This window comes from Daphnia pulex, chromosome 2 (assembly GCF_021134715.1).
Source record: "Daphnia pulex isolate KAP4 chromosome 2, ASM2113471v1".
Lineage (NCBI taxonomy): Eukaryota > Metazoa > Arthropoda > Branchiopoda > Diplostraca > Daphniidae > Daphnia > Daphnia pulex.
The window spans coordinates 8556976-8693256 of record NC_060018.1 but is presented as its reverse complement, the minus strand read 5'-3'; the positions used below and the strand labels follow the sequence as shown (position 1 = coordinate 8693256).

General features: G+C 39.4%; 13 protein-coding genes and 2 long non-coding RNA genes across 30 annotated transcripts; 5 read left to right on the top strand and 10 right to left on the bottom strand.

The window, feature by feature from the left end:
• The first annotated feature begins 17591 nt into the window (after positions 1-17591).
• On the top strand, positions 17592-22091 carry LOC124207162. The gene is made up of 3 exons (XM_046604490.1): positions 17592-18016; positions 20543-20823; positions 20890-22091. The coding sequence occupies exons 1-3, from the start codon at positions 17857-17859 to the stop codon at positions 21409-21411; spliced, it is 963 nt and encodes a 320-aa protein (XP_046460446.1). The 5' UTR covers positions 17592-17856; the 3' UTR covers positions 21412-22091.
• Positions 22092-22995: 904 nt separating this feature from the next.
• Positions 22996-37510, bottom strand: LOC124207101 (TBC1 domain family member 30-like). 2 transcript variants are annotated; one of them, XM_046604393.1, is made up of 11 exons: positions 36746-37510; positions 34739-34903; positions 28874-29109; positions 28069-28194; positions 27892-27948; positions 27687-27815; positions 27174-27520; positions 26994-27099; positions 26711-26772; positions 25886-26492; positions 22997-23826 (listed from the first exon to the last, which is right to left on the bottom strand). In XM_046604393.1, the coding sequence occupies exons 1-11, from the start codon at positions 37401-37403 to the stop codon at positions 23281-23283; spliced, it is 3039 nt and encodes a 1012-aa protein (XP_046460349.1). In that variant the 5' UTR covers positions 37404-37510; the 3' UTR covers positions 22997-23280. The 2 variants fall into 2 exon arrangements, with proteins under 2 accessions (XP_046460356.1, XP_046460349.1); XM_046604400.1 differs by lacking the exons at positions 34739-34903; positions 36746-37510 and adding an exon at positions 31250-32942 and having other exon boundaries at positions 22996-23826.
• A 1365-nt stretch (positions 37511-38875) lies between these two features.
• On the bottom strand, positions 38876-44025 carry LOC124207110 (mucolipin-3-like). 3 transcript variants are annotated; one of them, XM_046604414.1, is made up of 13 exons: positions 43923-44025; positions 43300-43423; positions 43074-43215; positions 42795-42907; positions 42672-42731; positions 41363-41580; positions 41107-41298; positions 40889-41039; positions 40426-40829; positions 40215-40364; positions 39917-40147; positions 39626-39832; positions 38876-39439 (listed from the first exon to the last, which is right to left on the bottom strand). In XM_046604414.1, exons 2-13 carry the CDS (start codon positions 43349-43351, stop codon positions 39233-39235), a joined length of 2127 nt encoding a protein of 708 aa, XP_046460370.1. In that variant the 5' UTR covers positions 43352-43423; positions 43923-44025; the 3' UTR covers positions 38876-39232. The 3 variants fall into 3 exon arrangements, with proteins under 3 accessions (XP_046460370.1, XP_046460378.1, XP_046460381.1); XM_046604422.1 differs by lacking the exons at positions 42672-42731; positions 42795-42907; positions 43074-43215; positions 43300-43423; positions 43923-44025 and adding an exon at positions 41651-42343; XM_046604425.1 differs by lacking the exons at positions 42672-42731; positions 42795-42907; positions 43074-43215; positions 43300-43423; positions 43923-44025 and adding an exon at positions 41708-42342.
• Positions 44026-44946: 921 nt separating this feature from the next.
• LOC124207134 (splicing factor 45-like) lies at positions 44947-46967 on the bottom strand. 3 transcript variants are annotated; one of them, XR_006879789.1, is made up of 7 exons: positions 46653-46967; positions 46348-46588; positions 46179-46272; positions 45678-46101; positions 45429-45603; positions 45208-45360; positions 44947-45139 (listed from the first exon to the last, which is right to left on the bottom strand). XR_006879789.1 is itself a non-coding variant. In XM_046604458.1 (7 exons), exons 1-6 carry the CDS (start codon positions 46764-46766, stop codon positions 45263-45265), a joined length of 1146 nt encoding a protein of 381 aa, XP_046460414.1. In that variant the 5' UTR covers positions 46767-46967; the 3' UTR covers positions 44947-45139; positions 45229-45262. The 3 variants fall into 3 exon arrangements, 2 of the variants coding, with proteins under 2 accessions (XP_046460414.1, XP_046460405.1); XM_046604458.1 differs by having other exon boundaries at positions 45229-45360; XM_046604449.1 differs by having other exon boundaries at positions 44947-45360.
• A 580-nt stretch (positions 46968-47547) lies between these two features.
• On the bottom strand, positions 47548-56773 carry LOC124207073 (cyclin-G-associated kinase-like). Of its 4 annotated transcripts, none has more exons than XM_046604372.1 (19): positions 56639-56773; positions 56390-56550; positions 56267-56328; positions 56130-56189; positions 55953-56058; positions 55673-55883; positions 55352-55532; positions 55180-55293; positions 54779-55117; positions 54437-54720; positions 53942-54371; positions 53797-53872; positions 49967-50185; positions 49680-49906; positions 49010-49619; positions 48587-48871; positions 48344-48516; positions 48095-48271; positions 47548-48021 (listed from the first exon to the last, which is right to left on the bottom strand). In XM_046604372.1, exons 2-19 carry the CDS (start codon positions 56520-56522, stop codon positions 47917-47919), a joined length of 3792 nt encoding a protein of 1263 aa, XP_046460328.1. In that variant the 5' UTR covers positions 56523-56550; positions 56639-56773; the 3' UTR covers positions 47548-47916. The 4 variants fall into 4 exon arrangements, with proteins under 4 accessions (XP_046460328.1, XP_046460333.1, XP_046460311.1 ...); XM_046604377.1 differs by having other exon boundaries at positions 56635-56758; XM_046604355.1 differs by lacking the exons at positions 53797-53872; positions 53942-54371; positions 54437-54720; ... (7 more) ...; positions 56390-56550; positions 56639-56773 and adding exons at positions 50331-50760; positions 50826-51109; positions 51168-51506; ... (6 more) ...; positions 52779-52939; positions 53028-53162 and having other exon boundaries at positions 49967-50261.
• A 611-nt stretch (positions 56774-57384) lies between these two features.
• Positions 57385-58309, bottom strand: LOC124207148 (kxDL motif-containing protein CG10681-like). 2 transcript variants are annotated; one of them, XM_046604471.1, is made up of 4 exons: positions 58160-58309; positions 57880-58028; positions 57597-57796; positions 57385-57519 (listed from the first exon to the last, which is right to left on the bottom strand). In XM_046604471.1, the coding sequence occupies exons 2-4, from the start codon at positions 58023-58025 to the stop codon at positions 57458-57460; spliced, it is 408 nt and encodes a 135-aa protein (XP_046460427.1). In that variant the 5' UTR covers positions 58026-58028; positions 58160-58309; the 3' UTR covers positions 57385-57457. The 2 variants fall into 2 exon arrangements, with proteins under 2 accessions (XP_046460427.1, XP_046460433.1); XM_046604477.1 differs by having other exon boundaries at positions 58096-58224.
• Positions 58310-58591: 282 nt separating this feature from the next.
• LOC124207093 (retinoblastoma-like protein 1) lies at positions 58592-63282 on the top strand. Its single transcript, XM_046604385.1, has 8 exons — positions 58592-58970; positions 59159-60518; positions 60584-60720; positions 60782-61106; positions 61164-61438; positions 61511-61690; positions 61774-62247; positions 62318-63282. The coding sequence occupies exons 1-8, from the start codon at positions 58830-58832 to the stop codon at positions 62651-62653; spliced, it is 3228 nt and encodes a 1075-aa protein (XP_046460341.1). The 5' UTR covers positions 58592-58829; the 3' UTR covers positions 62654-63282.
• Positions 63283-63711: 429 nt separating this feature from the next.
• LOC124207128 (sodium/bile acid cotransporter-like) lies at positions 63712-66398 on the bottom strand. The gene is made up of 6 exons (XM_046604432.1): positions 65745-66398; positions 65507-65642; positions 65074-65245; positions 64746-64933; positions 64637-64669; positions 63712-64483 (listed from the first exon to the last, which is right to left on the bottom strand). Exons 1-6 carry the CDS (start codon positions 66269-66271, stop codon positions 63938-63940), a joined length of 1602 nt encoding a protein of 533 aa, XP_046460388.1. The 5' UTR covers positions 66272-66398; the 3' UTR covers positions 63712-63937.
• A 2674-nt stretch (positions 66399-69072) lies between these two features.
• On the bottom strand, positions 69073-71717 carry LOC124205982 (ubiquitin carboxyl-terminal hydrolase calypso-like). Its single transcript, XM_046603591.1, has 9 exons — positions 71497-71717; positions 71198-71412; positions 71013-71138; positions 70727-70934; positions 70476-70653; positions 70084-70418; positions 69758-70017; positions 69555-69682; positions 69073-69369 (listed from the first exon to the last, which is right to left on the bottom strand). Exons 1-9 carry the CDS (start codon positions 71552-71554, stop codon positions 69291-69293), a joined length of 1587 nt encoding a protein of 528 aa, XP_046459547.1. The 5' UTR covers positions 71555-71717; the 3' UTR covers positions 69073-69290.
• A 3273-nt stretch (positions 71718-74990) lies between these two features.
• LOC124208801 (platelet-activating factor acetylhydrolase-like) lies at positions 74991-76073 on the top strand. Of its 2 annotated transcripts, none has more exons than XM_046606680.1 (5): positions 74991-75117; positions 75216-75319; positions 75388-75502; positions 75575-75737; positions 75802-76073. In XM_046606680.1, exons 1-5 carry the CDS (start codon positions 75006-75008, stop codon positions 75893-75895), a joined length of 588 nt encoding a protein of 195 aa, XP_046462636.1. In that variant the 5' UTR covers positions 74991-75005; the 3' UTR covers positions 75896-76073. The 2 variants fall into 2 exon arrangements, with proteins under 2 accessions (XP_046462636.1, XP_046462628.1); XM_046606672.1 differs by having other exon boundaries at positions 74991-75138.
• A 398-nt stretch (positions 76074-76471) lies between these two features.
• LOC124208817 lies at positions 76472-77061 on the bottom strand. Its single transcript, XR_006880613.1, has 3 exons — positions 76926-77061; positions 76717-76863; positions 76472-76642 (listed from the first exon to the last, which is right to left on the bottom strand). It is a non-coding gene; the product is annotated as an uncharacterized LOC124208817 (long non-coding RNA).
• Positions 77062-79384: 2323 nt separating this feature from the next.
• LOC124200859 lies at positions 79385-80332 on the bottom strand. Its single transcript, XR_006877401.1, has 4 exons — positions 80165-80332; positions 79942-80077; positions 79787-79881; positions 79385-79725 (listed from the first exon to the last, which is right to left on the bottom strand). It is a non-coding gene; the product is annotated as an uncharacterized LOC124200859 (long non-coding RNA).
• Positions 80333-83360: 3028 nt separating this feature from the next.
• On the top strand, positions 83361-125823 carry LOC124210174 (alpha-catulin-like). Of its 4 annotated transcripts, XM_046608423.1 has the most exons (16): positions 83361-85243; positions 85307-85854; positions 108251-108440; positions 109509-109753; positions 109913-110122; positions 114545-114742; positions 116389-116643; positions 116822-117230; positions 117783-117904; positions 118230-118280; positions 118413-118835; positions 118911-119117; positions 119529-119660; positions 121607-124006; positions 124119-124359; positions 124460-125823. In XM_046608423.1, exons 2-14 carry the CDS (start codon positions 85627-85629, stop codon positions 121742-121744), a joined length of 2808 nt encoding a protein of 935 aa, XP_046464379.1. In that variant the 5' UTR covers positions 83361-85243; positions 85307-85626; the 3' UTR covers positions 121745-124006; positions 124119-124359; positions 124460-125823. The 4 variants fall into 4 exon arrangements, with proteins under 4 accessions (XP_046464379.1, XP_046464380.1, XP_046464381.1 ...); XM_046608425.1 differs by lacking the exons at positions 83361-85243; positions 85307-85854 and adding an exon at positions 96860-100494; XM_046608424.1 differs by lacking the exon at positions 119529-119660 and having other exon boundaries at positions 83362-85854.
• An 84-nt stretch (positions 125824-125907) lies between these two features.
• On the bottom strand, positions 125908-130843 carry LOC124210148 (C-1-tetrahydrofolate synthase, cytoplasmic-like). 2 transcript variants are annotated; one of them, XM_046608420.1, is made up of 21 exons: positions 130704-130843; positions 130302-130386; positions 130031-130229; positions 129740-129972; positions 129542-129683; positions 129357-129468; positions 129063-129288; positions 128741-128914; positions 128622-128668; positions 128460-128549; positions 128165-128379; positions 127969-128086; positions 127770-127904; positions 127630-127712; positions 127351-127561; positions 127035-127287; positions 126885-126969; positions 126731-126804; positions 126510-126636; positions 126293-126445; positions 125908-126227 (listed from the first exon to the last, which is right to left on the bottom strand). In XM_046608420.1, the coding sequence occupies exons 1-21, from the start codon at positions 130759-130761 to the stop codon at positions 126138-126140; spliced, it is 2910 nt and encodes a 969-aa protein (XP_046464376.1). In that variant the 5' UTR covers positions 130762-130843; the 3' UTR covers positions 125908-126137. The 2 variants fall into 2 exon arrangements, with proteins under 2 accessions (XP_046464376.1, XP_046464377.1); XM_046608421.1 differs by lacking the exon at positions 130704-130843 and adding an exon at positions 130459-130478.
• Positions 130844-131569: 726 nt separating this feature from the next.
• LOC124210220 (delta(24)-sterol reductase-like) lies at positions 131570-135681 on the top strand. Of its 2 annotated transcripts, none has more exons than XM_046608427.1 (16): positions 131570-131902; positions 132612-132698; positions 132781-132902; positions 133003-133098; positions 133176-133299; positions 133675-133763; positions 133841-133980; positions 134056-134086; positions 134147-134242; positions 134310-134584; positions 134653-134743; positions 134808-134896; positions 134967-135055; positions 135135-135228; positions 135302-135452; positions 135530-135681. In XM_046608427.1, exons 2-16 carry the CDS (start codon positions 132629-132631, stop codon positions 135584-135586), a joined length of 1614 nt encoding a protein of 537 aa, XP_046464383.1. In that variant the 5' UTR covers positions 131570-131902; positions 132612-132628; the 3' UTR covers positions 135587-135681. The 2 variants fall into 2 exon arrangements, with proteins under 2 accessions (XP_046464383.1, XP_046464384.1); XM_046608428.1 differs by having other exon boundaries at positions 131657-131875.
• Positions 135682-136281: the final 600 nt, after the last annotated feature.

The window sequence follows — 136281 nt, the reverse complement described above, 5'->3', positions numbered from 1 at the left end:
TACCATTCCTCTGCACTTTCTCAAAATTAAGTATTGAAACTGCTTCATCAAATTTTCCGTCAACTATAAGTATGTAAAGTTAAATATTTTGAATAATTAAAATTAAACATTGGCCGAATTTCCCTGTAGGATGTAACTCGTAAATAAAAAAAAACGACTGTCTTTAAATAATGTGGTTGATTGAGAATCTGCTAATAATTCTTCCTTTTTAGTATTTTATTTTAGATGGTGGTTGCCAGTAGACCACAGATAACACAAGGCCGCTGGGCACTCGCGATTACGAGGAACTAGGTAACTTTCTACATCAATTATTAGATCCTTAAAATTCCTAGTTATTCCTTAAGCATGTCGAAGTAAAGCAAGTCGCCGACTAATATCAGATTATCAAGTATCTCAATCCTATCCCATGAACTTAAAATGGTTGAAATTTACAGAGAGACGCGTAGAGACGCTAACAACCGCTAGCAACCGCTAACAACGACTTGTTGACTTAATTGGAGACATCATCAAGACTGGTAAGTGTAAATATAATACTATATGCACTCGAGAACGAGCGCTGACGAGTATTGCTACGCTAATCACTGACACTTAGGCTTAACGAATATATCCATCGTCTGTTTAATTCTCGCTTGTTTAATTGTTTTGAAGGTTGTACTTTGTACCTTGCAAGTCTCTTCAGAATTAAATGTTGTATAATTTTCTTATTAAATCAGAAATTTCAATATGTTCTAACTGATGCGGGGTTCCTAAATTATTTTAAAATTTCCATTTTTTCAGTCTTTTTCAATATCGGAGATCGTGGTTGTTTGCAGGCTGTGTAGATGATGGCTGATGGGATGATTGAAATGATGAGCGGCGAACTCCCGAATACCACATCCTTCAGCACCCACTTAACCGGGCGCGAAGCTATAGGTTATTTACTTATTATTTCGCCCTCTTTTTGATTGTTTCGAAGATATGCTAGGTTTGCTTGGCATAGGCAGAGTTTGAGTCGGAAGAGCGCTTAAAAAAAGAGCCGTGCCAGTAGCAACGCCGACTACATGGTTTCTCCGATACTCACTTTCACCTGGCGAATCAATTTACAAATATCGGATTAATTTGATCTTTGCTCCTCAAGGACTGTAGCTGAATTTTTAATAGCTTATCAGATTTAATTTATTATTAAAAAGACATTATTATTTTTCGTTACCTTAAGATGGAATATGGAATTTATACCTTTCGTTCTCAATTTATTTATTAACTGCCGATGCAATTCGTATTCGAGGAATGGCAACCCTTTAGGCAATATCGAGACAAAAGAGTAGTTAGGACATGATTAAACCAACGAAAGTCAATAGAATAATTTACCGTCCAAAACTTGCTTCGCTTGCTGATCGCTATCGATTATGACTCTTGCCTTTACTGTAAAGAATTCATTACATTAAGAGATTATACGAATATATCATCAGCATCGCCAAAGAGAACTCCCTATGGTGCAAAGCCTAACAGCGCAATCGGGAAGTCTGGGGCTAAAGCTAGTGATCAACCCCATGGCACGTAGTTCAAAGACCATGACATCGAAAGTTCAAAACAGAGCGAGCCCATTCATATGGGCTAACACACGAGAAACAAAGAATGGCAGCCAACAAGTTAACTATCAACAATACCAATAATAAATGATGATCGCGTTGAAAGTGTCGGCATTGTCTTTTTTCTTGGAAAGGACAACCAGATGTCCTCATTTCGATTGCAAGACAAAATCGAAGTAAGAAATCGAACAATCGTTAAAACTGCTATTGAGATTATGAGTTCTCTAAAATCTATGTAAAACAGATATATGTAAAAGCATGATATAAAACTGTCTATTGCCACGACATCTGTCGTGGCAATAAAGAGAAAATTGTCTATTGCCACGATACGCTTATACTTCCTCTCTGATCTCTCATATCGTAGCAATAACACGAATTTTGTCTATTGCCACGAAATGCGTTTTCGTACTAAGTTCCACAGAAGATGTTTAGGAAAACTACTAAATAGGGTAAAACTACATGTGCCTAATTCCCGCATCATTTTTCTTGTCAATTATACCGTGAAACTCAACCTTTGTTGTAATCTCCAAATAAAAAAGGTTAGATCTATTGCCACGACATATTTCGTGGCGCTACGGTCGAAACTGTCTATTGCCACGACATCTTTCGTGGCAATAAAGAGAAAATTATCTATTGCCACGAAATCCTATAGTTTCTCTCCTGTCGTGGCAATAAGTTCAAATATGACTATATATGTTATACCAATGAAAAAGTAGTAGTCGAGCAAAAAATCGTGCGCAGTTTACGCCGATGCGCACCACAGCGGCCGATAGCAGAACTAAGATTGTTATTACGCTTGACCACCTATATAGGCCAGATCCTTTGTTCGACAAGCAGACGGTTCTCGTCTCGTCTCATCCTCTACATAGGGGGTCAAGCGTAATAACAATCTTAGTAATGGCAATCCGGCAATTGGCCGGTTGTAAAAGTCTTTGGAAAGCCGAGAGGACCTTATGCAAATTAGGCCACTTTGGCCTTTTTTTGCAGTTGAACGGCTAGGGCTAGGGAAACGCGATTTTTTTCAAAAAATCGACCCGCGTTAGCTTTATTTCAGGTCTGATTTTAAATTTTTTTATTGATATTATCTCAGTTTCATTTGAAGTTAAAAAACGAAAAAGTAAAATTCCCCTTTTTCCGTTCCCATCCCTTTGTTTTCTCTCGCGCCAACAAAAAAACAAACCGGAAACTAGGTAAATAGGTCTTATTTTCATTTTTCAAGTCTGAAAAGTTCAGTCAAAGTTCAGTCTGATTGACAGGCGGACACATTGTTTCTTTGTTTTTTTTTAAGTTCACTTGTTTGTTATACGATGTTTCTCGTCGACAGACATTACTATAAATATTTGGATTTCCCGTAGCAAAACTGTGTATTTTTAATTCAAAACGTCGCATGTTGTAGGCCTACAAATTTGAATTGACGCACATAATTTCCGTTGGTTAAGGTTAAGGCCTTTAAGACCATTAAAAAGGCCCTAAAATCTGTGTTGAAAGTGGATGATTTCTAGTAGAATAGTGGGAAGAATAGTTTAATCTAGGGGGAAAAATTTGTATTTAAACTGAATTTTCTTTCTTATTTGTCGGACCAACTAGGAGAATCTAGCAATGATTCTGTTATCCCGTACACTTCTGTAATATTCTCTCACATGTGTGTATTCTCGTGACTACAGTGAATAGAACTGAACTGATGTTTACTACAAGGGGCAGCGCGTTATATAGCAGCGTGTGGTATATCTTATTACTACGGGATACATGATATCTATTGGGGGCATGTGCTATAGCTACGCTACAACTTCGGCAAAGAACTTTTCAAGGAAAAAATTACTTATATTCTTATATTATAAATATTTACTTATAATTTAATTTATAATTACGTGTATTTTTATATTCAAGCGGTTTTCCCATTATCATTCTCTCATTCAGCATGATTAATTGATTACGACTTTATAACCCCCATTCAAAATTCCTTAAATGTGTACCGAACGCCGAACGGATTAGGTCATTCTATTATACATTGGAACCAAAGCAGCTGGGTCGTATTCCAAACATTAAGGTCCAAGACAAAATAATAGTGGTCATGAGTCATGACTCTGTTGACACCAAAGTAGATTGAACTATATGTTCTAAAATGAAACAAAGTAAATTAATGCTAATTAATTCACCTTGAAGATTGACGAAGAGGGAAAAAAGGACGCTTGTGATTTTGAAACTTTTTTTTAGCCCAATAATAAAAAGTGTATTTTTGATTAAACCATGGTCTATGAGGAGATGGTACCGTCACCTTGTAGGATTTGGCCGTAAGGCCTCGTCACAGCTTTTTGAGGGGGTGTTTCAAAGTGAGAACCCCCGGGTGGGTGGAAGAGGGGGAGAGGGACAGTGCGGACGTCCAGAGTACAGCATACATATTGCAACTACTGCCACCACGCGTAGCGTTACTAGACTAGACTAGAGTGTTCTGCACCCCAGAAACGGTTTATAGTTAGCGATTTTAAAAACTATTATATCGGTTGATGGCCCAACTGGTAGGGCGATCGGCTTCTATGACAGAAGTCTAAAGTTCGAACCCAACATTAGATAATAACTTTTCCCCATTTGTTTACTTTTTTAATGAAAATTTAATAGAAGACCTAATTCCGTTAAAAAATGTGGGTTTTGTCACATTTTTTAAAACAAAATTCGATTTCTTCTCCTTTTGCCAGGACTTAGAAAAAAAACTGTTCTCTGGCCTAATTCAGTAACGCTACGCTATTTATCGCATCACTATTTCTTGAAACAAAACAAAACATAGAAAAACTTGAAATTCGTACGTGAGCTGGTTACTGTGAAAATTTTGTGTACACCGGGGCTCGGCCACATTACTTTTGGACGGGAAAAAACCAAACTAGGATAATGAGTCGATGGAATCCTCGGGTTACGTGTCACGTAGATTTTGTACAAGTTCAGTTATTCGATAAACTGAGCTATTTTCTCACCTTTTTTTTGAAATGTCCATCAATTCAAATGAGGGTGACGTCAAAAAGTTTCTGTCGTTGTGTTTTCAACATAGAATATAAATTGTTTCAATGCGACGATTGGCCCGCAATTTGTATCTTACAAGCCTTTTATCTTTTCTTTTTTTTCGATAAAACAACTCTTACATGTACTTATTATGTAATTCTGTTTGATGTACGCATATACCCTACTAGCACAGAGATATCCATAGGATATCCTATGGATGTCAGAGCCGATCCAGTTGGATGTCCCAGTTGGACGTCCTATGGATGTTTAAAGGATATACTAATGTCCTCTCCTGTGGACGTCCAACTTGGGATATCCATGGACGTCCAAAAAACGGACGTCTTTGGTATCAGTTATAAATTTGGGAAAAATTAAAAGATCTAACTTCATCGGGGATCGAACCCGGGACTCTTGGATGACATGCCAGTGTTATGCATCCATGCTATACTTGTTCTTATCAATATGAAACAAAGGGGATATTTAAGGTTCTCCACTAATGTCCACAGGACGTTCTATGGATATCCTGTGAACGAAAACCGTCCGTCTGTTTAGCGTCAGCTACGGATATCCTATGGATGGAATGTTTGGATCAAGAAAACACGGTCCATACTGGGATGTCCTATGGATGTCCATCGGTACCAATCTGGGATGTGAAATTAATCGTTCGTTTCAGATCCTTATTCTGATATCCATACGATGTCCAATACTCATCACGAATGTACGGCTGACTTCACATCCGAGATTGGTACCAGATGGACATTCATAGGACATCCCAGTATGACCATCCGCGACCAACCGTTATCTGGATCAAAATATACCATCCATAGGATATCCGTAGCTAACGCTAAACGGACAAACGGAAAATGGACCGTCGGATATCCAATGGACGTCCTATGGACAATGTGTGCTAGTAGGGTACAATGTTATTGTGTGTCTCCCTTATTTATCCAATTTTTGTTTTGTTTTTTCAATGTGTAACTTTAGGTGTGAAATGTAATCGGCGGCGGACAAGAAAGCAAAGGAATGCCGCGAAGAAGACGAAAAGGATGCCATTACAACAACCATGGACGTGTTTTTTTTGTAAAGAAGGACAGCACTCCTATAAGGCCTGTCCAGTTCGAAAGACTTGGTTGGCTTCTAGAAAGGTTCTTGTTTTCCTCAATTTCCAAATTAATTTTTTAGTTCATTTAGAAAATTACTCTTTTGTTTTACATATTTTATTTTAATAGCTGTCTGTGATCACGACGCCGTGACCTACAGGCCTTAAGTTGACGAGATGGGAAATTTCCCAAAATTGTTAAGCAAGGCTTTTAAAGAACATTCAACTGAAAGGGGGGGGGGGGGTATTTTGATCATCCCCCCTAAATCCACCAAACACTTTTGGTACCCATATTTTGAAGCCTGCTGTCCGTCCACTGAAGCAGGAGTACAGAAAGCAGGCCGAGGGAGTCTACAGAAGCGAAATGGTTCCAAGCGGTAATAGAGGTGTGGCGCTGGACAAGTTTATGGCCAAAGGTTATTTGGCATCGCTCAACAAATCAGGTCTTGGCAGTTTGGGGCCAACCGATGAAAATTGGAAAGGCATTTTTAATCTTTTCGACGAAGTAGAAACAGGAAAATGCTTGGCTCCCAACAAGCCTATTCCGGAATATTTAGTCGACAAGAATGCATCGCTATTTGTAAAAGGAGATAGTTCTTGGTGAGTTTTTATGTCTTATTTTTTACATTTATATAACATGACTAATTTTCTTTTGATAATACTTTTTCCAGGTATCTTCCAAATTTGAAGGAAACTTTTACTCCCTACTTGAAAGATCCTACAATCGTGATGTCTGGTGTAAATGCCCCCCAACTACTGATTGGGCCGGCACAAAGCTACACGGGCTTGCACGTGGAAAACATTAATTTGGCTAGTGTCAATTTTTTGCATGATGGAAAACCAAAATACTGGATCATGTAAGTATTTTTTAAATTTCAAATCAATTTCTTTTCTTAAAAAATGTAATCAAATTTTTTTAATCGATTGTTTTTTCAGTATTCCTGCCCGGTATAGAAATCGTGTATTGCAGCTACTTAAGAAGCTATATCCGGAAGACTACAGGGAAAATGAGGATGGTGAAAAATGTGACCACTTCGAATGGTAAGTAACCTTATTTGTAAATTAATGCTCTTGTCTATAGCAATTTCAGTGATCTTAATACATTTTTTTCTTTTGTAGTCATAAGAGTTTCTTTGTGATGTCACAAGTCCTTAGAGCGGCTGAACCACCAATCCCGTTCGATTGCATCAAACAGGAGGAGGGCCAATATGTCGTGACATTCCCAGTGCCTTCTACATGGTAGTCAACATTGGCTCAAATTGCGCGGAAGCAATTAATGTATGTCTACCTGAGTGGGAAGATTACGCCAACTTGCCCGAATGGTATATTATTTAAATATTTCATAGTTATATTACAATTGTTGTAGTATTAGTAAATTGTAGTATTAGTATTACGCAAAATTCGACTTTGCATTTCAAGAAGCTGGTTCGCTTACGTAAAAACACACTTATTACTATTCAATTCTTTTGTGGAACAAGGTATTAATCAAAGAAATTTTTTTTTAATTAGAGAAAAATTCAATCGTAAAAATGCCGCTGTCGCTGATGATGAAAAAGGAAAAGCTTCCGAAAATGATTCCGACCTTGTAAGCAGCGATTCGGACGAATACTCCGACTTTGCAAAGCTTAAAACGGTTGCCAAGAAAAAAAGGAGCGCGACTCGTCAGTTCAGATGATGACATGTCTGCGGCTAAAAAATCAAAGAAAGACTCTACTTTGTCAAATGATAGCTCTGTTGCGTTGTTGGATGCATTGGTCCGCTCATCACCGTTGGAATCGACAAGTGAAGTAGAGTCCCAGTCTTCTCAGGATGTCGTCATGTTAGGTATGGCGCATTTATACCTCTATTATATTATTAATTAGCTATATTATTAATTCTAAATATTCTTATTAACTCTAAATATAATAAATAAAAATTTTTACTCTCATTTTGTGTTATCCTAATGCTGATCAAGACGGAGTTATCTCATCTCGTGGTACTCGTGGAGGTCTTCGTGGTGGACGTGGACGTGGAGAACGTGGTCGTCCACGGGCTCGCGCTCGCGCTTGTGGACGTGGGGAAAGTTACCATCGTGCAGGAGAACAAGAGCCACCTGTAGGCATTCCAGAAGTCGTGGAAAATTCAAGTGGAAGTCCTCGTGCTAGACTACGCCCTCGAAAAGTCGTAATCTATAATTACATGCTTGCATATGATTTCGATTCCGAATGAAATGTTGTCGAACGTATGAATAGTTGAGTATGTGTTCCACATAAAACTCTTAATTGAATGTTTCTTTCTCGTATCTAACATCGACGCTTATCAGTTTTTTTACCGAGTCGATTTTAAATACAGATACATTTTCAGTTCGTTGTCGTCGTTTACATGAAATTATTAACGACGAATTTATCAATATAGGTGTAGATATCAATTCAACTAACAAGACGCAATTGTATGAATTGTATTGTTATTACTCTCCTTATTACAACACAACCCGAATGCACTTGCATGACATTAATCAAAACATAAGAAAAGGAGATGTCTGCAATTAAGCTATGTTGCCACTTGTAATAATAATATGACTTTTGATTTCAACAATCAAACCTTGTAAAACCGGTAAAAAAATGCTGAGTCATCCATTGAGCGTATGTAGAAGAATGCGCTATGAATTCACTTAACTTTAATGATTTATTTACAAGGAGGAAATAGTCGACCAGGACTACCTCATCAGCCGTTCAACCGTGGCCCCGGTGCTTCCTAGGACGTGTGCATGGATCATCGAGGTCCATTTGAAGAGCCTCTAGGTCGCGTGATTCGTCCCAGCGACAGAGGATGACTACTCCTCCTCCGGCCAATGCTGGAGCTGCACCCATTTGAATGGGATGACAACGCCCATTCAATTTTGAATTATCCTTTTTCAGCTCATAAAGAGTTCCAACATTTCTTCTTCCTTTCTTTTTTGACTAAATATTTTCTTGTTTTGGTTAACACAGATGCAGGTCAAATTGACAAATAAAGGTATCTTTTCCTGTCGTGCTTTTCTTACCATTTCTTAATTGAGAATCCAGCATTTACAAGCTTAAATTGAAGGACTAGGTTGTCACTGATAGTAATTAGTTACTGAATAAGCACACGGTTCAAAGTGATAAGACTTTTGTGATGGAACTAAATGGAATTATTTTGAACTAAAATAATAAATCATAATGATACCCCATGTTATCGCTATTACAAAATATGACAGCAGCTTACCTTTCTTATGAACCGTCATAGGTAATTTTTCCACGAAACAGAGGTTGATGACGTAGCGCCATTTTTTGTGCTCTCTAACGCACACATTTTCAGTCACAACATGTGACGCCACGTTGTACTTTTCCCCATAACGATGCGTACTCGAAAACATTGTGAACGCGCCCACATTCCCACGCCCACTAACCCATCCCTTTTCTAATTTTTTCTTTTCCTCTCCTACCACATTACTTTCGCTTCAAGTCAGCCATTGTTAGCCTCATTGCTTCTCTCGTTTTGTCGCGACAAGAGACACACTTGAAGTAAATTCTGCTTTCCAATTCTAATTGATCACTTTGTAAGTAAAACGGCTCTCATCTGAGCAGCAATAGTTTACACAATTTTTAATGATTTGTAAGTTTGAATTTTCATATACAGCTATGCTCGCGCTATAGCAGCAGTTCGTAAAAATTCTCAAGTTGCTCTCACCACAGCAGCTATTTTCCACTTGATTTGTATTTAAAAGTGTCATATCCAGAGATGTTGCTCTAGCAGCAATTTTTTTCAAATTAAGAGATGTTGCTCTAGCAGAAATTTTGTAATTTGTTGTGCTCTCGTAGAATCAGGTTCCGAAATGTTTTATTGATTTGCAGGAACAATGGAATATGTCGAAATGGCTTCAATTGGTGGGGAAAAACTTAGCATTAGTCAAAGGAAAATGGCAACATGATCTCCAGAAGATTACGAGCTATATAAGAGACAAAGATGCTATCGCAATAAAAGGCAAAAAATCAGAAAAGAAAATATCAAAATAGTATCATCAAGCAATGCGTAGTAGCTGAGTTGTCAGGGATGATTGCTACAAATCCAAAGAAATTACATGTTGGGTTCAAATCCAGTTGAAAAATCAGTTTTGGAAGAATTTCAGACCTTGTGTTTATTACAACACAAATATTAACACAGAATTTGACCTTGTGTTTTTGGGGTTAGTGGTTGGCTTACTTGTGGACATATTCCTGTGGGAGTGAGTGTCCATAAACAACATTCCATTTTTGGGGGAATTCTCGCCCCTCCGTCTTAAACCGTCAACGCAGTTACCTTCGAACTTCCCCATAAATCGACTTTATTTTTTGATGCCCTTAAAATGTATACAAAATTATTGAACAACCGAAATCCTAACCTTTTTAACCCTTAGGTGTAATCAAACAAGATTTTTTACTGCTTCTTTCCCTTTTTTAACTTTTTTTAAAGTCCCAATTCCCTAGCTTTCCCCCTCTTTCCATCGTTTTCGACCATGACATATTGTGCCAAGCAACCCCCCCCCCCAACCCGTACATTCCTCCCCCCTAAACGTTTGACGACGTTTATGGAAAGCCCCTTTTGATTGTCGGCTGCACTGTGTGCTCACTCAGTCAATCTCGTCCATACGGTGCAGTCTTTTACTTTCCAATTCTATTTTTTTTTTTCGTTGAAACTGTCGTTTAGTAATACTAATAAATGTAAATTAAATTATAGTTTTAAATTAATACAATTTTATTATTTGACAGAGTTGAAATGAGCGCCCAGCAATTTAAAAAAATGCTCTGCCATCAATAGATGTGGAAAGAATTGTCTGGTGCCAATGTTCATGGACGTTCAGGCCCCGGTGTTCAGGCCCCGGCTTTCAGGCCCACTTTCTACGTGGGCCTGAACGTCCAGTTGTTGGGCCTGAACGTCCAAAATTTTAAATATTTATTTTCAGGACAGTGGCGCTAGTAAGCCCAGTCAATAGATTTTTAGTTCTTGCGTGGAGGCTTTTCTTCGCTTTTCTTTTTTATTTAACCCGTCGATAGTTATTCATTTTTCTCCCGCGGTATTACATGAGCTCTTATTTTTGCGTCTTTGAATCAGCAATTTTCACTTTCCATCTTACAGTAAAAAAGATAGATTCTCACGGGGATTAAAAATAGGTCGTCGTCCGTCATTTTTCAAAAATGTAAAAGATTTTCATTCAATCTAATTAGCAAAAACGAAATGGCAAGGGGTAGTTGACCATTAGTTACACTCAAGATGGGGTGTACGATTGTTTGAGGAGGGTTCCAATATAAAGATCAACTTGCAAATGCCAAACAGTCAATCAGATCATCGCGTTCGAGTGGCGATTGCGATTTTGAATAAAAATGGCGAAAAAATTTTCCTACACCAAACCAATTTACCTCGACATACAAGAGTGCCTTATTGTGTTTTTCAGATCACGAAAACAAGTGTTGCTAAGAATTTCGTCAATGGCAAACTCACCTTCGATTGCGAGATTGAAAATTTAATTCCAACAGACCCTACACTTTCTGGCAAGTTGTCCACAGCTGCAAATATCCCAAAGAAACCGTTCAGCAACAGCAATCAACTTGCATTTGCTGGAATGGAAAAAATCTTTGAAACTGAAATTTGCCGACACCATCATTAACGTCTGTGGATGCCAATTCAAAGCCCAAAGATCATTTTGACCACGAGAAGTCCATTTTTCACTGCCATGTTCGAACACCAAACAAAAGAAATTTTGACGAAGCATCGGAATTGAAGACATCGAGCCGGACGTGTTTAAGGTAATACTACACTTCCTCTACACTGGTCGTCTGTCGGGAAAAAAATGGAGTCTAAGATGCCCTTTGAAATACTTAAAGTGACCGGAAAATATATGTTGGACCAATTGAAAATGGAATGCGAGACTCAATTTATTGACCGAATCTCGGCAGAAAATTGCGTGGAATTGCTTTTTTTCACCGAAGAAAACCATCCGGCGTTTTATTTGAAGAAGTATGCGTTCGCATTTCTACGTAAATTATCCAGCAAAGTAATGGCGACGGAAGCTTGGGAAAAGGCTGAACGAGATCATCCAAAACTATGTATGACTATGCTAAAGAATGTTGTCAAGACTCTTTAGAAACATCAGAATAACATTGATTAATATCTGTACAAGATGAAAAAGGAACTTGATTCATTTGCTACCAAGAATTTCATTACTACGTTAAAATTAACCTGTAATGAAACCACGTTTAATTGTATCATTGTTCCTTTCATTCAGAAATACAATCAAGATGTTGAAAATTTGAAAAAGGTGCGAATTGAAAGATGAATATGATTATAAAAATTAATTTGTTCAAGTGTGGTCAATTTTGATAAGTGCTATTAATCAGGTCAAGAAACTTTAATATTAATGTTGCTGGACGTCGCAGTGTGAGAATGACCTAGTCAAATCAAGTGTCTTTATTACTTTATTAACAGGGAGAAAATCAAGGAAACTGTAACACATTGCTGGGTAAAAATGACATAACAAAGCGAAGACCACAAAAAAAATAAACAAAAGGGGAAATGAATTTTAAAAAAAAGAAATAATCGACAATCTCAATCAAAGCAATGTCAAGCATAGGTGAAAAAATTTGTTGTTGCGGTCGTTCTTTCAAGAGAGATCAATTGAATCTATTAAATGAATAAGAAGATAATTAAAATCTACACAAATTAAATTGCACTTACTAATTACCTTGAGCAGCGCAATGACGAAACATAAATTCTTGGAGATGAAGAGGAAGGCGATCTTCGTCATGCCGAATTCTACGCTTACCGATAACTCGTGCACAGTAGCAAGATAGTGGGAACACGGTACCAGATACCGAATGTAAATATGGGTTGATTGACTCGGCTTCGGTGGTGACTCTTGCCACATTTCGCTTCAAGACATCGAGAACAGTTTTACCATCATCTGCGGCCATGTCAAGATGTGTACCTGCGTCCACCAGAGTCTTGAACATGGATTCGTTAAGTTCACAATAAATGTCGTCTATTCCAGCCAAAAGGTGAAGCGGAGTTCGTCCGTTCTGGTCGATGGCGTTAGGGACAGCTCCGCGTTCGAGGATAAGCTTGACCGTCTCAACATTAAAGGGATCCTGAACTGCCGCATGAAGAACGCTTGTTGTTCGGGTTGGAAACCATAAGCGGATGAATTCTGAGTAGAAACTCTTCAAAGTGTTGCTATTTTGGATGGGCAGCATAGGGGAAATGGTTTTGAAAACAATAATGAAATGCATAACAAGCTCTGCAAAATTGGAAGAATATTCCACATCCCATTGTTCTTCATTGCCATGGTCTGAAGCGTTCTGAATTGATTTAAATTTAAAAGCAGACATCTCCTTTTCATTTTTGAAAAAATTTTGAAAAAAAACCATAACGACATGTTGAAGAAGTTGAGATAGGAAACTGGGAAATTTACGCCTTCTGCTAATTCGAAAGATGTATTGTAAAAAAATACGCATGTTGACGAATGTTTGCTGTCAGAATTAGCAACAGTTCTTCTGAAAACGTGTGGTGGATTATTACCTCCTCAATAATCACCTAGCACAAATCAATAAACTGTTGATTGTCTTGAATTGGTGTTGGTTTCCATAAATCCACTGCTACGTCAAACAAACTTCATATGTAGACCACTCTGTTGGCAGCACTACATATCCTACGGGTGACGAGAAGTAATTGCATCTTCATGGTGTTTTCGAACCGCAATCTCGAATCATCAATATCTCCATCTATGCAGCGCCGTTTGTATTCTTCAAAAAAAGCTGTCAACTCTGCAACAGACGTTAGCTCTTGCATAGAGCCAAAAACTTTACCAGAGGCGGAAGATTGAACGTAGACGTGAGGCGTCTTGGGCAGCAGAGGTTCACCTGGCAGAAAAAAAAATATGTATTCAAAAACAGGTATTCACATAAAAAAAAGAAACGAAGATCCATGGCTTCTTGCTAGCACTGCAAGCCAAGTGATGACGTTGGGATATAATGGTCATAGTTGGAATGTTCCAACAGAAGCGATTCGATGATTTCTTGAGCACCGGTCAATTCCAGTTCCAATATCTTGTCCAGTCGATCGAATGTTGAGGACTCTGATGCCATGTTTGGGACCTGAAAATACAAAACCATCATTATTTTCACGTTCTTCCAACTTACCAGCTGGACAGTATTGTCAAACATGCCACGAAGGAGCAGGTAAATGAATATAATAAATGGTAGAGTGCAGTGTTTAAAAGTTATTTAATTATAGTTAGACTATTCGAGGAAGTCGTAAACGGGAAACCAATACGTCAATGTAAACCCTGCAAATTAAACGCGGTGAATTTGCAGGAAAATGAGGCATTCACGTTGAAGTTCATTTTACCACCGCTAACCTCTTTGCCCGTCCATTTGATTTTCCCGTTGATTCGGAAGTCAACTGGTGGAAAAATTGAAATGAATAATCTTCGTATACAGTATTCTTTCGTTAGAAATTGATGGTAATCACAAAATTTTCTACATTTCATAACATTACAATTGATAACGATTCTTTCATTTCAAACTAGTGATATTCCAAATCGTTCTACACATGTGAAATAGATAGTTGACTTTTTTGCGTCACATGCTTATGGGTTGTCGTTGTACTCAGATATGGATTGAAGTCTATCAAAATTTCCCGACAGCAAAACTAATAAAGAAATGTTTGAACCCATAAGCCATTTGCTTCCTCAAATACGTGCAACAATGAGGATGAACTTTGACAGTGTAACGATTGCTGTACCTACCATGGCGAGCTTCAGTGTGAAGACCAGCAATTTGGTAATTCTAAAACCGTGTTAGATGTGGAAACGAAATTAATTTGATTGATTCCTCCCCAGGAAAAATTTCTTTTTGAAGCAAGCCAGTTTGGCAAACCACAGAAAGACATTTTTTTCGTCATGTATGGGAGCGAAATTTAAAACCAAAAAGTAACATTTGACCCCATTTGTAAATCAGGGACCGACATATTGACAGACGTTAAAGAGCTGAAATGTATTCCTGTTGGAGATGTTAAAAATTGCAAAGAAAAATGGTTGAGAAAACTAGCTATCATTGTCGTTCAAGAGTATTCGCTAGTGGACTAGATACCGGACGCACATGTGGCGGAGCATGGAAGACTTTCACAAACAAAGATGTTGCTGAAGCTCGTCAACAAGTCGAAGATCAAACACAATAACTTTTCTTTTCTGTATTTTCGATTTCTCAGATAACATGGGATTAAATAAAAACAAATAATTCAGTCTGTTGTTTTAATGTTTGTTGTATGAATAATTTTGTTTAAAGAAATGAAATTAAATTTTTAAAAGGGTTTACTTGAAGAATTGAAATTCTTTCTGGGATAACATGCCGATGGGAGAGTCTCGATGGAAAATGATGATGAACATTTCAGTATATGTATATATATGTTTCCCTGAGGCTTTAGTTTAATCGTTATTTCTCTTTCTTATTTCTTATTGTTTTAAAGCAACCCTCTCTGTATCGAAGTTTATTACAATAAGAATGTTGTTTTCAAGCTTACTAAACATTAATAACTGCTTAATAAAAAGGTATTGTTAGGGAATCAAAAAATCTACGTGTTTTAGCAAGATAGGTTACGTCTTTTTGTCGTTGACTGCCAGGAGAAGAAAAAGTGATGGTTTTGGTTGGTGTATTTAGCTATTTTCTATTTGCTTGGAATCACAAAAGATAATAACGTGTGGTGAACAAAAAAAATTTGACTGCTGGAGCGGATCTTTTCAAGGCGCGCTGTTGAAAGTTGTAACAAGAAAGTTTGCGACAGAAAAGCTGAGTGCGACAATTGTCGCCAATGTGTAAGTTAGTTATGTTTGTAGTTAGGAGTTTTAGGCTTTGCTTTAATTTGTTAAACGCTGAAAATGGTTTTTTTTTGTATGTTGCTGTAGAAACACGTTGTTGATGAAAATGTTACAAAACAGTGTTCAGCTATAATTGATTTAATTGGCAAACCCATTTTGCAAGGGAAAAGTGTCATCATCGTTTTTATGCTGCCTTAGCAGCTAATTATTAATTAAACATGTAATCCAATAACTCAACTAATTTGTAAGCGTTAAACAACCAGTTTTAATGAATTTCTAGTCATTATTATCCTCCAAAAACGCAAGCTATTTAAAAATAAGCGCCTTTGATACAGCATTGCCGGTATCCGAAACAGCGTTGCCGGTATCAAATAACGACTGAAACTTCGTGAAAAACCGTTACACACCGACGTCTGGTGCCCCCAAGGGCTCAGATATCGACGTCTGTCTACCGGGATTATTATAAATCAAATGTTGCTCTATTTTTTAATGTAAAAATTGGATTTTCTAAACTAAAATGAAAAAATTTACGGTTTTATTAATTTTTAAGATGGTCTGTTGGTATTATAGTCCTGTAATTTGACGTCTGTCTTGCGGGATTATTGATCAACATAATGTTAACTTGCTTTCTAGGGAAAATTTGGGCTTGCTAATAACAAAGTTGATTTTTTTACGGTTCCCGCCGACTTCGGGATCGCGTCACGCTTGAACGCCCCGGCCGCCAGTCGACAGACTTGGCTTTTCGTGTGTGTCATACCCCCCCCCCCCCCTAACCATATTTTAGCTTCGAACCTTTTGCTAAAGAAAAAACATTTTTTGGTCGCCCAGCTCCCAGACTATATGACGTTAGTGGTGATTGTTCTGACGACGATTTTGAAAGTAGGATACCAGTTTCATTGTCAGCCGCGGGAAAAAACGCAAATTTGAAAATTATTCATGACAATTAATTTATGGGTTCTATTACTTTTATTTGGATTTGTTTTGAAACTTTTTTTCTTTAGTTTGAATTTTTTTTTCGCTTGAATTCGAAACATATTATATCTGTACAGAAAATTATATCGCAAATTCAAAGATGAATATATTGCCCTTTTGGTTCCTAATAAATAGAGTGCATAATTGACGGAGCTGTGATCGGTTGAAGTTTTGTCACCAAAAGAGTGAAGGCGGTGAAGGTGAAGGAAAAAAGTGTTAAAGAGAAGGAAAAAAGTGATAGGAAAAGGCACAAAGGTATAGGAGAAGGAACAAAATAATAGGAGAAGGAAATGAATAGTTACAGCGCGACCAAAGTTACATCGACACCCCCTTCCTAGAGAGAAGGCAAAAAAGTATAGGAGAAGGCAAAAAATATAGGAGAAGGCAAAAAGTATAGAAGAGGAAAAACGGTATAGGAGAAGGAAAAAAATTAAAGAGAAGGGAAAAAGAGCTAAAAGAAGGCAAAAAAGTATAGGAGAAGGCAAAAGAGCTAAAGAGAAGGGAAAAAAGTAGACGGAAATAAATAGAAGGGAAAAGAAAAAAAAAGGTATAGGAGAAGGAAAAAGTATTGGAGAAGGCAAAAAAGTCTAGGAGAGGGAAAAAAAGGTAGAAGGAAATAAAAAGAAATGGAAAGAAAGAAAAAATGCATAGGAGAAGGAAAAAGTATTGTAGAAGGGAAAAAAGTATTGGTGAAGGCAAAAAATTATTGGTGAAAGTAAAAAGTGTTAAAAATTAAGGCAAAAAGTATAGGAGAAGAAAAAAGTATATAGGAGGGTAGAAGGTAGCCTATAGGAGTAGAGAGTAGACAAAAGAGCTCTGCAGGATAACCCAATCAAACGAAATTGATCCGGATTTATCATTTGTTAATGATTTATCAAGGCAGTCACTTTGTTGGAAAACCTAAGTAGAAAAAAAATACTACTCTCAAGTCTGAAGTCCTGTAAGAATTTGGACTTCACACTGCACAAAACTCGGCCAATTTCCGATGAACGACATCCTATATCAGCAGTGCGCAAGTGCGGCAGTGCCGGTAGGATCCCGTCAGGAAGAGCAGATAATGTTACCATGTAAACGGGCCGTCTGCTAGAATCAAGTCGATAGTCGTCACGTGACTTGGAGATCCAAGTTTGGTGAGGTCGCATGGAGATCGTCTTGCTCTGTCTGTACTCTGTAGTAGTAGGACATGTCTAGTAGGAGCATTCTCGCTGCCGTTACAGAAGCCGCGTCTCTGTGAATATTTCTCCATTAGTGGGTAGTGATTCTGTTTTGATTTTCCTCTCGTGCAATCTGCGACGACACTCTACCCCCTTGACAATAGTATCCGTGTCGTGTCAAAGATTTCAAACTCTACGCTCTCGTGAATAACATCGTCACCAGCCATGAAGAAAGGTGATAAAGAGTGGCTGATTTTCGCCGAAACTGGTAAATGGATCAGCAGTCTATTTGCTTCACACTGTTGCCCGTGGTTCCTTCCGTCACGCTCATCGGCAACGGCAACGGCAACGGCACCAGCAGCCATACCATCATCATCACTAGATGGTACGTCCGACGGGCTTTTCGTGCAATTGCTTGATGTACAAAACGCGCTCCCCGAGCGCCAGAGAAAAAAGCTTTGGCAATCGTTTTCTTTTTTTCTCTCACTCTCAAAAGAACAACTAGGAAATGGGGATTGAAAAGGAGGGAAATAAGGAAACGGGAATAAAAGGGTGCAAGGGAAACAAGGAATAGGAAGAGGAACAAGGAAACTACGAAAGCGCGCGGTAGAGCCCAAACAGGGGAAAAAAAAACTAGAGTCAGTGGATGGCTGAATCAAAATCCCATAGGCGGCAAGAAGAAACCGATAATCAATAGACAGGGAAGAGAACTCAGTAGTGTAAGCAAAAGCGCGAAATAAAGGACTAAAGTCTTGTTCATCCACCTTCTTCTTCCCATTTCTGCAAACGGCACACTTTGACGGAAGCAAGAAATTCACTCTAGTCCGACAGCTAGCCACCAAACAGTCGTTCTTTCAATCATCATCACTCAAAATATAGACAGAATAAAAGGAAACCCAATGACCGACATCCTTGGCTCGTTCACCGTCTTTGGCGTCATCATTGTATTCTTCCGTCTGTTGTCAATTCATTTGATCAATGTCTCTCCATCGCGATAATGAGGATGCTGTCTTATGAATATGAAGTCGCCAGGGAAATCTTGATCATTTCTATCTATCGTCGACGAGGAGAGCCATTAAGAGCACTAAGTACGGTACTGTATATCTCGGAACACCGCGCATCCCTTCCGAATGTTTGGCTTTGCTCACCGTGGAGCATAAAGCCTTGCATAAAGCACAAAGAATTTCTTAGCGTGATGTCAGCTTATAGAATTGCTGGCTGGATGACGGCCATCTCAGGGGAGGACGCAGCAGCGGACAGAATACGGGAATTGTCATCTTGGCTTTTTATTGTTATCGAGGAAAGCAGTAGGTAATAGATCTGGTCTGCGCATGCTGCAGACGACTTATAACGTCTGATATGGTGGATTGAGTGCGCCAATCTCGTAGCTGGATGCTCGATGCATTGTGTAGTCTCGCAACACGCAAGGCAGCAGCAGCAGCAATAGCGCAGTCGACTCACCAATAAGTGCTTCCTCTGCAGATGACATTTTCCCCAATGTCTCTTCTTCTTCTAGTCAAATGGTTCGACAGTTCTCTCCGTGCATCCTTCAATTATGCGACAGGGAAAAAAGAAAGAAAAAAGAAAGAAAGAAACAGGGAAAAGGGGAGTATGGACGAAAAGAGAAGAACAAACTGCTGGGACGCACAATAAAGGAATACGGAATACAGTGTATCGGAGGAGAAACGTTTCGCCGAAGCCAACTTGAGTTTTTCTCGCTGCGCAACACGGGAAACGCACACCAAGCACATCTCGCTCTCTCTCTCACTCCCAACAAAGAGCCTCGAATTTTTGTTATCCTCCCAGCATTTGATGATATAGACTTGCGTTCGCCAAGAATTGAATAATAGTTCTCAGCTCTCCGACCAGTCAACATCTAGCACTATATAGGTCCTATATATCTATAGCCCAAAAAGCTGCAGCAGCCAGGGAGTTTATAGTAGCTCTTTACTATTATAGGCTTATATAGGCCTATATTACTACACAGACTATTTAGTTCTGCCAACGGTTAGGCGAAAAATAGCTAGAAAGGAATATACCGTATAGGATTTAAAGAGCGCCCAGCACGGATCGTCACAAGAAGTGCAGATGTTCAACTAATTTGGTGATATTCGACAACCAGTAGTCCCAAGGAAATAGGAAAAGAAAACGAGGCTAGTCGACGTGTGTTGGCCTTTTAAGAGGAGAGCCAGTGGACACAAGAGGCGAAAGAAACGCGCTTTAGATCAATACATCACTTTATGGCTGCAAGCATCAAGGTGAGTAGCAGCTTTTAATGTCACTGGAGAAAAGAGGGACTGTAGAAAAAGTGGAACAATGGCAGTTTGCAATCGCTGATTGAGGCGACGCCCGTGACAAAATCTGTCGCCGTGCATTGCAGCAGTGGCGCTTTGTCACTTATTGGTACGCGGTAAGTGGATTCCAACCGAAAAAAAAAGGGAGAAGGAAAAGAATTTTTCAATTCCAGTCAGGAGTAAAGGAAAACAAAAGAATTCCTCCCAACATAATATTTGTGCTATATTGAACAATGGGTGTGTTTCGACTAGATGCTCCATTTTGACCCACATTGTTTGCGTCAAGTGAGAAACGTCTTATTACATATCTAGTTACTGAAAATAAACCGCCACTAAATAAAACTGTTTAAATGATAATGGGCTAAATTTTTGCAATGTAAAATATTGGTACTGTAGTAAATAATTTGTGTGTAACTTGCAGGTGAGATTTAAAGCCAAATTCATACTTTGTCGTTTACACCCGTTTACATCAACCTGATGTAAAAACTTTGGCTAAAGATTTCGAGCGACTTTCAGGTTTAGGTTACAAGATGTAAATAAAGTTGCCGACAATGTAGAATCTTCTAGGTTAGACTCAAGGTTAGACTCATACTACATAATCACTGTTATCTCTAAAGGAATATTGAAAAAGCAACCGAATCCGAATTGCGATCACAAGATGAAGGGAACGGCAGCGAGAGCAGATTCGACGCTGAATTGGATCCACCACGACTCTGATTTGCCCGATTTCTACTTCCGCACAATCCAAAAGGAAAACGTCGAACAAGTCGCCGAGTTCCTGCTCAAATATTTCTTCGCCGAAGAACCACTCGGCCAGTCGCTTAAACTCGACCCCAACAAGGAAGTCCGCCCTTGGCTTTCCAAAATGCTGGAGCACGAGATACGCGAAGGATTGTCGGTTTGAGCTTTTATCCGTTATTATACGTTTTACTGGAAATTATTCTGATGCAAATTTCTGTGTTAGATTGTTGTCCGACTACGATCCCTCGATAGCGAAGACTCGACGGTTGACAATCAAGGTGAAATTGTAGCCGTTTGCCTAAATGACGTTGAGCGGAAAGTAAACGATCCAGAAGATGTCAACATCTTCACGTTCGTCGAACGCGACTCGCAACCCAACATGTGGATGATCACTCGCGTACTAGATGAATTGGTCTCCGGCGAAGATGTTTTCAACGGCTATCAAGTCGAATCGCTGGTTTCCTGCCAAATGCTCTGTGTTAATCCACGTTTTGGCGGACGGGGACTGGCTCAAAAATTGATTCAGTTGACGGAGGAATTGACTAAAACGTTGGGCTATTCTTTGATAATCTCGGAGGCGACGAGTGAATTTTCGGCTCGCGCTTTCCTTAAGGCTGGTTTTCTTTGTCTAAAAACAATCCAATACGACGCTTTTACAATTGATGGTGACCAACAGCCGTTCCAGCAACTCTCATCGGACGGGGTCCATACGGCCGCCAGACTAATGATCAAACATTTGAAATGATTTTTAGGCGAATTAAAATCTAGGTCATTTTGATAAAACAAGCAGGCTACACTGGGTAATGTACCAATGCCATGGCCGTAATGCGTCACCTAACGTTTTGAGCGGTTTTGAGGCTCGAGCTATCCGTTCCTTTTGTACTAATTATGAAGCGATAAACCTACGTATATTTTGTATTTAGCCTAAGTAGAGGCTATCTTCTATCGGTGCTTTTGTTGACTGCATGTCCCATTTAAAGTTGCTGGAGTTGTGTCCTTCAAAGAATACGGATTCATGGAGTGGACGGAAAAGTTAACAGTCAAGAAAGTCCATGATCGAAGACAGGACTCGAAGCGATTTCTTAAATAGTTAAAGAAAATAAAAAACATTTTTATATTTCTCTTCAATTCAAAGAGAATGGTTGTAACCAGTTGTTGTTGTTGTTGTAACCAGACACACACGTCACGTGATGTTGGATTTCAATGATGGATTTCCTCCGACAAGAATTCAGTCAAATTTCTTATTCGAAATATTTAAAAAAATATTTGCACATTTTGTATTGCTACGCATAATGCGTTTTTTAATAACGACGATGAAAAACCTGTGTGAAAAACCTATAGTCACTGATAGTCAAGTAAATTCCAAACTAGTCGTTTCCATTTTATGTACTACAATGACAATATATTCTTTACATTTGACAGCAATTTTATACTCTTCTATCTATATTATATTTATTACGTTTTTGGAAATGATAATACATTTAATCTTACTCAAAGACCACTCGTTTGTGTGTTACGTTTGGTGTTTCAGAAACGACGAAGCAGGAATAGGAAAAATTGTCCACTTTTGTGAAAATAAGCTGTTTTTTAATATTTTAATGAGGGATGACCAGGTCATCCCTCTTAAACAATATGACCTATACTCTAACAAAATTACACCAAAATTGCGACACGCGCGGACTTTGCGTGTGACTAGCTCCAACACAGGAATATAACCAAATAAGGCCACTAAGTATCTGCATTCAAAAACTTATTGCTGGTGCTTTAGGTGGTTGCCGGCTTGGTGCCATCTGTGTGCTGGATACATATGGTTGTTATCCTGAAAATGTTGGGAACCGAAAATATATTTTTTTTTTCATCCAAGAACTACTCAAAATAATAAATAACCATGTGTATTACATTACGTTCCCATTTTTAATCGAGTCGATTTGTTTTTTTTTGTCACTAACACAATAAGTCTAGATGAAATTCCGCTCTAGACAGTTAGTATGAGGAAGTTTCACAAACAAGACACAGAATAATTTAGAAATTTAGAATGCTTTTGCCTAACTTTTCTAGAGATGAAAGAAAATAAAATAAAAATGCGACGCTGATTAAAAATCGCTTTTCATTAGCATATGAAATTTGTTAAAAATTACAAAACGGCAGAGTTAAGTGAATTCCCGATCGAAAATATTCGCTTTCTAACAAGCAATTTATTTTACAACATGAGACCAAGAATTCCTGCTCACATTTGTCGAACTAAAGAGTCAGTTCTTCAAAAACCCCCCTGAGATGAGAGTCCGAGCTATACCCGCCTGGGCCGCTGCCCATCCTTAATTTAACGATTTCTAGTCGGTTGTCAAATGAAAAATTAAATCTTTCATTTACTACGTAGTCGATCTGCAACAAATAAAGTGAAACAATAGAATCATAGAAATGCTACGCATCAAATTTATTTTGGCCTATTCTTTTTTCATATGTCGACAGAGGTCGATAACAATTTGAAAACAAAAATATCGTGATGTAAGCATTTGTGAAAATTCAGTCGACGCAGTCATACTTAAATTGAATCCATTTTGATATTCATTTCATATCGAAAACACTGTTAAACTGCCACGGATAATTTTAGACATTAAAATTTCTGCGAAGAGCTGTATAGACCTAATTTAACGACGACGTCTTTCGGCGGTCTGACCAGATTTCTCGGAAACGGATTGCGATGGATGGGACTAGCTCCTTTACTGTTTACCACGGAGCCTGGCTGCTGTTGCTGCTGATTCCCTTCATTGACGACCGTTTCACTGGCGTCACCCATTGGAACTGCTGACGACGGCTCGCTCGTCGTCATCACTTCCGGACGATCTTTCAGTTTCAATAGCATGGCAGAATTTTGTTCGAGCAGCTCCTGAACCAGTCTTGAACGGTTGACAGTTATTGCCAGTCCTCGCGTTGACGCTGTCGTTCCGGATTGGGACAATGAGGGTGCCGCCATGTATTGTTGCCGGACGTCATTCGATGGCGTTGACGTCGCGCATCCGCTGTTACGACGTTGTTGCTGATGTTGCTGCCGCTGTTTGCTGGGATCTTTGGACGGATTGACTTGGCCAGTTCTGACACTCTCGAACGTGGGTTCATTGTCGGACTTGTCGGAAGGCGTCGTTGGGGCCGAAAAATAAGCCTATACATTATATTTCAGATGCAATGAGAAAAAATAGAAAAACAAAATCTAATAAATAAGCATGTCAGCAACCAATAATGAGATGCAAGCCTATTCTAAAACTGGTAGCTAATTGAGTAATTGGTCAGAAGTACCGAAGAATTTAAAATAAAACAACTCTGCGCAAGCTGTGTAATAAAGTCATAATAAAATATTCTAATTAAAAAATGATGAACAATTCCGGGATATTCGTGCAAAAGAAAAATTCCAAGCTTTGCCTTAAATTGTGACAAAAATGAAAATTCAAGCACAAACGTTTAAGGATTTGTGTCAATTAACAGTCAATGTCGGCGCTAGCTATATTTTAGGTTACAGCTATGTGTATATAGGCCTACTATAAGGATCTTTGTCGATGGTCTCCATAATACTACTGCTGTTAGCTATTTAACTACCAATTTGCCTAGTTTAAAAATAATACAACAGTATTTTAGCCTACATCAAATGAATTTAAGGACATTCTAAATGCCAGTACAAAATAAAATACGATAAAATAAATTGCAAATTGACACAAGCTACGCTACGGATATCGTCACGCAAAAGTCGTAAGTCGTGCATTCAGGAAATTCATTCATCACAAATAATACCGGCATACTTTTGATTGTTAACATTTTGTTATTTCGAGATGAATGGATGAGATCCTTTGAATCCTTTGACGAGATCCGTTAGACAACATTTTTGTAATAGATGTAACAGTATATAACGTACTGATTTATACAAGATGAATGTTATTTCAAATCAACTGAAATGAGGAATAAAGGCATTGCAATTCAATTGCGTAAATAACGTTATTTCACCATAATTTGTTCGACGTCATAAGATCTGATCAATCTATTTTACTCTAAAATAACCATGTCGTAACATTAAAAAGTTCATTATTCTTGCACGTAAACTAATTTTCACTAGGCAGTGTAACAACTATCAAAACATGGGGCACGCCATAGTCTACTCCATCTGTTCCCCTTATCCCTTGTCTATCTCCCTAATTCATTTCTACTTATACAGTAAGCCGTTAAGGGTTGACGGTAACTTCTATTGTTAATTTTTTTTTTTTTAACATTGTCGACAATTCAAAGACCAGTCAAAGACAGGCACGCATATAATCACATATATAATGCATATTTAAAAAAGAAACACGTATTCACATACAGACAAAAAGGTGATTATAACTCACGAACGATTAAAAACTCAAGGGGTATGACGATGGCAATGTTAAAGTTGTCAAACTTCAAATGGTTTTTGTTCCGAAAGAACAAGAGAAAGAGAATCCCATGTATGTACAAAAAGTATGAAAAGATGTGAAGCAAGGAGATTTAAAAAAAGAAAGGCCATTAATGCGCGCATTAATGAACGAAATATGCATAAGACATCGCCACTTATTCACGTCACACAGTTTCAACACCAGCGAAGTGGAAAAGAGCGGAAAAAACAGCAACAAAAAACACAAAAAATAAATCAGTAAATAAAGAGATTGAATTGATCGAACCGAAGATAAGCAAAAAAACCAAAGCAATGATTTAAGACGGCAGAGAAGAGCTAGTCGAGCTAGTTTGTCATTGGGGTAGATAAATCTATTTGCAAAATTAAATTTGTACAATTCGTACGAACCTATATACTATAAATTAACTAAAGCTATCTAATATTCGGATATGAAAAATAAGGGAATTTATGTCAGGGCATTTCTTTGTTTTCATGGATAAATTAGTAAGATGCAATGTATCAGGCCAATTTTATTCGGTTCATGTGGAAATTTTGAAAATCTTGAACGGAAATCTAACGGTTGGTGGTTTCCTAAATACACATTTTTATCGTAAGGTAAAGGAATGCTTTATGCTCATCATTGCAACGCAGCGTGTGCCATATAGTCACAATGAATGGTGACGTATGATGGTGCCAATAAAAATCAAATCAAATCAAAGGGTGTGGGGGCGTATCCAAGTGCGAAGAAGGAGATCAAGTGGCTGGCCTTAAAATTCTTTATTAAGCCCATTCAATCTTGCTCAAGTGGAAAAATGACCCGTACCTTGCCGTCGGTGGATCCTACAAGTGGAGGAATCCGAGGAGGTGGGAGTCGCAATTTTGGTCCCTGCTGCGAAGAAGTAGACGAGGATGAAGAAGGCGAAGACGACGTCGAAGGCCTGCGAGTTAACAAAGGCTTTCGGCCGGCCAACAAGTGGGTGACCGGATTGATACCGGACGATGTCGACGAAAAAGCAGCACTTGCTGGGTTATCCGAAGAGGATCCTTTTCGTTCGTTGCTGGACGCACTGGACGCCACCGTCCAGAACATGACGTGCGCCTGTTTCTGACGCTCACGTAATTTGGCGTATTGTTTCCTCAGGGCCGCAATGTCCAGCTGGAGTTTCTCCTTCTCGTTGCTGGACGAGGACGCGGGGGAGGACGTGTGCTTCGGATTACTGGATTTTCGGAATGTGATGTCAGTGATCCGTCGGCTTGTGGTCCGGAATAGCGTTGACGATGTCATTAGACCACCGAAAACAGTGGCCACAGCGTTCATGGCTTTCGTCTTTTCTTCGTCCTCGTCCTCCTCTGCTTCTCCGTCCGGATCGTCGTCGCTGTAAAATAAACGGACTCGACCACTTCCACCGCTCCATGGCGTGATGTTGTATCTGAGAAACACAGGGACATTAATATTGCATGTGAGTGTCGCACATTTGTAATACAAGCAAAAACAAAAAAACAAAAAAAAACACGATCGTTTCGTGCCAACTTATTTAAATATTTACGTAGAGAAAACAAATTTTACGATGGTTCCCAGCACGCTCTCAAAGAAAAACTGTTTTGCATAGTAGTGTTGCAGATGTCCGTTGTAAAATATACTACATACCGGTATTTATCACGAAGTTCATTCAGTCCTGGGAACGGGAAAGGTGCCATGCTGACGATTGTCTAAAAAAAAACATTCAAATATTCGCACATTGATTATTTACTATTATCTTTCACACAGAAATATTGCCGCAATTCTTATTTGGTGATAAGCAACAACCAACATAACATTCTTATGACTGTTATATCGTCATATTTCTCTGCACGGAAGAGTTGCATAATTTAGTTTCTGCTTGTTTAATTCAAAACTGTAAACTTTCTTGTTAGAGCCTTATGAAACAGACCTGGACCAGGTGGTTTGGTTCCATCAACCCAAACTCGAGCATCTCACGGGCCAGAACAGCCATGATTGAATAGAAATCATCACACGTCCTCACTGTTAGTATACGTCTGCAAATCAAAGGAAATACAAATGAATTTTTGCTTTGCGTGAATGTACGATTAGATAAATACGAAGAACTGACTCGGCAAGCGTTTGCCAGATGGCCAGAGCGGTGCGCAGCAGGATGTCGTTGCCTTCGAGGAGAATAAGATCCCAAACGCGGAGGACGGCCGCCTTGGGCAGGCAAGTGGCGAAGAGAGTCAAGAACCACTGCATGGTGAATACGTTGGTCAACGGAGGCTCTATGCAGTAGGACGACGAAGATCCGGTGCAGGACTCTGATTGCTGGAGCATCTCCAGATGCCGTGATAGAGCTGGCAGCCGCTGGCGGAGAAGATCGCGGAAGACGGCCATGTCAATAGATAGCCCACGCAAGTTGTTGGCGAAATATCCAGTTGGAAGGACACCTTCGATCAAATAGATCATCACCTAGAACAGGAAATTTTGAAGAAGAAAAAATGTGAGTAAAATTTCGTTAACTTATTACTAAAAGTTGCCGAATGATGTGTGACAATGATAAATGATGAAGCAATAAATCACGTACAGACAAAATCTGGCATTAAAATTGATCTGCTGTCATCTCGACCATACATACTTTAAGGCTCTCGGTTTCGGAGCGGTTCATGACTTCAAGCAAAAGGGCGGCCAGAACGTTGAGGCCTTGGCAATAGCCAACTGCTTTATTCCAACGGGCGTAAGCCAACAGCACCCGCTTTAATAATGCCTGCCATTCAAACATTTGTTACAAATATGAATGAAACAACTGTATTTTTTAAATATTTCAAAATAAAAGCTACTACCTGATTAGGTAAGGCGTCTTCTCCACAGAATAAACTGCATCCCGTCCGATGCAGATCCTACATTAAATAAACGAAATGCACACAATACACATTTTTGCGATTCATTAAATATTACATTCTAAGAGAATTATTTAGACTAACAAATTAAGTGCAGTAAACGAAAAATGTTTTCAATACCCGAACAATTTGAGCGCCGAGATCCTCGTCATCCGGATTGATCCGATCGTTAAAGCAGTTGCGTTCCACATCCGACCAGTCGACTCCAATGCGCAACAGATGCTGCTCTGCCAGTGTCAGCCACAGCTAAGGGTAGCGAAAAGTCGATTCAAAAAGACCGATGGCAACATGTATTATGTAAAAGATACAGGATAGGTATGGATTAGAATAGCGAAAAATTTAAAATAAATTTAAAAACAAAACAAACAAACAAAAAATATACACTCGCATCAGTGTTGTACGGCAAGTGTGTTACTACAGTGGTATAGTAGCGTAGTAGTCTTGCGTAGAATGACGGGAATGTGTCATGCTGGGGTTAGAATGCGAAGGGAAATGTCTATACGGGGAAGTAAATAAGTAACACATTTCTCTCCAATCTATAAACGCACAGCAGTGTCTAAAGCGCCACTGTGTGGGTGTCTGGAGGAGGCGAGGAGCACACCCATCGATCGAAGCCACCTGCTGCTGGATACAGCGGTCTTGGATTCTATATCTAGACACGCCAACGCCATAGCCGAGCTGGATGCAAGTGACCACAGGCCATCTCCCGGCAACTATTCGTTTTTCATTCAATTAGCCAAACTAGGCTAATAACATAGACGTCAGCTGGTAACGTTGTTTGCTCGGGTGCACCCTACAAACTGCGAGTGCATTTGGTTTTATCAGATGCTCCGCCGTTTCTCCTTGTCGACAATATCAACTTAATTTTATAAAGGGGAGAAGAGGAGAATGTGCCAGAATAGATTTCCTACTGTATGAACATTACCTTTCGGCGAAATTCAGGTGGAACTCCACCTGGAAGTCTGGCGACCATTCGCATAGCGTCGTGCCATTGCTGAAATCCAGACGAATCCGGTTTTCGGCATCCAGTGTCCGGCTGGTTCTGTGCTGATGATTTTTGGTGTGAAGAGGAGGAGGAGCAAGGCGAAGGAAGAGTGGGCGGTGAGGAATAGCTGCTATTGATTGGTGGATCTATGCTAAACCGCATTTTTGTATCTTGACCTAGATAAGATAATAAGTAAAAGTAACATCAACTCATAAATAACGATGTCTCAATGGAAAAACTTGACGAGTTGAAAATGGAAGTTGGTCGCATTTATCTCCGCCACACCCGTGTAATTTTTGTGCGAAAAGTTTGAAGGAAGCCACGGGATATTTGCGGCAAACCCCTTCCTTTCGCTTTTCTATACGTGTGGTACTTGGTACAGAGAATGAAAAGGATCGGCTCAGCACGAACCACCAACCATCAAAATTGGAGGCTATTCTAGGCTCCAACCAACTTTGTGTATTTTCAAGTAGACTAGAGAATGTACTTGGATTTCCCTTAAAAAAACACATTGTTATAAGCAGAAGAAAAAAGAAACTTTTGAAAGGTGTATAAGTTTCACGTTCACGTTCACACACGCAATTTAATTCTGAAAGAGTTCAATACGATCTTATTTTGCGCTTATTTTATATGATTCACGTAAGTATCGATTTCATTTTGATATTATGCGAATAAATGGGTATCTAGACAAACTAAATGAACAAAATGGAATTTGATCTGAGCACGTCGCTGATCGTATTATAGTTTATTTTTCAAAAGTGATGGATAATGTAGACAAAAGACTTCATCCTTTGACGTGATTCGATTTAATTTGACGTACTGCGTTATGAATTGAGCTTAAATTGAGTTTAAGTTTCATTTCTGTATATTCTCTTTTGGTATTTGGTAATCCCAAACCGCGAGCATTGTATTACCGAGACAACAGACATGCTAATGAAAATATAATCGTGTTAGGTGTGGCGAGATTGATCTAATTAAGGAAAACCAACGACATTAAATATTTATGTACATATGCATGCATAAATACTTGAGAGATATGAGACGAGTGCAGAAGGTCACACGAAGGAAAAAAGAACGCAAATTCCGACCTTTACGTTGCGCAACCCCAACAAGCGAGGAGAGAAAGTCTAGAGTGCACCAAAGCCAAATCCAATGAAACAGAAGCCTGATAAAATACACATCTCGACTATTTCATTTCGAATTTACGCTGGCGAGGGATAACAAAATAGTGCAGCTGGTGCGTTTCACGCGTCTTTTTTGTTTTTCGCAGAGACTTCGCTCAAAGGCTTACGGGAAGAAGCTATAAATATACTGGCGAGTGGCGACTATATTTATAGTCTCGTATTTTTGTCTTAATGTTTTTAATATACCGCGCGAGTCGTAACCGAGGGCGAGGCACCAACAAACGCGTGTCGTCATCCATAATACTCTTGGGATATGTAGGTAATATCGATCCCACATGAATGAAATCTTATTGATATTCCAACTTTCCAACATGTTAGTAAACGTGTTTCGGGATGCAATTGCTGACTTTGGGTTCGCCGTTATCACTTTTGGCAATAGTTTACTTTAGGGTCTACGCTTGTGTGCGTAACTTCTTTCTAGACTGTTATTAGGTATACGGTTCTGGTCTAGGAGCACTCGTGAAAAGACAGGAGCTTTGTCGGTCGTTGATCGATGCTTCGATTGGATCAAACCCAGAATTTCAAAGACGAAATATACAGAAAACTTCTATTCAGTGGGAAGCGATCTGCATCCACCATCACTTGGCCCTATATCGTTCTTTTTCCCCTTTTGTCGAAAAGAAGAAGACGATTCGCCAACCGCGAGCGCCAAAGGCGGATTTGAATGAGAAAGAGAGCGAACGCATCATATGGCGTTCGCGAGTGACAGCTACTTTGATTATGGCATTACCGAGTCAACATTGACTCCTGCGCATCCACTTGGCGCGCCAAGAGGTGTTGAAGCGACGTGCTCCCGAAATTCGAGGTGAGTGAGCAGGAAAATTGAACAGATGCGTCACGACAGCAACAGCCATTTAAAAAAAAAGAAATCAAATCAAAAGACATAATTGCAAATTGCGATCGCAAAGTGAGAAATATCTAAGGGCCAGCCTAGTATAGGACGTGGCGGAGAGCACGCCTATTTGTTTTCCTGGCATCTTGAGAAGAAGAAGGGGCGAATAAGGAAAAGGGAGAACATAGTAAAAGTGGGGATGAGTCACGGAGGAGGAAAAGACGGGATTCCGATCGGAAAAAGGGGGGGGGGGAACAAAAGCAATGAACGAATGAAAAAAGAAAAAAAAGAATCGGAAACCTTTGGTCGACGGTACGCGACGAAGTGAATTGAAGAATTCGTTCATCAGGAATCGGCGGCCAAGTCGAGATTAGACCACAGAGGCGGTTGACGGACGAGTCGATTGTGTGAGGAATAAAGGAATCAAAAAGAAGGGACCAAATAAAAAGGCTGGACAAAAAGCAAAAAAAAAAAAAAGGAGGGAAGTGCACCACTTTAACCACTTGGCTGGCCTCTGAAATCCCCCTGCTCTTCTGCGAAAACGGACAGCGGGACCCGAAAGGCAACAGCGGAGAGAGATATACACGCGAGTAGAGTTCACAGCAATCGGGGGCAAATTCACGCACTTTAGCAATCAAGGCTTATAAGAACCATGGCAGCATTGGCTAGCATCGATTGGGCAAATAGTGCTGAGCCTTTTGAGTCCTCCAGTCGATGCTGTTCTTGTTCGCCGTTCGGAAAATAGAAATCGGATGGATGGCGGGGGCAAAAAATAGCGCAAGTCCTGCCGGGATGGATAGGAAGCGACGACTGGTTGGCCGTTCGACATTTATAAAAGATCTAAAGATATTAGCGACGTATACGAGAGATGACTGCGTGTGCACGGCTGTGGGCGGACGGTCGCTAGCGCTACCAAGTAAACGAGTGCCCTACACGCGGCTTTGGTGGAGGCGGCGCAGGCGCATTCGTCGGCCGCAATCGATCCGCACAGCACAGCAAACGAAGCTCGCTGCTCGCTCATATGTAGAGAGAGAGAGTCTTTGGTTAGATAATATAAATTCAGCCTCCATGTCCGCCCACCATATCTCTGTGAACGAGCAGCGCCCATAACCCTCGAACACGAACAAAATCTTTTTGCCACTCGGTTGGATCCATCTTCGTCGTTTTTGTTTGAATTCGCTGGGACATCATGTTGGGCTATTTGCTTTTTTAGTCGGAATCGCTCAATACGCTGGATAATAGACCGTTATGGCCCTCCCCCGCTGTCTAGTATAACGACGTGCTGCTGCTACCCCTCCATTCTTGTAAATAAGGTTTTTGACATCAGACTGCACGACGACCTAGTAATATATTATCAGACTTTTCCTCTCTGTTGCTCCCGCTATATACTGGGTAGGTAATATTCGTCACATGGTTACGACGCACTGCTGGGCCTGTTTCGTCGCGGTGCCATTGTCTTAAATGAACTGTCCACCCACGCGTCAGTCTCGCGCGTTCCCAATAACAACGACCTTTTACTCCTACAGAACGCCGCTCTTTTCGCCTTCTCCTCTCCCGAACGATAGCGGATTTGTGCAAAAAGGGCTGCACATGTTTTAAAAGAAATTGAGTTATAGTTGAGAGTGATTCATGTTCTATTATAGATGTATGCTGCATTTCTTATATAATCGTGCGCAGTCTTTCGTTGGTTGTCACCTTCCTTTGAAGATTTGCGATTGATTTATTTCCCAAATTATTTAGTAGGACTAATGCGCTGCAGAGGGATAAAAGGAGATTGTATAGAGATTAGAGAGTACTATATATATGCCATATGTAGCCGAGCAGAAATCCTTTCTCTGGCGTGCGATTGTGCTCAGCTGCTCTGTTTTATTTCTTTGACTATACTCTGACTCGATTCTTTTTTCCTCTTTTTCATATTCACTCGTTCGAGTCATCCCTGCTTCGGTGCGCGCTCCTCACCCTACTGTTTCCTCTCGTTTATTGCCATTTCACTGGAATTCATTTCCATCTTGACAGTGTTTGCTGAATCAAATTTGATTTTAAATCGTTTTCATGAATTAAATCAAAAATTAAATCATTTTTAATTTAATTATTCAAATTAAATCAAAATTGGGATTTTAATTTGATTTGTGATTTGAATTATTACAAAAACGGTAAATTTTAAATCGAATCAAGAAATTTTTTTCTTGGTAAATTTGACAACTTATTTTTTTATCAAATGAAATTTTTTTTAGTCTGCCTGCCTGCAACTCATCCTCAATTCAAATTAAATTGGATTGAGGATGAGTTCACAAAACTAGAAGTTAAAAAAAAATTAGATAATCTTTTGACACTTGACGGAAAACAACAGAAATTAATTTCCCCAGTTATTGCCTAACCGAAGTAGACCATTTCCTAACTAATGAATCGCGAGATTTTAAATGCTTTGACAAATGTCCAAATATTAAGTCCCTCTTTTTAAAATATAACACTACCCTTCCATCCAGTGCACCAGTAGAACGACTTTTTAGCATCGCTGCACTGGTTTTATCATGTAGACGTACACGACTTACTGACAGTAGATTTGAAACTCTTCTTCTTTTAAAAATGAATCTTAAACTTGACTGACAAATATATTTAATATGTAAGTTTATGCTTTTTCTTTGTGATAATAATAAAAGAATTTTTGATTTAATTTTTGATTTTAATTCATGAATTAAATTTAAAAAAAATTTGATTTTTGATTTGATTTTTGATTTCCCTAAAACTAAAGAAAAATGATTCATGATTTTGATTCATGAATCACAAAACACCGTGATTCAGCAAACACTGCATCTTGATTCTTAAGAGTATAGGATGCACCGCATGGCGTATATTGTAACTCGATTCGACATGAGAAAGAAACCTTAAGAAAGTATTGAATAACGGATCGAGTGTGGGGGGGGGGAGGCTTTGTCAAAAAAAAGGCCTTGAATACATTCGATCGTGTCGTGCATCAATTAAAATAAGCCGCTATATACCTCGTTCGTCTGTTCATGCATTTTCGCCGAATGCCATTGATTTTTTTTTTGTTGGGGGACTTGGGTGGCTTGACCATATGCACGAGCAGAAAAAAAACAGCCGGCTATTGGCTGGCACGCACGTCATGGCGCAAACACTTCCGGTACTCGTTATTTCCTTCAAAACTGCATACAAGAAAAGAAACTTTATAGCTGCTATATAACAATCCAGCGAGTGAGGGGGTGGGCTGAGCGAGTAAATACAAACATTTGGGACCAATCAAAAAACAATTTCTCGGAGATCAACTTGGTTTTCTTTTTTTTAACCGACGAGCTTCGATTTTCTTTTATTGATGTAACATTTGTCGCAAATCGCATCATCCGGCAGAATGTGACTTGAATTCGTTGCCAAATGTTTTGGAGGGGGGGGGGGGTTATTTCCTGCGTTTGTTTTAGCCTTTGAGGTTGGGTCCCTGTCTGCAATGATCCGTAACACAGCACAGAGCAGAGATCAGCAGCACCACGAGAACCATCCGTTCCCGTCCTCATTAGCGGCTTAATTGTGTTGGCGCTATAATTGAAGACGTTGGGCGCCGAACGAACCGTTTTCTCATCCATTTAATCAACAGTCAAGAGCCTCTCCCAAAAAGCATGAATATTTTTATATTCGGCCTCCATTTTTGCTGTTTTCTTATCTTCCCAAAGTGTCGCCCGCTTGAACACGTATAATATGATGCGCGCGTGCCGTAATACTTTTAGGGTTATCCCCTCTTTTGAATGCTGTAAAGGATATGAGGATCCGATGACTTACTTCGCTTAGGTGAAGCGGCTTGAAGAATTGCGGTGATGACGTCGTAATTTTTCTCGCGTTCCACCAGCAGACGATCTCGTTGCGTCAGATTCTGAATCAACAAGGCGGTTACACGCGATAATGCGTCGCGCAAGTGATCACGCATCACCTCCAATTCCCACGTACCTGTAGCGTTCAAACAGGAAATTTAGTTCAACGAGGGCGATCAATATTATATACAAAGTGACGACGTGTCGTTTGAAAATACATGGACTATAGCCAATTAAAAAAAGAAGAAATAACAGGTACAAATAAATTGCAAAGCGAACGGGGGAAGGGGGATTGACCTTTAGAGAATGCAATAAACTAGTAGTCGTGAATAGCGGAATAAGGTGAACCAAAAACAGGACAAATGGAACGCTCCTATCGTGAGAGGCCATTTATTTTTCACATATTGGGAACCGCACGCGCGCTCGGAGCAATAGTGTTTGAATCCAATTAGTTTTGAGCGCTTTTCCCTATAGGCTTGTTTGTTGGTTGCTGGTGGGTAAAGGTCGTAAAAAGCGCACGATGAAAGATGGATTCTTGCTAGTGCCAAAGTGTGTTTAGTATAAACGCAACGGCGGCAGGGGGGCAAATGATGAATGCTAACCAGCAATTATAAAAGCGAAAGAGCGCGCTAGGTGAATAAATCGATCGATGCAAGCGCATCTATCGATATGACGCAAGCTGCACGTTGATAAAGAGGGGCGGTTAGTAAGAAAATAGTGGTTCGATCTGTCGGGAAAGCTAAAGCGCTGCTTCACTTTCAAAGGAGAAGGAAGAAGCGAGCTCAGCAGCCCCCGTGCGACAACTCTTGACGCAAGTACTGCGCGCGTACGTACCTCATCAATTCGTGATCATCTCACAGTTCCTTTTATTTTTATTATTGAAAGAGCAAGATACTCTGTGAGGGGCGCAGACACTATTAGGGGAAGAACAAAGAGTCGGCAGACTCTCGTCGACGTGATTGCTATTCTCTAATGTAATAGAGTATGCACAGAAATGCATTCAGTCAGTATAAGGTGCGGACTACGGAGGGCGTATTTAGAGATGCAGCCAGGTTGGAAAGGCATGATTGAAAATCAATGATGGTTCGATAATAACGGCTAAGGTTTTTTAAAAAATTGAGGGATAAGCAAAGAGCTGAAAAGAAATTTTAGAAGCTTAGTTTGACATTCTGTCTTATTTTTTATTCAGGGCTGTTACGGAAATATCTCTGGTTTGAAATACGGGATTCGCTTTTGGCGTTCATCAACTATAGTCATCTCATGAATACATGCGGGTAACCTTATGCCAACCTTTCTTTTTCTTCTATATAGCGCTGTGCAATATTCCGGCAGCATAGCAAAGTTTGTATTCCGGAAAATTCTAGAAATAAATATACTGATTCGATCTTTGATGATCTTTGATGTTGACACTGACTGACGCCACCATTTATCGAGTGACGTTAAGTTACCAATAGAAACTGTCGCCATAGTTCGAACCCAAGGAATGAATAACGCAGTTGTTAGACCAGGGAGTGCATATGAATAGATATAGCTGAGGTGAGCCTTTTATTCTATAGAAGAGGAAGTGAACGACGTTCGAGGTTGTCAGAAAACACAAGGGGATTAAAATTGCTGTCTAGGTTTTGTAAGAGTTCAGCGCTCAGAAGCATATACTTTATATAGGCAAACATTGAGGGCGAGATTAGAATTGAATACGCCGCACGCCAGAGCACAGCAAAAAACCTCGGCCTCGGTCGGGACTTGAATAAAAGCGTGTGAACGTGCCACGACTGGATGTTTATCGTCAAATGTAATCTGATATGCTGCTGCTCTGTAGCGAGGAGGCAGAGGAGGAGAGATAGTATGGTTCGCTGATTAGTGCGTCACGGTCAGACATATAGCGGAGAGACGTGCTCTGCCTGATGCATGTATACCCTGAATATCTCTATATATACTATCATATGTAACGAGAGGAGAAGAAGCAGTTTCGAGTTACCACCTTTCTTTTTTAGAGGCTCGCTGCACTTGGATGAGAAATGAGAACCACCAGGTGCGCAGTAGGTCGGGTCGTCTCTGCTGGCCGACACTTCCAGTTGCACAGGGTTTGCGAAGGCTTCGTCGTCGTCGTCCTCCTCATTGCTTCTGCTGGACTGGCGATAAATTTCCTGAAGAAGATCATCGACTAAAATGCTCGAAGACTTGCGACGCCTCTCCGAAGCGTACTGGATCGAATCGGCCAAAGGAACTGATGAGGCCACTCTCGGTGTCATCTCGGACAAAAGGGCGGCCCTGGTGGCGGCCGCCGCGCTCTCCCGCAAGAGCTGCCCGGGATCGAGCGTGTTGAAGGCGTCGTCCAGTTCCACGAGATTGGGAATGCCCGTCACTCCGGTGACTCCGTTCACCGATAATTCACAATTGGAGGGCGATGACGTCATTGTGCGGCTGTGGGTGTTGCAGCTGACCGAAATGGCCGTCGCCGTTGAACCGGAGCGGACTGATTTCGGTGTCGCCACGTACTTGGACGGGTCGAGAAATGGACCCCTGTCGAGATAGGCCGGCCGTATGTCGAACGACTCGAAGCTTCTAGCGTCTGCGTCCGTTTGAAACTTATGGCTTCGGTATGATAAATCGGGCAGCTTTTTGAAAGCGGAATACATGGCGATGGCGGGATGAGGCAGAGTGACGCACTTGCAGATACACTAGTAATACCACACGTCGGTCGCACACCTGGATTTCTGGCTTGCCCGAAGCCGGTCCTTTTACTGCAACTTTGGTGGCCAACAGACAAACACTTGGTCACGTTATATAAAGAACGAAAACAGTAGGTGTTTTGTCACTGCCATGTAGCACCGCAAAGAGAAGTTGACAAGTTGTGTTGGTTCTTCAACTCGACGACGTGAAATTCGAATATGTGTGTGTTTTTTTGTTGTTGTTTAGAGCCGATTTCGAACGCTGGAACGAAGCGAACGCACGCATCCACAGAATCAAAAGAAAACTAGATGATTGCAAAAAATAAAAACCCGAGAATGGGTCACCTCACATTCCGCTTGCGGCTCAACGATAAAAAGCGAGAACGATGTGTGTGCTGTGCTGCAGCACTGCTGTGAAGTCGACGCTTGGGCCCCGGTGACGATGCGGTTCGCTTATCTCGTATAGTTGGACTGTTTTGTTTGAGCGCTGCATCTGATTAAGGGGAGGAACTGACACACACGGATACGCTCCCTTACTTTCTTTTACACTTTACACACAGAGCGCACACACAGCACACACAGGGGAGAGCAGCAGAGAAAGGACGTCGGGGGAGAGATATGAAAACGTAGAATGGCCAGCGAGTGTATACAGTTTCAGCCGTCAACCCCGCACGCTACGACGGTTGTTAGTTGTCGTTCGGTTTCCCTTTTTGTTTTTTCTCATCAACTCATTGGCTAAGCCAGTCAACATCCCAACGGGAAAAAAAAAGCCTGACCCACGCCACCGTTGGACTGAATCGGAAATCAGGTGCCGTGCTCTGTGTGTATCAGTTACCAAGGACAACGCCAACACGAAATACGGCGACTCCATGACAACGCACGTCGACCTCCAAAGTTGTTGGATCGCTACAGACCCGCACAGCCTTGACAAAGAATGGAGACCAACGAATCGAACGCCGATAGTAAACCTCAACTTTTAATTCCTAACCGTCCATTAGCTATGCAACTGACGGATCAAGGAATACGAATCACAACCAGTGAGAAAACGTCGACTCTGCACGAAGAGTGGAAATGTGAGCCATTACGTTATGCGACGTCGGCTGGAGAATACGGACGCTACCTACCGTTGATCAAGACCCAAGCATGTGACTATGCTGCAGCTGGGAATGATACGACGAAAACAGAAAAACTTTCAACTATTGTTCCGGGTTGGAGACGATTTACTCGACTTCAAACACAGATAGGGATGTACCGAAGCAGCTCATTCAACTGACGTTGTTTTATTTATGTGGCGGCACTCGGCAAATGTAATTTTGTTTTCTTTTTTCCACTTTCGCTCTCAGCTTCGTCGCTTGGGTGGATTTCGCTCAGCAAACATTTTTCATCTGAATCCTACTCTCGCGTATTGTCTTTTTCTATGTTGCCATTAGACGCTACTATGCTTGTGTAAACACAATTCTTATTCGAACTCTTTTAAGATGAAATATACATGTGGTTTCTCTCAACACCTTTTTCTTTCGCTAAAAGCATAGAAACACTCCGTTGTGAACGAGACGGAAAAAACAAAGATAGCCAAAACATAAATGCAAATTGTATATAGAATCATGCTTGTCATACGGCTTTCAATCATTGGTCCCCGGGAGAAAAAAAAAAAAAGAAAAGAAATTTGAATTAGAATTTTTCGTTTTGTGGATGCGTTTTTTTAATAGACTTTAATCTCTCGTTTCCGCCGATTTCTTTTCTCGTAACCCCTCGAGAAAATTCACCAATTTTATGTATCAAAATTACAAATGATCTCATGCTAAAATAGGTTGCCGCTCCTCCGCCTCCTCGTCTTTTCGACCGTCGTCAATGACCTCGTAGCCAGGTCGTCGGCGAGTCAACAGTGACCAAAGTTGAGGAAAACAGGATTGCGACTCGTAGACCGGGATGGTATCGACGCAATCGTCGTTAGCGATAAACTGGCGAAGGTCCGATTTCGGAAAACCGTCGGTGTAATACATCTGCAAAATACAAGGTATTAACGAGATAGTACGTGTGGTCATAAATGGATTAGACTTAAAAGAAACAAGAGATTAGATCATACGGATTCTAAGTTAGTAGGCATTACATGATTCCAGCTTTCTCTAGCTCGATCAGTATGGCTATACGGAAAATTATTAAAGATAAAAAAAAAACTTTCGTAGTACCTTGATGGTTTCATAAGTATCCATTATGAGAGCGATGAAGAGCGAGAGCACCACGTAAATGAAGAGTGAAATGAAAGAATAAAGGTAGAGTCTTGAGAACCACCAGACTAACGCCGACCTTTCAGACATGCCAGCAAACGTAGCGAACATGTCATCGCCGTTGACCAACGAAAACAGACATTCAGATGTGGACGATATCGTTTGAAACTATGGCAAATGAACAAAACGGTTAAATAATGCAAAAACTCACTGCGTCAACATTAGAAAGAAAAAAGGAACAGGAATAATAACCTTGAAATGATATGGACCAAAAATGAGCCATCCACAAAAAGTGAATCCAGCATAGATCAACATTGCGCAAAGTAGAAACCGGAGTACAGAAGGGAAGGCTTTCTTCAGCGTCACGATCAACATGTTATAAGTTCGGAAGAAACCCAAATAGCGTAAAACTCCAAACCAGACAAACAGGTTGCCTGTCCCCAGTAAGACGCTGCATACATCCCACATGTCCGAATCTATGTGCTGCATTTGCGATAAAAAGGAATCAAGAATATTTCGAAGAAAATGGCGAAACTAATTCTCTTATTACCTGGTTTTCCATAAGTTCTTTGATGATCGACCCGCCAACCAACAAGACGTCATCGATGATAATTAGGACATACCACAAGTTAAGAAACTCAAGTCGATCATGCTTGCTCATGCGACGATTAAAATGGCGCTGAAAAAAATCACTCGTTTCCTAACGAACAAATAATATTATTACAAGTTCAAATTAAAAATATTAAACGAAATATAATTACCCATTTCAATAATTGGGCTTTTATAACTGCTCTAGCACAAAGGAAGAAGGAGAAACCGCAAATGAGGATGACCAAGATATTGACGGTACTGCGGAAGGACTTGGAAGGTCCATCAGATACAGGAGGGTTTACTTTTCCGTGGCAGTCAAGATGTTTAGCTAAAGTCGATAGACTGACCAACAACTGGCCGTCTTCCCCTTGGTTGTTGAACACGAGCCCAAGATCGAAAGAGTAACAATCAGGACCATTGAGCGGCCCATTAGGTTTGAAGTGAATTGCTTTAATAGAGAACATCAAAGTAGCTTCCACCAACGAAAGACCGCTAACGGTAATATTTTTTTCTCGAAGGAAATCTTCGCTTTTAAAAGCCGACACATCTGCATCAATTGGTATTTCCACGCATTCTGTAACGACGAGAAGATATTACGGAAAATTTCACGAAAAAATAATATTTAAATTGCACCTTGATTTGTGTTACTATCAAATTTGAACTCATTGCTGTTTGGCTCAAACTGGCTGCGGATGTAATCTGTTTGACAGTAGGTTATCCAAGAACCTTTGGAATTTTTAAGGTGAAAATATGCCCCCATTGAACTGGTTTCCAAATTAATATACTTAAAAAAAAATTAAAAAGAAATGTTATAATAAAATCAATACATTTGTGTTTGATATCAAACTCACATTTTCTATTGCAAAGTCCAAGTACTCGTGAAATTGTTTTTTAGAATACACTGCTAATGGTCCAGCAGCAGGAGGATAAGGAGGTGCTTCTCTTGTCACATCCCACTCTTGCAAGAATAAATGTGAAAACACTACCTCTGTGTTTCTGGCATAAAAGACATGACTATCGCGAAAAGATGCAAATAAACACAACTAGAAAAACAGAGAAAACTGATTAAAGCCTTATCTTATTGGGATTACAACATTTTGAGTTTACCTGCACAGTAACAAAGATAATCTTGATAATTTGAGTGAACAATTTGAATGGAAACCTTCTGGTGGCAGCCCATTTTTGCACTGGATTGAGAAAAAAGAACCTCAACCTGCGCTTCAGTCTCTCCTCTGCTGGAGAGTGTCTTTGAGCAAACAAAGGGGAATCCATTGTCACCCCATACTCAGCTGTGCTGTTTGTGCTCGTTGCTGTAAACATTTCACCTAAAAGAGATATGGAACACATTGAACTAAATAATCTATCTGAGATTTAATTTATGCATGGCACACCAACCATTATATTCGAAAACTAATTGATTCTGATTAGAAACCCATTCACCAACTTCATTACCTAACACTGGGAAGCTTTGAGAGGGTGAAGAAACAACAGTAGTGGAATTGGTAGTGGAAATGCCTTTTAGATCTTGGCTGACTCTTCTTTTCCCAATAACTTGATTATTCGAGAAAGACAGAGAATCATTATATACATTGTTTTCTTCTGGTTGAACAGAAGCATGACTTGATACAGCGGAAGCTGAAGCAACAAGTGTGGCCATACTATTTACACAGTACTGTTTACAATTGTCGCTAGTCGAAAATACATAAATTTACTCCTACACTGATCATCTCATTTTTGAATCCATCAAAGTGGAACAGAACACTTGTTTTGACTTTCCCTGAAGAATTTCTCCTTTCTTCCTGGACAAGCTGTGTTCTTGTCTTTGTCTGCTAATCAATTGTTTACTATGTGCATCTAAAGAATCCAATAGGCGTTTTTTGGTAACAGCTATTCCTATGGTCATTCGAAACTTGTAAACTTGAGAAATCCGAAATCCTTGAAAAGCACATATGGCAAATCTTCAAAACTATTTTTTAGCAACTTTTTACAGGGCAAAAAATAGTCTCAGTATCATCCTTTAAATAAATATGGGTCACTAGATTTTCCACAAACGAAAGTCGAGACTTTTGGTCCCATTTCCCACAACGGTGCCGAATTTCGAAATTTAAACTCTCGTAGAATTAGAAAAATTTCTTCTGGTCTTTTTAATAATTTTGAAAAATATTCTATTACTCTTCTCGCAAGATCGACAAAATAATCTGTTGGTCTGGTAAAATACTGAACTTAGGTCTACTTGGACCCTAATCGCTTATTTTTAAATCAGTAAGTTATCTCGTCTGCGTCTATCAAAGATATGGTTGATCAACTGGAGCTATTTTAATTATCTAATGTGGTAGACTACTTAAGAAAGAAAATAAAATAATTAATTTCGTACTATGCGGCTGAAAAACGCCGGGAAAAGTAGAAAAACACTAACTTGGCTTAGAGCTGAAGTAGTATCGATCCGGCGAAGGCAGCGGCTGTGGCAGTTGATAAACTGAAAATTAATTAAAATATTTGTTTAATCGTAATAGATAAAAAAATGGATAATTTTTTTTACAATCACGGCCAAAGTTGATATCCTCTGGAATCAATTTTCTGCGGAAAACCGCTGGTTGATTCGGGGCAACAGCCGAAAATCGCAATATGCGTCGCCATCGATGGCGGAATAACCTGTAGATGTCAACATTTACTTAATTTTATTCAAGTTATATCACATTTTTGTAGAGAGCATTGCCCTCTAAGTTATTATGTAGAAAAAAGGGACGAGAAAAAAGCATAACGCCCCTCTTAAAATTACATCATGGGCACAACTGGTTAGTGAAATAGCTATAGAAACCTGTGGGGCTGTTGAGAAGGGGCGGGACCACTGATCTGGTATTGTTGCTGTTGTTGATTTGATGATCCGGCTACAGCTATTAGACCGGACGAAGCGTTGGGACGTTTTTTCGTCACTTGACTCAAAGCTCGGCTTCGACGTGCTGTTTTGCATATGAAAATTGTCAATTTAAAATGAGAAATAAAAAGGTTAAGAACAAGAAGAAAATTCAACCTTCAGCTATTACCTCTGGTATGAACTGTAGCTGCAGCTACAACCGACGTACAACATACCCCCATCAACTTTCAATCAAACCCTCTCGCGTTTCCTTCCACCCCTCACGTTCTTGGCTTCAACTGGCTGGCTCAGATCTAATAGAAACATTTTAGGTCCGAATAAGAACTGGCTGGCAGATAAATAGCCTCAGCATTGACTGAAAGCGCTTTTCAATTAACTCTATCGATTAAATAGTCTGGCATCCAATAACGGGGGAACTGCGTTAATGGACAAAGAATGGTGCTTCTCGATGCGATGACCGTCTCTAATGTACTAGTGTCAGCAAATGCACACGACAATTATGTTTCCCGGTTAAAAAAAAAAAAAATACTTTGTACCACATGGACATGACCCAATTGTTTGACGGACATTACAGCAGGCAAGAAACAAGTAGACTCTCAAGTGACGAAATTATCTTTGACCTCGAATAACGCAGAGCCTAATTGACGTATCTTCTTGAAATTTGGAGATTGATCATAAGATGTCTAGTTGATTATTAACGTAGACATCATTAAGCAATGATTTCAATCGGCCAAATTCCTTTTTTTTTGCAAACTGAACAAAAGTAAAATAAGAACATTTGAACACCAATACCTAGTATATAGTAAGAGTGTGACCGTGAAAATGTCGTTAGGTGAGCGTCAGTTGTGAAGTTCTTCCTTCTTGATGGTTCGAATCAGACTGGCGACTTGTGGTGGGAGGTTTGAAAAGAATTTGCGGAACTTGCCTCCAGAGACGTTGATGTGTCCTATTCTATTCCTATAGGATCATTGAACTGCCTCGAACCAGTTTATCCTTGAACTCCGGACATTTTACCCCACTAAAAACATGTACTCACCCTCACCCTCTTCAAGAAAAAGTTATCTACCCATTTTATGATATGATGACATTTATTTTTTTTTATTTTTTTTTGTAATCCTGCGGCTCATGAACCACAACACATTGCAACATACTAACATATCTTTAAAACAGGCGGTGACGCTTTCGAATTTATTATACAGCACACGGTCACGAAAAATAATGCATAACAGGCCGTATTTACTGAAATGCTATGCTTTATAAGCACGTACGTTATTGAGCATTTGAGCTATATTAAATGTCAAAATATGAGGTCAATAATAATGGCAATGACAGCTGACCTTGTTCTCGATCATGTTGAGACATGAACGATTCACGAAGAATTCTTTCAACATTATGATATCATAGGAATTTTGAGGCAAGAAGAGGTTCCCACTTTGCGTAGCTATTTCGAAGAACTACATATACTCATGGTTCTTGGAAACCGGATTATACTATTTAAAAAATACGTTAACGTCGATAGATCGTCCCCTATAAAATATTAACCTCATTTTTATATGAAAGTGGTTTAACCTACTGAATGTCACTTAAAAAACACTTAAGAAAAGAACCAATTTTCATGAAATTTTTTATGATTTGGAAACGGGATATATATATGGAAACCTACCGCCAAGTTTCCGAATTCAAATCTATACTTTTTTTATTACTAAATTCTAAGCATCCACTAGAAGTCTATTACTGATTTGCAGCTACGCTTGACAACTCAAATTTTAAAAAGTAGAATCTACCTTTTGATGAAAAATGAATGTAGTCGTGAAAATCAAAGTAAAGTAAATCTATTTTACACTTTGAATGTAGAACCTTGCTTGATCAACACATTTTTGTGCAATTCAATTATTTGTTCTGGTGTGATATTGCGAGGACACGCTAGCTTGTGAAGTTAGAATTTGTTTTGCTTCGTAGTAGTTTAAATTCATCTCTCTTCATCCCTTTTAAGGAATCAATCTTATTTCCTAGAACGAGAGAAAGGTTTTTCGTCCTAAAGGTCAAATGCTTCCAACTTTTGGGAACAACGCCATACCATGTAATTAAATTCAATTACTTTCGATTCGTAAAATTTATTTTTCAATACGTGTTCAATCATTCAGCTCCATCTTGAGAAATCTTTCCACATCATAGAATCCGGCTTTCACCTGCCGACCAGCAAAGAATCGGCCGTTGAGATCAATTACGGCTACAAAAAGAAACGACAGTTAACAATTTTTAACAGACCTGTGTTATTGTTCAACTGTAGTTAATTACCTTTGATGGCAGCTTCCATTCGTTTAAATTCAACAAAAATCCGTACAGCTTCCTCTTCCTCGGCGTTAGGTACCTCGAAAATAACAACTTTATTCACATCCCCGTATTTTGTCTGACATTCCTCGCGTACTTCGGGTTCCAAATCAGAATCCACTTCACCAGGGCCAACCATATTCTAATGAAAGGGGAAACAAACAAACAACAGAATTTGAAATGAGGACCGTGAAAATGATTGACCTATGACATTACCCTCAGATAAATCACTTTTGAAGGATTCTTCATGATATCAGCAATCGTTAATTCCGCTTTGGGAGCAGCTGTTGGCGACACAACAGGTGGCGGAGGAGGCATAATTTCTTTTTCATTGATAATACGTCCACCTCGCTTGCTTGTTTTTTCCACTTGTAAGGCAGCTGCAATACCTTGCTGTTGTCGTCCAAGTCCCTGACCTTCTTTGAATCCATATTTTGCCATGATCTTAGCAGCAACACCAAGAGCTCCAACCCCACTTCCAGTAGAGGAGAGAGAAGGATGAGATGGCGATGAGTTGTCTTGTAATGATGGAGGTGGGGCAATGGCAACTCCACCAGAAGTAGAGGACTTCTTCACCATTGGTTCCTCTTCCTCATCATGTAAACGTCCAGCAAAACCTGATCCTACAGCAGATGAGGACCTAAAACATGAAATGGTTATGTAATCAGTTTCTATCATCACCATATTTATTAGGCAGCTCCCAGTCCCATTATATACCTGTCTCTGGTTTTAATATCTCGATCATCCCTAGGCTTCCTTTTCTTTTCAGCTTCTTCTATTTCAATTTCAATCCCTCGTCGTTCCTTTCTCTCTAAACAAAAAACAAAAAAAAAAACAAAAATTATTGTATTCAGATTTTTCATTTTCTATAAAAGGTGCTGTGTACCCCTAATGATTTTGTCATAGTCAGTAGGATGCAGTGGATCATACTCTAGATTTGGGTCCCATTCCAATTCAGCAAAGAGTGAGGATCTCTCTTGTTTAGGAACAATAGTTGTCAAGAGTTGGGGTGTCTGATGAATCAGATTTTTGGTCATTTCAGGTTCAGTTTTTATCTGTGATTCAGTAGCTGTGAGGCAGGGTGGTATTACAGGATGGATAGCTCTTCGGATACCTTCACGTTTTGGCTAGGAAAAACAAATCTTTCTTCATAATCTATGAGTAACAAATGAAATGTAAATTGTAGGATACCTGTGTAATCATAGCTTTCTTTAAGTGCATCTGCGAATGTAAAAGCTTGATTCCTGACGACCATCCGGTGACAGATTTAGCTTTATTTTCGTCGATATCATCGTAAAGAGACATTTTCACAGCAAAGTAATTTCTTATATCCGTTGAATTAGTTGTCGTTCAAATCGTTTTTAAACAGAGCTCAGGACGCCTTCGCAGTAACATACACAAGAAATAAAAATAGACGACGAATGCAAATTGTACTGTATTTTTTTATGTTTTGATGTATTCATCTCATGAAAGGTGAAGGTGACTACTAAACAGCTACCTAAATCTGCAGTGAGGAACCAGGGGGCAGGGGCATGCCAGGGCCCAGCAGGGCCAGGGCCCAGGGGTGGCCAGGGGTGGCCAGGCACTACAGATACAGCGATACTACCCTGTTTCTACTTATAAATAATTGAATTGTTTTTTTGTCAATTAAACACCTTGCTTTTCGGATACGGAATAGAAAATACGGAGCTTCTCCCAAAAAATTGCCTCCTTGCGCATATCGTTGATTTTTGATTGTTTTGGGACAGGAATATTTTTGGGTCGGCCCTTTTACGAGTTACGACACCTCCAAATGTCGCCACAGTTGTGTGCCGTTAATTGTATGCGTATCTATATTATCGAGCGGACGGACTTGTTATAAGAGGTGTCTGTGACGAAGAATCAGTGACGAGAAAGAATAAAGTTATTTATATCGCAAATTCCAACAATTGGTTTGTGAGAAGTCACTGTTTTTCTGCAATAAAACTCAACGTGGCTACATCTTGCATCTGAACTTTCTGTAGCACCGAACAATAATTATTTTAATACTATTTTTAAATTAACTGAATTTAACCGAATCTTTAACGCTTCTTTTAAGAATCATTAATAATGATGCAGACACGTGTATTACTTCTTGAAAACCGGTAGCTATTAAACTTAAGCCGGGCGGAGATTACCGCCTTCGTTAGAGAAAACGAGACGACTTCTCCGTAGAAGAAACAGAAAGAGAACAATTAAAATCACGGAGAAGGAAAAGAAAGAAGAAAAGCGGCTGAGGAAAAGTTCTAAAAACGTGATGTAAGCTATTGTAGCTGAATTTGAAAGGAAATCTTGGGACGGTAGGGAGAGACATCGATTCCGAGTTACGACTAGATCATGGGCGTTTCGTATGAGTTAACCCAATGCTAGACAATTATAAACACGTAAATAGAACAATCAACGCTCGTAAACTATGAAGAATGGAGGAATGTATCTGTTATCGAAACATATTTTGCTGTGTTACGTCGTTTTCAAATTCAGACCAGGCGTCGTTCAGTTCCATAAAAATCATTTTTGCTATTTTCTCGTTGTCAGTTCCAGACTGTGTGATAATACATTCGAATTAAAGGCAACTTTTCTTACTAAATGTAAATGACGTGATAAATTTTACCAACCTGTTTGTCTGGATGCACTGCCAAGCAAGCCTTACGATACATTTTCTTGACATCCGTGTGCGACACTAGCTGGTGCATCCCCACGTCTTGCCATTTAGTGCCTTCCCAGAGAACGGTATGGAGCGAGCAGAGTAAAGCCCTGATATTACGCTGCTTTCCCTCTGTCCATTCCATAATCTGTCAAGATTAAACAAACAACAGTTAGTTCATAATTTTATCCGTAGTAAACACATTTTGTAAAATACTAACCTTCATTTTATCTGGATCTATATCTTTGGCCAATTCTTCCTTGCGCATAGCGTTGATTGTTTTGGGACCAGAATCTTTTTTGGTGCTACTAAAATCAAACCCCTGGGTTCCCAGCAAATCCCCAAACATATCGCCAGCAACTTTAGGTCTAGGTAAGCCACCACCTCCTTTGGCTGAAATTTAAAGAAATACCGCATAATATTTAAAACACTGTTTTTAAATCTTTGATTAAGGAAAAATTACTATAATCACTACGGCCAAAAACAGAGTCAAAGTTTGTTCTAGAGTAATCAGGTTGCCCTTCGCCGGGTGTTTTGACGGGCTGCTGCATAGAAGTACTTGTTGATGTGGAAGAATTGGAGACTGGGTTTGACCGACTGGCCTGTTGTGGTATAGTATTCGTATTCGACCACATTGTTGGTGGCTTATGAAGCGGTGATCCACTTAACGAAGTTGACGGACTCGTCAAAGACGTGCCAGCAGCCACTGTGGGGAAATTCGAGAAGCCGGTAGGTGGATTCGCCAACCCTTATTAGATGAACAATATAAATAATAAATTTATTAAGAAAATAATTAAGAATTATTTGATGAAATATTATCAAGACGAAATTTGACTAGCGTATTATGGTCGTAATAAAGTGAATCGCTGAAGGAAAATAACAATACCGATATTCATAGGCGGAATGGGTTTCACAGATGACCCCCACGTTGGAGTTCTAGTCGCATTGGAATTTGCCGTTCCAGCAAGCCCAATTAAGTTCCCAAAATCAGCAAGTGGGTCCTTTGCTTTAGCTTCCAAATTAGGAGTGCTCGAATTGCGAGGAATACTGGGTAGTGTCATAGGGCGAGATCCACTAGTCGGTGTCTGTTTAAGGATTGAATCCCAGTTACCCATTAGAGATTCGTCAGACGGTTGAGATTGCTGAACAGTGGCGAAATTGCCAATGCTGTTGGAAGAACTCAAATTATTGGGAGCTGCAGTCACGCCTGCAGGAGCTCCCACTAAGGGATCGAAAGGATCCAAAGTGAAGAAGGGATTAGCTGGAGTGGACGATGAAACAAAAGTTGAGGTTGCAGGCGAAGTCTCTTTAGATGTTTGAAGTAAATCTTGAAGAAAATCGCCATTACCGCCACCTTGACTTCCGACTAAAAGATTGCTGGAGGTCTGGGAGGATAAGTTCAATAACTCGCCTTCTTCAACGCCAGAAGAATGATTAGATATCAACACTGAACTTGTTGATTCAGATCCCAAATTCAGCAGATCCACATTTATCTCCTGCAAGTAAAGGAGTGAAATAAAAAAAGCCGCAGTAATGTTATTAAATAGGCTACAAACCTGAACAGGGGAAGAAGGTCGAATGGGACTTGTCGAAGCAACAATGGGAGTATATATTTTTTCCGCTGCATACTGATCAGTATCCCTTACAGGAACCGATTTACAGGCCGTTTCTACATCGTTTGCGTTATTACCGGTTGCATCGCAAAATGTGTCGAAAACTTCGTTGATTTCTTCTCGGGATGTGAATAGCACCATCGCATTCTTGACACTGTTATCGCCTGCGCCTGTTTGCCAATTTAAAGTAATACATTTCCAATGGTTTTGTTTAATTCTGCAATGCTTACCCCAAGGTTCGGGTTGAACAGTACGTTCTTGATCAAGTACAAAAAAGCTAAGCGAGGCCATGAAATTGGGACCATGAAGGTCTCCTCCCTCAGTAGTAATGGCAACTTCATCAAGCTGGTTTCGGGGCAATCGCAAAGTCGTTTCTTCCTCGTGAATGAAACCTGTGTGGATTTGGAATTGACAGATCTTTAACCCGGCCGGTCTGCCCTGTACGACACCCCCAAGCGTATTGCGAGCATGGTACACAACAACAGTAATGTCGCCACACACAGTTGTGTTTAGTTGTAGCGTAACCTAACATCAAAAGAACGGACTTGTTATAAGAGTGTGTGTATGAGGAAGAAACAGGCCATAAATATATACCTTATTTTCTGAAACGTGATAAACACGCATGCGTTCATACTCAGTCAGTGTTGAGAGAAGTCGCTGATCACCTTGGAAGATCTCAACATATGGGCGACATCCATCCCGATTTTTGGTAAAAATTGGGACTGGGCTTAAAGTCAAAGTCGCTAGAGTGACAGGCTTGTGATGCGGCCGTATAGGATGAGGTTCAACCAGCAGACTCATATAGTAATTAAGATATCGATACTGTGAAGCGTTAAGACCGGGAGGATACCGTTTAACGGCAAACATTTGTAGGGCCTCTTCGATAGAACGAAATAACTGAGTGTAAAGAAAGAGTGCTGCTACAACCACTGCCGATGATGCCTTTCCATCCATGCAGTGAAGAACACAGACATTTTTAGTGTCGCGGTCAAGGTAATTATACATGCTCTTACACAAAGCATATCTGAAAATTGCAAAAAAAAAATTCTTCAGAAGTTGTCTACAACAGGATAAATACTGAATATGTACAAAGTTCTCAATGAAGGAGCTTGTCGCTGGGGCCAACCACAACAAATCAAGTTGTTGAACTTGGTGGATGCATACGAACGTCCTGAAACATTGTAGACTGCATAGTGAGATCCATGGCGAGTGTCTAGAGCATTTCGCACATCGTCAATGTGGTGACGATAGGCTGACTCAATTCCTTCAGCTGGAAATGAGGTAACAATCAATCGCGATGTAACGTAGCTAAGATCAAGCTCTGACCGTGCCATGCTTTGCTGCACTGTTTGCATGACTTTAGTCGATGTATCCTAGAAAAAGTATGTAGATTTTCATACTTAAATATTTAAAAAAAGATGAAAATTCTACCTTCAAGTTTTTAAAAAGGCTCCCCGCTCCTCCTTTCAAGGATGATAATAATCCCATCGTAGGTTGAGAAGATGTCGTTGAATGCATAGATGGAGCAGGGTGAGTTGCGATATGGTGTAGCTGATTAGCTATTGGATTTGGTGGTGGAGGTCGACGAGGTGGCTGAGGTGATGACTGGGTAACGACAGATGCACTTGGGCGGGCAGAAGGCGGTGGCATGGCTGATTGACTGGGCAAATTCACCTTAAGTCCACATTTCATTTGGTATCCTCGCGTTTCTCCAATGGCTGCTAGACGATCAAGTACCTCACTTATAGTTAACCGTGCACGTGGATCAACCTGAGGGGGGAACAGAATATATTATATTTCTTTTAAAATACTTGCAAATCATTATAAAATACTTTTAGCATTCCACGGATAATGTCATGGAAGATGTCGTATCGACCGTCATTGCTAGGCAACGAAAAGTTGCCATTAATGATTCGTAATTTGGCTCCATCTTCAAAAGGGTGCGTCTAATGATAAAATATTTATCTTAAACTATCGCTGCACCAGGAAAATAGTGTGCTTAACCTGATAGCATAGAACATAAAGTACACATCCTAAAGCCCATATGTCTGCCGCGGTCGTGATAGGATAATTGCTCCAAGTATCAATCATCTCAGGAGCACGGTATACTGGTGTAGTATGTTTAGCCATCTCTTCTTCAAGCAAACCCCGTTGAGATGCCGTCCAATCAGGGCCAGGAAAATGTCTATAAAATATATTCTATTATTAGAACAAGAAAAAAAAGCTAATAGCATAACTAATCAATGGTAATTCAGGATGAAGAAACAGTACTAAGGAAGGAAGATAAAAATGACCAGAAAACAGTAAATGGTGAACAAAACTTACTGCTGGGTTGTAGCACTCCCAAAGTCACACAATTTGATAACACCATCAGCAGTGAGGAGCAAATTTTCAATTTTAAGATCTCTATGGATTATAGGTTGTTCCAGGGTGTGAAGGGCTTGAACAGCTTTACATGTTTGCCAAAATACTGAACTAACTTCTTCTGGTGTTAATGGAGAGTTTCGTACTCTCAATGCATCAAACAAGGCTCCTCCTGTAAATATAACCAATACAAAATATACATACATATATTTTTTATTGGTAAAAGAAACTGTACTGATACCTGAACAAAGTTCAGTGACCACTAAATATTCTTTTGAACCTCCTCCTCTATCATTACAGCAGGCAGAAATAAAATTGATCACATGAGGATGACCAGCTAGTTTTTTCTGAAAAAATGATGTAATAAAACTAAGGACTTTGAATGCATGTTATTTGAAACAATCTAATATCAAATTACCAAAAATGCTACTTCCTGTATAATGCTTTTGACAGCATCGGTATCAGCTGCAATGAGTCTCTATTAAATTGAATAATCAGATACATATTATAATAGTACATGTTAAATTTAATTCTATGGTCTTGTTTCTATATTACTTTCAAAGCGTAATCTTGATTGCTCTGTACATCTTGGGCAATAAAAACAAAAGCATATCCACCTAAGATTGGCCATAAGTTGTAAATAGTTAATTCATATGAAACGTGTAACAACGAAATCACCTTCTCCAATTTGACGTTTTATCCGAAGCTGCACCGAATTGACATTGACCATAGCTCCAATGAGAGGATTCTCAGAAGCGCCATTGTTACTTGCTGTAAAATAGTTAGCAGCTGACTTTAAAAAATCGGCCATTTAGAGGATGAGGAGGTTGAATAAAAAACTGAAAAAGAAAAAGCACGAAACCACGAAACAGGTCAACTGGAATTGTTAATTAAGTGTAAACGTGTTTTCAACAATTGAATACTTGCAATTTATTTTTGACAGCTAAACAGCGTTGCTGCCTGCCTGCGAATTCGTCTTCTCGTCAGACTCTAGCGGCAGACTCACGACCGCCCTTCCCGCAAGGCCGCAACTCACCCAGTGATAAAGCTTGGAATTATTGGTTATTACCCTTCCTTTCAGACACGCGCTTATACTGATGATATCTGAAACCATTGTTTTAAAAAATTTAGCATATCCTTTTATATTTCGTAGTTTCGTAGTTGTAATAATTCTTCTCACAACATTTTTGCTAATAAAATAACAGTATAATATGGCCTAGCTTTTTTTATGGAACTTTATGACATTAAAAATGTTTATTTTTCTATCTCCTGCCGATCTATATTTATTCTTATTATTCTACTAATTACAAATAATTCCATTGACATTAAAATCGTTTGCCGTTTTGGGTTCCATAACATACATAGGCCTAATTTCAGAAAATAACATTCAAATTTGTTTGAGAGCTACAAAAATATCATTCGAAACAGAGAGCCGCATCATTGGTACATTAAAGAGTATAACATTTACGAAACCTCTGTTAAGACTAGAATACATAAAATTCGACAAAAATAATCCCTAGCCTTAGTGTTTCATTTTTATCTTAGGAAAGTAGCCTACACGTATATAGGCTCCGATGCGCAATACTATGATTTTCAACAGCACCTTTTCCGGCTGTAAATATATGCACAAACTATCAAAACTGACGATGTTATATTTTTTAAATAATGACTGATTGAAGTCTTCACTTGAAGTCACCCCCAAGCGTATTGCGAGCATGGTACACAACAACAGTAATGTCGCCACACACAGTTGTGTTTAGTTGTAGCGTAACCTAACATCAAAAGAACGGACTTGTTATAAGAGTGTGTGTATGAGGAAGAAACAGGCCATAAATATATACCTTATTTTCTGAAACGTGATAAACACGCATGCGTTCATACTCAGTCAGTGTTGAGAGAAGTCGCTGATCACCTTGGAAGATCTCAACATATGGGCGACATCCATCCCGATTTTTGGTAAAAATTGGGACTGGGCTTAAAGTCAAAGTCGCTAGAGTGACAGGCTTGTGATGCGGCCGTATAGGATGAGGTTCAACCAGCAGACTCATATAGTAATTAAGATATCGATACTGTGAAGCGTTAAGACCGGGAGGATACCGTTTAACGGCAAACATTTGTAGGGCCTCTTCGATAGAACGAAATAACTGAGTGTAAAGAAAGAGTGCTGCTACAACCACTGCCGATGATGCCTTTCCATCCATGCAGTGAAGAACACAGACATTTTTAGTGTCGCGGTCAAGGTAATTATACATGCTCTTACACAAAGCATATCTGAAAATTGCAAAAAAAAAATTCTTCAGAAGTTGTCTACAACAGGATAAATACTGAATATGTACAAAGTTCTCAATGAAGGAGCTTGTCGCTGGGGCCAACCACAACAAATCAAGTTGTTGAACTTGGTGGATGCATACGAACGTCCTGAAACATTGTAGACTGCATAGTGAGATCCATGGCGAGTGTCTAGAGCATTTCGCACATCGTCAATGTGGTGACGATAGGCTGACTCAATTCCTTCAGCTGGAAATGAGGTAACAATCAATCGCGATGTAACGTAGCTAAGATCAAGCTCTGACCGTGCCATGCTTTGCTGCACTGTTTGCATGACTTTAGTCGATGTATCCTAGAAAAAGTATGTAGATTTTCATACTTAAATATTTAAAAAAAGATGAAAATTCTACCTTCAAGTTTTTAAAAAGGCTCCCCGCTCCTCCTTTCAAGGATGATAATAATCCCATCGTAGGTTGAGAAGATGTCGTTGAATGCATAGATGGAGCAGGGTGAGTTGCGATATGGTGTAGCTGATTAGCTATTGGATTTGGTGGTGGAGGTCGACGAGGTGGCTGAGGTGATGACTGGGTAACGACAGATGCACTTGGGCGGGCAGAAGGCGGTGGCATGGCTGATTGACTGGGCAAATTCACCTTAAGTCCACATTTCATTTGGTATCCTCGCGTTTCTCCAATGGCTGCTAGACGATCAAGTACCTCACTTATAGTTAACCGTGCACGTGGATCAACCTGAGGGGGGAACAGAATATATTATATTTCTTTTAAAATACTTGCAAATCATTATAAAATACTTTTAGCATTCCACGGATAATGTCATGGAAGATGTCGTATCGACCGTCATTGCTAGGCAACGAAAAGTTGCCATTAATGATTCGTAATTTGGCTCCATCTTCAAAAGGGTGCGTCTAATGATAAAATATTTATCTTAAACTATCGCTGCACCAGGAAAATAGTGTGCTTAACCTGATAGCATAGAACATAAAGTACACATCCTAAAGCCCATATGTCTGCCGCGGTCGTGATAGGATAATTGCTCCAAGTATCAATCATCTCAGGAGCACGGTATACTGGTGTAGTATGTTTAGCCATCTCTTCTTCAAGCAAACCCCGTTGAGATGCCGTCCAATCAGGGCCAGGAAAATGTCTATAAAATATATTCTATTATTAGAACAAGAAAAAAAAGCTAATAGCATAACTAATCAATGGTAATTCAGGATGAAGAAACAGTACTAAGGAAGGAAGATAAAAATGACCAGAAAACAGTAAATGGTGAACAAAACTTACTGCTGGGTTGTAGCACTCCCAAAGTCACACAATTTGATAACACCATCAGCAGTGAGGAGCAAATTTTCAATTTTAAGATCTCTATGGATTATAGGTTGTTCCAGGGTGTGAAGGGCTTGAACAGCTTTACATGTTTGCCAAAATACTGAACTAACTTCTTCTGGTGTTAATGGAGAGTTTCGTACTCTCAATGCATCAAACAAGGCTCCTCCTGTAAATATAACCAATACAAAATATACATACATATATTTTTTATTGGTAAAAGAAACTGTACTGATACCTGAACAAAGTTCAGTGACCACTAAATATTCTTTTGAACCTCCTCCTCTATCATTACAGCAGGCAGAAATAAAATTGATCACATGAGGATGACCAGCTAGTTTTTTCTGAAAAAATGATGTAATAAAACTAAGGACTTTGAATGCATGTTATTTGAAACAATCTAATATCAAATTACCAAAAATGCTACTTCCTGTATAATGCTTTTGACAGCATCGGTATCAGCTGCAATGAGTCTCTATTAAATTGAATAATCAGATACATATTATAATAGTACATGTTAAATTTAATTCTATGGTCTTGTTTCTATATTACTTTCAAAGCGTAATCTTGATTGCTCTGTACATCTTGGGCAATAAAAACAAAAGCATATCCACCTAAGATTGGCCATAAGTTGTAAATAGTTAATTCATATGAAACGTGTAACAACGAAATCACCTTCTCCAATTTGACGTTTTATCCGAAGCTGCACCGAATTGACATTGACCATAGCTCCAATGAGAGGATTCTCAGAAGCGCCATTGTTACTTGCTGTAAAATAGTTAGCAGCTGACTTTAAAAAATCGGCCATTTAGAGGATGAGGAGGTTGAATAAAAAACTGAAAAAGAAAAAGCACGAAACCACGAAACAGGTCAACTGGAATTGTTAATTAAGTGTAAACGTGTTTTCAACAATTGAATACTTGCAATTTATTTTTGACAGCTAAACAGCGTTGCTGCCTGCCTGCGAATTCGTCTTCTCGTCAGACTCTAGCGGCAGACTCACGACCGCCCTTCCCGCAAGGCCGCAACTCACCCAGTGATAAAGCTTGGAATTATTGGTTATTACCCTTCCTTTCAGACACGCGCTTATACTGATGATATCTGAAACCATTGTTTTAAAAAATTTAGCATATCCTTTTATATTTCGTAGTTTCGTAGTTGTAATAATTCTTCTCACAACATTTTTGCTAATAAAATAACAGTATAATATGGCCTAGCTTTTTTTATGGAACTTTATGACATTAAAAATGTTTATTTTTCTATCTCCTGCCGATCTATATTTATTCTTATTATTCTACTAATTACAAATAATTCCATTGACATTAAAATCGTTTGCCGTTTTGGGTTCCATAACATACATAGGCCTAATTTCAGAAAATAACATTCAAATTTGTTTGAGAGCTACAAAAATATCATTCGAAACAGAGAGCCGCATCATTGGTACATTAAAGAGTATAACATTTACGAAACCTCTGTTAAGACTAGAATACATAAAATTCGACAAAAATAATCCCTAGCCTTAGTGTTTCATTTTTATCTTAGGAAAGTAGCCTACACGTATATAGGCTCCGATGCGCAATACTATGATTTTCAACAGCACCTTTTCCGGCTGTAAATATATGCACAAACTATCAAAACTGACGATGTTATATTTTTTAAATAATGACTGATTGAAGTCTTCAATTATATTTCTAACATTTAAACACAAAATCATGAGTGCAAGCCATTTTCAAGTAGTGTAGATTATACATCCTTTGTTTTTTCATCCTCCTCTGCTATGGGTGTTTGAATTTTACTTACAGCATCTGTTTATCAAAACAATTATTTTGGATAAGCTTAAAAAAAAATAATTAAAAAATGTATGTATGCAGTATGAACTAGCCTTCAAATTGATGTGGGTATTGAGATGCTGCTTTGGCTTTCATGATTTTGATTCTCTTGAAGATATTCTCCAAGTCCTTTTTTACTTCATTCAAAAGCTGTGCATGCTTCTTGAATTCTACATTAGCCTTTTGAAGGTGAACTTGGGACAGAGTATTACAGTTGACTAGCATTTCATTTGTCTTTTCAAACCGTTGAAGCCTATACAAAGTCAAAGTAAGAAAATGATAAATTTAAGTATAGTGTGAATAGTATGGAGTTTACTTGAACTTCTCCAAAATTACATTTGTTTCTGTGCCCGAATTATGTGATCAATGTCATGTTGGTTAGTGAACCCTGCAAGACCTTGAACAAAAACTTCAGCAGGAGTGAAATTTGAAAAACACTCGAAACCTAGTTCACTTTCATGCATTGACAAGTAATTCTCCATTGCCTGCACAAAATTAAAGTAAGAATATGATCACAGAAAGGTTCAGCTTTGAATAACCCAATAATGTTACAATAATCAAACAATAAAATTCTTAAATCGTTCTTAATCCATTCAAACGCGCTCATCTATTTTACCTAACCATCAAGTCATCAATATTAGTCAAAAAAAGAAGCTAGACAGTGCTAGAGGCTAGAACCTAGACAGCAGTGACAGTCAGAAAGAGCAGACAGACAAACAATTAAACCAAATTAAAATTATTATTATTCATTAAAATAGCCAAGGCCTGGGAATATTGTACACAAAACGTGTTCGGTGAAGGCATCTAGCGGATGCTACATTACTAAGATTTTCAATAGACAGAAAATTTCCAACCGTATCCATTATTAAAATCAGAACATGAATTAATTTTAATTTTAATTCCTTGCATCTTCGTAATCGTTCAGTTCGTATCTATGTGATTTATATGGCTAATTAAAAACTGTCTGGCCTTTTTATGTATGTCTCCATACAGCTGATTTCATTTCGCGCCAAATATTGGTTGTGGTCCCCACCCCAGATCTTATTCACCGCTAGAGGCTCTGTTCAGCAAGAGGGCGCAAGGGCCAGTCTGGAGAAAAACTGGGAATTCCCGCCACGAATCGCCGAGTGTAAGCTTTGTGTGGGTTTTTTCTACGTCTGATACAGTGGGCTGCAGTTTGTGTTACTTGTGATCTCCGGTTTTGCGTCCGATGTAGCTGGTTTCCGTTATTAATAAGCATAGCTACTCTACTGATTTAATAGTTACTGGCTTATTGACTACTCGAAATGGGTCTGTCTGAAGATGCCGACCAAGAAAACACTGAGGAGAGGTTTCGCGGCCTTTGTGCCGATCTCAACATTGACAAAAACACAGCCGATGAAGCCTGGCGAAACTATGAAACTCTTTCCACCAACTACACTCTTGAGGTAAATCTGCAATGCAGAGTTAAGAGATTAACTTGTTACTGGTCTGTTATCAGTTATTGTCATTGTCTGGTGGGTTGTGTCAGACAAATTACACCATTTACAAGCTTAGCAGTAATTACAATGCTGTTGACGGCAGATTTGTTCCTAGTTTCCCCATGGTCTAATCTGTTTTCTTTTTCTTTTGTTAGGGTGATCGAATCCATTGGCTATGTTGCGCCTTGTATGTTGCTTGCCGAAACAGCACTGTTCCAACTGTGGGACAAGTTGGAACAGTAGAGGGAAACTGTGTTAGTCTTACTCAACTCAGACGAAAATGCAACATCAGCATGCTAGATTTCTTTGACAAATCGAGGAAATGGGCAGACATGGCAAACCTGTCTGAAGAACTACGTCGCAAGTTTGTTAGCTTGGAACGTAACTTTGAAGTCTGCTCTGTGATTTTCAAGAAGTATGATGAGATGTTCAAAGAAATCTTCCAAGATCCGCTTAACGACCCTCCTAGACAGCCACGTTCTCGGAAGTCACGCAAACTTCCTTGCTCTGCAAAAGATGTTTACGACTTTTGCTGGGCTTTCTTCGTACGCATTAAGACTAATTTCTCACAGATCCACGAAGAGCTAGTCAGCTGCTTTCATTTGCTACTAGCTTGTCTTGATTACATCTACGGAAATTCTCTTGTTGCCAATCGCCGAGAACTCTTCAACCCTCAATTTCCTGGTCTGCCTAGCGACTTCCACAGTCGTGATTACAAAGCCCCTACTGAACCTGGCTGCATCGTTGAGTGTCTTTACTCAAGAAACAGCAGCCAGGACGAAAAAACCGTTGTTGACGTCAAGCGAATCAAAACGCATGTTCTCAGACCTTACGTGAAAAGCCTCATCGAAAAAGAGGTACTGAAGGGTGACAAAAGGACTCTATGCGGAATTCTTGACACATCTGTCTTTGACTTAAACAAGAAAGTGGTCAACAATGACTATGAGGATTACGTGCATCGTGTCGGCGATTTCGACGAGCGTATTTTCTCCAGTCCTGATGCTCTAACAGAGATAGGAACCCCGGTGAAAGCCACTTTCAACAGTATAGCTTCTTTCGAAGAACAAAAGCTGATGGTCTACCCAGCCCGCCGCAATTTGCAATCACAATTCGATGGTTCACATCACCTGGCGCTGGCCACGCCTTTGACCGGTCGAAATTTCCTCAAAGCCAAAGAACCTGGATCGGTAACGCCCGTATCGACAGCCACTCAAAGTGTCAGCCGGCTGCAGGCTCTGGTCTCCGGTCGTCAAACGGGACCTAGCGAGGAGCTCAGACGTATTTTCAGTGAGTGTTCTAACAATCCAGGGGAGAGTATTCAAGCCAGGGTTAAGGAAATGGGCGAGAAATTCTGCGCTCACTATGTCAATCAGGCCGATGAAGGGCGCACTAATGGTTTCAGTATGGATATGGCTCGCAAACGTCTGCAGTTAGGAGAAAGCCTGTACTACAAGGTTTTGGAAAAAATCATCATCGACGAACGCAGACGTCTCAAGGCAGGCACAGATCTATCAGGTACTAAATCTGAATTTTATTTTCATTTCATGTTTCACATTGTATTACTCTTTTTTTTTTGTCAGGAATTCTACAACAAGATATGCTTCATCAGCTTTTGATCACTTGTTGCCTAGAGATTGTTCTGTTCTCTTACAACTCCCAGCGCACATTCCCATGGATCTTGGAAGTCTTTCCTATTCAACCTTTCTACTTTTATAAGGTACTTAACATTATTGCCGTCATTATCATGCTCATTCAAAAGAAATCTTGGTCGGTTATAGGTAATTGAAGTACTCATTCGGGCTGAAGATTTATCTCGCGACGTAGTAAAGCACCTAAATCACATGGAAGAGCAAATTCTCGAATCTATGGCATGGCGTTACCAAAGTCCCTTGTGGGAATACTTAAAGAGCTGCGATCAACCCATTCCTTCTTGTGAAGAAGTTTCGCTACCAAGCCAACTTCTGCCACCAACCCCTTCTGCTCCGCAGACTCCGGCTGTCGTCCAGTCATCAGATCCAGTCAGAAACACTCCGCAGCAGCCAATACCTTATTCGCCATCGACTTACGTCACCAATAAGAGAGCGGAATCTAGTCTTGCTGCCTGTAAGTACAATATATTATCAAACTTTGATCTTGAAATTGAATGTTGCTTGTTACTAGCTCTTCTGCAATCACCCGTGTCATCGGTGGCGTCAGTAAATGAACGTACGCCAGCCCAATCGTCAAGGAGGAAATTGTTTCCCGGGCCTGAAACAGTTCCGCCAAGTCCCTCTAATACAGCGGCTACTCCTGCTTCTGTTGGCAATGCAATAAAGGCTTCTTCCAAACTGGAATTAAATGATCAGAAAATGGAACTTCTGCCCAGTCCCAGTGTGGTAACAACGGCTGACAATAAACCTAAGAGAACGGGATCCCTGAGTCTATTTTTTAGAAAGGTTTGTAGACTTCTAATGGCTGTTAATATTGCGAGATAATTCAACAAACTATTTTAATCTTTTTTGTTGCAGTTTTATCATTTGGCATCCGTTCGGCTACAAGACTTGTGCAATCGTCTCGAGTTGTATGAAGAAGACTTGCGTAAGAAGATCTGGACATGTTTCGAGTTTTCGGTGATGAAGCATAGCGATTTAATGCAAGATCGTCACCTTGATCAAATTTTGATGTGTGCAGTCTACGTAATTTGTAAGGTTAGTTGAATTCTGGTGCTATTCTCTAAAGGGAGATTAAATTAGATTTTAAGACTTGGGTTTTAATTATTTTACTTGTTTAGGTAACTGGTAGAGACAAGAACTTTACCGATATTATGCGCTGCTATCGAACACAACCCCATGCTTCGAGTCACGTATATCGCAGTGTTTTGCTATGCACCAAAGCACGCCGTGGATCTGCTTCGTCTACCTCAGGTTCGGCGTCATCAGTAACCGGAGGTAATCATCCTTCGACCACTCCAAGTCCTTCTCCCAGCGAAGAAGACGATGAAGCAGCTACTGGGTCTACTGTTAAAGTTAACGGTGACGAAAAGAAAGCTGAAACCAATGGAGAGAAGGCACTTCCACCAGTTCGTTCTTCGTCGACATTGCCTTTCCCTCAGCCTTCGTCCTGTCCACCTACCCCGACAGGTTTAGCTGGCACCTCATCCAGCTTCGAGTACGAAGATCGAGGAGATTTGATTCTATTCTACAACACGGTCTACGTTCGTCGACTTCAGGCCTTTGCTCTTAAATTCTCAAACAGGAACCGTCTGGTAGTGCATTTTAATCATTCTTTATTGCTAAATATCAAGTGACTAAATTTTTGTTTTATTCCCTATATAGGAGTCATTGCCCTTGTCGCCTTTGCCTTTACAGCGCCCAGTTCCTGTTTCTCCGCGTCGAAAAGTGTCTGCAAAGCATACGGTCTTTATTAGTCCGCTTAAAGGCAATGTCATCTCTCATTCGCCGCTGCCTATGCGTTATAGCTTTAATCGTAGCCCGTCGAAAGATCTTCAGGCCATCAATGCCTTTTTACGCGAAGAGCGTCCGACGAAACGCCTGCTCTCCTACGAGATTGGTCCACGAGACGCAGCCGACGCTGCTATGGCTCCACCTCCGCCCAAATTCGCCATGACAGTCGAAAACGCCGGTGCGGCGCGCAAGATCTCTTTTCATTGAAGGACATGTCATTGACACTTAGCTGCAACCTATTTCGCTTGATTTTTCTGACCCTTCTCCCTCGTCATCTGGCTTTGATTCCCCCCTGCGTTCCTTTTCCCCTTCGTTTTCACTTTTCTTTATCTCAACTCATGCATCTGAACAGATTAACACTACTTTCCTTTTTCTGGTTCATCCTCCCTCAACAAAATAAGAGAGGTAACCAACCTCCCAAACTATTTGGTCTTGACCATTCTTCTTTTAATTTTTCCCCAATTTTTTGTTATTCTCAACCTTATTAGTAGAATCACAAAATAGGTTTTTTTCTGATTTTTTTTTCTGATTTTTTTTTCTCTTTGTTTAATTGATTGTGGAATTTGTATTGTCATGTTGGCTATGGGTCGGTGTTGAATGTTAATGGAATGGTTTGTGTTGCTTGACTTGAATCATATGGAAGTGAGATATCGGTGATGAGTACGAACGTTGAAGTAGCCGCATCAACCATCTTGGGGAAATTGCAACGTTTTTTTTTTCTAGTTTCACAATCACTATTTCAGTTTTGAGATTTTTCCCATGAGACTTTTGAGTAAAAGAATGTGTAGTAACTTTGTTTGGAGCATAATTACAAACATATGGCTTTCAATATTTCACATCTGTATGTAATCTTATTATTCATTTACAGGACCTCTACTGGTTAAGGGCAATTATTTGTTTGTAGTGCAGATGAGTGTGTTAAAATATCAACGATAATAGTGTACAGATGAGAAAACAAAACATTTCCAAGCAAGCGCTTGGAAGGGGAATATTAAACAGGTGAACCATAATCATTAAAATGTTTCGATTAGGAAAGTATTTGCAATCGGATCGTCACCGAGTCTGACAATTTGATTTCAAAATGTTGCGAGTGTTTCTGCCGTTGCGTCAATGAATAATTCTGTTTGAACAACTTTTACTGATTGCGCCCGCTGACTATCTGTGCGTCGTTGGTATTGTAGATCACACGACTTTAATTGACCAATGACTGACTTTCAATGCTCAGCTGGATTTGATATCTAATTTAAGATAGTAATGAGGGAAAACAGACTTAAATTTGTGTGTATTTTGTTCAAGCGCGTGGGCTGTTTTTTGTCGTTTTACACAGTTACTCACTTGTCATGGGTAAATTTTATTCGGGTAATAAAGAAAAATAAAATAAAAAGGCAGATGGGTAACGCAAGGCAAGATTTCAACGAGACAAGTCTTCATTTTCTATAACAAAACATTATTTATTTATTTATTTATTTTTTGGCTATATATATGGTGTCATCAAGCGATAATTCTCGGATCGATGGTTGGCGAACTAGGCACAATGAGACTTGGTCGTTTTGCCCATGAAAACTCGGGAGTAACTTGTCCACCGTAGTATTGTGGAGGTGGCGTTTCGACTTTTTTGGCATTTCCATTGCTGCCATCAGTGTAATCTTTTAGCATCAAGGACTTTGTGGTTTCTTCTTCCTCTTCGACCTTTTCTTCCTTTTTCTTGCAGCCACGGTTCTTAACGCATCTGTATGCCATGATGATGCCGAAAAAGATGAACAGGATTGAAGTTGTCATCAAAATTTGAGCAATCGCCGGCAGGGCAGCAATGTCGCTGTACGGAGTTGGAAGAGTCGTCTTGAGGAGAACAAAGGCTATATTGGCATTTTGCATGGCTGTCTCTAATGACACAGCGATAATTTGTGGTCGACCGAGTCGCGTTATCCAAGCGAAAAAGGCTCCAAACACGAAGCCGGCAACCGTGACCGCCAGACCGGCGGTCAGTAAAGTCCAGTCCAGGAGAATGAAGATATGGGACATGCTGTAGAAACCCAGCTGTCAATAGCCAAAAATGAACTTTGATCAGGCATTTTTAGATTTTGATGCCGTTATCTTTTACATTGCGTCAGGTCACAGTAAGAGTAATGCATTAAATCGAATTTTTTTAACGCAACAATCAATTATCCTTAAAAGTAAAGAATGACTTACCCCAAAAATGAAAAATATGAAGAAGAAGGAGAACTAGAAAAACAAAAAAAATGAAAACTGTATTAAATTTAATTCGCCCCCCCCCCCCCAAAAAAAATTAACTACTCACCGGTTTGATGATTTTTACGGTGAGAAATTCGGCAACAGAAAGCTTAAATCGACGAATCAAAAGTCCAATTCCGAGTGGAACGGTTAGCAATATTAGCGACACGGCCATGTCCAGGAAAGGCACCTGCACGGACGATCCCGGCGGCAGGAAAAATGGAGACAAAAGCCACAACCATAACGGCATCATCCCTGCAAAAGAAAACATAATTTTACGAAATTCAGCCTAATGGAAGGCGATGTAATTAACAATAATTTGTTACAAATTTATTCGTCGTTAAAAGTGTTTATCGATTTTGCTGTGTCTATCAAATGAATGGTTTAATACTGACCCATGGCAGCGATGGAAGAAACGAAGGTCATGGTAATGCTAAGATTAACATCACCATCTAAAAGCAGCGTCCAAAAATTGGAGGCTATACCGCCAGGACAGACGCCGATTACCAACAGTCCGAAACCCATCAAAGGATCCTTAATCATCAGCATGGCAATGCCGAAGGCAAACTTAAAAAAACAAAAAAAAAGACAAACGCATCAGCAATAATTTAATTGATTTCCCCTTATTTTGACATGGAAATAAATATACGTCATCAAATTGGTCAGTAGAATTTCGAAACCTATTAACGTAGTTGTGTACGCACATGATATCGGATCTAAGGTACGCAATCGTTAAAACGTAATCCAGATCAACAAAAATCAAACACAGATTTCTTCATTGTGTGCTTTGTATTTTGTTGACTAAGTCAAATGATTCAATACACTCACCAGTGGCATGAAAGTAAATTGAGAGATGAAGCCGACAATTGGTCCAACCGGGCGAAGAATATTTTGTTTCACAATGGCCATATCCAGGGCACATCCCATGTTAATTGTGTTGAGTACCGCCATAATAATCATAATTCTGCGGAATATAAAATCTTTAGAAATTATTTGTATTAAGGCCGGCGCATTCTAAATACTTGCAAGAAAAAAAATTCCACAACAACAACACAAAAAGACTTACATGGTGAAAACATTGTCCAAAGTATCACTTTCCCGAATGACGGTTACCAAATAGCCGGAGAGAACAGGGACGGTTTCCACAGCGACTGATCCATTCTTCGGCAAAATATCCAGGACGAAATTGAGATCCACATACCCAATGACTTGTCCAGTGACGCCGAGGGACTTATTGTTACCTTCCGTAACGTCTTCCCAAGTAAAGACAATTTCTTTGCTAGCTAATTTCACTGTTAGAGGATTAGTTGTGGATACTTTCACGACGAATAGAGTTTCTTTTGAAACATATTTGGGCGGTTCCTCGCTTTCAGAGTAAGTTAAGGTAAGATTTATCGTGTACGGAATCATTTCAGTGATGCGCTCGAGTTTTAACGGATTGGCGACCAGCACCCACGGGCCAACGTCCGGACTGGGGGTAGTCACTACTGCTGCGTCCGTGTCATCGCCGTTGTTTACCGGAAATCCTGCGAGAAGAACAAGGAGAATCGCCGCAACAGAATTCAGTGACAACGACAGCATCGTGCTCGTCATTTCCACGTCCCAACACTGAAACTGTCTAAACTCTTTGAGTGAAACTTCAAAATATAGGCCGATGTGCTGTCGATTTGGAGCTTAGAAATAATCTATTAGAATAACCCTGAGAAGGTGGGAGGCGTATTGGATACGCTTGAAATATCTGTACATGTGTAAATTACCCAAGCTGCAATCGATGATGAACCAATAGCATAATCTCATTTAGACAATCATTCCATTAGATCAATTCTATCTCTCCCCGTCTCGCGTCTAGTGGGACCAATCATACCACAACCTTCGACTTTATCACTTGATTGACATGTACGTATCAAAACACATACAAAAGGATTTCATCGTGGTGAGACCGTTATCACAGTTGGGAACGGTAGGCAACAATGCGCATTGAGAATCGTATCAGAGGCAAAAACAAACGATCGATGAAGATCCCACTCCGCCCGCTCAAATTCAGCTGAAAGTTGACGAAATTAAATTTACATTAGTTGCAAATGTTGCAAGAAGTTTATCTCGATATAGGAAACTTGACTAGCGGCAGCCTATATACTTACATCATCATTGATTAACCCGTCATCAACGAAAACAGATCGAGGACCATAAATTCGCATTTATGTGTGGTCGCAGACTAGTAAGCTTTATTTATAATAACTACACTCTAATTTGTATAAATAATTTGACTATTATAATAAACGCTACGACAATAAACGAACTCCGCTAAGAGTGCGCAGGTGTGCTCAATTGGAAAAAGAAAAAAATTCCTGGTGGGTTTGAAAAAAAAAAATTCTCATTTAAACAAGAGAAGTGATCAAAAAAGCCAGAAAGCCAGAATAATGGCTTAGAGTGGGTAGGGTGCGCTCAGTTTTCTTGATGAGTTATTAGGTCTAAGCCCATCAGTTAGTGAATTCACACAGTATGCTTTGAAATTAGGGCGTATAGCTCCATACTGTTACCCTTACCGTACCGTTATTTAATTGCGCGCTCATCATGTTTCATCAATTTCATACTGGCGATTTGTTTTTCAATGAAATAGTTATTTAGCTTTACTAGACAAGACATTTTAACTTAATACGATAGTAATTAAAAATTTAAATTATTAAAAAGAATGTAATTACAGTTTTAATTAATATACTTATTGGAGTTCATAGTTCAATGAATTTTCAAACAGCTAACGGCACCTTTAATTTTTTCGGGAATCAATTGTTTTAGACAAACAAACAAAATAAACAAACAAAATTCGAAGCATTTCCTTTTCTCTCCTCTAATAACGAAGTGGGTTACGAAATTGGTTTTCCCTTGTGAGACTTATCGGTTTAGTCTAGTGACGCTAGTCTGCAGGTTACTCGCTTATCTTTACTCTTTGTTTCTTGAGAGAGGGGTAAAAGGGTGCGAATTGGCAGGTGTATTTAAAAAAAAAATGAATAAGTTGAATAATACAAAGGCTTATAGATTCTTACGGTACTTATTTACATGACAATGAGGCGATTTGGATTTATTTGATTGTCCATCGAGTAAATCGTAACTACAATTACACAGCAGCTGGTCCCTTAATACCAGCTAGGCTTCATTGCTATCAGGCTAAGCCGGCCTTTTCAAGCCAGCCGCTACTGTCAAGTATTGTTTGTACAATTACAATAAGCTTAGATACTTGGCACACATACTATAATCAACATTTTGGGGATGGAAAACCGAAACAAATGCGATCTAAATAATAAATGTTCAATCTCCTTTAGCTGTTTTGTTTGTGTTGGCTTCATTATCGTAGCATAGTGTTTTTTTTTTTAAATCTAGATAGTGATTTACGCAAGGCGCTTAATTGTTAATAGGTTTTTAGTATAAGATACAATTGGGATCAGGGTTCATTTGGTCCGCGGACAAGTCATTTGATCGATGGCGCGCTAACCGCGTGATATACAAACTACAAAGCTCAGAGTTTCATAGTTTATAGTTGTCTAAGAGATGTAGTGGTATATTCGAATAAGCTAATCGCTACTTGTATGCTCCTTCGAAAGATAAAGAAAAAATGTATTTGATTCTTCGTTATTCAGTATTATAGGCCAACGATAATGAAACTACACTCAAACTAAAACTTCCCAGAGTATCGGTAATTTTTACAAAAACATTCGGACATTTTTTCATTCAAACTTAATTTGAGAATGTAATTAAAAAAAACAAAAATAATTAGAAATTTAAATAAATAAAGGCAATTAACGAATCATAAAAGTTTTGTTCACTGAGGCAGTGCGACGCGTCTTAGACTAGTGAAATGATACAACAACCATAGATTATGCAAGAAGTTTATATCTGAATCTGAGTCGAGACGGTCGGTATGGAGCCTGCATGATAGAATAACAATTTCGGTTATTCCGTCAAGAGAGAAAACTACATTTCATACGTCATATAGCGCTCCAAAAAGCATTGTTGAAAATATAGGGTTGTAAGAAATACAAATGGGGACTGTACGTTTGAAAATTGAGTGCAGGTTATTGTTTGCGATAACGACTGACAGGTGGCAGCTAGACGACTTCAGAATACAAATCGTACGTTTGCCCAATTATTGTGCAATTTCGAGATTACCGCAAAGAATACTCGAATGACTAGACAATAATAAAAGGAACACAAAGGTAGACTACCGATAAATAATCTCGTTGGTTTCATCTGGTATGCGACAGTCGAATATGTTTTGTACCAACAAATCACTTAAGTGACATAGAAAAACAAAACAAAGATTATTGGTGGCGCCAGATCATGTGGTCTTAATCTTAACAAGGTAAAACCAGAATTATGCCAAGAATAAACAAAACAACTGAAATAAAGTGTATATTCAGAGAGCGAGCGTTGGTCACAGATATGGCTTATTATTTGAGGTACACGATGAGAGCAATAGTGAAGACAGTGTGCGGTGCACTTTAAAGAATGTACATGATTGGCAGATTAAAAGTGCTTCGATGTCAAATGAAAGAACATAGTGGGTATTATTTCATGGATGTATAATGAAAATAGTCAATTTTATGATGAATGGATATTACCGGCGACGCTTGTAACGGGAACGACCCTTTTTATGACGCCCATTGGGTGACTCAGTACCAGTACCAGGACTACACCTGTAAAATTTAAAAAATTGTAAAGATATTATAATTTTAGAAAAAGTGATCATATTATCTATTGAATTATGAAAATGAGAACGAACCATCTATTAAGAACTAACCAAAACTTACAATTTTGCTAACTTAATAGTGGTTTGAATAAATCAAGAATAATTCAATAGATTTAAACAAAGTGGGAAAACCTGTGTGATCGCTTTCTTCGAGTAGTATTCTGTTCAACGAGTGAAGCCAATGTTCCTCTCTCTGCCAACATTGAAAGAAAGGTGCAAATGAATTCGTCGTAGTTGTGAGTCCGGCGGCAATGATCAACCTGCATCAAGTAGAAAACCAGATCAATAATGAGTTAATCTCGATAATCAATGAATAATAGTATATTTCAATGTACCCGATATTTTTTTCGCTTCTCAATCTCTTCGGCAAGAAGAACTTCATATGTATCGATCTCTTTTTCTAAGCTTTTGAGTAGAGCCATCAAATCCCGAGATCCAAAACGTTGTTTCTGGTTTCGCTTTTCTGCCGCAATGCTTTCGTTTGATTGTAAACCCATCACATCACTATCACGACGACTGGCATCACTTACGGGCTGACTATGATCAATGGTTTTAAGTTGGTCTTCTATGATGGCTGATTTGATATTTTCAGCATCTGCATGGACGCAAAACGAATAATAAGACAACGAAGCAGGAGAAAACACATCACTATGAAACATACCATCTAAGTCAGTTGATTGAGCGCTCATTTTAACGACAACCAGTCGACTGAAGTCTTTGACAAATGCACTATTTGCCAAATCTGAGCTAGAAGGTTGCTGCTGAATTTGGTTAGGAGAGTTAAAAGAAGAACCGCATTCAGACGCAGTGTCTGTACTGACATTAGCGGCTAAACTGGGCGAAGACTGGGTGTTCAACGTCTCAATTGAAGGTAGTAGAAAATTAATTTCTCCGTCTGTTTCAGTATCAATTTGCTCTTCAAGGATATCTTTGCCAATTTCTCTGGACACGTCAGAGAGCAACGTTAATTGTCGCAAGGCATCTAACACAATTTTTCTGTTCATAAAATAATAATAAAAATAAAGCGTATGTTTGTTGATTTTAAGTTGTTACTTGTTTGTTTTCAAAAGATTTAATCTCTGACGAACCGCCATACGTTTATCTGGGACAACAGCCATAAGGCTGAACCGAATGTCGTGATATGGTTCACCCCCTGCTGTTGCTGACCCAATTCGTTCTTGTATTACCCGTCTGAATAGCTCAGTCCAATCTTCGTTTGGAGCCCAAGGTCCTAGACGAGAAAAATCAGCGCTTAACAGACACGACAAGGAAACACGACAGATGTTAATCTACTTAGTACTTACCATGGTCGATTGGAAATGGTTTTAAACCATCTAGTTCAAAAAGCTGGCCATCGACAGGCACATAGCTTACAAAGTGGAAAGCTTCTGCACTAAATCGTCCGGAAGAAGGAACATTAGCATTTCGCTCATTTCTGTCGCACGCAACGGCTGGTGCCGCATGGGAATTATGTGCCAAGGCCAGTTCAGGTGTATTACCAATTGCCAAGCCCTGTGTGACAAATAATTGCATAATTTGGCTGTCAGCTGCTTTCTCTATTGTTTTTCCTATGATGTCAATGGAACAAACCTTGTTATCAGGACTCATACCAGAAGTATCTACTTTCAATCTAGATAAAGTAGGACCCAGGGTTACTTGAGGACAGTTAAGAAGGATTGAAAGCAATGCATGAGTAGCACAGCTATTCGGGACCACCTGGTTAGATGACAGATGTTTGTAATTATTGTGCAATAGAAATGAAAAAAAATATATACCTGGTGGGCAAAAAACATGTTATTAATAGCTGTTTCATCTTTAATGAACTGTTCAGCATCTAAAATGGTTTTTCTTCTGGAGCGCTCCCTCCAGCGAAACAAAAAAATGTAGCCATAAACAGGAGCATCACCATCAAGGGGTTTCTGCAAATCATACACTTCTTCAACTTGAACTCCACATGTGCCCAAGTCTTCCAGTAACAAGGTGAAAATACCTTCAATTAAAATATTTAAAACATTAGAAATAAAAGAAAAAAAAAACACAATTTTTTTTTCTTGTGGTGAGAGTGAAAGATTACCTGGGTCACTTTCAAGTTCCAGCCAGCCTTCGGATAAGTCATTGATATCTATCGGCATATTGCACGATTTATGTAGTAAACATTCACACACACATGATCAAATAATAGATTGAGAAAAATATTTCCAATTTGCAACAATAAATCGTAAACCAAAGTTTGTAAACATCAAGTTGTTGTGGCACGTCTTAACGTATTTGTCAATTTGTGTATAGCCTGCTTGGTGGTTGTTACCTTTTTTCCCGCAGCTACCGCCATCTACCGTTCAAACAGCCACACTGCAGTCATGGCACCAGATAACAATAAGTACATCAACTTATTATTAAATACTTTTAACTCGTGTGTTAGCGTCAGCATAGTAAAAAAGCATGAAATCAGACAACGCTCACTTTTAAAAGACAAATAAAAAAAATATGGAGAATCTACCTAATCACAGTTGGTTTTCGTACCGCTACTGCGCGCTTCTTTCAGGTTTTCAAATCTCGTTGATCTTGATTGGCTCTCCAGAAAAGTGAGTAGTATTTGTACGCGTTAAATTCACACTCAATGAAACAATGTAACGGGTGGTTTAGAAAATAAACATTAGGCAGATAAGGAACTCCTTATTACAGCCATGTAACTTACACATATTTAATTAAAGAGAAAGAAGAGTAGGATCCAATAAAAATTCTGGGGTACGTAAGCCTAACGATCATTGCAATCTTTCATCTTTTCATTATATATTGTCATTAAATATTTACGAAGATCAAACAAGAACACTTGCAATTGAAATAGTTTCTGCTCTGCCCACCCGTACTCTTAATAATTAAAATACCCCATCTAACTTTGATTCATTCGTCATCTACACCGGATAAGCTTTCACACCGTACGCAGTTTGGGTTCTCAGTTGCCGTTTGGTGCTTTCAAATGATTTTGTCAGTGTAAAGCCAAGCGTGTGTACCAAGCGAAAAGGGTATAATACTCTGTGAACTATATGTCGTTTTTTCTTCTCTTTTGTAGGCTTGCAAACGCAAAACGCATAGAAATTCTTGATCTGGTACACCCATTATTTCGTGCTAGAACTAGAAGTTTAATCTTGGTTCGAGTTAAATTATGTTATCAGTTTTCAGTATCTAGTTTTATCAAATAGTAATTTATTATAGTGTTTATCAACGTGAACAACAGAATTGCGCCATCGATCGATTATATATACAAGGTCGATACAGAAGGTTCCAGCAGCCATCTGTTCGATTGACATAAGGAGGCCAGATGTTCCATGTTGGGTAGGGTAATTGAACCACCTCAAAAAATAAAACACTCCAGTATACGCCACAAGTACTGGCGTTACACGCAACGCCGAATTCACGAGAACGTCAAAAACCCATCGCCCCTCCCCCTTCTCGATATCTGGCATTTGTCCTTTTGGACGCCCTCCACGTTTATACCAAGTTTTAACTTATAAGTTATAGCCTATACCGTCCTTGAAATTCGTCAGTAGCATTCGCTTCTTTCCCTTCCCATCCCGTATTTACGCCACAAAGTCAAAACACTTGAAATTAATGTATCAATAATTTGAGACAATTCAGAGGCGATTTTGTGGAAAAACGGAAAACAAATGCGTTTGCCAAGAATGGCGAAAGAATGCTTCTCCAATCTGATAAAGAGTTATCCGGCAATTGAGTTATAAAGAGTAAGCAATAAGGGCCTTTCAGTTTCTTATAAGACAGCAGCTTGTATTCTTTCTATCATATACACTTCTGCAGTACATATTCGGAAAAGAGAAACATGCAATGAGGGCCACATCTGTGAAACTCGTGACTATTCTGGCAACAAAAAAGTTCACTTTCGTTAGCGGACTAACAAAGATAAAATCGATAACTGCTACATATATAGATCGAGTCTGATGATAATCATTTAAACCTGAATATTTAAGTTAAAAAAAAAATCTTTTTGATTGGAATAGAATTAATAAAATTTTTTTAATTTTGATTAAAACATGTTTTTTTGAAATAAGTATTTCCTCCCCCGTTGTCCGTTAACGAATGTTTTTCAAATTTAGAGAATGATTCTCTGACGAACGATAAAATCGATCTACGTAAGTATGCGACAAGGATGAAACGGTTGTCATAGTGGATCGTGATCGCTGTATCCAGCAAACAAAAAGCGTCTTCCGTATATGCGGTAAAATATCACGTTCCCCAACAGTGATCTGCTAGTTTATAGTACCGTAGTATCCCTTCTCCGTTGTCCTATAAATACCGCGAAAAACATTGTTCCTGACGATAAGCATTGAGGATACTTTTCATTGCTGAAAATTCATTTGTAAAAACTACTTGTAACGTGGTATAAAAAAATATATTAATTTGATCGAGATTTTAAAAAGATTAGCAGAATCGTTTTTTTGGCAATTTTTGGAAATTCTGATTGAATTCCGATTGCCATTTTAATGGTTCGATTTAAAATTTCCTAATCGCAGGAGTGTACTGTAAGAAGTCATGCAGAAAGCCTATTGCGGCGCTTATTTCTGTAAAGAAAATCCGATACAAGGACACACAAAAACTGATCGCCTTTGCCTTTAAGCTCCTCGCTAAAAATTGGAACGTGATCTTCTCCTATAACAAACCGTGCGTCGTAGAAAAAAAACGAGAACCACCGTTTTTCTCGAAGCATAAAAAAAAAAGAAAAGAAAAGAAACAAACAAACAAACAAACAAACAAATAAAAAATAAATAGCCGAAAAATCGTTATAATCAGTGTTTGCTGAATCAAATTTGATTTTAAATCGTTTCGTTAAATTAAATCAAAAATTAAATCAAAATTGATTTAATTACAAGAATTAAATCATACAGAGAAATTTGATTTAATTCGTGATTTTAATCGTTTGAAACACAGTGAATCACGGGTAAATCAAAAAAATTGAAAAAAGACGAGAAAACCTACAGATTTTCATGAAAATTTTCTCGATTTCCAATCAGTTTTTAAAATAATATGATTATTCTAGTTCCTTTCCTAAAACAAAGCAGCAGAGAAACAAAACGTATTTTTTTGCTGAAGATTTTAGGTGTGCATAACATATATATTTGATTTTTTTTGCCAAGTATAATGCAAAAAACTATATGAAATTTGATTTTAATTTTGATTTTAATTTATGAGTCCGGGCATCAAGTAATTATTTTCACAAGCACTTGGGGTATTAAGTAAATAAGATCAATAATTATGGGTGTAAGTAATTTTTCTCTTAAGTAATTACGGAATTAAATAATAAAATTCATGAGTAATTATTTTCTGTCAGCTAAGTAATTATGGTAGTAAGTAATACTGGCAACAAGTAATTTAGCTAACCAACACAAGTAATTCCCTTTTGCAAGTAAATAAATTCACAAGTAATTAAAGCCATAAGTAATTCAAGTCCCAAGTAATTATGTTCTTAAGCATTTTAATTAAAAAGTTAGTCATATTTAATTGTTTATATTCCGTACTAGAATGAATAATTAATTATGATATTTATTATTTTGTATTTAGAGAATTATAGTGATGCTGCACAAAAAGGAAAAACCACATTTATTAATTGCGTACAAACTTTGTTGCATTTGCAGGTTTAAGAACGCACCTGGAAATTTCATCAACAGTTTCGCGTTGTCTGCTTGTCAGTTTGTTTTTTCCAAAAGTCAGAGAAGAGTTAATTGCTGGTGAATTGTGTTTTGTAAATGTAATCAACTTACTTTGTTGTTATTGATTATAAAGGGAAGTATGTTGTTGGCTGCACCAACTTAATGACTGGTGGACCCAGCAAGGAAGATGGTTGCTTTCTTCGAGTATACTATCCTAGTCAAATAAAAGATGTATATGTAAGCGACCTTTTCTCAAATTGCTGCTGAACTTTTGTGGTTAATCTATTTACCTCTTTCCTCCAAAGGAACATTCTTCCCGTTGGGCAAGCTGGCTCCTCCACCCAAAATACGTAGAAGATTACACCATAGTACTAGGAATGATTCCTTTCTTTGGCAAGAAGCTGATATCCTGGGCCTTTGGTGTGTAGAGAAATGAAGTACCTGTTTTTAACAGAAGGTTAAAGTCAACTAATTGTGATGTATGTGAGCCAGGAAATTCATACATTCCTATAGCGTTAGATGCTGAGCTATGCAATGAACAAAGATTTCCTGTAATTGTATTTTCTCATGGTCTTACTGCGTGCCGTACTGCCTACTCAACTTTCTGCTCAGACATATCATCCCATGGGTTTATAGTGGCAGCTATTGAACACAGGTACTTACTTTAAACAAATTTGTTTTAAATAATGACATTCTCCACTAAATCTTAAATTTTATAGGGATGGCTCCGCTTGCATGACTTATAGTCTCGAAACGGAACAAAATAGTAAAGGAGGTTTAGTCGAAAGCTGGATCCCTGGAAATGACTTGTGAATGCAATGACTTTTTACCGCTTTTTACTTCTAATTCCCCTACAACTTTTATTTACTTGCTTGTAACACTCTTTCTCAACACCTCTCTTAATTATACCCCCTTCTCCCAAAAAAACGAACATTTGAATAATGGAAATATTGATTGCGGATCGGATTAATAAAATCATTGGTGATTCATACATACTAGTTATTCGTCTACTCATTGTTTTTCTTCTATTCCACGGGAAAGTATTTCCTGTGATCATATTTAAAAACAAATAAAGTTGTACATGACATTTTCTGATATCATAACGAAATAACTCAAATATTATACCTGATCAATGGTTTCAATTTCAAAGAAAGCCTCTTCGGAAGATTGCAGAGTCTGATCAACGAATGGCGCCACTGGAGCAGCGTGAGAGACAGATACGTTGATTTGGCTTCCGGTTTTATCAGTGGCTGGCAACATATCAGCCGAAGGTTCAATAACCGATCTTTCGTTAACTTCTTTGCCGCTTGTATTCTCTTGATTAATATTAAGTGCCTGGAGTGTCTCCTTCAAGCTATCAAACATTTTTTTAGATAGCGAGGTGATGGATGGGAGACGGAGGTTTCTGAACGCCCAATGAGCCTTGCGTAGCAACTTGGCCGCTTGGGTCACTGTTGCAATCGCAAGGTGGAAAATGGAAGTTTTGGGTCCTTGTTTACTCTTGCTGTCTTTAGTCCGCTGTTCCAAATTCTTTTCTCTTCGGATTTCTCGTTCCAGTAACTGTGTGTAACAGTGGATTGGATTATAGGACTTAATATAGACTTAAATTTTCTTCCAGCTATAACTTATCATACCGAGGTGAGCGCTACTTTATCGTTTTTGGTTACTGTCGACAAATTGTCGCTTATTTGAATGACGGACAACCGTCCGTCTTTGCTGCCAACTGCCATGATTTTTCCGTGTTCCTGGGTGCTCAAACTTAAAAGCGGAGATTCGCTGACCTGGTTAATACATTTAAAATTTATGATTGTCAACATTTTAATCAAATTTTTTCTATTATGACCTGGGAGCATAACGTAGGAGTGATCCGCTGGGCGAGAATATCCCACAGGTAAAGAGCACCGTCTGTTGCAGCAGTGAATATGATGGACGACCGTGTGTGACTCCACGCTCCGTCCAGTAACTGGACATTTTGATTCCTACAACGCAGCAGAGTATGAAACAAGTTATTATTTGAATCTGCTTGTCAATAGACATAAGCGAACACACTTTAAAGTTAAAATGGGCGAATCGCGAATGTCCTCGGTCCTAACATTCGTGGTCCAATCCAAAACGGTCAAAAAGATTTTGGGCAGATGTAGGTGTCGATGTAGACCGTGAACTGGGCCCAAGTGTGCCTCGTATTGGCACATTATCCATTTATCCTCTCCGCTGTTGTTCGGGCTCTTCTGTTGCAATTCATCACAATACCTGCAAATTGGCAATTCATTTTTTATTTTTCGGTGAAATGAATTGAGAAATGAGCACCTTGACGTGTGCCAACTAGGAATTTGTTTGGCACGGTTTGGCATAGAAGGATCGTACTCGAGACAAGTAGCAGATAAAGCGCTTTCCGATCGAGGGATTGAACTAGGTTCCAGTAAAAGTGCGTCTATTGGCGCATTTAATTTTCGCATGTCCCACCAAAGAACCTATTATTGTTAATCATATAATCAAGATGAAATAATCAAAATGATTTGTTATCGTGTTTTTACTTGGCCGTCGCCAGAGGCTGAGAAGAATTCTCAGGACTCCAGCCTTTGAATTGCTCCAAATAAGCGAAGTGGCACTTTCCGAATGACCGACACCAATGGGGACGCATTCAACTGGACCTTGACTCTTACGAACGTCCCAAATTCCCACAGCGCCATAAATCGATCCACCAGCTAAAATGTGTTGGTCACGCGGATTGAACGAGACGGAACGTAGTTGACTCATGCTGCGTAAAATTATTTCTGGTTGCACAGCTCTTTCTATTCATGAAAGGAATTATTACTTGCAAAGTTATACTGCTGAATAAAGAGACATATCATTCTCATATCGGCAAATGTCAATACCAATATTTCAGATGCAAGAATCATTTTCTTTGTGGTCAAACAGATTTTTCCAAAAAGGATCTGAATAAGCAGCGGCCAATTTGGTTCCCACATCGGGACTCCAACTAAGACCAGTGACTGCGCGTTTTATCGGTGACGGATCCTTTAGCAGATGAAGGGTTCGCAGAGGATTTGGATCTGGCGTTTGCCTGTTGGAAATATAAAAATTCAGCAATCCAGAAATATAAAAACAAAAGTATTAAATTAATTGATGATCCTACATATCGGGAGAATCAGTGAAATAATCCTCATAGATGTTAAATACATTATTTTGCTTGATGTAATGTTCCATTTGCTACAAGGGGGTAAACAAAATCTGTTTGCACTTATTAGTATAAACATTATTCACATTTATATCAATTCAACATGTCCAAGTTGTAGAACAGTACGGGAATAAATAAGCTTCATCCTTCTCGATCTTTTTGCGGTAGCGAGCCGTTTGATCGGCTTCTTGCGGGTTGACATCGCGAGGCCATCCACCTTCCTTGTGGAAAACTCCGTGGGCCTCGGTCGTAGCGCAATCCGTATTGATCTAAATTTTCCAATACGTTTTGTATTAGCTAATGCTATTGACAAATTTAAATTCAATACTGACTTACATTAAGTGCTGAAACATCACAAGCTTGGCATTGGACTCCGATTTCTTTACTCCTTAAACCTTAAACAAAGATGTCAATTGCGGATCCGGGAAAATGTCGACAAATTGTGGCGGGTTGAAAACAGCGTCGGAGAAGTTATATTTTCTCCTGCTCAGTACTTTAACATGTCGACGTACAACACAGGTAAGATCCATCTTTGGAGGAACCGTCATATTGATCGATCTTCGTCGATCGGTAGTTCGGGACTGACAATGTAACTGGCTCCACCTTTGCAATATGAACAATTCCTGCGGACAAACAAGTACATGTCCTTGTTAGTCGCACAGCGCAATTTCGCGTTATTCGAAAAATACAAAAAGGAAATACACTTTCTTGAGCGATTCGCGAAAAGTGCCATTTTCGTCTGCCACATGCAAGAAAAGTTTGAGGGAATGACGAATTAATCAGCACAACGCCCTTGTTGTCTATACTCAATGTCTACTACACTTTTATTGACCAACTTAGTTCTTTTTCTGAATTTAATATCGATTGAAGAAACGAAATAGATTTTCGCCTAAGGTGACAACCGTGACATCAGAGTTGAATCGATCAATCGGTCTAGACTTTGGCTTTGTCACAAAATCTTGGCTGATACCTGATATGTTCCAATTTGAAAATGTTGGATTTCTAAAACGGTTGGGAACTATAAATATTTGGTGTGTGCAGATTGTGAAATCGGTCCAATAGGGTGGCACTGTATAGACAGCCAAGAAAGCTATGTGGCTGATCAACGTGTAGAACACATGGAATAATGAATACAAAACCAGTTTATTTAATTACATTCTTCACATTCATAAAATTTGAAATATAGGAATGCTCTCTTGAAATATAGAGAATCTAGCTTTCTCTCTTTTTTTTAGGGGTGGGGGGGGGGGAGAGGTGTTTCAAATACCTCATCAAATAATTGTACAAATCACGATTTTCATTTTTGACTAGTGCATACACTAAGTTAAGAATTTCCATTGTAGATAGGCTCCATATCTGGTCCCATAAACAGTTGGAAATGTGATTGGGAAAGTCTGCATAACACACTGTAACTTTTCTCTTCTCCTAATTCAAGCAACAGTGTGATGGCAATATCGTGAAAACCCTGTGCATGGAAGCATAATAATTATATGAGGATCATCTTCGTAATTTAATTTTGCTATAACCTGATAGTAATGGAGACCTTCATTTGCTATCAGAACTCTTATTATCAGCTCTGTGACTTTTACTTGGAGGTCTGCTTGAATATTTTCATTAATACCTAGGCGGATAACAACATTTTAAGAATAGAAAATATACATAAAAGAAATATTATAGCTACCTGGAGGGAAGCATTTTAAAATTTGTTTGACATCCAAAACCACCTGGTTGTAGTACTGATGATGCTGAATCTCTTCTGATGAAACTCCTGTTTCCTTTAACTGGTGTAACAATTTGGGTCTACCAACAATTTGATTCTTAACAAATAGACAGAATAAACAAACATTTTGTTATCAACATAAATGTTATCTTACGTCTACTTATAAAGAAAGAGAATATGTTACCCAAGACAAAATATTTTTCACAAACAACGCCTATTTTCACTTTTGAGACTCAATTAACCAGCAATTAACTCTTGTCTGACTTTTGGAAAAAAACAAACTGACAAGTTACAAGCAGACAACTCGAAACTGTTGATGTAATTTCCAGGCGCGTTCTTAAACCTGCAAACGCGTAAAAGTTTGTACGCAACCTGAACCTACGCAATAACGCAATCAATAAATGACGTTTCACTTTAATTCTCTAAATACAAAATAATAAAAGTGTTTACACCGTGTAAATACATAAGATAATAATTACTTAAGAAAATAGTTACTTGTGAGAATAATTACTTAAGAAAATAATTTCTTAAGAGAACAATTACTTAAGAATATAATTACTTAAGTCATTGCTAGTGACTTACGAACAATTGTACTAATAGAACCTATTATTTGTGAACATAATTTTAATAACTGGTGACCATAATTACTAGCGAGTATTTGACTAAATACACGTTGCATGAATTACTTAAAGCCCGAATTATTAAAAATTTTAAATACAACAGTCCATAATTACTTAAGAACAAAAATACTTGTGTCCTTAATTTCAATAAAACAAAATTTTGAAAGAGCTTGATACCATATTTACTAGTGAAAATAATTACTTGTATCCGGATCCCTAATTTATAAATTAAATCAAAAATTTATTTGATTATTGATTTAATTTTTGATTCATCTAAAATTTCTAAAAAATGATTTATGATTTTGATTCATAAATCAAAAAAATCGTGATTCAGCAAACACTGGTTATAATGGGAGGTGTCAAAGTGTATTTGGGGAAAATGGTCGCCTGCTTTTTTCTGTGAAAATTTCGGAAACTTATATAAATTTAATAAATATTAGAAAGAAAGCGATCTCGTTATAACGGATCGGTTGATTTTTTTTCTCATCAGGACACCAACGTAGCGTAAAACCCTATTACACTAACTTTTGATAACAAAAATCATCGTCTTGACAAAAAAGGATTTTACACCTAACGAAAAAATTCGCAAATTTTTTGTATTTTCAACATATTTATAATTTGTAGTTATATAATAAGTTGATATCGATCAAACAGACCAGCAACACATATCGCTTCTCGCTATATTTTCCCGGGGCTTGGAAAATATTTGAAAACCCAAACACCTCTATATTTACCAGCTTAATATGTAACTACACAACTCTTATGTTTGACGCGTCTGCTATTCATTCTCTTCAACTAGCTGGTTGAAGAGGACAAGAATAAGTCAGGGAAATGAGAAAGCCCGACAACGAGGCAAGGCCCGCCTTTTTTTGAAGCTAGATAAAACACACACATGCAACATCAGACTCTTATATAGTTTCGTTTGGATTCTATTTTGGTTCGAGAGCTTCACAGCAAGCACTATAAGCAGTAATGCGAAGAAAAGGAACCAAGGGATTCCCTGCTGTACTGAGCATGGTTTGCGATATGCGTCATAATTTACGTCAACACGGAATATACCAAATAATAAGCCAATTTCGATCATGGATTTCTTAGTGTAAATGTGTTCACCAAAATGTATTTTGCGTCTTCCTTTTTTTAAGAGTTTCCTCGAAATCTCGTAGAAAGGGAAAATAAGAGAGGGTAAATAAAACGAAGCAGGTCTTACACAGACGTGGAAATTTATGCGGAAATAAAGTGTTGCGTCGTATTAACCCTTAAACTGGAAGTCGGAAAGGTGAGTATACCAGTATAAGCTTCCCATTTTTACGACTAAATCAGTCGGTCGTGTCTCCAGTCTTCGCCAAAACTTTTAGAGAGCGAATCTTTCGATAATTTCTTGCCCACATAATATTTGAACTAAGTGAATAACTATTTTGTAACGCTATTTACACTTGAATCCGTATAATTACACCAATTACTAAGTTTCTATGTAATGGAGCTTTTCCCAGGAATTGAATTCAAGTTATGTAGGACGTTATTTGATTTCTCGCTCTGAAACAAAGTTGAGAGTTGCAGATGAGTCGACTAGGCTGCAGTTTGCGCCTGCCTGTAACTTACGATGGTACAGCAGAGCAGAGCGACTGTCAGACTCGAGACTCGAGATGCAGCATGATATCTCAAATGGTAATGCAGAACAAATATACCATAACGGATGTCTCTCCATATACGCAGGACGCCAACCTAATTAGAAGAAAGGGGTTTTCAATGAATTATAGTTCATGAGTAGTAAGACTTTTTTGTATTATTATTTGTAACGTTTATTGATGATGGCGGTGGGGGGGGGGATTCCAAAAGGGTATACAGGCGAGAATCTTCGGTGCGATTTGTGAACCATAAGAATATTGGCTCCATAACCGCACACAATGGTATACATATTTAGATCAAGAGGGCTGGGCTATTCATTCGTATGACTTGAGGAGGGAGGTTTGGGAGGAGAGAGAGAGAGAGAGAGATGTACAGTAGGCAACAGTGTCTGACTAAGATAAGAGGCGAAACCAGAAGCGGGAGCTAATACGAGTTCACGCTCGGCTTTGCGAAGCTGGCTAGATGGAGTGGCTGCACGTCGTCGTTCGTTCAACGCCCGTGCCCAGGCTAAAATAGCATCAAATACATAAAGCGAGTTTTGCTCGGCCCCGGCATATTGTACATGTACATATGCGACTCTCTCTCTCTCACTCTTCTCTTTTTTTTCCCGCGTGCATCAGTGGAAGAAAGAGAGAGAGAGGCAGCTGAAGAGAAAAAGAGACGGGCCATAGGACTCGACTCGTCATGAGAACGACGTGGGCGTGTGTAATGTACACAAGAGAAGAAACCTAAAAGAAAAATTTCTCTCTTCCAACCATCCAACCAACCAACCAACCTCCCAAATCCAAACTCTTCCAACTCCCGCGATCCCGACACCCGGCCCCCCTCTCCCATTCCACCCACTCTTCTCTCCTAAAAAAGAATGGGAAAAATACTTTGCCATTATCAAGGAAGCCAAAAAGAGGAGGAATCAAAGGGGGCTGGGTGGGAGGAGGACAAGGTGTGGGGAGGGAGAATCGGTGGGAGTTGTACGAACGGGAATGTCTGAGGAGAAGGACCAAAACATGCATTGAACGCCAAACCGACTGGCTCTCTCTCTCTTTCTCTCTTTTTCTTTTTTTTTTCGTTTTTATTTTATTTTTCATTTTTTTTTTCGTTCGTAGCAGAGTTGAAGAGACTTAGAGCAGCTGCAGAGGACGAGGAACCATGACTGGCTTCTGTGGAGAAGGAAGAGCGTCAGAACTGGGAAACTCGTCGTGAGCGGTCGTGAGTGGAGATCAGTATAGAGAGAGACTGTCACCGAAGTCGTCGTCGTCAGTCGCTGCGTGCTGTGCTGCTTCGACGTTTGTTTGGGCTGGGCTGCTGCTGCGACGAGTGCTACTAGGCTACTAGTGCCGCTGCTACCACACTGCTTCATCAGTATACATCAGGAGGGATATACGGCACTGCCAGGGGCTTGATGTTGCTCATTCGGCGTCGAGTTTCCGTCGAAAGTGGCGGTGAAAGCGGCCGGCCGCAGGAACGTGCCAAAGCTCCTTCTCCCGACACCAGCAGTGCTGTGGTTCATTCCTTTATCGAGCTGGGTATTTCGGGAAAGGCCAGAAAGCGAGAAAAGGAAGCCCCAAGGAAACAACAAGGACAACAATAACAAAAGGCAAGACAAAGTCGCGCAGAGAGAAGAGAGAGAGAGAGAGAGAAGAGGCCAACGCACAGCAAGAAAAAAGCCCGGCACTACACAAATCAAAAACAAACCGTCGGCAGGAGACAGTCGGCCGAGACTCGAGAAAAACTATCCAGCAAAGTGTTGAACGCCTTAGTACCTCTAGACGCCTAGTAGGAGCCGCCACGCGTGTGTCGTCTTCCAGTGCGACAACAACAAACGAGAAATCCAGCACCTTCGGCTGGGAAACTAATAGCCGACATTGACTGCTCCTGTGGTGTGTAGAATCAGTAGAGTGTGATGTTGGGTTGCTGCTGGCTGTAGAAACGCTGTATAGCACGCTGTTGCTGGAAGTTTGGACTATTGGTTTTCTCCGCAATAACTCTGATTGAATTTCGAAACTATATCTTGTGAGTTAGGCATCTGACGACAGGGCGACAGCAGTGACACAATGCAGAGAAAAAGAGAAAGAGCCAGATGAGGAATTCCTTGGTGAGTGCGCATGATGATGGAGGGACGGATCGTCTACGCGACGGGAGAAGAGAGGCGGTGTGTCTAGATTCTTTTGATGCCAAACTGAATTATAACGACCCTAATTTCGAGGTCGTCCGCCAGTAATCCAATCGCAGGGAAAGCAGTGCCCCCCCCTCCCCCTCTCTCACGTCAGCTGATATCGACAAGTGAAAAAGTTTAATCTATTGACGTTTTTTTAATGATTTCAGTGAAAACTTGCGAATTTACATGTGAAATCGAGTGCCTTGGTTGCGTAAGTGATGTGTATCGGAATGTGCGCTGTGTTTCTCTAGCTCTGTTTCTGGTGCGGTCATCTCGACCCTATATCTGTCGGCTCCTTAAAGCAGTAGCACTCGGGTCAAAGAAAACGGGACAATACACCAAGTGGATGGACACTTATCCTTGCTGTGCAGTAAGCTTACGCACACACGTCTGCATTCTTCACGTCTGTAGACGCCGAGCCGACAATCAGCTGGACTATGGATTGCTGTTGCTGGTGGGTGCCACCGGTCCCGATCGATATATAGATAGACCATGTGCTGCCCTCTTTCTATACATTCGCCAGCTGGCGAGACACACGACACCCTTCCGAATGAGTGACCGCTCATGTAAGGAGATATACAGGCAAAGAGGAAGGGAAAAAAAAAACCTCGGGAAAGTCAAGCAGATAAAGACAGGCCTAAAAGAGTCAGCAATAGAGAAAAAAAATGAATAAGGAAGTACACAAAAAAAGGAGCGGGAAAAAAATGCTAAAGTGAAAGGGAAAACAGCCGACGACGACTTATAAATTCTCCCGTGTACAATATAAGGACGGCGCAGAGAAAATCACGTTGCAGCAGCGCCATTGGGAGCTCCCGACAAGAGATTGGCACATTCAACCTGAAGAAATTCGACGTTTGACCGTGTGAGTTATTACTTATTAGGAGCTGATGCGAGTTGAATTTGATTTAAAGATTGACGTCATAAGGGGGGAGTAGTCCCAGCCAGTTGGAGCGCATCGAACCAGGAATCCTGTACGAATCGGCCATAGGCTGGCTCTACATAGGCGCCGATGATGCGGGAGGAAAAGGAGCGGAAGAGGATGAACGTGCAATCGTTAAGGATCGCGCTGTCTGTTCGACTTGAGTTCGAGTTGGGGTTCGACCGTTGTCTGCTCAAGTGGTAGCGCCGCTTTGCTAAACAACGGCCAGTGTTGGACAGTGAATGCGGTCATCGTCCGACAAAGGGATTTATGTGTGTTGAATTCGTGCAGACGCCAGAGAACTCGAGGACTGGCTAGTTAAAGCGATGGCAACTTCAATGGCCTGCACGTCTGCAACGGCCACCAGTGCTGCTTCTGTTGCCACATCATCATCCTCGTCGTTATTATCCGCCGCCGCCGTGACCTCGTCCAATAATGCCTCGGCTGGCCATAGTTTGTCGTTCGCCAGCCACAGCCCTCGCCCGCCCGAGCTGCACAGCCTTCGCATCCACACCAAGAGTATCGAACAAACTCTCATACCGCTCGTCACGCAGGTAGGCGAAAACGCAATCGCTAGACGCAGAAGCTTCTATATATATCTATACTTTAGCACTATAGGCATAAACCATGAGTCGATATATACGTACGGCTGTGCACTTTCGCATGCATTCGGTCTCCTATGTGTAATGACATCGTGCCATTTCCGACGAGAGAACACAGTTCAATATACACGCCCACGATGAACCGTCTCATCCTATATAATTCAGCTGGTGCCAGCATTCACCTGCTGGTCGGAGGCCTCCTCCTTTTCTCTCGTTCACCTCCCTTTTGGAGTCTAGCCGATGGGCTTTTCCTCGATTTGTCATGGCCATGTCGACAATATTCCGGGTAGTATGAGGCTGTGTGACGGACATTATTTATCATCGATTCGAAATTTAGGCGATGGGCAAGTTTCTCGAAGGGCCGGCCCGAGTGGCGAAATCCGGCGAAATGGAAGTTCATATAGATCTAACATCCAAGCGCCCGTCTGTCTGTGTCTACGTATATACGTGTATATACGCCTAGTCTGCACTCGTGTGAAAGTTCTATATAATTCTATATGTATATTGCATGTCTTGTAATATTATTACGCCCGCAACCATACCGAATCACCGAATCTGGTGTGCAGCGGGGAAAAAGGAAGATTTCTCATTGATCCTTGGGTTATATATACGAAGTCGAATAAGCTATCAGGGATGAAGCGCATGCCGAGTACGAAAGAGCAATAGGTCGAGCTTCCTGCAGTAAGCAGGTATATTGCACCAATTTCGTCCGACGATTTTATGGCATTTCGCGAATTGGAGTTAACACCAATTTACAGCCGTAGGTTTGCCCATAGACCACTATGTATAGAACTATGATTTCGTAAGGAGTCTCAGAAGTTTGATCCCTTTAGCTTAAGCCCATTACCAAATCGAAAATTTATTTTGTGTGCAGTAGGTTTCTGTGCTGATATTTGACTGAAACATTACTGATGTGCATTCAAAAATCATACATAATTCTTGATTACCAATTGCGTGACTGAAAATCATAGAAGCCAAAACATTAGTAATTACGTTTAGGATACAAGAGAATAGGCTACATATAAGATGTAAGAAACTGACCAAGATAAGATCTATAGAAAACCGCTGTCTCGGACTGGCAGCGACTCTTTGAAGGCTAGTCTTATTGAGATTGCAATGCGCTCGTCTTACTTTATTCGTGATCGATTGTACTATCGAGCTTAGAGAAAAGGATATATGGTACATTGGCTGGCAATGGATTAATTTCCTTAGAGAGTCTTGGTCTTTTGAACAAGTCACAGCAAAGGGACGGTCGGCAGCACTTCACGCCGCTCTTCGCTGGCGGTGCTATACGGGAACGGGCATCCATAAGGTGGAACAGGCGGGATTCTCTTCGCCGAAAGATATTTATAGTCATTCAGCCGCACGCTCTTTTTCGAAATCAAATATTTCTTTCTCTTTGAAACGTAGATTGCAGCAGAGCGTTTCGTACAAAACCAGTAGGCAGCAGCACAGCACTCATAATTAACTGAATGCGTTCTACTACTTTTGTAGTTTTCCTCTATTAGTTTCACTCGGTTTCACTCTTGTTCTGAAAGGAGTTGAACCAATTTAGTTACTTGTTTCCGTGGTAACTTTGGAGCTTCATCTTGCAGTTAATCATTTCAAAGGGTATAGTTCGAGACAAAACTTGTTTTTTTTTTTCTTTACTTGCTTTTTGATGACTTATTCACTCTTATTCACTTTAATCCATGTTGTATGGCAGGGCGTCTAGCGTCAACCAAGATCGTCGCTATAACAGCGCATGGCGATCTTGTTTTCGCTCACTCGCAATATACTGCATTACGTACACGAAATAAAAACAAAATAAAATACCGCGTTACGGCGCAGGCTTCAGACAACGTACGTTCTTCGAATTTCAAATTCGTATACATGCCGTATTTCAGTATTTCTCATTAAGCGTAGCATTATGATATTTGCCGTGTTAGCCGAATCCACAATATTTATCGCAATAATAAATAAAAAAAACGATGATTTCATTGATGTCATTACGGAAAGATTAGTAGGGTCAACAAATGCACTGCTTTGCAGACCGCCAATAACCTAGACCTGTGCTTTGAAATCATATTTGCCGTTCTACAATTTTCATACATATTAAGTCTTGGGCGCTATTTCGGATTTGCAGCCTATTTGCGCATTTATGGTGCATTGCTGCAATGTAAACTTGTTTCAGAAAAGAATATTAACCGAAAAAAAAACTCAGTCCTTGAGCTATTCAACAGCCAGCTGAAGCAACAGCGAACCATCACACGTACCAATTACCGCAACAGCTAACGCTAACCTTTATCGATCGAGCAAGCAGTAGCCTGCGGTGCTGCGAGAACCACCAAACTTCTATCAGTCCATCACACTACAGAAACGGTATGACAGCACGGTATAGCCGATGGCGTGAGCGTGAAATCGTACAAACCACCTAGCCTTTATACTAACCAACTTTTCTCATTGTCCGGAGGTCTGAGGCTCGGGTAAGTTTGAACGGTTATTCCGGTATTGCTGCGCTAAGGCAAAGATGGCTCTATTTACTTTGTTGAATTGCAAAGATGATTCAAACATGAAAATATGAAACTATAGTGAGGTTAGTTTCCTTGCTACTGTGGTTAAATTCTTCTATACTTTCTTTTATTTAGGCCTACATCACACAGGAAAAAAATTACTAATTATACAACAGCTTTTTTATTTATTATTTTTTATTTTAATGTTTAGCTATCTTATGCTTTAAACGGCTAGGATTGTTCAGAAATAGCATAGAAAAATTCCGACATCTTCTTTGTTACGTATCTGAGATATTATAGGCTACTTAAGATTTTCCTTTTACCTTACATATTTGTTTATTCTTTTGCGCTCATACCTCCCTTTGTTTTTAATTTCTCACATTTCTTAAACAATGTGATAAATCGACTGTAAACATCGAAACACTCTCAAGCGCGCGTGCGCTCATACATAAGGATACATGCATTCGCGAGAATATGCATGTGGACTAGAGACAAACACTTATGATGAGTACCTTCTGTCTCGAGCGAGTTTTTTTTTTATTTTTCGATTTTTTTAAATAAAAACAGGCGGACAGGCATTATTTTTGTGAGACTTAGACCTAAACTTAATTGTGTTGCCTACAGCAGTTTCTGATCCATCAGTCTGATCCATCCAGATGATGCTGCCAGATGTCGTCTCAAGTTTTGCTATTTTCGCTATGAGGAATGCAGTCTGGTCTGGCACTGTTTCATATTATTACTTTGGAGTTTAGGGTCTACCAACATTGTGTAGTTATCAGTTATCTCCCTGAAACTTCTCATCAGCCCTGCTGTCTGCCCCGGCTTACTCTTAAAAATTGCCATAGCCGACAGAAGCCCATTCGAGTTATCGCTCTCGGACTCGGAGATTCTGCTTGTTTCAGTCGACCCTTTTAGGTGCGTTTAGGCCTTATTTCAACCTATTTATAGAGCTTATTCCCCCATACTTAACCGGGGAAAAAACAGAGAAAGCAACTTGAACGTGCAACCTGTTTCCTTTTTACTAGTTTTTCGTCAGAATCACCTCCTACACCAAAACTCTAGCAGAGAGCTTTAATGTTCACAATTCATCCTACTCGGAAGTTCCATTATGCCTATGATGTGGTTGGTGTGGTGTATCTCTTTCTCTATATAGAAGGGGCACTATCTTGAACCGTGCATCATCTGAACGTTACTTGAACTACTTGTATAGACATTTATCGATATTTGCTATCTTCTTTAGAACCCATATGCGCCTTTATGTTCGGTGCAGAACCGCGCATCGTGTAGGAGAGATTTAAAGCACCCCTAAGTCGGCAAATATTAGTCGGTCTTTAGGCCATACCTTCTTGAGAATACTATACATCCCCTTAAAATGTAATAAAAAGGAAAATTTGAATAAAAATAGAGATTGATATTTCCCAGCATGGAAGAACTAATTACGGAACAACGAGACAAGTTCAATAATGGGATTATTTTGAGTAATTAAACATTACAGTTTCAATTTAATTGGTTAAGAATTGGATTAAGAAAGTTTTAAATACAATTTTATTCGGTTCGTGCCACTACTAGGCTACCAGAAGAAAGATAGTAGAACGGTGGTCAAAATTACTAAATTCTAAATTGTAATTAAGATATTCTGACACTAGAACAAATGAATTAAAACAAAAAAGTACCTACCGAAAGTCTTTGGAAGCCCGAGAGGACCTTATGCAAAAACGCTGTTTTTGCAGTCCTCTCAGTACTATAGTTTTTAACCAAATGCTTTCAAATTTGGTATGTACATAGCTAGAGGTAGTGAGGACACCTCTGATTTTTTTCAGATTTTTGTTTTCATTTCCTGAAGTACTTTGGGCCGGTTCTAAAAGTCTTTGGAAAGCCGAGAGGACATTATGCAAATTAGGCCACTTTGGCCTTTTTTGCAGTTGAACCGCTAGGGCTAGGGAAACGCAATTTTTTTCGGGGGTTGGCAACTCCCCAGAATCTTCGTACACCCTGGTCCACCCTGGCCAGAATCTCCCTATCTCTCCTCTCATAGAATCTTTCGGAATCTCTAGAATCTCTCTAGAATCCCGAATCTTCGTACACCCAAGTTGTGAGTTGCCAACCCCCGATTTTTTTTCAAAAAATCGACCTGCGTTAGCTTTATTTCAGGTCTGATTTTCAATTTTTTTGATTGATATTATCTCAGTTTCATTTGAAGTTAAAAAACGAAAAAGTAGAATTCCCCTTTTTTCCGCTCCCATCCCTTTGTTTTTTCGTTGGCGCGAGAGAAAACCAAAAATCCCCCCCCCCTCATATTTGGATTCATAGATTGGACAGTAGAACCTAAAACAATCATTAGAACCACCACTGCTACTAGAACTACAACAATAGAATCTAAAATCCAATAAAAAAAAAATTTAGGGTCTTGGTTTTGGACACAATCGAGAACGACGAGAAGTTGCTAAATCTTTCGCCCAGTGAAACTCCGGGAAAATGAGAAAAGTTTGAATTTTTCCCGGCTTTTCTCAGCAAATAGAGACTTTTCTCCTAAATCTTTAATAAAGAAATCAAACAGTCTCCGGCAACATGGCATTAATTCGGGGGGTTGGCAACTCTCAGAATCCTCGTACATTCTGGCTAGAATCTTGGCTAGAATCCCTCCATAATCCCCAGAATCTCATAGAAGCTTCAGGATGTCGTAGAATCTTCAGAATCTCACAAAATCCCGTGGAATCCCATAGAATCTCGTAGAATATCCAGAATCTCACTTAATTTACCCCCCCCCTTTTTTTAACTTTAAACTACCTCAAAACCGTAAAAATTCCAGATATTTAGTGGATTTGATCTAAAAACTCAAATTATAAAAAAAATTGCACTAGAAATACTGAAAAATGTCGAAACATGGGTTGCGCTAAATCTTCTTTAATTTTTCCCTCCTTTTTCCCACCGCTGGGTGGCGCACACATTTTGTTGTCTTCTGCGCTTTTGATTATTCTGACAAGGCGGCGTTCATTTACATTGCTGGTCCACTTATCAGACCGCCTGCCCATACGGCCAATCCAGGTATACGACCACCCTTTTGCTTGCACCACTTTCTGGCGTGAGATTCCCCTAGTTCAAACTTTTCTGCCGATAAATATGCCGCGACTTGGATTATTTTAATCCATTTCGAGGTAGGGGAGAACGGGGTCATCTTGGAAAAAAATTTTATTTTTCTATTATTTCTTTTTGTATTTCTTTTTTATGAAATATGTTTTACATGCATTGTAAAGTATCCTCTTGTCTACCTACTATATTTTTTATTTATTTTACCGTTTGAAAATAAAGAAGTTGTAACGATTTTTACAAAGTCAATTTTTTGTACCTTCGCGAAAAAACGTGGGGTCAAACTGGACAGGCTATGTATGAGATTGGACAGTGCTAATTAAAGGCACAATGATCCATGACAAAAATTTAAAAAAAATATTTTCGAATTCTCCGTCCATTCTTTAGTCATCCACGCTAAAATGGATAAAATCGTGTAAAAAACTTAAGAGTTATGAGTGTTTCTGTAAAGAGGGGGCTAGATTGGACATTTTACGGGAATTTGGGCCCTAAGGCTACTAAGCTCCTCCCACTGCTATAGTTAGCGTTGTCCAAATACACCCCTAAAACTGCTGTCCAATCTGACCCGACCCTATACTTTTTTGTATTTTGCTTATATCTTTTAATGTACTTGACATTAAAATGTAATTTTTACGGTAAACATAAAGGAATGAATGCTCTAGTTATATCTATAATTTGTTTTTTAAGGTATCACGTTTTTATGTTATTTTATAGCTATTGAAATCGAAAAAAAAATTACATCAAACTAACTAACTATTTTATTTAATTTGGGATAACATCCAAAATAATCACGCGATCTCAATAAAAAGTTTATCCTTGATGTAAAACACTAAATTCTACATAAAAAATAAAAAAATTTAATTTTATCTTCTGAACTGAGGGAATAATTACATTTGTCCAATATGACCCGTGTCCATCATGACCCCGTTCTCCCCTATTTTGTTTTTAAATTGTCATTTATCTTCATTATTGAAAAAGGTTTGGACTTTTTCGAACAAAGATGACTTTCGTCCGTCGTAACAATTTGTTTTCTTTAAGCAAAGTGTTACTAAGATTCAGACATCACCTTCTACAAGTTTACTACTAATTCATTTGGCCGGTTATGCGACCATCCAATTATACGACCGCTGCACCAATGGGCGCATAAGTGGACCGGCACTGTATTATGTAACGCGATTTTCACATTTTTTTAACCCATTGTAACAAATTGTAACACAAATTTGACCCGTCCTAGATTACTACGTAACAGAGGCTGAAAGCCTGAAATCCCCCCCCCCTCTTTTTAAAATTCCATAATATTACAGCTTTTGACAATCAAATTTTTGAGTTTGACGACATAGACGTTTCACAATATAGCCCTTGGCTATTTCTTGCGAAATTTTGGTTATTTCTCGAATTTTTCATTTTTTATGCTTTGGTTTCCGAATTTTTTTACTTTCCGATAGATGGCGACATAGGGAAATATGATTTTCAATTTGTTACGTGACAAAGTCTTGACCCCTTGTCACAATCCGTAACATTTCTTTCGACCCCCTCCCTCCTATCGCGTTACATAATTTATGAACGCCGCCCAAGTAGCCAAGTTTATCTACTTTATTTTAATATGGTATAAAGAAAACAGTGGAGATGGCGCAAGCAACTATAATGCTCGGATTGGGTTCAATAATCACGAGCATGATCGCTTTTAAATCGCTGCTAAAAATGGTTTCATGCCTTGCAACTAGGTGGACGAGTAAATAAATTTAAAAAAAAAAACACATAGTATACTTACGCAACACAACGTAGACAATTTGAATGCGCATTAAGGAATGAAAAATCATAATTTTAAAAACAAAGCAATAGAGTGGTTCGAGGATGCCATCTTGGATACTCATTAGTTCCAGGTTGGTGCAACCACATCCAAAAGCATTGACATTTGCCATAAGAAAAGGGTACGAAAGGAAGGACAGGTAAGGAAGGGAAGAATAGAGTGGGGAAGAAAGGGGTTGGTTCCTTCTTTTTTTCACTCTCCCTTTGACTTTCCATAAATATTTGTCCCTCAAGTTCCAGTACACGAGCCAATCTATCAGGCATTGAGTCTATCAAATGCTCCCAATCATCAAAAGTCCTCTCTTCTCTCATTTCTTCCCAGTAATGGGTAACCCAGTCCCATAATTCCTCTTCAGTATCAGCTTCAATTAAGCCCATCCGATTTACCATCAACCCCCAAAAATCCTAAATTGGGTAAAGGTCAGGGCTAAATGATGGCCACCAAATTTTTTAAATTCGCTTTTATTTCGCAATCCAATCCCGGACGATTATCGCTGTGTGGGCTGGACATCTTAATAAAAGAATAAGGCATTAAAATCGAGAAAAAAAATTTAACGAAACACTAACCCATCTTGCATAAAAAAACGATATTGTTGCCTATGTTCAGGATGCTCGTGCAGTAATGGGTCCTCGTTATCAGGAAGGGGAAAGGGGTCTTTGGCGAATGGAACCATTTGGTTAATTAAAATGTCTATGTAGTTGTGCATGTTTAATCTACCGCGGATCCTGTGTAATACACCAGGGCCATGATTTGTCGCACATCCCCACACATTAATCGTTTTTCGGGTACTGTGTCTACTACGGGAAAGATTAAAGGGTTCATGTCTACCTCCTGGTAAACGATGAACCCATTGAGCATTATAGCCATCGGTAGAAAATGTTTTTTCGTTGGACCAGATGACTTTTCTCCAAATTTCGTTTGTGTAGTGAATGTGCTCTTGTGCGAAACACAGCCGTTCAGCTTTTTTTGGCTGGTCGTCAACCATAAATACCGCCAACTCTCAATCGACTTCTTAAAGAGGTAACTGAAATGTGAGGTACATTAGCCATCTCTCTTAATTCCTCTGCTGTATCGAATGGATTCACGATACCTGTAAGAAAAATAGTCACACTGAGCCAAATAATAAAACCCCAATTTAAATTAAATTAACTTACAAGCAGTGATTATAGCCATATCTTCGTCTAAAGTGGTCACGCGTGGTCTCCCTGAACGAGTACGCATAGCCAGACCTTGCACCTGTTCAGTTTGAAATCTCTGAATCTAGAGATTCACAGTTTGAAAACACCGATTAAATCGTCTTGCAATTTGTCTTTGGGACATGCCAGCTTAAAAAAACCTATCGATCTTCATTTTTCAATAAGGGACAAACGAGCAGTCTGTATCTCTGCCATTTTAAATCACTACTGAAGTGAGGAACTAATACTAACAACAAACTAACAAGTAGGCCTAGTTGCGCAAGCCGTAATCAGCACGCTAAAAGGATGTACAAAATAAGGTTGGAAAATTGAAAGCGGAGAATAAAGGAAAAGAATGAGAGAAAGAAAAAGTGAAAAAGGGATTTAAAAATGGGGAGTAGTTTGATTCTCAGTATACCTTCCATCAACTTGAAATACAAACATATAGAGCAATTTGCCTGCTCCAGAAACTTTCAAGCATGACTGTACATCCAAACTTTCCATTCGTTGATAATGGCTTGCTCTCGATAATCCTTATTGAAAGAAATTTGAAAACTATAATTGCATCAAAATTTTTCATATTGAAGCTCATCAAATCAGTTATTTGATAAAAATGTGTAGTAGTGCCTACGAGCATCAATATGAAGCTCCAAAAACTCTTGAAAGAACCTTTTCAGATCATCGTAGCATTACGATTGGTTACGAAATTGTAACTCCCAAATATCGATTTGTTTACAGCTAACACAAAAAAAATTTAATATAAGTTAGTAGGGCCGCTGGCATTTTGACATGAAACATACTTTTCTTTTACTAGAGGAATGTTTTGTTCAATCAATAACGTAGTCGTTTGGCACATCAACGAAGATAAGATCAACAAAAGTATATACGACACAGTAACATGAATTGGTAATTGTTTGAGAGAGCGATGAAGAACAATTGTGATTGGGAGCTGCGGTAAAACTTCGAAATATGATAAAAGTTAAAACACAAAACCATGAAAATTTGGCTTTCTTTCTTCTGCTTTGGTTACACGCTACAGAAGTGGAAATTTAAGAAAAGAGGAAATTTTAATTTTGTTAATAAAGAGGCAGTGAATGCTAAAAAAATAAATATTTTCAAAAGTTATGAAACTTTCGATAGTTCCAAAAGTTATGAAACTTTCGATAGTTTCAAAATTTTCGTCTGCATCGAAATACAGCGAAAATTTCGAAAATAACAAAACGAAACAAGCGAAATTCATTTTTTTGCTGTAGTTATTGTTTTATTTTGTGCGAAACTTTATTTTGTAGATATACTTTCACCAAGTTTTGAATTCTAACTATTAAAAAAAGGTAAAGTCGCATCAAAATCCATGGATCAAGTGTAATAATTTGCATGTATGTTACTGCTTTATAAAAGAATAAAATGACAATAGGATTTGTTGGTCTTTTGTAACATCGTGTACAGTACAATTTCAAAAGGTGCATAAAGGTGCACTTTACTTTAAGGACATCACTTTAAGGACATTCCTTCATCTTCATTATAAACGATTGGTCTAATGGTTAGCAAACCGGCTGTCATTTGAAATGTCTGAGGTTCTAGTTTCGGTGAAGTAGAAATTGAATAATGAAATTTTTATAAAATATCTTTTTGAATTATTCAAAATGCCATCTTGTTTATCAGACGACCGTCATGTATGGCGTGATAATCGCCGCATTCAAACCCATGCGTTATTGCATGGAATTCCAACAAGATTTCCAATAGCCCAACCGTTGATATTGCAGCATGTGGCCGCATGTATTAGAGATCTTAATGCAGAAGTGCTTATCAAAATTTTAAAAATTAGATTCTCCTGAAATTTTATTTCTACTTTATCGATATTCGATCATCAGCCCTTTCGAATGACATCCCGGGTTGCTGACCATTAGATCCCCCGTTAACAAAGAATAATAAGGGAAATAATATGGTATGACCTAGGTAAACCCCCTACTCACCCCTCTTCCATGAGTGAGTGCAGCCCCCCCCACCCCCACTTGACCACCCTTCTGGTCGGCTTGGGCAGCGCGTCGCGTCAGCCCCGTAATTCTATACTCAAAAGTAATTTTCGTTTGTTGCTTTAAAAAACATAAATAGTTTATGAAAATGTTTCACAAAATTAAGATTAAGAAACTAAGGTACGTAAGAAAAAGAAATTAAGGTACACTTTTCTTATGGACAATGCCAATGCTTTCCAGTTGTGGCTGCACTAAAAGGGGTTTAATACCGTGCCAAGATGGCAACCTCGAACCACTCTATACTGAGTCATGGGCTCGATAAAATGTGTTCTAAGGTCTATGGAATTGAATTCCATAGACAAATTCCAGGAATTCTAATATCTTTTGGGTTGTCTTTGAACGTTTGTTGTATTTTCGAACGAATGTTTTCTAATTTTTATTCAATTTTCTGTCATTTTCCTTCGCCACCTGATCAACTGATCGATTCCTCGACCAACTGATCTACGATTTTCGTGCATGAAGTAATGATGCATAAGTGCATGAAATGATCGCTAGAGGCGTTGCGTTCCAGAAGGCAAAGGCTGTGGTGTAATTCCATTTGTTCCTAGTGTTTTCCGCGATCTAGTGGACACTGCAGACACTACGACCAATAGAAAGGTGGACCCGTGATGATTAGGCTATAGGCTATGCGGCATTGCGGCTAAATGGACAAACTATTGGGCTATTAGATAATTAGATCTTCTCTTGTGAGTAGACCGACATTTGCGTTATATTTATGAGTTGTCATTGTCATTAAGTATCTCTAAACGCGGCCTCAAAATTTTGTACCGAAATACGCAGGCAGGAATTCGACACGTTAGAGAAATATGAAACTTGCTTTGATATAGCGCAAATGATCATTTGGACTTTCATATGTTAACTTATTTATTCAAAATTAAAAACAAGTTTTTAATCCAATAAAATAATGACAGCAAATTTAATGATCTTGCAGTAGGGATTGTTACATTACATCTCAGGAATATTTGTTTTGATTTATTTACATAAACTCGCCCTTTGTTTCTTCTAAAACTCGAGTTTTAAATTTAAATATCTCAATCACTGGATTTCCCTTTGGTTTTTATTAATAGGCCTACAAGGAAAGTTATTCCTACCGCCCCCCCCCCCCGAAAAAAAAAAAAGGAAAATTAAATAAATAAATAAAAATAATTTAAATATGTATACATAGCGTCTTCAGACCGGGTGTGTGTGTATGACTTGAAAAATATTTTCTTACCCAAGGGCTGAGTCTCTAAATATTTATTAATCATAAGTTTTCATTATGAGATGAGGGAAGAGAATCGTCAAACTACTAAGCTAAATTCATTTCAGCCTTTCGAACTTAAATTGAATTGATGATAGGCCTACATATTTTATTAATATATAATAAATCAATAAAATAATAATCTATAAATCTAAAAAATAAATTAATTTACAACCTCAAGCGAATTTCTATGTTTCTTTGAATTTTATCCGAACTGTATTCAACGGGATCAAACCCGAATTTTCAAGTGATCTATCATTCTTAGCCTGACACTTGGTATTCAAATTCGCTTCAATTCGTACAACTCTCACCGTACATATAAGATTGTTGATTTATTAACATTTTTGTTCAACACCCATATTTCATACTGCCATATTTTTCTAGTTCATACAGTAAAGCTTGCTACAGTATCAAACGACGAAATGATCATGTCATGTCATGTGCAAAATAGTTGGACAATAGGAATAAACTTGATAAAACTATCCTCTTAATTCTTGTTGAATCGTGTTGATAATAGAGAACAGCGTTGAGAACGATGAGAAGTTTTTCTATTGATGAACGCTGATTAATTTATGAATTTATTAAATCTTGATTGTCGACAGTTAAATTGTCGCACCAACCAACTGGCATCAGCCGACCTATTTTCATTTGATCTTTCCAGAGACTTTTCCATTCATCAACAGCGGTCCTATTAAGTAACATCAAATGAGTGTTCAAGACAACAACTTGTAGCTTTTGAAGTCATGTATGGATCTTCAGTTACTTTACTGCCGCATATGGATATATATACATATGTTGTCTCTTGCATCGACACTATTCTTCTGAACCCTTCTCGATCTCATTCATTTCAGGTATGTTATGTCCTGCTATTTGTGTGGAACTATACAGCACCAATCTCAAGTGCCGTATACGTATAGATAAAAAATAACACTATATAACGATATCGTAATTGAAATTCGATTCCAACGAAGACAATTGATGCTTAGCTACCTCAAAGACTCCCTACTATATTTGATGCGAATCAGTAGGTTCTCGGTTTGATAAATTTGGTTCCAGCATTTGGTAGACCCATTGAGTGAGGAATGACGGCAAGTTTTGGTTCATATTAGACCATCCACCATCCCTTGTGCCTAAACATGTACAGCAAGGACGAGTCCAAGCTCTTCCACGTCTTTACAGATGACATATAACGGAAAAATAAAAAGAATGAAAGAAAGAAAGCGAGAGGAAATAGAGAGAGAGAGAGAGACGCCGACGAGTCACATCAAAGACGACTAGGAAGAATCAGAGAGGCAGGATAAAAAGAAATTGTAGAGTGGAAAACCCAAGCGTAAGCAGACATGTTCGAGAGCTACTGGCTAGGCTACACATCCAAGGAGTGGGCGCGAGCGCAGCACCCGGGTCAGCTTTATTGATCTAAGGCAGAACTGAGCGGCTCTAACCCATTGCTAAAAAAAGATTCTACGAGGGCTTCGGCTCCGCCCTTTCCCGCTTCTAAGCTCCTCCTCTCACCCCCCCCCCCCCTCCTCCATTCCTTCCTCCCGCTCCTTACGATTTATCGTGAACGACTTTAAGGGTCGAAGGGGAAGTGAAGGAAAAGGGGAGAAAAGGATAGAATAGGAGTTGGATTTCAGTCGGAGGAGGTAACGGCGGTGTAGGAGCATTGCTAGAGCTAGTTCCTAGTGGTGAACAGTGGAACAGAGTGAGGGTGGAGAGTGGAAAGTGGGAGAAAAGGAATAAGGTCGGTTCACGACGCACATACACCACCAGTTGTGGCTTCACTTTCGTTCAATCAGGTTGCAGTTTGTGGGCAGCCCGACGCTCAACTGTTAACATCGTTCAGGTCGTCGGTAAACATGCTATATCGTCGTCGCCAACAAAACGAGAAATAAACCCAAGCCGACAAACCGAGAAACCAATCCAGTGAAAGAAAAGAGTGAACTTGCTGGTCCCTTGGCTCTTTCAGTGCAACCGACCCTTGACGTTAGCATAGAGACAAAAAAAACAAAAAAACAAAACAAAAACTAAAACTAAACTAAACAAGTGAATCAAAAGAATTGGATTCTTTGTCCGTTTCGCTTGATGGAAACATCGTAGCTGCTACTCTCGCATCAACTGCTGCTGTGCTCCAGTCGCCGCCTTCGATTTAGGCTAATCGCGTTCCCAGTGGTGTTTCGAGTGTTGTTCTACAAACTCGTGTTCCCTGCTGTATATCCCTGTTAGTGGCAGCCGTTCACCAGCCCGGTCTTGTTTCACGTACGCTCACGTACGCTATATTCGGGTCCAACGGCCATCCAAACCCTAGAGACTGTCCCTCCCATTCCGCTGGATTGTATATTAAGTATATTAGCACGCTCGCGACGTATCGCCTGCGATTGCCGCCTCTCTCGTCTGTTCTGTGCTACACGTGCATGCCATTTGCTTCCGTTGCAAACCCGCAGTGGGTTTCTTGTCCGGCCTGTTTTCCATCTCGCTCCGCCATCATTCGCCTTCCGTCTCTAATCAAGCTTCCTTTGCGCAACGACGGCTCCAAAGAAAGGAAGACCGGACTAAAGAAAGAAATAACGAAACAAACGAAACAAACGTCGGACGAAAAAAGTCAAACGGCACAAAGGCAAAAGAGAAAAGCGGGTCAGCAGGCTCCAGTGTTTGTAGAGGAGCAACATCACGCGCCGACGTGAGCGAGTTACTGATTGAACCCCCGACGACAAAGTGTTGCTCTACCACCATGTCATCAGCAGAGCACAGCAGAGCGGTGAGTCAATTCTCTTTTACTCCTTGCTCCGTGCTCGAGTCGATACTTTTATTCCAGTCAGCCGACCAGCGATCGACTCCCATCGATTCACTAGATCGTGATTTGGCGTGATTCACTTTGCCAGCAAGGCGAACTGGGCGAACTTGTCGAGAGAAAAGAATCCCTTCCGCGTATAGGCTACCGCCTCACCTACTGGCGTTTGACGATTTATTTGCGTCATTAAAGGCTTAATTATGATTCCCGGAGCGTTTGACATAGTACTATGGCGGAGTCGTGGAAAACCATTACTGTCACGCATTCTCAGATGGAACTTTATTCGATTCATTCAGGATCGGAAAGTGTTAACATCAAAATTTTTTCCCCCGTATATAATACAGAGTCGCTCCTTTTTTTTTCATTTTGACATCTACGTCTACTACCATAACTAATTATCGCCCTTAAATGTACTGTAATTCTGGCAGCGGTGTAATCAACGATAGACGAGTAAACACAGCCGATGCAATCGACCGGCTCGATCCTATCTATCCCCGGCGTTGCCCTTCTGCGAAAGAAAAACCGGTTAGGGGTTTCCTGATTGAAAGTCAATTTAGGCGAGAGAGCTCTGTTCTGTACGACCGCTAAGTTAGCTGCAAGTTTGGCGGCGAATCTTGAATCGAAAACGGATGTACACAGCAGAGGCGAGCACAGAAGCGGTTGATTAGTAACGCCGCGTTGGTATGACATTAGGCATCTTGTGCGTTGTGCCTTGCATTTCTTGCCATCCAACTTGGTCTAAAGACAACGCTCGAATAGGTCTAGCTATAGGCCTGGTGAGTGCGTCATCACCAAATGGGTCGATTGCAAATCAAGTAGCCTAGCTGACTTAACAAGGCCGTCCGTTGTAAAAGCTTATCCATCTATGATGCATCGATCCTATACATAGGCTAGTAAAATCAAAAAGAGCCCGGACGTTGGTGCTGAAGATGTGCGATATATTTATGTGAGTCCTTAAACTTGATTCTGTCGTTTCAAAGATTTCCCTCTAAAAGGGATCATCGGTTTCTTCTTCAGCTCTTCTTGCATCAAACGTTACCAATTCTGGCAGCTATTGAGCGTCCGCGCTATATATACTCAATGCTGGTGACTGGTGTGAACTAGGCCACAAACTATATGTGCAAATGGATGTGGGGGGGGGGGTATAGAGACAATAACGGAATGAGATTCGGAGATGGGGAATGTAGAAATACGACGAAGAAAAACAACTATATAGAGAAACAACAGTTGATTCGAAGAAAGAGAGTAATAAGAACTTCTACAGCTGGCAGCTACATCAGCCTCTTGCATCAATCAACATTTGAAGAAGGCTCTAGACATATATAAATATTCTAGCTGATCAGTCCAAGAGTCCTATACGAATAGCTTATATAGCTGTATACACTTAGACTTTAGAGTTTGACGGCTCGAGTCAAAGTGACCGTGATGCTGCATGCTGATGTCTCTTCTTCGTCGTTCGGCCGCTTTCATATTTAATTTTTCTTCCATCCTCTTCCATCAATGTTTCATTGCTATACTGACCCCACAAGTATAATAGCCTACACTTCTTTATCGACCATACTCTTGTCTCCCAAGTTCTTCACTCTTATATTTTTCCGTCTTGTTTTTAAGACGCACATCAGTTGATGGAGCAGTCAATATTCCACAACTGTGCAGTGATATGTGCCACTGTGTGTACGTTTCTGCATCTCTGGCTGTTGGAGTGCATGGGTGTGTGTGTAGTATGTGCATGTGTTCCGTACTTGCCGTTGGCATCCTGTATACTCTGCTTTTCATCTACATCCTTATTCTCTCCCTTCATACTTCGTCTCCAATCATATTCAGCTCGACTACCAGTCGTTTTATCTCTCTTTCGCTCTCTCTCTCTCTTGCTCTCTCTCTCTCTCTCTCTCTCTCTCGTTCTCTTTCTCCTTTCCTCCCTATTAATCAATAAGTTGGACTATTGATTTCGCAAACCTACCGGAAAGAGGATAGACGGAGACACAGGGAGAGAGAGACAGAGTGGAAGCAGAGAGACAGAGAGCGTGAGACCCCCAACGCCGTTGACATTCTCCGGTAGCCTCTGCATGCATAAATCCTCTTCCGAACGTCAGATTAACTCGTCGATCGGATTCCCTACCCACTGCAACCTGAAAAACAACCAGCATAGTAGGGCATATTATATGTATTATATGGTCTACTATCACTTGTATCTACACAAGTGGAGATGCCATAAACACAGAGGAGACTACCGAGACTACGGAGACTACGTAGACTATGTGTGCAGTGTGCACGTCTATCGGATCCGTTTATTGCATTTAGGCTATTGGCATTTGGGAATAAAAGGACAACGTAAAAAAAAAAAATTATGCACCAATCAGACAATCAATCAGCTCTATTGTCAAGAAGCAGATAAATGTCGTAATTGCGGCCAGACCTAATTGAGCCGACCGTCGGAAACTCCAATGATATAATACCCAAATTTGGTTTTATTTCAGCCATTTGATTTCACTAATCAAACGATTTAACTTGCTAGTCGAATCGACACATGTGTCTTTTGTATTGCGTGTTGGCCGCGAACTTTTATGGCGTCATCCATCTTATTCTGTAAAAATTTAGCCATCTTCTTGACGACTTAAGTTATCGTCCGACGAGAGAAGTAGCCTGCTCATCGATCCGCTTTAATTGCTTTAGTTAATTTGTAAAATATTTAGAACGGGGAAATTTTGAACTGGGCGATCTCTAGACAAGCGTAGCTCTGTAGCTGGTTACTAGTAAATGAAAGTCCAAACTAAATAACCTAATAAATACGGCTAGCTAGCTAGCGGTATACGGGAGGGAGAGCATGCAGTGAAGAGTGTATCAACTCAGCCGGAGCCTCTGGGTTACTCCTGACAAGTCCTGCTAGGCTCGGCTCCTCTACACTAAGTATCCCATGATGGGCACACTGGCATAGCCACGAGCCCACGACTTCATAAAACGGCCACTTTCTCAGGTCATTACTTTCATCAAATTAAGCTACGTATACTTTTTGTGCGTCATCGTTTACCTTCGTCATACGTTTTGCCTGTTATCTATGACCGAATCACGGTCTTTTTCAGTAGTCTCTTTTTCTTTTCACTTTTTTTCCCCGCAGCAGGGGAAATGATCTTAACTTTGAGACTCTCTTACTTCCTTGCTGGCTCAGTGTCAATACGCAACAACTTCATCGCAGCTATCTCCTTATTCCCTTCATTCCTTGTATAGTCAGGGTACATTATATGCTTCGTGCATATTCATTACACCTTTAAAGTTCGCACGCGAAATGGCACAACGTGCTGGAAATAAAGAGCTATTTTAGACTCATTCCATTGGCCCAATAATAAGGCCAATCAATGCATTCATCCTATGGCTGTTAATTCCTTTATAGTCCAATTACATTTACACACACCCACACACAGGCGAACAAACAACAAAATGATGAATATCTCTCACACTCCCCATATGTTGTAGACTTTTAGAGTCATTCTATGTGAAATTATCCAATGACGGTGACATCTAATCGATTTTTTTGCAATTTTAAAGTCTTCATCAGGTGTGTAGTAATTTTTTTTTTTTCAATTATATCACCCGATCTAGAGAGTGGAGACGTAGCCCTAGGGCCTAGGTGCCTAGGTGTAAAAAAATTATTGTTAGATTAAAACATTTTCTACATTGTAATACAGACGTTTTATGATTTTATGGTTGAGCTAATCATAAGCTTAATTTACATATGTATGGTTTTGGGTGGAGTAAAGCTCTGCAGGTATTAAGCGTGTACTCCCAACACCCAGTGCAGCCCACCTAAAACTCCCCCACCCATTTCACATGGAATGATAATGCTGTACTATCGGTTTAGGTATTACGATTATTATTTGCTGATTCATTTATTTAATACCCAAAACTTTCAATACAAACAAAACGCAGTCACAAAGAAAAATAAAATAAATTATTTATTAGCTAATCGCAGTCCTCTACATAACTTGCCCTTCCCGATGACGAATTAAGTCAATCTGACGTATACACCAAACAAAAGGAAAAATAGCGTATAGAGCTGTATAGTTTTTGTGTAATATGAACAGAATAATACGCATATAACAGTTCTTCCGTATAATATATACTGTAGGCCGTATATAAAAGTATGCGTGTATTAAATAAATAATTTTAGTTAGCAAAAGCATGTGCGTGTCGGGCGTCCATGTATTGAAATAGAACGAGGGGGTACGAGGGTACGAAGGTCCTGTATGCGATGAGTGGAATGAGATAAAAATTTGAACTTAAATTAAAAAAAAAATTGTTATAAAATCTATGAGGAAGGGATAAATAGAAGTACCGGTTCATAAAGCACGAGAAAAATGCATGCGCAAGATGTTAATATTCACACTAAATCATATTGTATATAGAGAGAATCCTGCTGCTCGATTTATTTTAACCGACACATATATGGGGAAGGATTAAAGTTTTTCATAAAAAATGCGGGAAAATGTAGAAAGATCGAACAGCAGGGAAAACCTGTAAAAGCTCGAACATTGACATTGGTAGCACACAAATCTAAGAGTTCAAAGAGCGGGTGAGAGAGCTGAAAAAGGTCTGTGCTTTCTTGACACAATTTCGAAATGTCTAAAGGTTTGTGAAGATTTGCAAACGTTCTAAGGTTCGGCCTACATTTTTCAAATGAAAACACGTTTTTCCTACAAGGAAATAATAATGACGAATAAAAAATGCAACGTTTCTAAATAGTGCCTGCACGTATGTATCCATCTACTGTGGGCTTCGTTTTCACCACGGGAGTCTTATTGATCGCCATCGACAGAACCTGGTTTTCCTTCGCGACTGGCAAAAATAAATGCGAGGGTCCCGGGGTTCGGCAGCAGAAAGAACAGCTGCACCTTCTCCGCAGTATACTTATAATGTCGGCTATATTTCTCAAAAAGCTCTATATACACTGACGTGTACACATGAACATGGACCCACACGCGCGCGTAGAATTCGCAGACACAGGCAGTCGACACACAGCAGACATACATACAGTAGCTTCTGTACAGGCCTGTGAGCCTTGCAGGCATGATGGCAGGGCGGCCACACTGGAAAAACGCACACGCAGTCATGCAGCAGCTTAGAAAACAATGCATACGAGTATATCAATTAAAGGAAAGGGCATAGGCTATGTTAGCCATAGAAACACACGGCTATTATACTGAATAAAATACTAAGAAACAGCTCAATGTTTTTTGTTCCAGTTGGCATTGCTCTCTCCGAGTCATAATTTTATCAGAAATACATTTAGTATAGTATATTTATCGATCGCTAGTCGACCCGTGACCAATCATACAAAAAACTGTTCAAGTACAGATCTTTCATTGATTAATAAGAAACACTGTAAAAGTAAAGTTGATAACAAATAGTTACCAAAAGAATTTCTCACTTCTGAAAGAGAAGAACTCCTTAAAATTACCCTCATTATGTTTTCTTCTTTCTTACGTAAATTGGTAAGAATTTCCGGTCACACACAACACAACAGGTAATTGATAAAGCGTAATAAAGCGTACGGGAAGTTTCCAAAACATTGTGCCCATATATGGAAACAGAAGCTTTGGCAACAGCAACATACGTGTCTCTTTGCAACTTCATTGTACGTGTGTGGAGGACGAATCGTACGTGATGACTAGAACTCGTTTAGATCATTAAGTAAAAAAAAAAGGGAAAAGAGAAGTAGAATTAGAAGTTTCAATACTACTCTCACGGGTCTTTGTAGAATAAAATAAAACACGGGCGCGACCAATCTATTCCTTTATTAAATAATTGCCCTTATCACGTCACAAAGACAATACCGAAGTCGTCCTTCATCGAGTAAACCAATGGAATAAGAGGCTATGTTTTATTAAGAGGCTATCTATGTTTTTTCCTTTGAAAATGTCGAAAAAATATAAAGACCAAATTTGATTTAAATTACGGCAATGGTGGCGGTTGCGTGCAGTCCCGTCTTAGCTGCCGTCGATTGGCCGCTGGGCAGTCTCATATTTGGCTTCTTTTTTGTTATATACACAGTGACATTTATATTTTCACTAATAAAAAAAGCTTAGTAATTCCCAAAAAAGTTGCCGTGGTCGTGGTAAAAAATTGTGGAATGAAAAAATCGAACCCCGCATTGTTATTCTCAATTTAAATCCATTAATCAGCATTTGAGGACACACCTCCTCATGTCTAAGCAGGTTACAATGCTCCTCCCGTTCCTTTTTACTTTTATACAATGTAGATGATGTGCGTAATTATTCATAAACGTAACACAAGCTGTATTTATACCGAACGTTGCTTTCAGAATGGGAGCCTGTATTGCCTGTATATGACTGGGTGACATATTTTAGGCAAATATCAGAATTCGTGAGGCGAACGCGTAAATATAACGGCTTGCAGGTTTGATCCGGTTGTAAATCGCAAGAATATATGATACGGCGATCGATCGACAAGGCACTAAACCACACACTAACCACTAAGACATATACGAGCTAGCTGTAGAGGAAAAAGAACCATAAAGTGTCTTATTATAGGCGAAATAAGCAACGCATACTGCGAGTCAGTGACCCGCATCACAGGGTAGGCTGCAGCAGTGCAACCCCTGCATAATATAGGCTAGGGCCTAAAGATGGCAAGGAATCTCTATCGCGAACGTGACCCGAATAGATCAATGGGCACATCGGTTCCTGTGACGGGAATCGGGGAATTGCAGAAAGGCTACCAAATTTTCTGACGCTGGACGTGTGGGAGATGTCAGAAGTCTCTCGGCTTCAAGTGATCGATTTTGATTTCCTATTTAAAAATAAATTGAACCGTATTTATCGTGTCGACATTTTTCAGCATCTGCTTGGGCTGTTTTTAATATTGGTCGACACTTTTTGTTCTTCGGGATTGAAAGGAAAAAACGAGGGGGGCACCCAGAAATTAACCAATATCATGATGTGTGTAGGCCTGTAGGGATAAAATTCATTTGAAGTTCATTTGAAGAAATTTAGAACCTTTTTAGGAAATAATTAATTAATTACTATTTCAAAAATGGGACCAAACCGTTCCTTAAAAATAAAAACTTACTTTTCTACCTTTTCTAGGGTGAGACGGGTGGTTGGGTTTGTAGAGTAGTGGTGGCGAGTGATGGTAAGACTGCGTCGCCGTGCATCGCTGCGACCTTGAGAAGGAGACGCAGTGCAATCGTATCGCATATTAATTATCTGCATTGACGCAAACTGGTCCTTTGCTATTTATAATAAGAACCGAAAACGCATGAAAAGAAGAGTTTGAAATTTGAAATTTTGTTGTACAATAACAAACCTGAATTTAAAAAAAAAAATGTCGTCATCATTTAACCAAATATAAAAAGCAATTATTGAAATCCACAACGAAGTAAATTTGCGCAATGAAAATGACAAAAGAAAATGTAATGTTATTGATTTTTTTTTCGCCATATTCCGTCGCATTTATTAACTCCTATAGATTTTCGTTTTCTAAACGCTGCTGAAGATCGTAAATGATTGAATTTCGGCAAAGATTGCAACGGCTATTTTGAGTATCTTGAGATTACAATTTTAATCTCCTGCTGTAAACTTCCGTCAGTCAGTGATGAGGTTTCTTGGAATTGGCTGATAAAAGATTTGGCATCAAAACACATATAGCAATATAGGATACCATCACGCCTTAATCATCATCTAAATCTAAAATGATTGTTTCTTGACAGATCACGACCCTGGTTTCGGCGCCGGATCGACCGCTGAAAGCTGAACGTTCACGACGAGCCCTCGGCCGAGTTGGTAGAGCTGTTCAAGCAGCCGTCGAACGGTTTGTCTTGGTTGGCGAAACAATTGCCGACGACAACAGTGAAATCAAGTTGGATATGTACGAGGCCTGCAGGGAGGCCCGCCAAGCTGGTACGTTTATACTTTAGAAACATTCAATGTAGGAATAATTATTGTTGTTTCTAGTGTGTAACAGAAATGGGCAAATACCGCATTTTTACTTCTTAGTTCATAGCTTGCGCTTGTAGTAAATTTTGAATGAAAAAAAAACGAATGGAACATGTGGAACAATGTTTCTCATTATGAATAACTGTACCGCAATATGTGATGTTGACGTAACTATAGCAAAAGTGGAAGGCGCTGGTGGCGCCATATGAATAAGTCAAGCCGAGTCAATATTTTTTGTCGTCACAAACAGTTGTATATTATAATGCATCCAAATCCGATTTTATTAGGCCTAGAACGCGATTTTTGTGCTGACGTTTTTTTTATTCTAAAATGCCTGGTTGTTCAGTGACAGCAGAGCAATATTAGCAGAGCAAGCTCAATAGCTCATGAATTCTGAATCCAATACCACCATACAGACATTTCCTGTATTTTTCTCTCTAAGAAATATGTCGATCGAAAAATTTCAAGATTAAATATCTGTAAATTTATATCGATGTTTATAACCGAAATACTTGTCCTTAAGAAATAATGTCCTTAAATACAAAGATATGCAAGCTAATGGCGAATCAACGTGAGGCGAACGGGCGGTATGATCCGAGTATAAGTGCGTTCACAAGAAAAGTTAAAAGTCCTCAACTCGATAGGGCGGAATTTTTGCAGCCTTTAAATGTTCCATTGAAAGAATCAAACTGTTGTATCAGAAGTTCAGTGAGCTGGAAATTAAAGCACACTTGAGGACTAAGATCCAGATAACGACGTGCGACGGGAATTCATTTGTCTGGGTAACATTCAAGATCGACGGGCGGAAACTTATTTTAGTTTTAGCGCTCCAATTTTCGATTCATTATTCGTCATCATCAAATATTTCATTTTAGTAACAATAACTATAAGCCGTTAAACGCATTTCTCTCAATTCTAATGATTCAATACAACGTGTATTTCAAATTTGGTAGTCTATTTTCGTTAAAAGATTTTATTTTGGTGTAAAACACGAATGATAAAAACATTTCGATTAAACTATTGCATTGATAGGTGCTGCCATTGAAAAGTTATGCGAAATGCAATATGACGAAACACAAACCTGCGGAACAGACGGCGAAATGAGTCCATCGGCCGGGAGTGGCGGAGGTGGAAGCGGTTCAATTCTTGGTAGCAGCGGAATGACCGACAAAGGTTCAATGGTCCGAGCAGCTCGATGTCTGCTAGCCGCTGTTACCCAAGTCCTTCTTTTAGCTGATACCATTGTAGTCAAACAGCTTCTTCAAGCCAAAGATAAAGTAAGTTAGATTTAAAAACCATTTGTTTTGTTGCTAAAAGCGATCTTATTATAACAGCGCGCAACTTCTGAATTTTTTAGTATACAGTATTTGATTGGTATTTTTTCTGGTTGTACTGTACCTTACTGTTGTACTTTTTGGGTGTGATTTCTCTTGCAGGTGTCGAATACGCTAACTCGCCTAGAGGGAGTAAACAATTTCACAGAATTTGTGAAAGCCTTCAGTCAGTTCGGAAGCGAGATGGTTGATTTTGCTCACGTGACGGGAGATCGCCAGAACGATTTGAAAGATGAGAGACGGCGAGCCCAAATGAGTGCTGCTCGTACTATTCTAGAACGTTCAACGCTTATGCTTCTCACCGCCTCAAAGGTAACAACCTTTATTCTTTATGCTCTTCCGAGTCCTTGTTTTGTCAAAATTGTTAACAGTAATTAAACACAGTTTTCATTCTCGATGATTGTGCAAGTAGAACTAACCATAGTAAACAAAGGAAAAAACAAACAGCTTCCATCGTAACTATGGTGATGTTATTCACCTAGGCTGAACCTATGATCACTTGCAGATTCGTAGGGGAACTTTACAATAGAAGAAATAGCAGTAGTAAATTGTTTTCTTTTAGTGTAAAAGTGTTATATTTGTATGCAAGATACCATCATTAATGCTGTTAAGAACACAATCGATCCGTCTTTTTTTTTTCGTCCAAGTCCCTTAAGATTCCGCCAGATTCGCATGTATCGCTGTATCGCATTAGCTCATATTTGAGGACTAGTCACTGCAGCTGAGAAATAACCGCGGCATTCCCCATTCAAGATGTCACAAAAACACCAACAAAAAGGAAAAAAGGAGTTTACGCATGCGTAGATCATGTGACGCCAGAACAGTCGTCCCATATCCTACGTATAGTTTCCGTCTAAACATGAATATATGAACTCTCAGTTCTATCACCCTATCACGCGACCAATAATAAGCAGCAGGCTGCACTGACTCTTTATTGATATAGTTAATAGTTTCGGTTGTATATATACGTAGGAGATCAAATGCCTACACATTCGTAAAGAGCATTAAGTGTCTGTATTCATAACGAAGTTAGCCGATAAACCCGATTATTGTCACGGTCTGGTCACGGTGCTGTGGCAATTTGCCAATCATTCCCTTATTCTCCTTTGAAAGAAAAGTCATGCAGGAATCAGGTCAATTTCATCTAATCGAGGAAGGGACATTAGATTGGCTGCTTCTTGCAACGTGGCGGGGGTTAAGTCTCATTCTGAACTGAAACAATAACGTATGAAGCAATTCAATATTATTCATTTGGTAATATTACTAATGTAATCAAAGCTGTTGTAAATCGTGATCAAATGTTGTTGTGCTGTTGTTGATTTCGCGGTAAAAATGTGAAATACTCGTTGCCACGAAAATCAATTGGTTAACGCTGAGTACGATGAAGAACTAGTTTTGATTATATTTAGTTGCGCAACTCAAATAACACGCACGTTGCATAATAAATAAAGCCCACACTAAATTGTGCATACACGCGGAGCGGTTGTTTTCGTCCTTGGTCATCAAGGTAGTAGGGCAACTGGCAAACAAATCTAAACGCAAGCACGCAAGAAACGGCGGCGTGATTATCCCGCTGAGTTGACTTTGCCGTACTGCAAACGTTTGACGTATATTTTCCTAGCAATAATATATTAGAAGTGTAATTAATTAACATGTATGAAAAATATGCGCGTCTGTTTGTGTTGACGACTGGCGCGTTTCAGGAATATTCGCATTGAAATCAACTGCGAAGATTAAATATTTGAAATTGAATTGGAATAAAAGTATGAATAAACCTAATGGAATCTCAATCATGCGCCATATTTTCGCTCGCATAATATAGCTACGTATGATTTTGGATGGACGTCATCTTTTGGTAGAAATAGTGAAGGATGGGGATGAAATGACTCGCTCGTCCGGGCGATATGTTTCAGTTGCTTGTTGTGACTGGGGAATGCCACATCCATACACGCCCGCCTTCTTTGTGCTTCCGTATAATTTGTAATAGTCGTCGCTGCAGTAAGACACAAGAACAGGAAATCAGAGACAACCTTGGAGGCAACGTGACTCTCGCCCTTATCACCGCAGTTTCTCTAGACTCTTTCTTCTTGATGTTGTTTTCCTGTGCCCCGCGCCCGCGACTCTCCTTCGCTCCTTCGCTCCTTCGCTCCTTCGCTCCTTCCTGCCTTCCTCTATACGACCGAGATTCGTGGGCGGGAGCGAGCAGAGCGGCGAATGCAACCAGGCGACAAGGAATCGAAAAAGAGAAAGAAATAAAAAGGGGAAAAAAAAGCCGAGAGACGGGCGAAGTAAAAAAAGAGAAAAAAGGGGAAAAGTAGTATACGGAGAAAAGAAGAGGCATTTCTTGGATGACTATCATTCGCCCTTATTTCTTTGTGTGTGTGTGAACGTCCGCGGTGACGGGCCGAGGCGACGCTGGTGCAGGAAGAAACCCAACCAAACAAAAGAAATCCGTTCGCAAGAGTACACACCTACACATGCAAGCTGCATTTCCCCGGCAGTGCATGGAGCGGGGCCTCGTTATTCCTCCAAGTTAGATCAATACATCGCCTATGTAGAGGTCGTCATGTCGAGGGAGTCATTGTTGCTGGTGCCAGTATATAATAATGCCAGAACGGGCAAAGGCGGGCAAAGGGGAGAAAGCTATAGGCCGCGCGCCGCGCCAGACCATCTCATCCGCGGTTGCAGCGCCGCTATAACATTGTCGAGGCTGCTATACAGTATAGGACGAATATAAGGTGCGGTCGAGTCGACGCAGGAAATGTAGAGCTGTCTTTGCTATAGGGGCAAGTTGTGGTATGTGCGGAACAGCGAGAGCAGCAGTGTAATAGGGCTGATGCTGGATACAAGTGCGGGCAGGGGAATAATGGCTTGATGGATTGTGTGTGCTGCTGAAGACGTTGCGCTGCGGCTGCCGTGCAATTGCTGTTGGATTTGGTCTATGGGTCGCCAGGGACAAACTGCCAGAAATGGGGTGGAGGGACAATGATTTTCACAGAAGAAGCGCTCTGTTTATATGGGGGAAAACATCTGAAATTGTTTTCTTTCTTGTCCTTCTTTGCTTGACTTTTTGAAGCGCTTTAAAGAATCTGGATTTTTTTTTAACAGCGTTTATATTCCAGACCAAAAAAGATACGCGTTGGCTGACTTTTATTTCCTGGCTCTAATTAGTACCCAAAAATGAGCCGATTATTTGTATATTCATTTAGAGGGCAACTTTGTGTGTCTTTTTCTAACGCCATAAGCCAATAATAGGACCGGAAATACGAACAAGGTCAAAGTCAGCAACGTGATGCGAAAGTAAAATCAACATGGAACTCGCTCATAGTTGGCATATCTAGGTTACTGGGTTCTAGCTTCTAGATACGATTATGACGAATACTATTATACGATGTAGCCCTTCCAACTAGATCAAAGTATATACGTGTAGTCGTGTACTGTTGGAATCATATACACACATAAAGTGTGTCCATTTGTGGGCTGGCTGCAGTTGGATTCTATAGCGAGAGCCGGCCAGAGCATGATGATGCAAGGCTTTATTGAGGACTACGGCGAATAAATAAGTTATTAACTGTTTATTGCTTTTCTAGTTACAACAATTGATTGAATCTCTGTCCCGTCTGGGTCTAAAGCACGTGAGATGGTTACTGGTTACAGCCTTCTTTAAGATATATCTATATAATTTTCTGGATGTTTGTAATGCGAGACGGAATCGCAGACGCTTTTTTTTTCTCTTTTGTCTTATATAGTTTCTTGGGTTGTTTGCCATTGGCCGAATCTCCAATGTGAAGTTGGCAACCGATTCTATTTGGGTTACATCATAGTAGCGTCCTTCTGTCCTTGTGCACCATAGGAAGCGATAATGAAAGGAAATAGAAAATACGAAAACATAAAAAGAATAGGGAAGCCCTAGACGTCAAGTCTGTCTATAGTGTTATCGACACGTTGTTTCTTATTATCGTGCCATTCTCGAGAACACTGGAGACAGTAGACTACAAACCAACAAAATATTCTAAACCGTGGCGTTCTATCTCTCAATCTGCTCATTTTTCTACCAATCCAATTATATTGACATAAATTGCTGTGTACGCAGTAACGCTATACGTGATGAATCAGAAAATCGCTTGTTGATTATGTATGCACGACGGCTTATTTTTCTCCACGATTCAAGTGGTCGGAATATCTTTGGAAAAACAGGCCCGAATTTATAGACTTAGTCGTCGTCCCTTTTCACGAACCATTGAGCCTAATCGTCAGCCATATCAAGTTGATGCATTAGTTTTTTTCCTGCTGGACAACACAAATGAATGCGCATAAAAAATATTCTTGGCAATGACAACAATTGCCATTCTCTTAGACATATTGTACCGTAGTATACTTAAGAGCACTTATAGAGTTATGCATGATACACTGTGACATCAGCAGTCGTAAATATAGCGTAATTATCCAATAACAATGTAATAATTACTTATAACAGGCTAGGAATAAACCAGATTACTGTCGATTTATTATATGATTAACTAAATGACAAGGAAAAAAAATTGCTTCTGAACGCTTCTGAATGATTATATTGCTTTCATGAACATAACAAATGTGATAAATGTGACCTGCGGGAATTTAATTGATGTTAGATTTGACTCGAGTAAACTTCGAAAAACGTCCCGCCTAATAAATAGCTCAAAGAAAAAACCCAATGATGGATCTGTTATATATTTTGTGACGCTTCTTTTTTAGACGTGTCTGCGACATCCCGAGTGTACTTCATCACGCGAGAACCGCGACACCGTTTTCTGTCACATGAGGCGCGCCATCGACCTGGTTCACTACGTAGTCAAGGATGGCCTTTTGCAGAGTAGCAGTGACCACGTCAGCGACGCTCGAACCCCCGGCAACGGTCCCAACTCTTCTTCAATGTCCAATCAACCCAAAGAGGTAACATATGACAATAGGATTGAAATAACACGCAGTCTATATACTCCTATGCATAAATACATAAATAAGGTTATAGCTGCTGCAATAAATGCGCATGTCAGTTTAAAATTCAAAATGCGCTACTCAGAAGTCGGATGTTACATGAATGTCAGCCAGTCCAGCTCACCATCGCAGTCGCACTGACGTCCGTCCACGTCCGTCCAAGCGTTGGCCTACACATACGTGCAGTAGATACACATGTGCACTTGTTTTCCTATGCACAGCAGGGAAGCGAATAGCTCTGCATGACAAGCTGCTTGCTTTGCTGGGCCTCCCGGCGACGGCCAGGGCGAGACGGGTTTGACGTCATGTTTACTGCTGATTCCAACGATCGATTTCGACTTTTCTGTCGCCGTCTGTCGTCCGCTCCTCGGCGCGAGGTCCAAGAAGTTTGGTTAAGAAACAGGGACGGCCATTAAAGATCAAGCCAACCTAGGATCGCGACCCGGGAGGAAGATGAGAAGGCTATAAAAAGGCACACACACAGAGTGCTAAACTGCAATAGGGAAAACCCATCGGATTGAAGCGACGGAAAGACAAAAGATAAAGAAAAACTTAAACCAATAAAATGTGTTGAGCGAGCTAGCTAGGACTAGGGAGGGAGAAATGTATTCTTACTGCTATCCAACTAGAGAAGATTCCGTACTAGTTAATGAGAGAACTTTTTATCAAATGTTGCTTTGCTTTAATGGTGTTGCTTTTACAGTATAATGAGACATTTTAGAGATTTAAAGCATATACCGGTGCTATGACGCCACCGTGACATGTGTGTAGGATTAAGACGTGGTTCTTAGTAGCAGGTTTCAAAGCGAACCATAGTGTTCATTAAATTACTAATTTCTCTTTCATAAAGAAAAGTTTGCTAATGCCTGTGACATATGTGTTTATAGATTTAGTTGTCAACATGAATTGAAACGCGAAATGTGGAAAGTGCTGTGTTCTTCACGTTAGAGAAATGAGGAATCGAATGTCAGGAACGCAAAATTCACGAGAATTCCCCCTCAAAGTGTTACATGAACTGGCGTACGTGTTTTTGGACCCTTCACGTTAGTTAACTTGCGCACTGATTACTTACTTGATTTACTGTCATGTTTCACCCATTCTGACAGAAAAGTGTGTGACGGAGGAACGAAAGGATGGTGCATACATTTTTACTTAGTTATGTAGCTTAGGTAATGAATGGCTTCCATTTTCGTCGCCAAGGTGAGAGAGAAAACGGAAAGAAAAAGGGGTGCCAATTCTTTGAAGAAAAATAACGAAATCTGTCGTTAATTTCGTCATGAAAATAAATGATCTCGCAATAGATTTAGAAAATTTTCAAACCCCTTTTTCAAAAGTGTATACCTAGTTGTGTTACTATTTCTAGAACCCAATTTTTCTTTGGGCTTTATTAACTCTACGTAATTATTACTTTGTAAAAGCTCCCCAGCATATATGCCTTACTAATAACGTTTGTACTGTACCAACTAAGGGAATTTTCACTACTTTTGTCAGCCGTAGCTTTGTGCTCACCATAGTGAAAAAGTTGAAGTTCTGATTCAATAAATGAGCCGTGGGAATAATCAAATATTTCGGGAAACTCAATATATTTTCACGGGAACGCATAGGAGGATTGGGACGTCCTGTTAACAGCCTACGGAGCCATCCAGCAACTAGACGACTCCGTAGAGATGACTCGGTTAACACTGGCGCCATCGGCTTGTCGGGAACGTATGACCTCGGCACTGGATGCCGCCATCGAACGAACTCAAGACTTTACAGACTCGGCCTACACGTCGCACGAACACCGGGAAAATATTCTCCTACTTTGGGATCGCGTTAGATCTGGATTATCTCACGTCATCCGCGCCGGTATCAATTTGGTATGTATATTGTGTCAACTCTACAATCAGAAAACCAATTAAAAGCTGAAGGAAAAATAAAATTGTAGGGAATAGAAGAAGGCGAGAATAGCGCCAGTTTTATAAATCGAAATGAGAAGTTGAAAAGCGCAGTCGTTTCAAGTCATTGTTCAACTTTCATTTCGTGTCTCTTGAATAGGAACAAAGAGAAAGGCACTCGCCAACGGAAGAACTGGAAACGGCCATCCGGACACTCTTGCAGTGCACTCAAGAGCTGCGACTCCAACTGGAGCAGACATCTCTTGAACAAGCGTCGGAGCTGCTGGCCTCGTCGCGGGAGGACGCCGACCTGGTCTGCCATCTGCGAGCGGCGGCCATTTCGCTAGATGGCGACCGATTCGACGAGTGCAGCGAGCGCTTTCAGGAGCACGTTGACCACTTGCAAGAAGTGTGCAAGCTCTTGCGACATGTGGCGCCGACTGAAGCCCTACAGGTTCAAGCCAAATATGCCGAGATCACCGTTCGCATTTACGGACCCCAAATGCTCACAGCCACTCACACCCTCTCGCTTTACCCCAATTCCAAGATAGCCAAAGAAAATTTCCAAGGTACTTTATCAAATTCAGGCTTAGAAAATAGAAATTCAATCATTTGAAACATTAGACTTAATTATAACAAACAAGCCTATCTCTCAATTTTGGTTAACAAACAATTTGACTTCAATGACGTACTACTCGTGTCTCGTGTTCGCTGAATGAATGTGTCACGCTTGCACCAGCTAGAATGCCAATGACAGTGAAAAAACTGATTGGTATACATCTGATTGCATGTATATGTAGGCTATATAACAACATTTCTCAAGCAATGATCCTCATTTGCTAAGAAGGCTGACTGATAATAAGATAGGGCCAGTAATATCAGGTGAACGAACACGAATGGCTGTGATAGTGTTACACAATGTGCATTCCTTTAAGTGATCTGATCTAAATTAAGCATGGACGAGCCTGAATAATTGGTTCACACGTCTTAATCTCATCTTCTCCGTTCTCGCTTAATTCTGTTATGATTACTCAACCCGATCTGCGGTGTGGACGAACATCTCCGATGACGTTTGGATTTTCTTCGTCCGCTCGAACCGATTACCGTCGGCGCTTGTGCAGTTTTCTCCGACTGCTGGCAGGCGCTACTCAACGACGTCACCAATCTGGCGAAAGAAGTGTCAGAGCTTCTGCAAGGTCGCGCGACCGAAAAACATGTTTACATGTCCCTTCCACGACCAGGCGTGAGTTGCTCTTTATGAATTTGACACTACGTCAGTTCTAGTTCTAAAGTTTGAAATTCCTTGATTTCTGAATGCATCACATCATGAGTACTATCAATTTGTATTTTAACTGTATACCTATTGTGTAATTAGGCTATAGATGTCACTACAAGTCACTGTAATTAATTACATTCAAATGGGCACCTTAGCCGCATATTTTTTGCAGTGTAAAATGCAATCACAAACTATATTATCACATAGATAAATCAATAGATTCTAAATTTTGTCACATTGATGTCACACGCCAAGCAATTGTAAACACCTGTTATTTGTTGTTGATATTTAGAAACACGGGACCACTAGTAAACCTCTAAAGCCGGGTAAACTCGACTCAGAGGTACGAATGACAGCACCTATTATTACGACATCCTTTTTTTTTCACTGTCCTAAATGCCAGCCAAACGTCATTTTCATCTATTAAAATGAACTTATCTTGGTTTCTGAATGATTAATATTGTGACTGTTGTAGGAGCAAGCGAAAATAGCAAAAGCTGGACTTGAAATGAAATTAATCACAAGTGAAATGGACGCGGAAACGGACAGATGGACAGAAGCTCAAAACGCGGCACAACAACAGGCCACTGCGCTCAGAGGAGCTGGCGGCGAAGCTCTGGGCGGAATGGCGAATCCGGGCGTTGCTGGAGTCGGCAACGGTGGTGCTGGTGTCGCTGGCGGAGCTGCTGTCCCGATGAGTCCGACCAGCAGTGGCTTGGACGAGAACAATGATATCGTCAAACGAGCTCGCAACATGTCTTCCATGGCCTTTAGTATGTATCAATTCACGCGCGGTGAGGGAACGCTCAAGACCACACAGGACCTCTTCACGCAAGCCGAGTATTTCGCCGAAGAAGCCAATCGGCTTTACAAAGTAGTCAGGCAGTTTTGTTACCAGGTTCGTTTAGACATTGCACAATTACCTTACGTTTATTTCTAACGTCAATCTCTAATATTTTTACAATTATTACAGGTACCTGCCGGAACTTTGAAGAAAGAATTGCTGGACTATGTCGATCAGATTCCAACTTACGTACAGCAGTTGCAATTCACCGTCAAGAATCCCACCGTCGGGAAAGCGGCCACGTTCACCAAAGTCGACGCTGTCATCCAAGAGACGAAAAACTGCATGAATTGCGTCTCGAAAGTGGTCAGCACTTGCTTCGAATGCGCCAACAAGGTTATTTCTTATTTGCCTTTTCTTCGTTCTCCCATAGTTGTTACGATTTTAGTGCACTTAGTATCTGACGTTCTCTTTTACTAACACCTTACCTTAATTTCTATCGGAAAAAAAATTTAATCTTGACACAATAATAACTCCGTTGAATGACACGGTAATCTCGGTGGGTCCCTCGCCGTCGTCAACATTATGATTTAGTTCACTAATCGCATTTTTTTTTAATTTAAAAAATATAAACAATATAAAAAAAAATAACCAAAATAAAATAGAAAAGAACAAAACCTAGGTAGGAAAATTTGAGATCCAAATGCAATGCAACGGACTTTTGGAGAAAAATGAATGAGTAACAAATGAAACACAATCAAAAGAACAAGGATTTCCATTTTGGGATTTTCTTTCTTCAAATTTCAGTATAACTTGTATATGTCGGACACTTTGGTGTCGGAAGCTATGGCAAGCAGCACTGGAAGCGAGGAGCATCAAACATCTTCATCGTCGATGATGTTCAAACCCGTCAGCGACATTCAATCCAGACTAGGGAAGGTATTGTACACGTCAAAAAAACCAACAAAAAACAAAAAAACAAAAACACATTCAGAATTTAAAACATAAACCGAGCCAAGCTCCCCAACATCGCGCATCAGCAAACAGCATCTACCGTCTTACATACTCACAAAATCCTGCCCTTCGTGTTTTGCTGTTGTTTTGTTTCGTTTCTTATCGTGACAAGTTGAATATTCACGTCCCCGTGATGCTGCCCTTCCCCTCCTCTTGTACATATAATGAATCCATTTGATGTTTTTGTTTGAAACGAAAGCATCAAGTCGTCTTTCATTGGTATCAAAATGCACAGTCCAGTCACCACCACCACCTGATCAATGCTCAATTCACAGTGTGTGTTGACAAGTGCTGTTTATGTTGATGCCAGTGACTGGCGACGCTTATTTCTTATTTCAATTCAGTCCCTTATAATCCAAATTCTAACAGAACACAAACCAACAAACAATTGCTTTTTTTTTTAAATTTATAAATTAGAAAAAAAAGGGTTTGAATTGTAATCCTGTAAATGAACCTATATATCAAAAAAGATACCCGCCACACCGACGGCCTTTAATAACGCGCTGCTCTTATAGCCTTATATGCCTTAATGACATTTGTAATTGTATCCTACGCTTCTTTCATGCGGTTTGCATATCAATGGACACACTCGCCGACCTCATGAAAGAGTTTAAGTTCCAATCTTCTACGTAAACTCCGTTTTAACGGCGGACGTTGACAAAATCCGGTACAGCGCTGAAAACGAGACTCACAGCGCGAGTCTAAATGTAAACGTTTGATCGTCCATGTACCCGTAGTCGCCTGTCTTATTCTATGCTGTTATAGAATCTACATACATATGTATTTCTGTCATGCCGCCACGTTAACACATGGCCCATATAACTGGGCTTTGCTGCTGTTTTGTGCCTTTGTCCACCTGGGTTCCTTCTCGACTGAACCGCTGGAACCGTTCTGGATTCGGTTTAAAAAATAGCCTCAGAATGATCAAATAAAAAATAGCTTCTGTCATCATATTTGCGACCGAAACTGGTGATATGATGCACGGCCGATTAAGGATATACGCAGATCTTGAATGATAAGACATTGGCGTCTGTGGTTCGTTGAAGTTATACCCAGGTTATACCGGTGGGAAAATGACCGATAACCCAACACCCAACGCAAACCGTTTTGTCTCGCACTTTGATTGGCTGCTTTTTGCTATGTCTCCATCCGTCTCCATCCTCTGCTGCTCAGTTCTGCTGTAAACCCATGTAAACCCGTCTGGATATCTCTCTATTTTTCTCTCACTCTTGTTGCTGCTGGTGTCAATGCCGTGTTCCTTGTATAAGGCCACAACGAATCTATAGACTGCCATGATTTCGGCTTCAAGGTCCGCCGTATAAAGAGCATGCATGATGTCGGCTTGTTATACGCTGTCTGGGCTCTTTATAGTGGACAATCGGCGGCACTTCGGCGAATAGCGCACTCACAAGTGTCAGCCGTTCACGGAGCTGCTATATCCTACAAGAGACTGTATACTGTACAACCAATCGTACACACACAGTTGCTCAGACATGCATTTGTCCTAATATTACACTACCGGATGATGATGCTCATCCGGATCGTGTGACTCGTAGTGCGCCACAGCACTCGCACATTTGACGTCTGGTGATGACCTAAAACGTGCGCTATTCGTGTCTCTCGTCGCCAGCTTTCGTATATATTTGTTCTGCAAAATTCAGTGTTTGCCGCAATGCTAGTAAACGTGATTGACAGTTTGGTCACCACCTCGAATCCTGCACATTAACTTAAAAATCAATCAAACAAACAAACCAACAAAAACAAAAAAAACCCTCCTATAGTGGAAAAAGCAATTTGAAGTTGTGTTTGTAACTCTGTTTAACTTCAACATTTCTTTCGATTTTTGCGCTCTTTTCTTTCGTTTTATTCAGTACAACTTGGACTTCAGAGGACTGTCACCGCGCGGACGGTCTCCGGGTCAGCGAGGTGACGACGACAACGGCGGCGCTGGTTCGGCAACCGAAGGCGGAAAGGCGAGTGGAGGGGCGGGCGGTGACCCGTCCATCTGACAGTTTGGGATGGCCCGAAGGGGCAAAGGCGATTCGAGAAGGACCAGAGTTTCATTCTTGCTTTTCTGAGAAGTCATTCGACATCACAGCCGATGGCACCAAACAGCAACTTCAAGTACAAACACCAAGGCATTGGCAACTGCCGCTGTCGCAATTGAGATTCAAAAACTCCTCAAGTGTCTGAATCTTGCCCTCTCTGCCCTGGGAGCTCAGAGTTGTCAACTCCTTGACACACAGACATCATCACATGTGAAGAAAAGAAAAACAGGTAGGCCTATATCTGCCTATAGAACAACAACACCGACGAGAATCTATAAATTCTCCTTCCGGCCTGTGACGGTGTCTGTAATGGTGTGGCTTTCATGACTCGTGGAAGGCAGCAATGAATATAGTTGAAACAAATTTGTCTCGTCTCTGATGTATGAAAGTTGAGAACGAATCGTGACGATTCCTATAACCTACTGCACATACCCAAATGCAATCACTTCCTTCCTTTTTTCACCGAATGTTTACATTGATCATCGTTACGCCATTATTTTGATTTGCGGGAACATACTTTTTAGAGATAACAACTCGGAAAATTCTGGCATACATACTGGGGCTGCAACTATCGGCTCCGTTCTGTTCGGTCTTCGGTGTCGGTTCTGAATAATCATGGCCGGGTTCGAAAATGTTAATCACAGCAGCGCAATCCTAGAAAATAGGAGACCAGTTAAAACTCCGATCCTAGACACAATTACGGATTTACACTAAAAGTATTCGTGGGTGGACGGTTAATGATGAATGAGATCAAAAGTAATCGTCAAGGAAAACATAATCATTTTTTTTTAATGTACGAATGACGCCAATGTACACGAGTCATGTAATTGTGTCTCGATAGCATAATTCAGATCACAAAATAATTGTTGACGTTTGTTGTCATGACCTGTTAGAAAAAAAAAATGTCGGGCCCTTACACAGTTCAAATAATGGACGAAAATAGATTGATGTGGATGGACAATGATAGGCGGAAAATAAGAGGAGTTATAACCTTTACAATAATGACTTATAAATGATATGTTACTGTTAAAGTTTTAGGGACAAATTCTTTGCCAAATTAGTATAATAGTCAAGATAATTCATCAAAGAAATTTATGGAAATTCAAATTATTATCAGTTAATTTAATCGTATTTTATTGAGCCATCCTCGTCTTTAATTGGGTGTTTCTATTTTACGCCGAAATCAATCGGGAAGATATTTTCTTTGATTTTTGCAGCAATCACATGCCCTTTAAGTTTAAAGAAATTTAAATTCAGTGTTTCCCAAATTTTCAGTTGTCTTGACAAATGGAAGGATAATCAATTAATTGTTCGTGAATTGCCATCGTTTATAAATATGTTTTACACTTCGATTTCTCGACATCTATGGTATTTCGGTGTTTATCTGTCATCCGTCATCGCTCGCCAACGTGTAATGAACTAAATTTGCCTTCAACGTATATTTCTCAACTAAAAGTTGTTTCGTCATATATGTTGATGTATAAGAAAAAGGAAACAATTAACGAAGCACGGTATTTATGATGAATGTCTGTTGATTCACCATATAATCATCGTCGTTCACTGTTGCATGTAGGTGGTTTATACCACTGTGAAACTATTTACAAGCCAAAATTACGGCTATCTGATGACAATGAGAAAGCAGATGGACATACTATCAATTGTGTTGATGTAAATCAAAATAAAAAATTATAAAAAAAAAAAAAATCATTTGTTGTTATTGGGGAAGATCATATATTAAGTTCCGTTGTTTAGAAGATTGCGATTTTCTGTGTATAGTGTGAAGTGTCCATGTAGTGGTGCGTGCCCGAGGGACGGGGGGAGGAGTGCATGTCCACCCCAAATTGTTTTTCAAATGCAGATTAGTGCCAAGGTTCTAAAAAGCTGCATCGATCACTAAAAAAACGCCCACGACTCATCATCTAACTGAACGGACTTCCTCTAACTGATAACAATGAACAGTCAAATGAAAGCTAAGAGAAAAAAGACTAATGTGTCGTGCGTATCAGTATCACAAAATTGCCAGAACAACATCGACTCACACCCAAAATGCTCTTGGTATTTGTACAAGTGTTGGTTTTAACTTCTCTGTTAACTGTGGAGACGCTCGCTCTGGACGTAAACATAGAAAATAATACATACACAGACATCCAAACTTCCAACATTTACTGCCATTCATCCAGAATAAACAACGCCCAGAAGGTTATTTGCGATTTCCGGCATACGGTTAGTTCAGTATATTATAGCGTACACAACTTTGAAACAATATTTTAGTACTTACCTATACACCTCTAACAGTCCATTAATTAAATTGGTGCATTTCATTTTCTGCATCTAGGCTGCAAAATTAGGAAATCCAGAAAGCATTTTAAAAGGACAAAATGAACAGCAAAGCAGAGATTTACACCTGGAGATTCATAACTGTTCCACATTATTAATTTCAGCCGTTTTCTATTCATGGAGACATCTATTTTCTTCTCTGCATTTGACAATTGAAAATGTAGATGACGTCGTTCAAGAAGAAATGGCTATGAATCTTGGTTATAACCAAAGCTCGCTACCTTCCGGAGATTTCATCAGTATGGATTAATTCCTTTTTTTTTCGTTAAATACGAAATCTAGCCTTTAAACTATCGTGTGTTAGCCTGTAATGGTTTCCATCTTCCGTCTCTTTTTCAGGCTTCACATTGAAAAACTCAAAAATGGATAGCATAAAACCATATCTCATTTCGGACACTAAAGCTCTGTTAATCGAGATACAAGAAAGTCAAATTGGAACGATTTTTGAGAATGCTTTCCAGAACGTGAACAAATTGTGGCAGCTAAGAATAATTAAATCAAACATAAGCAGGATCGTAAATCGTGCTATGCCGGATGCTCTATCTATCGAGCCTTCCCAAGCCGCACCCGTACACGAGATGACACCATTCATCTTTAACGAAACGCGCATCGACATGCTTGATTCCAATTCCATACAGTTGCGCATAATGGAGAAAGACGAATATTTGAATATAGTTAACTCTCAATTTGTGACTATCGCAAAAGGAGGAATTCGCATCACGGGATTAGGCCACGTCCTTATAGCCGATTCTCAATTTCACCAAATAGAAAATGACTCAATTATCATTCATCTAAGAGGAATGGAGACTGAAAGTTCCCACAAGCTCATTGCTTACTCAACCTTGACTCTAATGGGAATTGACATCTTTTCGATGGACATAAACAATTTTCTTCGTAACATACAAATAACCAATGGTAAGTTATACTTGATTCGCTTGAATTTCCGCTATTCCGGAGCTCTCTCGTCCATCATTACTATGGACAACAATACGATATCTCACATTTCGGACCACAATCAGACAACAGCCGCAGAACGCTGGACTGTGATATGCAGTTGCCGTGAAATCGCAAATAGATTACATGTATCGCCCAATAATAATGATAGAAAAGAACCACAGGAATTAGACAACGGAGTCTTACCAGTAAAGCAAAGCGATTACGATTATGACGAGCCAACTGAGACCTCACCAACGCCAGCAAAAACGAATGCTTCATCCATTTATTCCGATATTCTAAAAGAGTTACGATGTTATCAAGAAGGATCAAGTTCGATTACCACGAACGAATTTGACGCTTCCTATTGCCCAGATGTAACAACTGAAGCAGCAGTGGAGGGAAAAAATCACAATATGAGTTATGTGATTCCAGAATCGGAGCAGTCGTCGAACAGCAGTTACTATAATCAATCGATGGTCTGGTATCTCGGTGCCACTGGAGGTTGCATTTTTATTGCCATTGCAATTCTAAGTTTCCTGGCTATCTTCAGACACAAAAGAAAAAGTTTCAAGATTCATAATAAGCAGAAGACAAATAAAGCTTATCGACCGAACAATTCCAACGTCATCAGCGAAGATCCTATATGCGGGTGTGACGAGGGTGAAGAAGAGAGTCAAGTGTAGAACCGAATGATTATATACTTGAAAATTGTTGGCAATAATAAAAATTGATTTCAATAAGAAGAACGAATAAAGTTGTGAAAACTAGACAGTCTTGTGAATGAACGAGTGATGCGCGTTTCCTCATAAAATAATACTTGAAACACAAAAGACAAGAGCAAAAGACGAAAATCAATTCTATAATAATAATGTATTAGCATATGAAACTTTAAAAAAATAGTGCAGTTATATCCAAGCAAATTATTCCAAGCAAATCTGATCATTTAGGTAGACTATACCAATTATGATAGATATTGCACAGATATATTGCAAGATTGTTTTTTTCTCGATTATATGATTCACTGATTTTACTATTGGCAATACTACGAATTCAAAAGGCCACTTTTATTAAAACCTCTGTACTAGAACAGGCCTTCAATGTTGCCTGTTTCCAAGTTCAAATCAATATCAAAAATGGCTGGGCGGGTTGGAAGTCCTGGCATCGTACTCATCTAAGATGGAATAACAGTTCTAGTAAGTCTTTTGGCCATTAAAAGAGAAAAGTAAAAATGCTTACCGTTCCAACTAGAGGGTACAAAAATCCGGCTCCAACACTAGCTCTCACTTCTCGAATTGGGAGAGTGAAGCCAGTAGGAGCTCCTTTTAGTGAAGGGTCGTGCGACAACGATAAGTGAGTTTTCGCCATACAGATTGGGAAATTATTAAATCCCTGTGTATACAAATATTTATAGAAGTATGACTCATTTTACACCATCCGAGATTTATTTACTCACCTGAAGCTTGTAGCGTTCGATTTGAACCTTAGCTGCAGGAGATATTTCGATTTTTTCGGCGCCATAGACTTCCTTAGCGATGACTTCAATTTTTTCTTCAATTGATTGTTCCAAGTCATACAAATACCTGGAATTATAGAAACAAAAGTTTTAAATGAACACACGGCTAAGAATTTTACTTTGCAAAAAAAAAAATAATAATAATAAAATCAAGCATTAACCTAAAATCAGACGGCTGTTCAGCAGCTTTGGCAACCGCTTCCGCTAAGGTCGCAGCTCCTTGACTGCCAGTCGCCTATCATATTGTATTTAAAAATAAAGTTAAAAACTAGACAAATTTCTTGTTGTGTTCGTCAATCAAAACGCAATAAATACCCAGTGTGAGCAAACTACAGCATCAAATGCTCCATTTTCTTTACACAAACGCTGGAGGAAACCCAGTTCTTCGTCTGAATCCGTCCTAAGTAAAACAAAGCAAAACTACTATAAATCAGATGAATTTTTAAATTATTGAACGGGACTTACGTGAAACGATTGATTGCAACAACGACTTGCAGACCAAATTTCCGTATGTTTTCAATATGTTTTTTAAGATTAGAAAACCCTGTTTCCACTAATGCGCAGTTGGGCTCTAAATACGCAGCTGGAATTGGATTTCCTGGAACAACCTGAGGACCACCACCATGCATTTTCAGAGCACGTACTGTAGCGACCAAGACGACAACATCTGGTTTCAAACCTGAAGCTCTACATTTGATATGGATGAACTTTTCCAATCCTTAATTTAAAAAAAAGCCCAAATAAATACGTTAAAATAAATACAAACTACAAAATAAAAAACCTATATCTGCTCCGAATCCTGCTTCTGTCAAAACAAATCCTTCGCGGCCTACTAATCGTAGTGCAATCTGGTCTGCTATAATAGACGAATTTCCATGTGCAATATTGGCAAATGGTCCGGCATGTACAAAGACCGGGGTTCCTTCAAGCGTTTGCATCAGAGTCGGATGAATAGCATCTTTCATCAGCACCATCAAAGCACCACTTGCACCCTAATTAAAACAAATAGCAACATTCTTTTGAATGATATTTTGAAAAATAATAATTCAAAAATATATACCAAATCATCAGCGGTTATCGGTACTCCTTGTTTACTAGAGGCTACTACCATTTGGCCCAATCGGGATCGGAAATCAGCATAACCTGTACGCAAGGCTTACTTATTTTTCTTGAATCATTGCAAGTATTAGCAAATCATACCTGTGGTCAAAGCTAAAACTGCCATTATTTCACTTGCTACGGAAATATCGAATTGACAATCACGCTCATGTCCCTTTTCCGTATCGCTCAACCCAACTCGAATCTTACGTAAAAATCTGTCGTTCGTATCCATAACTGTAGTTCAAAGAATTGGAGTAAAGAAGTGAAGTAAAGTTGTCTGAGTGAAACAAATGTTGACCTCTTTGCCAAGTAATAGTTGTGGGATCGATATCTAGACGAGCAAAATTGTGAATTTCTTCATCAGTTAATGAATCAGGGTCAGATTTGTTGATGCCCAGCTTAGTTAATCGTCTTACCTAAAAAAAAAAAAAACAAGCCACAATAGTTATTGGACTAATAACGGATGATTATACTAGATTAAAGAGAATTTATACTTGAATAGCTGAAAATTTGCGTGTGCCTTTATCCTTTGGCACAAGGCGAGCATACAAGGCTTTATCTGATTGAGTTGCTTCATGAAACATTCGAGCTTCAATTTGAGCGGCAAGAAGATTATTGGCAGCCGTGATTGCATGGATATCACCGGTCAAATGCAAATTGAACTCTTCCATGGGAATAACTTGAGAGTATCCACCTCCCGCCGCACCCCCTAAAGTAACGAAAGCAGAAATAAGATTTCGGAATACGAAATAAATAGCAATAATAATAAACAATAATAACGAAATTAACCTTTGATCCCAAAGGTTGGTCCTTGAGAAGGTTGCCTCACACAAGCAAACACATTCTTTTTCAAATGAGCGCCGATTGCTTGAGATAAACCTGTTAAATGTTTAAAAGATTGCAATGATTTATGAATTTTTGTAACATACATTCTCTTATATAGTAACAAACCGATTGTCGTAGTTGATTTTCCTTCTCCTAATGGCGTTGGAGTTATTCTTTGTCATAAAATCATGAATAAGTGAATAACATAGTCAGAATCATAAAACCGAATGCTGACAATGGCTTACCCGCAAACAATGACGTATTTTCCGAGGGGTTTTTCAGCCAATCGTTCCAAAATGTTGATGTTAACTTTGGCTTTTGTGGAACCATATAGCTCAACATCGGACATAGATAATCCGATTTCTTCAGCCAATTCCATGACATTTTTCGGGGTTTGGCTACGAGCTATATCGATATCTCTGCATCAAATAATAATAAGAGTAATAATAAAAAAATAAAAAATAAAGACGGGGGGGGGGGAAAGAAAATTAAATGTAAGCATATGAATAATTTAAATAAAAATAATGAAATAAAAACAAATCTAAGCAAAATAGAAAATAAGTTTACCGCGGTACTGGTTCGCTCAACTTAAGTGGCAGAAGGGATAAGTTCCACTGGGTATTGGATAGTTTGAACGCTGCTTTTTGAGCAGCAATAACTGTATTTTTCATAAGCATGGCTACCGTCATTGGACCAACTCCACCAGGAACTGGAGTAATCCAACTGGATTTCATTTTAGCAGTTTCAAAATCTACATCTCCCACCAACCTAGAACCTGACGCCTTTGTCGGATCTGAGGTAAAATTTGTCTAAATTATTACAAAATATAATGGCGTATATCATACTTTTGGGTCGTCCTACCTGGAATAGAATTGATGCCGCAATCTATCACAACTGCACCTTGCTTTATCCAGTCTCCTTTTACCATATTAGGCTGTCCAATACCAACGATAAGTATGTCTGCACCAGAAACCTTAAATGATAAATCCATCATACAAAATGCTGAATTGGAGCTGTAGTAATTTTTTAAGTAATTCCTGGCATACCACTTCAGGCAAGTTTTTTGTTTTTGAATGACAAACTGTAACAGTTGCATTATGCCATTTTAGAAGTTCGGCAGCAGGAGTTCCGACAATCTTACTCCGTCCAATAACAACTGCTTGGCTTCCCTCAATTTTTATCCCTGTTCTACAATCAAATAAAACATGAATGTAATTTCTCTACTCAATAGAATATGGCTATACCTTTTGATTAATTCCATGCAGCCATTTGGAGTACAAGGAAGAAACCCAGAAGCTAAATCCCCAACAGCTAGTTTTCCCTGATTAATAGTATTTAATCCATCAACATCTTTGCTTGGGTTTACTGAATCTGTGATGAGAGTAGAATCAATCACATTCACAGAATCCAATGGCATTTGCACAATTATGCCATGGACACTAGGGTCCAAGTTAATTTTATTGAGTATTCTGAGAAGCTGAAAAAACACACAAAAAAATGTATGAGTGATTAAATTATATTAATATTTGTATTACCTCAGCTTGAGTAGTTGAAGATGGAAAGACAGTATGTGTGGCTTTAATACCAATTTCTTCAGCAGCTTTCATTTTCATTCGAATGTAGACATTTGAATCTTCTCGAGCACCCACTTGAATGATTGTAAGTCCAGGAGTAAGGCCAGAACATTGTTCTTTCAGTTGTTTAACTTGTTCAGCCAAAGCAGCTCTGATATTTCTATTTCAGAGCATATGATTTATCAGAAATTGCAACCAGTTTAAACCAACACAAGTTATTTATTTTATTTACTTTGCAACTTCCGTGCCAGAAAGCAATTGACCATATTGCTCCATTATAGGATGGTTGGAAATTGAAAACTCTCTGTAGAAACTTCCTAGAAAAAATAAATGAGAAGATTAGTTAGGTGGATCTGGGGGTGATCTTAAGACAACTGATTCTTATTTACTGTAGAGTGTAGACTGTATGTTTATGACATAGACACATTTATATACAAACTAGTCTACAGCAAGAAGCCATGCAAATAAAGACTATGTTGAATGTAATTTGAGTCGTATTAGAAACCAACTCGATGCCAGTCCGGATATAAAAATGTTACCCCGTATATTTTTACTTTATAGTGAAATAAATATGTTGGAGGGACAAGTCTGTAAACTTTATAAAGGCTAATGGAGTAAAATTATACAAACTTACGTGATAAATTTTTCCACGACTTTACTGTGTCTTTCAAGACGCAGACTACAAAGTTCATTTAAAAACAACCTTGGGCGATAATAAATAATAATGTAGCGAGTCCGTCAAAACTTCGCATTTCCCGGGTGTTAGTAAACAGTGGATTCGGACATTCATCGCTAATCTGCGGAAAAAAATCGCATATTTCAGTGTTTATACCCATTTTTTTTTTTTTTTTTTTTTCACAACTGTCCCATTATTGATTCAAACCATTTATAAACTCATTACATCTGCTTTACTGCGCCGTACCGTAGGGGGTTTATAGACAGTAGACACGGCTCTCGTGAATTCAACTTTCAGCGACGATCAAAACATAATGCCAGCGGTTATTGTGTTAATCACCAATCCAGATTGCAGATTTAGTGAAATTGTGGTATAACTTCTTACTTCAATTTGTCTTTATAAGCTAGCTATCCCCTCGAAAAATTCAATAGAACATAAAGTAGAGTATTTAAAAAAAAACGAGAGTAATTGCAGGTTAATTTTAATTGTGGGGCGAAATTTTTCTATTTGTCCCGGGCGACAGAGCGTGACAAAAAATCACTATGCACGTCGCGTTTGTATCTGTGTGAATTATCATATCTTTTATCTGCATTTCAGTTGTTAGTTATTTTTTTATAAAATTTTCTTAGAATTGTAAGCAGTAAGAATATCTGAATATGTATTTCGTGTCATGTGTTACTTTTTTGTTTTTTCAACGCATAGTAAGTTGATGCGCATAATTCCTGCGACGCGCATTTTTCCTCAGGCCTGCGCATATTTTTACTAACTTCGCCTCATAATAATAATTAACAAAAAAAAAAAAAAAAAAAAAAAAAATCCGACGCGCAAGAAAAATTCCGTACAGTTTAGTACACGCGCTCAGGCCGCTCACGCATTTTAGCACTACACCATACACCAAAAGACACTGTAGACTGTAGTAGCGTCTGCTTGAATGTGAAGGTCAAGTGACTCAAGTCCGCTCGGCAACAAGATTTGTCAGTGATCAATAATCGTTTGTCATGGATAGGGCATGCTGGCTATAGGCTGCTCGTTTCTGCACATCATTTTACACTACTTTTTATACTACTAATTGTAGGAACTCTGTTTCTGTGATTCAAGTTAGTGTCGTTTGAAACCCGTTCTGTGAAAGTGTGAGTGTATAAGTTTATGGACAAAAAGTAATGTTGCTGTTCCAGCGGTCTTATTTACACCATTTTTTTGTCTTTTTAAGGCCATATACGAACATTTATGTTCATAGTTTCATACAGTTTGGAGGTTTTCATTGCCCATCACCAATATCCATGCATTCAATTGTTAAACAATCCGATATGATTGACGGTTGTTATCAACATTGTGGTCTACTTAACTGCTAGGCCGTCCATCGCAATACCCCCTCCCCCCTATATTTAAATTTTTCCACGGTCCATATTATCATCCGCCGTTGACGGTTTAGGGTTTACTTAACTACTGATCGTAATCTAGCAGTCTAACCGGCGGAGTGTATATCAATGCCAGGCCAGGCCAGGCCGGCCAAGTGGCCAGACGGTTGAAACTGTCCAGCCACGACATCTGTTGTGGCAATATTTTTCATATTTGTCGATTGCCACGATACCTGCTTAAGTGCTTACAGCTACAGATTCTCTGTTGTGGGCTTGTGGGGAGAATGTCTCGATACCAATTTAGTGGGCCATGTCAATCTAGGCTTTGTTACTGTGGCTGCACTTTTGAACTTTTTAGTTATTGATTGATAAGTTGGTCAAACTATAAACTTAGGTTGCTCTCAACATGCAATAAATTGAGCATTTATACTTTACGCCTGCGGTGTTCCAGTCGATCGTTTTACATTTGTGGCTCATAATTGTTATATTTAAGAATTTTTTTTATTAGAAAGAGGATACATAGAAATGGATACTGCCGCGTGGAAGAAGAAGTTGGTGCGCTTAATGGAGGATAACCGCGGTCTTATTGTTCTATGTAAACTATTTCCTTCAGAGATTAGAGTTTTATTATTAATGATATTTATGAACTTTTCACCCAATAATTGAATTTTTCGCAGTGTTCTGTTTGCCTGCCTCATTCCTTTTCGATCTCGTTCTTCAGTTGCGTAACTGGTTTAATCGTACGTTTTTGTCAGCACCCCAGCGGCACGATACACGCGTTCGCCAGATTCAATCTCAGGTAAATCAATCAAATAACTACTTTCCCATGTGATCAACAAGATTTTTATTAGGTAAGACCTTAATGTTTTAATTTTGTGTGCCTGTGTTTTTTTGAGTAGGTTCGCCATTGTAATGACCTTCCTGAAGCAGAGAAAAAGTTGATGTGCACATCTCGACCAAATTGGCTAAGCTTATCCATTACATTCTTCAGAAAAGTAAAAGGGTGTTTGACTGGCATCCATGAATAATTCTCGTGCTACAGTACGCTCTTACGTAATGATCTCTTTTGTAGGATCTTTGTCACAAAATCCCTATTCCATTGTATGACATCCTTGAACTAAAGGAGGAAGTAATGACGGTGCGCGTAGAGCCCATGGTAACTGTTGGTGATATAACTCGTTATCTGATACCCAAAGGTACTTATCTTGAACCTTGTCCCTTGAGTTCTTTTATATTAAGATAACTACGCGGAAGTTTCAGCTGATCTTGGTAGTTTAGATTACCATACTACAATTTTTTTAAATTCTGTATATTTTTATGAAATTATTTATGTGATTACTACTATTGCATGAAAAATGTGTTAAAAAGAAATCTGCGTTAAACTAAGTTATAGAAACACCTGGTCGGAAAATTAATTTCCCGCACGCCACTCGATCTGTTACTGAAAAAACGTACTATTAAGTTATCGTCGACAAAAATAATTCTGATCAGGCAGGGATTGGAGAGGCTTAACTGTGGAAAGATTTATCTTTACCATTAATCAGATTTAATCAGCTTACATTTTAAAACAGGATACACTTTGGCTGTTACCTTGGAAATTGCTGATGCCACCCTCGGAGGGCTTGCGTTTGGTGTTGGTATGACGACGTACTCGCACAAGGTAGAGTTAGATTTATTTATTTATTTTTTTAATCTTTTTTTTCGAACATTCGTTGTAAATTTGAATGATTTTATTAGGTCGGGTTGTACCAAGAGACGATTGTTGCGTACGAAGTTGTGCTGGGAGATGGATCTTTAGTTCGAGTGACCAAGGACAATGAATACTCAGATTTATTTTACTGTCTTCCGTGGTCTCACGGTACTCTAGGATTTCTCGTGTAATGCAAACCATACGCACTGCGAATATTTTCTTTCATATGCGTACTAATTCGAATTATTTCAAATTATTTTAGTGCACTGGAACTTCAAATCATCCCTGTGAAAGTAAGCGAATGAACAACAAAAATTTTGATTCAATTTTATTAATTTTTGATTTCCATGAAGCCTTATGTGAAAATGGAGTACATTCCGATCAACGGCCAAAAAGAATATTGCGATAAAATTCGAGAACTATCAGGGGCAATGGATAAAGATAAACAGGTATGAATATTTATGTAACAAGGTAAAAGGAAAAAAAAAAAAAAATTCTAACCCGTAATATTTGCAGACCCCTGATTTTGTTGAGGCGACTATTTTTAGCAAACACGAAGCAGTCCTTATGGTCGGTCACTTTGCAAATGTAAAAAATGCGCAGGAAGAGGCACAAATTAATCACGTAGCACGTTGGTATAAACCATGGTTTTATAAACACGTTGAAAGCTTTCTTAACAAGCCTCCAAGTCAAGAATTTATACCACTACGGGAGTATCTTTTACGCCACAATCGTGCGATTTTCTGGGTGGTCGAATCCATGATCCCTTTTGGTAATAATCCACTTTTCAGGTGATAAATAGTGATTATATTTGCGGTACTTCCATTTCTATTGCCAATTGAATATCGACACTTGACAGGCTATTGTTCGGATGGCTACTGCCCCCAAAACCTGCATTCCTGAAGTTCACAACAACACCAGGCATTCGTGCTATGACTTTCACTAAGCAGGTAGGTTATAACGAATTATAATTCTCCCTTTTTTTTTAATTTTTAAATATCCAATCTCTTACAGGTTTTTCAAGATATCGTTCTTCCTATTAACGTCCTGGAAAAACAGATTGATGTTGCAGAAGAAATATTTGATGCATATCCCATTTTAGTGTATTTTATTTTAATTATTTTTTCTTTGGCAGTTTTTTTAAATAGTAAAATAAATATTTCTCGAAATTAGGTACCCTTGCAGAATATACGATCATGGACCACATACAGGCCAGCTTCGTCCTCCTCGATCTGACCAAATGTGTCCGGGTACTAACTGGGGTAAGCATAATTTCATATTAATTTAGAGCTGATGGATAGAACTTAATGTGGTTCTTAACATCTTTTTACTTTAAATTAGGTATGTTTAATGATCTTGGAGTTTATGGTGTACCGGGGCCAGTCAAGCGGAAGGAACGTTTTGACGCTGTGGGTGCTATGAGAAAAATGGAAAAGTACTACACATCTTACTGATTAAGCAATGTTTGAAACACTTTTTTTACGCATTTTTAAAATTCCGATTTTAAGATTTACTCGTGACGTTGGTGGATATCCCTTTTTGTACGCAGACATCTTTATGAACCGCAAGGAATTTGAAGAGATGTTTGATCTCGTAGCTTATGAAAAAGCCCGAGCAAAATACCATGCCAACGACGCGTTTCCTCACCTTTATGATAAGGTATAATTTATTTGATTTATTTACTTAAGTTGTAGTATTCGACTGTGTTTACACAATAATCATCCTTTAACATGAAGGTCAAACCGGAGATAGACGTCTTTCAAGTTGGGAAAGAATATATGGATCCTCTGTAAAGTGGAAGCAGGTTTTCCTATGGTTTACTAATAGAAAATGGGGCTGGGGTAAGACAATTAATTTCTTCAATGAAAAATAAATGATGTCAATTAAATTTTCAAGTTGTCTTTATTGTTGCATGTTTTAAAACAGTTGTAGCTAAGAATAAGTCCAATGTCCCTCTTTTTACGCCGGTCTATTTCGGTCCGTTGAACTATGTTAATACAATTTCCCTACTTGTCTTTTACAGCGTGCGCTAATAAAAAACATAATTTTATTTGTAGGCAAAAATCAAATCCCTGAAGTTGGTAAGGTCAGACAGGGTGGAATATATCAGTGGTATGAAATATGAAGGTATGAAGACTGGTTAAGTTAGGTCGAAGGTTCATACGAGGTCAGTTTGAAGGTTAATTTGACCATGGGGACGTTTTCGACATTTATTCTCACACAACTATCCACCGCAGAAGATTTTTTCCCCTACGTATGCCGACTTCTGAGTGTAGGGTGGGCGTGGTTACGGTGAAAGAATGGTTATCATTGGTTGGATCGATCAATGCTCTGTGCAATGTGAATGGTGGTCTGACGCATATATGGGTTGTTAAAGATAGCGGATGCTTGCTTCGGATACTTCATTGCTAAAGAACGAACTGCAGGAGCTAGTGTTCCACTAATGAGTGCGTATAACAACTTTTTGATTGTTTGACCATATATACAT

Bases quoted from the DNA above. Each gene is read 5' to 3' on its own strand.
- LOC124207162 (XM_046604490.1), top strand. From the start codon at position 17,857: ATGAAGAAAGGTGATAAAGAGTGGCTGATTTTCGCCGAAACTGGTAAA. The intron at 18,017-20,542 runs GTACGTCCGACG...TTATCTCTAAAG, and splicing joins ACCATCATCATCACTAGATG to GAATATTGAAAAAGCAACCG. The intron at 20,824-20,889 runs GTTTGAGCTTTT...TTTCTGTGTTAG, and splicing joins AGATACGCGAAGGATTGTCG to ATTGTTGTCCGACTACGATC.
- LOC124207101 (XM_046604393.1), bottom strand. From the start codon at position 37,403: ATGTATTCCGCTTTCAAAAAGCTGCCCGATTTATCATACCGAAGCCAT. The intron at 27,949-28,068 runs GTATTGAAAACA...TATTTAATGTAG, and splicing joins TCGGCGCTCAAATTGTTCGG to GATCTGCATCGGACGGGATG. The intron at 27,521-27,686 runs GTATGTATGGTC...TTCCTGTTCTAG, and splicing joins CCGAAACCGAGAGCCTTAAA to GTGATGATCTATTTGATCGA.
- LOC124207110 (XM_046604414.1), bottom strand. From the start codon at position 43,351: ATGGGGGTATGTTGTACGTCGGTTGTAGCTGCAGCTACAGTTCATACC. The intron at 42,732-42,794 runs GTAAAAAAAATT...ATTAATTTTCAG, and splicing joins TATCAACTTTGGCCGTGATT to TTTATCAACTGCCACAGCCG. The intron at 40,365-40,425 runs GTAATTATATTT...TTTGTTCGTTAG, and splicing joins AAGCCCAATTATTGAAATGG to GAAACGAGTGATTTTTTTCA.
- LOC124207134 (XM_046604449.1), bottom strand. From the start codon at position 46,766: ATGTCTCTTTACGATGATATCGACGAAAATAAAGCTAAATCTGTCACC. The intron at 46,273-46,347 runs GTACACAGCACC...TTTTTTGTTTAG, and splicing joins CTATGACAAAATCATTAGGG to AGAGAAAGGAACGACGAGGG. The intron at 45,361-45,428 runs GTAATTAACTAC...TTCTTTTTGTAG, and splicing joins AATGGAAGCTGCCATCAAAG to CCGTAATTGATCTCAACGGC.
- LOC124207073 (XM_046604372.1), bottom strand. From the start codon at position 56,522: ATGGCCGATTTTTTAAAGTCAGCTGCTAACTATTTTACAGCAAGTAAC. The intron at 55,294-55,351 runs GTTAAGCACACT...TTTTATCATTAG, and splicing joins TTTATGTTCTATGCTATCAG to ACGCACCCTTTTGAAGATGG. The intron at 50,186-53,796 runs GTGACTTCAAGT...ATACGCTTGGGG, and splicing joins TGCTCGCAATACGCTTGGGG to GTGTCGTACAGGGCAGACCG.
- LOC124207148 (XM_046604471.1), bottom strand. From the start codon at position 58,025: ATGGAGAATTACTTGTCAATGCATGAAAGTGAACTAGGTTTCGAGTGT. The intron at 57,797-57,879 runs GTAATTTTGGAG...GACTTTGTATAG, and splicing joins ATTCGGGCACAGAAACAAAT to GCTTCAACGGTTTGAAAAGA. The intron at 57,520-57,596 runs GCTAGTTCATAC...TTTGATAAACAG, and splicing joins ATACCCACATCAATTTGAAG to ATGCTGTAAGTAAAATTCAA.
- LOC124207093 (XM_046604385.1), top strand. From the start codon at position 58,830: ATGGGTCTGTCTGAAGATGCCGACCAAGAAAACACTGAGGAGAGGTTT. The intron at 60,519-60,583 runs GTACTAAATCTG...TTTTTTTGTCAG, and splicing joins GGCAGGCACAGATCTATCAG to GAATTCTACAACAAGATATG. The intron at 62,248-62,317 runs GTAGTGCATTTT...TTCCCTATATAG, and splicing joins TCTCAAACAGGAACCGTCTG to GAGTCATTGCCCTTGTCGCC.
- LOC124207128 (XM_046604432.1), bottom strand. From the start codon at position 66,271: ATGACGAGCACGATGCTGTCGTTGTCACTGAATTCTGTTGCGGCGATT. The intron at 64,670-64,745 runs GTGAGTAGTTAA...TTGTTTTTCTAG, and splicing joins CCGTAAAAATCATCAAACCG to TTCTCCTTCTTCTTCATATT. The intron at 64,484-64,636 runs GTAAGTCATTCT...GGCTATTGACAG, and splicing joins TCATATTTTTCATTTTTGGG to CTGGGTTTCTACAGCATGTC.
- LOC124205982 (XM_046603591.1), bottom strand. From the start codon at position 71,554: ATGCCGATAGATATCAATGACTTATCCGAAGGCTGGCTGGAACTTGAA. The intron at 70,419-70,475 runs GTAACAACTTAA...TTTTATGAACAG, and splicing joins AATCTTTTGAAAACAAACAA to AAAAATTGTGTTAGATGCCT. The intron at 69,683-69,757 runs GTACATTGAAAT...TACTTGATGCAG, and splicing joins AGAAGCGAAAAAAATATCGG to GTTGATCATTGCCGCCGGAC.
- LOC124208801 (XM_046606672.1), top strand. From the start codon at position 75,006: ATGCTGCACAAAAAGGAAAAACCACATTTATTAATTGCGTACAAACTT. The intron at 75,139-75,215 runs GTCAGAGAAGAG...TTGATTATAAAG, and splicing joins TCAGTTTGTTTTTTCCAAAA to GGAAGTATGTTGTTGGCTGC. The intron at 75,320-75,387 runs GTAAGCGACCTT...TTTCCTCCAAAG, and splicing joins GTCAAATAAAAGATGTATAT to GAACATTCTTCCCGTTGGGC.
- LOC124210174 (XM_046608423.1), top strand. From the start codon at position 85,627: ATGGCAACTTCAATGGCCTGCACGTCTGCAACGGCCACCAGTGCTGCT. The intron at 117,231-117,782 runs GTACTTTATCAA...GCGCTTGTGCAG, and splicing joins AGCCAAAGAAAATTTCCAAG to TTTTCTCCGACTGCTGGCAG. The intron at 118,281-118,412 runs GTACGAATGACA...TGACTGTTGTAG, and splicing joins CGGGTAAACTCGACTCAGAG to GAGCAAGCGAAAATAGCAAA.
- LOC124210148 (XM_046608420.1), bottom strand. From the start codon at position 130,761: ATGAACTTTGTAGTCTGCGTCTTGAAAGACACAGTAAAGTCGTGGAAA. The intron at 128,915-129,062 runs GTAAACTTATTT...TATTTGATGCAG, and splicing joins TTGAGCGAACCAGTACCGCG to AGATATCGATATAGCTCGTA. The intron at 128,669-128,740 runs GTAAGCCATTGT...TTTATGACAAAG, and splicing joins AAATACGTCATTGTTTGCGG to AATAACTCCAACGCCATTAG.
- LOC124210220 (XM_046608427.1), top strand. From the start codon at position 132,629: ATGGATACTGCCGCGTGGAAGAAGAAGTTGGTGCGCTTAATGGAGGAT. The intron at 134,243-134,309 runs GTATGAATATTT...TAATATTTGCAG, and splicing joins CAATGGATAAAGATAAACAG to ACCCCTGATTTTGTTGAGGC. The intron at 134,585-134,652 runs GTGATAAATAGT...GACACTTGACAG, and splicing joins GGTAATAATCCACTTTTCAG to GCTATTGTTCGGATGGCTAC.